The 120,416-nt window shown below is 60.0% G+C and overlaps 3 protein-coding genes across 8 annotated transcripts; 1 reads left to right on the top strand and 2 right to left on the bottom strand.

Annotated features, from left to right (window-relative positions):
- Window positions 1–992: 992 nt before the first annotated feature.
- On the bottom strand, window positions 993–35,802 carry ABCC11 (ATP binding cassette subfamily C member 11; the record flags this gene model as incomplete). Its single annotated transcript, XM_081107013.1, is given in 30 exon segments — window positions 993–1,116; window positions 1,231–1,395; window positions 2,434–2,547; window positions 2,931–3,009; window positions 4,191–4,350; window positions 4,684–4,873; window positions 6,143–6,232; window positions 8,299–8,485; window positions 10,314–10,451; window positions 10,563–10,789; window positions 12,037–12,234; window positions 13,318–13,421; window positions 14,976–15,065; window positions 15,514–15,598; window positions 15,670–15,804; window positions 17,950–18,153; window positions 18,936–19,008; window positions 20,725–20,875; window positions 20,878–20,926; window positions 22,096–22,167; window positions 22,958–23,218; window positions 24,542–24,649; window positions 26,608–26,756; window positions 28,055–28,202; window positions 28,704–28,877; window positions 30,644–30,877; window positions 31,693–31,840; window positions 33,313–33,471; window positions 34,026–34,153; window positions 35,701–35,802. Coding segments are annotated over 30 exon segments (4,212 nt in total). The 3' UTR covers window positions 993–1,026.
- A 4,134-nt stretch (window positions 35,803–39,936) lies between these two features.
- LONP2 (lon peptidase 2, peroxisomal) lies at window positions 39,937–80,624 on the top strand. 3 transcript variants are annotated; one of them, XM_081107014.1, is made up of 15 exons: window positions 39,942–40,263; window positions 48,166–48,400; window positions 49,525–49,656; window positions 51,020–51,142; window positions 52,075–52,244; window positions 53,489–53,583; window positions 54,017–54,275; window positions 57,752–57,893; window positions 59,030–59,180; window positions 61,036–61,162; window positions 63,574–63,707; window positions 74,237–74,382; window positions 75,242–75,449; window positions 75,835–76,025; window positions 80,234–80,624. In XM_081107014.1, the coding sequence occupies exons 1-15, from the start codon at window positions 40,031–40,033 to the stop codon at window positions 80,453–80,455; spliced, it is 2,568 nt and encodes an 855-aa protein (XP_080963140.1). In that variant the 5' UTR covers window positions 39,942–40,030; the 3' UTR covers window positions 80,456–80,624. The 3 variants fall into 3 exon arrangements, with proteins under 3 accessions (XP_080963142.1, XP_080963140.1, XP_080963141.1); XM_081107015.1 differs by lacking the exon at window positions 57,752–57,893 and having other exon boundaries at window positions 39,995–40,263; window positions 61,047–61,162; XM_081107016.1 differs by lacking the exons at window positions 57,752–57,893; window positions 59,030–59,180; window positions 61,036–61,162 and having other exon boundaries at window positions 39,937–40,263.
- Window positions 80,625–81,571: 947 nt separating this feature from the next.
- On the bottom strand, window positions 81,572–91,855 carry SIAH1 (siah E3 ubiquitin protein ligase 1). 4 transcript variants are annotated; one of them, XR_013996842.1, is made up of 3 exons: window positions 91,193–91,384; window positions 82,556–83,500; window positions 81,572–81,984 (listed from the first exon to the last, which is right to left on the bottom strand). XR_013996842.1 is itself a non-coding variant. In XM_081107018.1 (2 exons), exon 2 carries the CDS (start codon window positions 83,496–83,498, stop codon window positions 82,650–82,652), a length of 849 nt encoding a protein of 282 aa, XP_080963144.1. In that variant the 5' UTR covers window positions 83,499–83,500; window positions 91,708–91,855; the 3' UTR covers window positions 82,108–82,649. The 4 variants fall into 4 exon arrangements, 3 of the variants coding, with proteins under 3 accessions (XP_080963144.1, XP_080963143.1, XP_080963145.1); XM_081107018.1 differs by lacking the exons at window positions 81,572–81,984; window positions 91,193–91,384 and adding an exon at window positions 91,708–91,855 and having other exon boundaries at window positions 82,108–83,500; XM_081107017.1 differs by lacking the exon at window positions 81,572–81,984 and having other exon boundaries at window positions 82,108–83,500.
- Window positions 91,856–120,416: the final 28,561 nt, after the last annotated feature.

A 120,416-nucleotide genomic window follows, 5' to 3' on the forward strand; every position in this document is an offset into this window, starting at 1 on the left:
GCACCCCCTCAGTGCAAGAAGCAGAGCAGGAAATCTTTGTGTGCGGAACTGCTTTTCTCGTGGCAGAACCAGACACTGTCATCCGAAAACAAAGAAAATAAAACACTTTGAAACCTGTGTCCCCACAACGAAGAGGTCTCCCCAGAGGTAAATTGAAAATAATTACCTTTATTGATGCATCTGTAACCGCTGTGTGGGGTCTTCTTTACGGGCGTCATAGGTTATGAATGAACTCTTTACTCCGCCCACCCATGCTCTCGCCAGGAAACAAGCAGACGGCAGGCAGACAGCTCCTGTGTGGGGCCTGCCCCGCCTCCCGTCCACGCCTCCTTCGTGTGGGCGGAGCGTTTATTTCGGAGAAGCGACCTCTTCCGTCCTCAGTGTCTGCGACTCGGGGCAGCTGAGCCCATCCCGGGCCCGGGTGTGGGCGTGTGACAGGCCTGCCAGCAGCCGAGCGCGTGATGGGCTCAGGGCTGAGCACGGGACCCGCGTCAGCCCAGAGCTGTGGCCTGGAGCCTCTGCTGGGATCGCCGGGGGTTCCCATCGGGAGCCGGACGGGTGGGCCGCGAGCCCAGGGCTGCTGGCAGCCACTCTGCGCCACGAGGAGGGCGGGAGGCAGCCGTCCTGCCCGGCACCCCCCCCCCCAGCTTCCCTCCGGGAGCCGCCGAGCCCCTTTGCCCGGAGTCAGTGTGAGGGCCTCCCCGCAGCTGACGCAGAGAGCAGAACGGGGCGACTTTTTTTTACTTTTATTCTTTTTTACAAAATCAGTACATCATTGGCAACACTTGGCACACAGGCCGGGAACCACAGCCTGGTGAGAGCGCGCCACACGCCCGTGAGAGACACGCGGACCCTCGCGGTACCGGAGGACGCCGGGGTCTCAGGTTTGGGGGCCACAGAGCGGCCGTCCAGGCTTCGCTCCCGTCTCCTCTTCCATCCCCGCTGCGCCCCTCTGCCACGTCCGCCCGGCTCTCTGCCGTCTCTGCCCCCGCAGGCCGCGGGCTGTCCGCTGGGGACCCGCCGCCCTCAGCCCTGCGAAGTGGCCGTCCTCAGCAGGGCTGCGAACATGGACCCCGGCTTCCGCTGCAGGGCCTCCGGCCTGTCGAACTCCACAACCTGGAGAGGAGGGAGGGAGGGACAGGGCACCGCTGAGCCCCGGCCCGAAGGGCCCGCAGGCCTCCCGGGCGCGGGCCGAGGGGCGCCCTCCCCGCGGCCCGGGGCGCCCGTCACCTTCCCGTTGTCCATGACCAGGATGCGGTCGCAGCCGAGCACGGTGGTGATGCGGTGGGCGATGACCAGCACCGTGCAGCCCCGGAAGGCCTCGCGGATCGTGCGCTGAATCAGCGTGTCCGTCTCCGAGTCGATGGAGGCGGTGGCTTCGTCAATGAGGATGATCTGGTGGCGACAGAACCGGTGGCAGCAGGGCTAGGCTGGGGTGGCTCAGTGGATAGAGCGTCAGCCTGCAGACCGAAGGGTCCCAGGTTTGATTCCCGGTCAGGGCACAGGCCTGGGTGTGGGCTCCATCCCCAGTGGGGGGCGTGCAGGAGGCAGCCGGTCCATGATTCTCATCATCGATGCTTCTCTCTCTCTCTCTCTCCCTTCCCTTCCTCTCTGAAACCAATAAAATAGATTATAAAATAAATAAAAATTAAAAAGAGCAGGTGCGGGCGGCCTCGTGGGCCCAAGACCGGGTCCGGTCCTGGGCCGGCCACCAGCTCGCCGAGACACGGAGAGCTTTGGGTTGAGTCCGGGCCCCTCTGGCCCCCAGACCTGGTGACCCCGCAGCCCCGCCCGCCGAGAGGGACATGCTTAGTGGTGGCGGCGCGGGGGCAGGTCTTGCTCTAGGAACCGCCTTCCTCTTTGCGGGACGGACGGGAGCCGCCACCAGGCCAGGAGGAGGGGTTTCCTGGGTGTCGCTGGTTACGGTCAGGCTCCGTAGAAAGAGGGCGTCGCGAGTAAACCAGCGGCCACGGGTGTGACAAAAGCCACGCGTGCACGTGTGAGTGTGCAGGGTGTGCCCGTGTGTATGTGTGTCCCTGCACATGTGTGTGCACGTGTGTGCGTGCTTCTGTGTTTGCCTCTGGCTTGCTTGTGAGAGAAAGCACGCTCCCAAGAGCCCACGCAGCCGCGATGAGGTGACGGCGACATTGTCTGGGAACAGTGATGGCGTTTCAGACCCAGGGAACTCCCCGGACGGCTGACGCGAGTCCCCCCTAAGCAAGCGGGGATGCGCCCCGTGTTTTAAGGGGGTCATGTGGTGGCAGCTGCGAGGCTCTGGCCTCGGCTTTCCAGTTCTGGGGCAGACGGACGTCGGCGTGGGGGCTGAGGGCCCGGGCTGAGCCCCGCCACGCCTCCCCCTGCCACTCCCCCAACACACACGCACGCGCACATACGCACACACGCACACACGGGCCATGGCGCCGGGCACTGCACCTTGGAGTTGCGCAGGAGGGCGCGGGCGATGCAGAGCAGCTGCCTCTGCCCCACCGAGAAGTTCTCGCCGTTCTCCTCCACCTCCGCCTGCAGCCTTTGGGGAAACTTCAGGATCTGCCGAGTCAGGCGGACAAGAGAGGTCACATGGGCCTGTGGGCACGGCGGGCGAATCGGCCGACCCCTCGGGCGGCCCCTGTGCCTGGCGCCCCTCCTCGTCTCTGCGCCGCTCTCCTCCCCACCCACACCCGCAGGATCCCGCAGCGCCAGTGCCCTGTCCTAGAGGCCTGGCCCTGCCCCTGGAGCCGCTGCCGGTCGCAGGCCTTTGCCTTTCCCCCTCCCCCACCTCTGCTGTGTCCTCAGCCCACACTGAGCCTGGCCCCTGGTGTCCCGATGTCGTCCCATCTCATGAGACGGGTCCTCCGTGCGGAGCGCGTCTGTAGTGCCGGGTGGGAGGCGCCTGTGGGAGAGCCGCCAAGCCCGATCCCAGCTCCGCTCACCGTCCTGCTCAGGAAGGTCCTCTCCAGGGCGCCCCAGATCTGCTCGTCCGTGTGCCGGTCAAAGGGGTCCAGGTTCAACCTGCCCAGGGAGGAGGCCGTGCTCAGTAACCACCCGACTGGGGCAGCCTGTCCCGTCCCCGGCAAGGGTGAGGGCGAGGGCCCGGGGTTACAGACGCCACGGACCCCGCGACGGGCATTTCCCGGGCCGGGTGGTACCTGTCCCTTCTGCAGGCAGCAGCCGGGTTCTGTTTGGGGCCACCTGTCCCCCAGCCCCCAAGCCCTGGGGCTTAGGTGGGGCTCTTTCTCAAGGGTGAGCAAGTCAGCACGCGGCAGCCCCCGGCCACAGGCCAGTCCCTGGCCACAGGCCAGTCCCCGACCACAGGCAAGTCACAGAGTGTGACTCGGGACGGTTGGGGCGATCCCTGCAGAAAGGTTTGCTGCTCCTCTGACTGACAGGAGAGGCTCAGCCGTCCCCCAGGAGGGACGCGGGGAGTCCCCAAAGCCCTCGCTGAGGCCCGGAGATGACTGGGCCTTGACCAGCCTCGGCCTCCCCGGGATCGCAGCTGAAAGAGGACTTTGTAGCTTAGCCGTTGGCGGTGTGTGTGTGTGTGTGTGTGTGTGCATGTGCGCGCGTTGGTTAAAATACACGTGACACGTTTGTCCTTGTAGCCCTCTGTGAGCCTACGATTCAGTGGCATTAAATACATTCCCCATGTGTGTGACCACCCCTGACACGCACCGTCCTCAACAAACACCCCGCCTCCGACAACTGCCCCTAAAATCTTAAAGAACGGATTTACTTCTCTCAGGAAAAGCGGGGCTGCTACCGAACGGGCGTGAGGACATGGTGCGGCCTGGTGTTTGGCGACAGGCCGCAGGCGGTGGGAGGGCAGCGCTGGGGCGTGAAGGTCACAGTCCGACTCCCGGTCAGGGCACAGGCCCGGATTGCGGGCTCGATCCCCAGGAGGAGGCGTGCAGGAGGCAGCCGGTCCGTGATTCTCTCTCATCATGGATGTTTCTATCTCTCCCTCTCTCCTCCTCTCAGAAATCAATAAAAATATATTTAAAACAAACAAACAAAAAAACAACACCTTGCAAATGTTCGGGCGTCGAAGTTCACCAGGTGGATACCAGGGTCTCTGTGGATCTTCAGACGCCGCTCACGAGGTGGGCCAGGTGGGCACGAGGGGCCCAGAAACGGACAGCCCTCCAGCCCTGACCTCCGGTCCTCTCCCCGGGGGGGCCCAGGCCAGCACGCACCTGATGGTCCCCGAGAACAGGACGGGGTCCTGAGGGACGACAGACAGCTTGGACCGCAGGTCCTCCAGGCTGATGCCGCTGATGTCCACGCCGTCGATGAGGATCCGGCCCGCTGCGGCCTCCACCAGGCGGAAGAGCGCCATCCCCAAGGAGGACTTCCCTGTTGGGGCGGGAACAGCAGGGCGTCGCTTCCTGAACCTGCCCGGGGCCGGCACAGGGGACCCCCAGCGCGCACACCTGCGCGCTCCCGCCAGCCTCCTGGGTCCTTCGCGACGCTCCTCACCCCTGCAGTTCCCTCCTCTGTTTCCCTGTCTGGTGACTTGCCCGCCACCTGTCCCTCCCCGGGGCCCACGACAGCAGGGACTCCGGGTGCTACTGGCCGGTGTCTGGGACAGGACCCAGCATGACGGGAGGGTCAGCGAACCCCTGCCTGAGAACAGGTGGACACCCCGAGGCCCAGATGGAGGAGGAGGTGCCCGGACAAGCCGCTCACCGGAGCCAGTCCGGCCCACGATGCCCACCACCTCCTGGCCGCGGATGGTCAGGCTGATGCCCTTGAGGACGATGGGGGTGTTGTCGCGGTATCTCATCTGATAGTCCTGGAAGCAGACCTCCCCGCGCTGCGGCCACCCGGCCGGGCAGCTCACGCCTCCCACGTGCGGTGGAGCCTCGGGGACGCACAGCTCGTGTTCGAGGAAAGAGAAGGAAGCCGGTCGTTACCACCCGCCTCTGCCCAGCCCCGCGGACCTCGGCTGCGCCCCGAGCGTGGGACCGCCCCAGCCACCCTGCCTCGGGGTCAAGACCCTGGCTGTGTGATCAGAGGGACACCCCAGGCCATCCCTGCCCCCAGCTCTGTCCCCAAAGAGGGGGATGCCCTAGAGCTGCGTCCTTGCTGTTAATACAGAGAACTCTCTAACGCAGTGCCCGAAGTGCGAAAGAAACGGAACCAGAGCAACGCCAGCCCAGGCAGCGGGGCGTCCCCCGTGGGGCGCGTCTCAGCGCGGAGCCCCGGCCCTCGCGGGCTCCCTGTCCTCGCCCTGCGAGCTGGGCTTTGTCACACGCGTTTCACAGGCTCGGACAGCGCCAAGGACTGGCTCGCGACAGCACAGCTGGCGGGGGGGGACGGCGTGGACTCCGGCCCAGGCTGCCTGAGCCGCGCGCCCGACGCCACGCCAAGCGCGGCGGGCGTGTTGGGAGGAAACAGCGATGGAGAAGACGCAGGGCCGCAACTGCGAGCCACAGCTGCCCACACGGTGCCACCACAGCGCCCCTCGGGGTGAGACCCGGCTGTGCGGCTCACGCGTTCGCTCACGGAGCAGGCAGGGCACCCGGCCTCGGAGGCCTCGACGGCCAGGCTGTGGCACCGCGAGCGCGTGCTCGGCCGGCCGAGCCTCCGTGCCCTCCTCCGGGGAACGGGCCCCAGCACACGACGGCCTCCCGCGGGGCCGCGTGACTCGGGAGATCATCTGTGCGTCGTAGCATCGAGCCTTTCCTGGGGCCGGGCCGGCCAGGAGCTGCCTGTGTCCATGTGTTAATCTCTGCAACCACCAGCGGGGGAGCTACTGTGACCCGTCCCATGTCAGAGGCCGCACAGCCGATTCGGTGGCAAAGCTTAGACCTGAACCCGGGTGATCTGGCCCCCAGGCCTGCGCCCAGCTGCTGCGGCACAAACAGACGCGGTCGTACACCAGGCCTCGCCGTCGTCCCTGCTCTCCGACGGGGCAAGCTCCCATTTCTGCGAGGGGAAGCTCCCTCCCTCCACATCCGGGACGCTGGCCCGCAGAGAGGCCAGTGGACATGAGCCGCCAGGAGTGGAGGAGCCCCCAGGAGAGAGGAGACACGGAGGGCGGGAGGCCCGGGCCCCAGGGCCCTCCTGGGAAAGCCTCGGGGCCCCGGGGACGGGCAGAGACCTCCAGGGGAGCCCGGCTCACCGGACCCGGGCCCGCGCCCACCTTCATGTACTGCAGCATCCGCTCCACCGCCGTGAAGTAGGCCTCCGTCTCTGAGCCCACGCGTGTCGTGGCCTGGAAGTTGGACGCCAGCTGAAAGGGAGGAGATCGGCAGTCGGGCGACCCACCGTGGGAGCAGGAACGCTCCAAGCTCTCGGTTCCTCTCGCAGCGGGTCCGGGAGGGCTGGCGTTCATCTGGCGTGGATTCCACGTGTCTAACATGCACTGACCCCCACGTTCACACACGTGCCTCCCACGTCCACGCTCCATTGCCTCCCGGTACAGACACAGTCCTGACACAGGCGGTCACGGACTGGCCCAGAGTCACGCCGCCCGTGTGGCAGAGCCCGGGCGACTCACGCATCCTGACCACATGTTCTTTCTTATTTTTTCAGATATTTTATTGGTTTCAGAGAGGAAGGGAGAGGGAGCGAGAGACAGAAACATCAATGATGAGAGAGAATCATCCACCGGCTGCCCCTTGCTGGGAATCAAGCCTGCAACCTGGGCCTGTGCCCTGACCGGAGAGTCGAACCCTGACCTCCTAGGGCAGTGATGGCGAACCTTCTGAGCTCGGCGTGTCAGCATTTTGAAAAACCCCAACTTAACTCTGGGGCTGTGTCACGTATAGAAATTTTTTGATATTTGCAACCATAGTAAAACAAAGACTTATATTTTTGATATTTATCTTATATATTTAAATGCCATTTAACAAAAATCAACCAAAAAAATGAGTTCGCGTGTCGCCTCTGACACCCGTGTCATAGGTTCGCCATCACTGTCCTAGGTCAGTGCTCAACCACTGAACTACACTGGCCAGGCCCGACCACACATTCTTAATCACTGCTGTGCCCCACGGGGCGTGGCAGGAACGCAGTGGAGCAAAGCCCAGCAGGCACCTGGCTCAGCACCGGCCCAGGCCCAGCTCCCAGTAAATCCCTCTGTGGTCGCACCGGCCCGCTGAGTGGGAGCACCACAGCCATCCACGTGGCCCGCGCACGGGGGCAGGTTCTGCACACAGGCCCGGATGAGGGTGCGTGCCCGCTGCGGGGCTCACCGAAGGGCCGACGGGGCCCTCTGCTTACCCGGAGGAGGCGTCAGCCTTGGGCGCACAGCTCTGAACCAGCGAGAGACAAAGCCACGCGAGCACAGGGGACGGTCCATGAACCCCGGGGAGGGGCGCCCGGGCCAGCAGCCAGCGTTCCTTCGAGTCAGCCTCCCGCAGGCGTCTGTGGCCGTGAGCCTGACCAGCCGTCCCTTCCCCCGAGCCCGGGAGGGACGCTGACAGCACATCAGGACCCCCTAGACACCCTGATTCAAGCTAGATTCCCAGACCCCGTATCTGGAGCGGTCAGCGGGCTGAGGAAGCCTGCAGGAGCGGGGACCCCTCCCCTCTGGAGCGGTCAGCGGGCTGAGGAAGCCTGCAGGAGCGGGGACCCCTCCCTCTGGAGCGGTCAGCGGGCTGAGGAAGCCTGCAGGAGCGGGGACCCCTCCCTCTGGAGCGGTCAGCGGGCTGAGGAAGCCTGCAGGAGCGGGGACCCCTCCCTCTGGAGCGGTCAGCGGGCTGAGGAAGCCTGCAGGAGCGGGGACCCCTCCCTCTGGAGCGGTCAGCGGGCTGAGGAAGCCTGCAGGAGCGGGGACCCCTCCCTCTGGAGCGGTCAGCGGGCTGAGGAAGCCTGCAGGAGCGGGGACCCCTCCCTCTGGAGCGGTCAGCGGGCTGAGGAAGCCTGCAGGAGCGGGGACCCCTCCCTCTTCAGCCGCCTCCCCACATCAGTCGGGAGAGTGACAGCTGGGTCAGGGTATGACAGCAACGTGAAGCGACACCAGCCAGGCAACCGAGAGGCCAGCGTCCTGGGCCTGGCTCTGCTTCTAACGCTCTGTCCATTCCAACAACCCCCCTCTCTGGGCCTCAGTTTCCCCACCCGCGCGTAGAGGCTGGACCCTGCCGTCCGCTCGCCTTCCATTCCTACGTCCTCTGCCTCGGGTGGTCTTTCATGCAGGCGTCCCGCTCAGAGGGGCCAAGGAAGCCAAGCAGCGGATCCAGAAGGCCCAGCGCGTGGCTCACGTCACGTGGTCTCCCGTGGCCAAGTCCCAGGCGGAACCACCGTCCTGCCCGCGCTCACCACCCCGAGCCCGCTGTCCGGCCCCCGCCCCCTCACCTGCAGGATGAGGCTGATGGTCAAGGCTTGGAAGGAGTGGGAGGCCGAGGACATCCCGAGGGCCACGAACAAGGCCACGGCCAGGGTCACCAGGTTGGCCATAAGCTCCAGCCTCAGCGACACCCAGCGCGTGGAGAACAGGAACATCAGCTGGTAGTTATTGTGCACGTCGTTCAGCCTGTTAAACCTCGAGGGAAGGGACGCGTGGAGCCACCGTGTTGGTCTGTCCGAGGGCTTCCCGAGGTCACCCCTCGGCCGCCGCTCCCACCCACCCTCACAGCCTGGCGTCCCTTGTTTTGCCCCCCCCCCCGCCCCCGGGTGTTGTTTTCATTGCTTTTCAGGGAGGAGGAGGAGGAGGGGGAGGGGGAGAGAGGAACAGCGACGTGAGAGAGACACACCGATTGGTTGCCTCCTGCGCGCACCCCGACCAGTGCCGGGATCAAACCTGCAACCCAGGTGCGTGCTCCTGACGGGAACTGAACTGGCCACCCTTGGGCGCACGGGCCAACGCTCGAACCTCCGAGCACGCCAGCCAGGGCACAGCCTGACTTCTCTCTGGGGGATTCCCCCCTCTCCCCTTTCTCAGCCACGGAGCTGACCAGACCCCCGCTCTAGGCCCTGAGCCCCTCAGGCCCACCACCTACCCCTTCACTGGGCCAAGGAGAGTGAATGAATAAATGTGTGAGCGGGTGGAGGCGGTGATGCCTCCCTCTGCACCTCCGCCCGGGGGCTGTGTCCCCCGTGGGTGCTGAGCATCGACGGTTCTCAGTGCTGACTGCGTGCCAGCATCGCTCCCGGACCCCGCAGCCCTACCGTCCGCACTGTCCTAGGGGGCTCTCCAGGGCCACTGGAGAGCTGGTGCCGGGCTCATCCACATTCCAGCTAATGAACACACACCACCTCCCACGCCCCGTCTTACCAGGCTCCGAGGCCAGCTCAGACGCCACCTCCTCCCGAGAGCCTTCCGGGGTCCCTCCCTGAACTCTGCTGGCGTTTGACCAGCTCCTCTCCCATGCGGCTTGTCACACCCCACCCGGACTATTACACAAACATGTCATATTTCTGTGTCTCCGTCTTCCACCCGACTACGAGCTTCCTGTCAGTCCCTGTTTGGCCCTGACAAGTCGCTAAGGTCCTTGGACACAGTTAAGTTTTGCTTGTTTTAACAAACATACAGAAGGCACACCTATGGGTGTGGATGTAATGAAAGAGAACCTGTTACTTAGGAAGTTCCTGGTCCTCATTTTATGAAAATGCGATGCCTGTTTGGAAGGGAAAGAAAAAGCAACTGCCCGGCCGGCTGGTGTGGCTCAGAGGCTGAGCGTCCACCTAGGACCCAGGAGGTCGGGGTTCGATCCCCGGTCAGGGCACAGGCCCGGGCTGTGGGCTCCATCCCCAGTGCGGGGCGTGCAGGAGGCAGCAGGTCCATGGTTCTCTCTCATTACTGATGTTTCTCTCTCTCGCTCCCTCTCCCTTCCTCTCTGACATCAATAAAAATATATTTTAAAAAATAAATAACGTAAAAAAAACTAATGAAAAAGTGCTGGCCCGGACGCTTCTTGCTGTGAGCTGCAGTAGCAGGTGGGTGCCCTGCCCAGGGCCCCAGCTCTGCATTTCCTGTGTCGCCTCCACTCTGTCCCCGGGGGATCGCCTTCCAGAGGAGGCTCTGGGGCTCCCCAGTGAGCGGAGTGAGGCCGTGTTCCCCTGGTGCCCAGCACCCTGCTCCCGCCGCCCCATGGCCCCGCCGCCCCCCTCCCCCTTCCTGCCCCACGGCCCCGCCCCCCCCAGATTTCCCCCCACACCCCGGTCCTGCTCCACGGCCCCTCCACCTCCTCCCCAGTCCCCCTTCCTGCCCCACGGCCCCGCCACCCCAGGTTCCCCCCCACCCCGGTCCTGCTCCACGGCCCCCCCACCTCCTCCCCCGTCCCCCTTCCTGCTCCACGGCCCCGCCGCCCCCCGCCCCCGCCCCCCGTCCTGCCCCACGGCCCCGCCGCCGCCGCGCTCCGGGGACTCACTGGCGGACGAAGTCCTCGCTTTTCCCGTAGACGTGGATGGAGCTGAGCCCGCGCAGGGCGGTGAGGATGTGGGAGAAGAGCGGGGAGCGGCTGTAGTTCTCCAGCCTCTTGAACACGTTCAAGGCCCGCTTGAACTTCCTGCGCCGCCGCCGCAGAGGAGGAGAGGGTGACCGGCCGCCCCGTCCAGGCGGGTCCCAGCCCCGCGGAGGCCGCCCGCCCGCCCGCCCGCGGGCAGAGAGACCCGCTCACACGAAGTAGAGGAGGCAGGTGGCGAACAGGACGATGCCGATGAGCAGCACGTAGGGGGACAGCACGCTGACGATGACCATGTTGATCAGCACCACCAGGACCAGCAGCAGGAACTGCTCGGCCACGATGGGCAGCAGCTGGTCCAGCTGGTCCAGGTCCCCCGTGAAGCAGTTGAGCAGCCGGCCCGTGGGCGTCGTGTCGAAGAAGCTCATGGGGCAGAGGGAGACCTGCAGGGAGCAGGCGCGGCCTGAGGGGGCGGCGGGCCGGGCGGGGACCCTGGGAGGGCGGGGGGGGGGGGGCGTCGGGGAGGCAGCGGGCCAACGCCCGGGCTCCCTAGGCCGTCTGCTCAGGCTCCAGCGCGCGGACTCCTCCGCCTACTGCTGTGCGGCCCTGGGCAAGTGGCCTCCCCCCTCGGAGCCTGTCTTCTTGTCCGTCGCCCTCAGCAGATCCTGAGGCCCAGGGGACCCAGACCACACCTGCGTTGTGCGCTCACTGTCATAAGCCCGACGCCCACCACATGGCGCACGGGAACATGTGACATGCGAACATGTGACATCTCTACAACGTCATCGGCTGCCACCCCAGGGGATGGACAGCCCAGACCACTGGGTATTCTCACCGTGACACCTCGTGTCCCACGGCCACGTGAGGGAGAGACCAGGGCGCTGGGGGCAATCCCACGCAGCTCTGCCTGTGACAGGGCTCGGCCCACCAAGGCCAGCACCAGTGTGACCACTGACCCTCCAGCAAGGGACAGTGAACGGCTAGGACCTCCCTCCAGCAGCAGGTGTGACCGGCCCCCGTCCACCTGGGGGCCTGGTGTCCATTTACAGCCTTGGGACACTCGGACAGGCAAAACCACGGAGACAGGAAACAGATCCGTGGTTGTGGGGTTGGGGGGAGGGAGGGGTGGACAGGGACCCCGGGGGCAATCCAGGGCAGTGAAGATAGTCTGGTGCTAAATGGTGGGTACATGTCAGCATACATTTGTCAAAAAAATAAAAATAAACGAAGAACGCCCCAAGACGTAGCGCCCGTCCCAGCCTGCCTTGCTTCCCAGCTGGGCCTCGCCTGGGCACTTCCTGGCCCGATACCAGTAGCAGCGATCTGCAGATCTCTCCGTAGCTCCTGCCTGGCGGCCTCAGAGCCAGTGATCCAGGGGGGACGGGGGAGAGGGGGGGCGAGGGGAGGGGGGAGGGCCATAGAATGTACACCACCCAGAGGGAACCTTCTGTAACTGTGGGCGTTAGGTAATGATGATGATAAGAGACCCGTACGGGCGTCGGCTGGGACACACGCCCACACGCAGGCAGGGTGCTCACGTGGGGGCTGGTGAGGGCCTGCGAGGACGCTGTGCTCTCCACCCACTGTTCTTGACCCAAACAGCCCACAGCGCCTAGCTGTTTTCTAAAGGGGGCGCCGCCCGGCCCGGCCCGGCCCGGCCCGGCCCGGCCTGCGCAGGCCCCGCGCCCACCTTGCTGAAGAGGTCGTTGTGCAGCGTGGTGGACGCCGTCCTGGTGGCCCGGGCGAAGGCCGCCGCGGAGCAGACCCCCACGCAGGCCAGGCCCAGGGCGCTGAGGCCCAGCACCGCCTCGTAGAAGGGCAGGGCGGGGTTGTCCAGGATGTCGCCCGGGTCCGAGGCGGTTCCGTTGCTCTCGCAGCTGCTGTTGGTCTGTGAGAAAGAAGGGGGACGCGGTGTGACGATGAGGACCTCCGGCCCCTGTCCCCGGCTCCTGGCCCCGAGCCCCAGGGGTGCCCTGAGCAACGGGACTGGGAGCGTCCTCCGCTCGCACCCGTGGCCTCCGGCGCTGCTTCCAGACACTCGGGCCTCCGAGACCTGGGAGTCCCCTTGCAGCTCATGCGGGGCAGGTGGCTGGGCCGCGGGTGACAGCTTGGAACCTCCCGCCCACCCCCATCCTGCAGGGAGAGGGCGGGGGTGACATCAGGCATTGCACTCGCCTCCGTGAGGAAGCCAGGCTCTGGCGGATTCGAGCCCCGGCCCAGGTCCACCGCCTGCCTGCGAAGCTCAGGGCTGCGCGGAGCGTGTCCTGAGGGCTCAGCCCGCACCCGCTCCCTTTCTCGCTGCTCCCTAAGCGGGGCTCAGGGTGAACCCGGGCATCTCGCATGGACCTGAGAGCCCTCCCTCTGAACTGTCCTCATCACAGGACGAATCCCTAGAGGGTGGACGCCTCCTGTCATGGCCTCATGACCTGGGGCCAGCAGGCAGCCTGGGGTGGGCATGCCTCCCCCTGGAAGTGTCCCGTCTCTGCTGGGCCCTGCCCCCTGCTCCTTGGCTCTTCCTCTGAGATGTGCAGGTCACCCCTGCACAAATCAGAGCGGCTCCCGGCCTTCCCCTGCGTCAGCGGTCAGCCCTGATGGACTAGAACCTGCTTCCCGCCCCCCATGTCCAGCAGGTCTACCTTCCTGTGGCCGCCCAGCCCGGCTCCCGCCCAGCCAGGGGCATGGAAGCCGCGCGAATGTACGGAACCCGGCATGCCTGGGCCAGAAAGAAACCTCTTGGTTTTGTCCCCAAAAGACCACAGGGTGACGGTTCAGTCTGTGAGCACCAGGTCGCGCCGGGCAGAGGCCCCCGAAGTCTGGCTCCCAAAGGGCCTCCCTGGGCTCCCTCTGTCACCAGGGCAGTGGCAGGCGCTGGGCTGGTCCCGGGGTCCCCAGCCTGGGCTCAGCCCCCAGAGAAGCCACTCCCTCCGCAGGGGCCACGGGCACGCCCCCCCCCCATGCCTAGGGCACTCACCCCTGAGCCCTGCCCCAGCCAGTAGCTCAGCCACCAGAAGTAGAAGGCAGAGAAGGCGTTGAACAGCAACATGAGCAGGAAAACCATGATGGCGACCGCGTACCCTGGGGAGGGAGGGGGCGTGACCGGCGCCCAGGGAGGCGCACAGCCCCTGACCACGCTGCTCGCACCCAGGCCCTCGGGTCCCCTGCCCCCTGAGAGGACCAGGAGGAGCTGGGCTCAACCCCTGGCTCTGCTGCTGACAAACAGCGTGGCCCTGGCAGGGACCGAGGTCAGGGACCGCATTCTACTGCCCCTGCTCTGAGGTGCCCCAAGAAGGCAAGTGCCCAGCACCCAGCCCGGTGCCTGGCCCACGAGCAGTGGGATCTAGAGAAGTCGTTCCCCTAAGCAGGGCCGGGGCCGCCGCCTGTGCTAGGGGGGCACCCGGGTGGGGGTGCCGAGCCTGGTGCTGGGCACGTGCCTTCTCGCTGAGTCTCCACGGAGGCCCGCCTCACCCAGGGCTAGTTCCAGCGCCAAGTAAAGGGTGGTCAGGGGTCACAGTGACTCAGAAACCTCCGCAGTGACCCCCAAAGTGCCATCGTGCAGTGATGTGTGGAGGCCACGAGGCCGAGCTGGGGAAGCTGCTACCTGCCGCCGCCTTCAGAAAGACACGCCAGCGCCACCGCCACGACCGCTGCGCCCGCGTTCCCACGCACGGCGCTGAGTGTGCGCCCTAAGCCGCTCCTCTCAGCGCTGAGCACGGGCTCACCGAGGCCACAGCTGGGCCGTCTGGGAACCACTCGGCTACGGCCCTGTGTGAACCGCACTTCCTGCGTCCTTTGCCCTGATGCTTGGCGCTGGGACCCTGGTCCCGCGAGACCCTCTCCCAGGGGCAGCTCATTCCAGGGGCAGCTCATTCCCAGGGGCAGCTCATTCCAGGGGCAGCTCATTCCCAGGGGCAGCTCATTCCCAGGGGCAGCTCATTCCAGGGGCAGCTCATTCCAGGGGCAGCTCATTCCCAGGGGCAGCTCATTCCAGGGGCAGCTCATTCCCAGGGGCAGCTCATTCCAGGGGCAGCTCATTCCAGGGCTGGCCAGTGACTGCCGTGAGCTGACACCCACCGCCGCCCGCCACCCACAGCCTGGCGGCCTCAGCAACCACGCACCCACACAAGCCCGTACTCCCTGCCCGAGTCACCCCGGGCCAGGTTCCAAGCAACTAGGAACCCCCATAGCCAGGGCCCCCGGAATCACTCCACCCACCCACCCTGAGCTTGCTCAGGGCACCCCTGCTTGCCCACTCTCTCCCAGGAAAACCCAGGAAGGGCACGCTCTCCCCTCACCGCCATCTGACCCCCCTGGCACCTCCCCGTGGCCCTGGGGGCATGGCCTGCCTGCAGCTGGCAGGGTCTCCCTCATGGCTGTAGCGCCCGTCTGCTAGTCTGATAAGACGCATCTCGGGGGCATGGTACCGCCAGCGCCCCTGGGCACGTGGTCCCAGCACTGGCTGTCGCGGGGGAGCTGCCGTCACCGAGTGGCGGGGACAGTGCAGGGTGAGCCTCATGTGGGGCGACCCGGGGTGCCCTGGGCCTCCCATGACCTCACACCTCCCCGGTGACCCGGGCTCGGGGCAGGGCGGGTCCTGGGGGCCCCCGGCAGGCGTGGGGCCGCAGCCCGCACCTCCGGTCGCCCGGATGTACTGGTGGTAGACACGCCACGTCAGGGACCCTTCTTCCATCTTCTCCTTCTGTGTGAGCTGGTTCTGCAGCCCTGGGTGGGGAGGAGGAGGAGAAGGCGTTCTCCCGGCTCTTCCCGGCGCCCAGCGGCTCCCTGCGAAGCTTCTGCGCCTGCCCCCCTCCCGCTCCCTCGCCTCCCAGCGGCAGCGCCCGCCCAGCCTGCCCCTAATCCACGGAAGACCCTGGACCCCAGATCTGGAAAGGGGGTCCACCCCCAACTATTCAACAAGCCCCAAGGGCCTGACATCCCACACGCTGGACGGGTCAGAGGGGCGGCTGGAGAGAAGGGGACAGAGGTGACCTAGGGCCAGGATCCTGGTTCCTAATTGTCATCACGATACTGTGCAACCTGGGGAAGTCACGCAACCTCTCTGTGTCCTCGTCGATGGACAGTGAGATGCTCTGCAGCAACACGCTTCTGCGGCAGCTGCCCCAAAGCCGCTGGGACCCCAGCCGGGCAGGGCCGGACCCAGCGTCCTCACCTTCACTGTCCCCAAGAGGCTCCTCCTGGAGGGGGTGCTGGGCTGGGCCGCCCACCTGAGGCTCTCTGGCCGCCTGGTGTGTGTTCTGGGGGAAGCAGGGCTGTGAGCGAGGGGGTTCCTCCCCGAGGGGGAGGGGCGGGGGCAGGGGCAGATCACCTGTGTGGCCTCCCCATGCATCATCTGGATGAGGTGGGCGTATCGCCCCTTCTTCTGCATCAGCTCACTGTGAACCCCCTGCTCACAGATTTTCCCGTCTTCCAGCAAAATGACCTGGTCGCAAAACTGCAGATACTGAGGAGCCAGAAGAAATAAGATCTTCAGTGAGCACACAAAGAGCTGTTCAGCCTCACTATTCCACAGGAAACCTGAGTTCAAGTCGAGATACAATGTTATTTTATACTAGAGGCCCAGTGCTGGGCGGCGGGGGGGGGGGGGGGGGGGGGGGGGGGGGGACGGGGCCCTCAGTCTAGCTTGCGCCAGGAACAGGCCTAAGCAGGCAGGCGGACATCCCCCAAGGGGTCCTTAGCGCTGCTGCAGAGGCGGGAAAGGCTCCCGTCACCACCGCAGCGCTCCCAGCCGTGAGCCCAGCTTCTGGCTGAGTGGAGCTCCCCCTGTGGGAGCGCACTGACCCCCAGGGGCCAGCGCCAACATTGAGCATCTGCCTCCTGGTGGTCAGTACGTGTCATAGCGACCGGTGGTTCCGCCTTCCTGTTGATTTGCATATTTAGGGTTTATTATATAGGATTACCAGGTTGGCAGAAATTAAACGATGGACAACCCCAGGTGCTGGCCGTGACTGGGAGGAAAGGGAACGCTCGTAAAATGTCTGGGCGGGTGGTAGATCGACACAACTCCTTTGGAAGGCAATTGGACAATGCCGCGTAACACTAAAGGTTTCTGAAGAATTATGAACCAACAATTCAACCCCTTAAAACTCTATCCTAAAAAAAAATCTCAAACAACCATAGACACACGCAGACTGATGTGCACTGAGGCGTTTTTGTAAAAGTGCAAAATGAGGGGACGACCCTACGTGCCCACCCTCGGGAATAAATCCTGGGGTATCGGCGATCGGAGCCCCGCCCCCGTGAGACTGACAGCTGCACCTGTCAGCGTGGACGGTCTCTAGCCTGTGACGTGGCGGGAAAAGGCAGGTTAGCACCGGTCACGGGAAGTAAAGCAGCAGCGACGTACGGGTTAGCACGTGGGGAAGGAGACTTCACTGTGTCTAAGAGTCACACGGATGTGGAAGGGGAGGAAGGCGTGGGCGGCCCCGTGCACAGCAGGGCAGGAGGGGACGGAGGGTCCACGTGTGATTGGGTCGTCGGGGTGCTGGATGCTGGGTTTTCACTAGATCGCCCCCGAAACCTTGTTGTGGCTGTTAATCCTCAGCCGAGGATATTTTTCCCATTGATTTTTAGAGAGAGTGGAAGGGAGCGGGGGAGCCAGAGAGAAACATCGATGTGAGAGAGACGCATCGATGGGCTGCCTCCTGCACGCACCCTGACCAGGGCCAGGGAACCTGCAACCACGGTACATGTCCTTGCCCGGAATGGAACCTGGGGCCCTGCAGTCCGCGGGCTGAATGCTCTATCCCAGCTGTGGGCAAACTACGCCCCGCGGGCCGGATCCGGCTCGTTTGAAATGAATAAAACTATTGAAAAAAAAGACCGTACCCTTTTATGTAATGATGTTTACTTTGAATTTATATTAGTTCACACAAACACTCCATCCATGCTTTTGTTCCGGCCCTCCGGTCCAGTTTAAGAACCCATTGTGGCCCTCGAGTCAAAAAGTTTGCCCACCCCTGCTCTATCCACTGAGCCACACCAGCCAGGGCCCTTCCTAAAGCTTCTTATGCCTTTTTAAAAATATATATATATTTTATTGATTTTTTTTACAGAGAGGAAGGGAGAGGGATAGAGAGTTAGAAACACCGATCAGCTGCCTCCTGCACACCCCCTACTGGGGATGTGCCCGCAACCAAGGTACATGCCCTTGACCGGAATCGAACCCGGGACCCTTCCGTCTGCAGGCCGACGCTCTATCCACTGAGCCGCACCGGCCAGAGCCCTTCCTAAAGCTTCTTATGCCTTTTCTTATACCAGAGAGATGGTGAGGCTCAGCTGGAAGAGGGGGGAGAAATAGCGACAGTGTCTGCGGCCAACGCCAAGGATGAGTGTCCAGGGGAGAGGGGAGGCCGGCAGCCCACTCCGCCCTGCTCTCGGGGGAGACTTGGGGTTCTCCTTCCAAAGCCCTGGCCCCCCTGCCCTGTGGAAGGTGAAGGGGACCCTGAACTTGGGTTTGGGGGTTCGCCAGCCTGTTTCCTTCGCACAGAAAGGAGAGAAGGGCCGAGTTCTTCACCACACGCCCCGCGTCGGGGGTCTAGGCTGAGGGGAAGGGGCGGGGGAGCCCGTCCCACGGGCGTCCAGTCACCTGCAGCTGGTGCGTCACCAGGACGACCGTCTTGCCTCGGAGCGTCTTCTGGATGCACTCCTCGAAGATGTGCTGCCCCACGCGGGCGTCCACGGCCGACAGCGGGTCGTCCAGCAGGTAGACCTCGCGGTCCGAGTAGATGGCGCGGGCCAGGCTGATTCTCTGCTTCTGCCCCCCCGAGAGGTTGAGGCCCCGCTCCCCGATCTGCGGGCGGACAACCAAAGGCACCGTGGCCGGAGGGTGAGCACCGCCGGAGGGCGGGGGGGGGGTGGCCTGGACCCCTCAGGGCACACCCCGAGGCACCTAAGGATGGGGCGCCCCTGGCCTCAGCACTCGGTGCTCCCACGTGCGGGAGAAAGCGCCCCTCGGGGGCGGCGTGGGTAGAGCAGACGTGGCACGTGGCACGTGGCACCGCGAAACGCCGCTCACTGCGAAGGCCGGCCCCGGGCCACCGCGGCCACGGGATCGGGCTCCAGGGCGCCGGGCTCCCGAAATAAGGGGACGGACGAGCACCGCCTGCTCCCCTCGCGCGGGTGTCAGACAGGAGCCGCGAACGAGCCAATGAAGAAGCCGGTGCGAACGCGGAGGACGGCAGGCGCCTCCCGGGGGGACGGGGCTGCCTCACCTGAAGCGAGGCGCGCGGGGCGCTAGACTGGGCTTTGCCCGTGGAACGTGGCCACAGGCTGCGCTGCGGTCACAGTGAAGTGGGGACAGCACTGCCCCTTCTCTCGGGGGCCAACGACGGCGAAGTATCAGAAACGCAGCCGTCAGGACGACTTCCCGTCCTGGGGCCTGGGCTATGTTCCCCCGAAGAAGGGGTGCTGGCCAGCGAGGGGGGGGGCGCACAGGGGTGCCTGGGAGGTTCCCCCTCTCGACTTCCCTCCCTCATTGGGGGGCTCGGAGGCAGCGCGGTGGGGGCCGCTCTGTGTGCCGGGAGGCAGCCTGGGCCCGGGGCCCACAGGGCGAGCTGCCCGCCTCCCCCTCACCTCCGTCAAGTCTCCGAAGGGCAGGATCTCCAGGTCGCGGTTCAGGGAGCAGCAGTGGAGCACCTGGCGGTACCTGCAAGGTCGGGGGGGCTGAGGGACACACGGGCAGACCTGCACCCCCCAGGTGCGGAGGGGGAGCACTCGCACTGCCGGCTGAGGAGACTGCCCGCGTCCTCCTGCCTCTTCCCTTTGGATCTCGCGCGCACGCGGTGGACATCGGAGCAGAAATGAGAGGAGACGGCGCGGCGAGAAGCGCGCCTCTGGCGTCTGTGGCCCTCGGGCTTTTTGTTGTCCGTGTTCATCCCCCGCCCCCCAAAAGGATATTTTTTCAATTGATTGTTAGAGCGAGTGGGAAGGAGGGAGAGAGAGGAGCTTCAATGTGAGAGAGACGCATCGATGGGTTGCCTCTTGCATGTGGCTGGATGGGCCTAGGATCAAACCTGCGACCCAGGTACGTGCCCTCGACTGGAAGCAAACCCTGGACTCTTCAGTCCTTGGGCCGGCGCTCTAGCCACTGAGCCACACCGGCCAGGGCCCCTCAGTGGCTTTTCTTAGGAGCAACTGCCATTACAGTTTCTTATGTATTTATTCAGGAACAACCCATTCCTGTGGGCCCGTGGGCAGCTTATATGGTTTAAGGGTCCTGAGTATCTCATCACACGCTGCACACGGCCACGGCGTGAGTATGTCACGTGCCCCGGGATGGACATGGGGAGTCTCTCGAGTCTGTGGCTGCTGTGACCATGTGCCGTGTGGACACTCGTGTGCACGGGTCTCCGTGTTTGGTGAGATTCTCTGTGTTGCGTGCCTAGCAGCGCCCAGCCCGTGTTTGTTTTGGACAGATATTTCAAAACGGCCCTGAGTCCCATCGGTGTGCGGGCAGAGCGGTGATCAGATGAGGGCTGTGTTAGGACGACGCCCCTGGGGGTGGACACGGGGAGAAGCGGGAGCCAGGGCGCCGGGGCAGGGCCAGGGAGCAGTCCCGGCCAGAGAGCGCAGCGCAGAGCTGGCCGCTAGCAGAGAAGAGAGGAGCGCAGAGATGGAAGGAGATAGCGCCGTCCAATGAGAAGGGGGCTGCGGGAGGAGGCGGCTGGCTCTGGAGAGCCATCGCACCGATTGGGCAACTCGGGGACCGGCCAGCAGCTCACCAGTTGGCATTGGGCCTGGCCGGCTGGAGCTGGCCAGTGTGAACCCCTCCAGGCCTGTGCCCTTGGGGCTGTGACTCAGGGGGAGGGGCCGGTTGCAAAATTGAACAAAGTCAACAGAGGCCGAGTCCCAGAGCTGGAGCCCGGCCCCCAATCCTCTGCCCCACAGCCACTCGTGGTCGCCAGGGGAATGTGTGAGCAGGTCACCCCCCCCTCCACGAACCCAGCTGATTCCTCCACATTGACAACCTCGTCGCCCCCTTGACCTCCCTCTGACTTTGAGGTCAGGAAGGGATTCATACAAACACCCGTGGAGCTAACCTTTCGGAGGGGGAGGGCCCATAGACCAAAGTAGTGAAACCTGGAATTGCTGACAGCCACGGGGTTCAGGCCCAGCGGCATCAAATCCCACCAACTTTGGGCACGTGGCTGACCCTCTTGGGGCCTCAGCCGCCTGGCCTAGAACATGGAGAGGACAGTGACCTTCCTCTCACAGCCAGGAGGGCGGTGCTGGTGCCTGAAGGGAGCCCGTGCGGGTGCCAGCCGCTCTCAGGTGGCCACTCCCAGCGGGGGGTGGGAGGATGGGGGAACCTTCCCCAACAACCCCCTCCCCCACGTCCTCCCTGCCCCTCCCAGAGGCTTACCGGGCCTGGTCGCACTGGCTTCCCATGAGGATGTTGTCCCTGACGCTGCCCGTGAGGAGCCAGGCCTGCTGGGGCACGTAGGCCAGGCTCCCGTGCACGCCCACCGAGCCCTCCAGCAGGTGCATCTGCGGGCGTGAGTCAGCCTCAGGCGGTGCCCAGGGGACATCCAGGGCCCCGCCGGCCTCTGGACCCCGGGGCTCGCCTATGAAATGGGTCTTAGGATGACATGCTCCTGCCCGGCCGGCGTGGCTCAGGGTTTGAGCGTCGACCTAGGAAGCAGGAGGTCACAGTTCAATTCCCGGTCAGGGCACAGCCTGGGTTTCGGTTCAGTCCCCAGTGGGGGGCGGGCAGGAGGTAGCCGATCCATGATTCTCTCTCATCATTGATGTTTCTCTCTCTCTCCTTCTCCCTTCCTCTTTCTGAAAAACATGTTTAAAAAAAAAAATGGAACCTCAGTTGTACAACCACAAGGACCTGAATTTAAAAAACAAAAGAACAACATGCTCCCTCCAGCCCCACCCGTGAGTCAGGGTGTGGCCCCAAGAATGCGGAGCTAAACCAGGACGTTCCCTACCGGACGAGCAGGGCTTGCAAGGAAGACACCCCATGCTTTTCCCGCTTGGTGTCCAGCCCCTTTCCGTGGATGGAATGCCCGGGCCCACCCTGACCTGCCCTGGGTATCCCAGAGCTGCTCCTAACGTGAGGACGTCGCCGTGGATGGGTGGGGCGTGGGCCTTGTGTTTTGGGCGTCACTGTGGGGAGCTGCTACAGTGTTTTGGACAAGTTCAAGCCTTGGACTGAGGAGAAGGCACAGTCCTCTCGTGGCCGCGTGCAAGTCCCAGCTTGGAGGGCAGGGCCCTCCCAGCACAATCTTAGCCAACAGCTATGGTTGTGAGCTGGAACCTGTCGTCTGAACACGTGGCCCCACGTGCCTGTGTGATAGAGTTCAGGTGCATGTAATTGAGTGGGACCGAAACCCACGAGAATGTTGTAATCATCTTGGTCACGCCCTTACTTTGCCTCGTGGCATCTGCTATAAAACAAAGACACGGCTTGTAGTCCGTGGCGCTGTCTCTCAGAGAAGCAGCGTCCCACCCAGACCCGGCTTTCATTCTCTTGTCTGTCTTTTCTAAGCCTTCCAGCCGCCCCCTCTCAGGTTCACCCTTGGCCGTGCTGGCGCAGCACAGGTCACCGCCAAAGAGTTAGTGGAAAAGGGTCACCATCGCTGGCGTTTAAAGCAGCACCACAGGAGATGGTTCTACGCAGACGCGGCCAACGGCAGCCCCTGCCGCGTCTGGTCATTGGGCCTGCGGGTCAGGGCCATCGATTGTTTTCTTCCTGCTTCTCAGTGAGAGAAACTTCAAAACTCACCTCCCCCAGGACGGCTGACAGCAGGCTGCTCTTGCCGCTCCCGGTGCTGCCGCAGACCCCCAGCAGGGTCCCCTGGAAAGCCCAGCACAGACAGGCGTCGGCACAGACGGCCCTCCCTCTCCCCCAGCTGCGTCCGGGGTTTGAACCCAAAATGGCCAACAGAAAACAAAACAACCACACACACCCCACAGCCACCCGGGCAAGCGCATCTCCAGGGGAGATCTGAGGTCGGTCTATAGGGGGCGGCCTCCGAGGAAGGCGGGCGAGTGGCGATGGCGGAGGGGGTGGGGGGGGGGGTGGTCCTGTTAGGAGAGAAGCCCATTCCAGATCCGCCTGTATTCCCTGCACCTGTTTCTCCATCTGTGAAATGGGGCCACAGAGCAGCTTCCCAGTGTTCACACATTCGTTCGTTCATTCGTTCATTCATTCATTCATTCGTTCGTTCATTCGTTCGTTCATTCGTTCGTTCATTCATTCGTTCATTCGTTCATTCATTCGTTCATTCATTCGTTCATTCATTCGTTCATTTGTTCATTCATTCATTCATTCATTCATTTGCTCATCAGAAGAGTCCTCTGAGTTTCTCCTGTGCACCAGGAATGAAGGCAAGGCCTCTCGGGGAGCTCACATGCTGGTGGGGAGAGACCTTGCCATAAAGAAGCCCACACATATTCTCAGGGTGAGGAGTCACATGAAACCAGCTACTGTATCAGAGCTGGGGGTGGACGCCATTTTAGATGGGTTGCGTCTTAAAGGGAGGTTTGGGGAGGAAAGATTTTAGCCGAGAAAATGCCAGGCCAGGCTCCCACCCTCAGGCCACACCCCCGGCTGCTGGCCCGCCCGCCTGGCAGGAGGGGGCTACCTTGGACACCGCCAGGTTGATCCTGTGCAACGCCGGGGCCAGGCCGTCCCCCGTGTCCTCGGGCCCAAGGGCGCCTGGCTGGGGCTGAGCCCCGGGCGTCCCCTCGTGAGCGTATCCGTTCCTCTCCAGCTCCAAGGCCCCGTTGACCACCCCGGGGCAGGCCCTGCGCCAGGACAAGGTGGCCTTCTCCAACACCAGCGCTCTGCTGGGGTCCTTGGCCGGCTGGACGTACAGCACGGGGCTCTCCTGCAGGAAGAACCTCTGCCCGGGCGAGAAGGGGGAGGGAGAGGCGTTCAGGCCGCCGGCCCAGGAGGAGCGTGTCCCCCTGCGGCCGGCCGGCCCCGGGTGCTGGTCTGTGAACGAATGAACAGCGAGTGTGGGAAGAGCCGCCGTCCAGCGAGGGGAGGCTAGTTCTGTTGGTGGATTTCCCGAGTTCACACCACTGGGCCCCTCTCATATCGGACACTCCCCGCCCTATTCCTCACTTTCCAGTCTATTGTACAGTGACGCCAGCCTGACCTACGCCAGCCTCATCGTCCGTGACAGCAGCTGCTGAGTCATAGTACCGACGTGCGGTTTTTCTGTTTCATTTATAACTCGTAAAGGTCAAGAGGTCTGCCCGACCGGTGTGGCTCAGTGGTTGAACGCCAACCCATGAACCAGGAGGTCACGGTTCGGTTTGCGGTCGGGGCACCTGCCCGGGTTGCGGGCTCGATCCCCAGTGTGGGGCGTGCAGGAGGCCGCCGGTTCATGATTCTCTCTCGTCATTGGTATTTTTATCTATCTCTTTCTGAAATTAAGAAAAGAAATGCCTCTGACATCTATATGACTCGGCATTAAAAGAACAGAAAAAGGGACACGGTCTGCAGGTACCACCGTGTGGGAGGTGCCGTGTGCCACCGTCTACTTCCCAGTCCCTTGGCTCTGCGTCCGCAGCGCCCTGTGTGTAAGATTCAGGCGTTAAACGACGTGACCTTCAGCACTAAAGGGGGGTGGGAAGTGCATCCCTCCGCAGCGTCTCCCCGGAGACCCGCTCAGGGCGAGGGCTGGGTGGGAACTGGTCTGGACGTGGTTTCTGTCCAGGCAGCGGGTGCCGAGTCATTGTTATTCCTGCGCCTGTCGGTGGCACCTCAACTTTTTACAATGAGCACCTAGCATTTTACAAAAAATAAAATAAAATAAAAAAGCTATTTTTCAAAAGAAATGAGAGGAAGTCTGTTTCTTCATTATTTAAAAACATGGGCCGCAGGCCTGTTTCACCGGATGAATAACAGCGTCCGAGCCAAGGGACACCATCGTCATCGGGAAGGGCACGGCCCTTTAGTTTGTGAGCTGAGTTATTTTTAGTAACATGACGAGCATCCATGAGCCCCACCCCCACCCCCAGAGCCATACCCTGTCTGTACCTGCCCATGGGTCCTTCCCCATCTCATGCTCCACGCCCTCCAGGCTCCCCCCACCCACACCCGGGACCCACTGTCCGCGCCCCGGAGCCACTATCCCGCACTCAGGAGGAACGCCCCGGGGCTGGAGGCAGGTGAACGCCCACTGCCAAGGGCCGGGCAGCCCGCCCTGACCGCTGACCTTGAACCTCTCTGCCGCAGACTTGGACTCCGTGAGGCCTTTGACCGAGAAGGGAATGAAGAACACCGACAGCCGCATGGTGTTCCAGATGGCCAGGACCGTGAAGGCCTGGTGGGGACCAGAAGAGGTGGTGAGGGTGGCAGCCCGACCCGCCGCCCCCATCCCGGGAGCCCCCATCCCTGAGCCTCGAGCCACAGCGTCGGACCGTGCAGCTTCCCCCAGCAGGTCCGTCCTTGGGCAGTGGCCCAGCTGGTTTGGGGGAGACCAGAGAAACCGGTGACAAAGAGCCGCTGTCTTATTAGAGTCCCCGAGCCTGGAGGCCGGGTCCCACTCGTCGCCTAGCCAACGGGGAGCTCTCGCTGTGCGCAGGCCAGCCCCCTCCCAGGCTCAGGGTCCCCAGGGCCACCGTGCCAGCCGGCCCAGTGCGGAGGGCCTCCGGGAGCACCCGGACACGGCGGCTTTGTGCTGTCAGGCGCCGCACGGTTGTACGACTGCTGCGGTCATCTTCGTTCTCCTTTGCCTGAGACGTTCTTTCTGTTACTGAAAAATCTCCCTCCGCATCGCCTGGCTCCCGCCTCACTCCCCCCGAGAGCATGTCCCGGCTGCCATCAGCCCACCTTTGGCCTCCGGGGTCCCGGGGTCCTGGCTTACGAGTTCCTACAGGCGCCCGGGTTGCCAGTGTGCTCCCTGTGCCCTGGCCAGGGTGCATGTGGGAGGCAAGCAGTCCATGTGTCTCTCACGTCAATGTTTCTCTCTTTCTCGCTCTCTCTCTTTCTCTCTCTCTCTCTCTCAATTCCTCCGCCCTTCCAATCTCTCTTTAAAAAAATCAATGGGGAAAAATATCCTCACGTAAGGATTAAAGTGTATATATCAGGGGTCCTCAAACTGTTTAAACAGGGGGCCAGTTCACTGTCCCTCAGACCGTTGGAGGGCCAGACTATAGTTTAAAAAAAAACTATGAACAAATTCCTATGCACACTGCACATATCTTATTTTGAAGTAAAAACACAAAATGGGAACAAATACAATATTTGTATTTGCATGTGGCCCGCGGGCCATAGTTTGAGGACCCCTGGTATATATGATGTGACACAGACATAGACATTAGACATTAGACATTAGACATTAGACATACACATAGACATACACATACACATACACATAGACATACACATACACATAGACGTACACATACACATAGACATACACATAGACGTACACATACACATAGACGTACACATACACGTACACATACACATAGACGTACACATACACGTACACATACACATACACATAGACATGCACATACACATAGACATAGACGTACACATAGACGTACACATACACATAGACGTACACATACACATAGACGTACACATACACATACACATACACATAGACGTACACATACACATACACATACACATACACATACACATACACATACACATACACGTAGTATATGACAAACTCCAACCGGCCGGCATGCTTTGGCCTGACTCCGCCTGCTGTGAGCACTGTGTAACCTCAAGGCCGGGGCCAGGCAGAGGGGACTGCTGCGCGGAGCACGGGTGAGCCCTTGGCTACAAGCCCCCATGATGCCCTCCTGCTTTGGCCACAGCCTCGGCCTCCCCTGCTGTGAGCCCACATCTCCAAGATCTGGCCCTGCCCTCCTCTCCTCAAAGACGGATCCCTGCTCCGTCCCAGGGCCAGGGTCAGGCCCCAACGGGAAAGACAGAAGGAACCACGCCTTTTATTTAAAAGTGTATTGGGGGGCTCTATTTTGGCCACAGAGAAATGCATCCATTTAGGGTTCCCAATCACTGGGGTGTGAACGACACATTCCAGCTCCCCAAGCCCCCAGACGACGGTCACCCCTCCCTCCCACAGCTGTGGCCCCAGGGATGTCTGTTCCTCACAGGGGTCGACATGGAAGGAAAACCAAAATCCATTCCTAGTACCTACTTGCAAACCATTGAAGTCTTTGAGGGGCACACGTTGGAAAAGGGCAAATGAGAAAACTTCCTGTCCATTCAGAGGGAAAAACAAAACACGCAGACACGTACCAGGGAAGCTGTGAGCTCCAGCTGGAGGCCAACGTGCGTGAGGAACATCACCAAGGTGGCCACGGTGGGGGCCACGAACAACAGCACCGTACCCAGGCTCTGGACAAACCCATTCTTCTCCATCAGCTTCCTTTCCTTCCTTCTCAGGTCTGGGGAATAAATGAGAAACCCACAGAAGTCAGCCACAGGAACATCCTCCACAGACAATCCATGGTCAGCCACGGGAACATCCTCCACAGAACACAGAACAATCCGTGGTTGGCCACAGGAACTTTCTCCACAGATAATCCGTGGTCAGCCACAGGAACATCCTCCACAGAACACAGAAATAATCCGTGGTTGGCCACGGGAACTTTCTCCACAATCCGTGGTCAGCCACGGGAGCATCCTCCACAGAACACAGAACAATCTGTGGTTGGCCACAGGAACATTCTCCACAGAACACAGAACAATCCATGGTTGGCCACGGGAACATTCTCCACAAACAATCCATGGTTGGCCATGGGAAAATCCTCCACGGAACACAAAACAACCCATGGTCAGCCACGGGAACAGCTTCCATGGAACACAGAGCAATCCATGGTCGGCCACGGGAACATCCTTCATGGAACACAGAACAACCCATGGTCGGCCACGGGAATATCCTCCATGGAACACAGAACAATCCATGGTCGGCCACGGGAACATTCTGCACAGAACACAGAACAATCCGTGATCTGCCACAAGAACATTCCGCACAGAACAATCCATGGTCAGCCACGGGAACATCCTCCACGGAACACAGAACAATCCGTGATCTCCCATAGGAACATTCCACACAGAACAATCCGTGGTCAGCCACGGGAACATCCTCCACGGAACACAGAACAATCCGTGATCTCCCATAGGAACATTCCACACAGAACAATCCGTGGTCAGCCACGGGAACATCCTCCACGGAACACAGAACAATCCGTGATCTCCCATAGGAACATTCCACACAGAACAATCCATGGTCAGCCACGGGAACATCCTCCACGGAACACAGAACAATCCGTGATCTCCCATAGGAACATTCCACACAGAACAATCCGTGGTCAGCCACGGGAACATCCTCCACGGAACACAGAACAATCCGTGATCTCCCATAGGAACATTCCACACAGAACAATCCATGGTCAGCCACGGGAACATCCTCCACGGAACACAGAACAATCCGTGATCTCCCATAGGAACATTCCACACAGAACAATCCATGGTCAGCCACGGGAACATCCTCCACGGAACACAGAACAATCCGTGATCTCCCATAGGAACATTCCACACAGAACAATCCGTGGTCAGCCACGGGAACATCCTCCACAGAACACAGAACAACCCGCGGAGCACGAAGGAAATGCCCAGAAGGTGGGTGGCGTGGCCCACCGGGACAGCCATAGGCTCTGAGCAGGAAGCAGTTGCTCTGTACCTTTAATTATGTGTGCGAATGGCTTCTCCCACGTGTACATTTTAATCAGCTTAATGCAGGTGAGGAATTCACTGGTCACCCGGATGCGCTGGTCGCTGACCTCAGAGGTTTGCTTCTGTCTCTTCACGATCATGAGGGTCAGGAGCGCCTGCAGCCGGAGGAGGGAGGGGGGGGCGGCGCGGGGAGAGGCGGTCGGAGGCGGCAGCGAGGGTTCCCATGGGAGACACCAGATGTGGACGAATCACTGGTTAACTGCACCGGGCGGCCCATGAGACCAAGGCTAGGTCCCTGCGGAAGGCTTTCAGAGGTGCCTCCTCCAGGTCCCCACTGTCCTTCCTGGGGGCCCTTCTCTCCCGGGGCCAAGCCAGGCTGTGGCTGACGCAGCAGAGTCCGACTGCTCTGCCTTTGGGAACCCAACCCTCTAACAGTCGCAGGCCCCTTTCGGGGGACTGAGGGAGGAGACCCCTCCGTTTGCATGACTCAGAGCACGTGTCATCCAAGCACCGCTTCCTGTTTTGCCCAATTTGTTTTCACCTGCAGCTTAAGCAGCCAATGTGCCCCCTTCCCCCACAACCCCGAGAGGCCACGTGTCCGGTCGGAGGTACCCCCATGACGGAGCCCGGGCGCTCTGGGGAACGGCCAGCCTCACCATCAGCAGTAAGATCAGGAGGTAGAAGAACGTGCCGATCAGCGCGGTGGGCCCCAGCGTGAGGTAGGAGGCGATGCTGCAGGTCAGCAGCGACGAGCAGCTCAGGAAGATGAGGGGGCCGTAGTACACGCCTTCGAACAGGTAGTTGGTGTCGCTGGTGAAGAAACTGATGGCCTGGAAGACAGCGAGCCCGAGGCTCGGGGTCACCTCTCCAGTCGCCCCGAGCCTGTGTCTTTTTTCTTAATATTGTTATTGATTTCAGGGAGGAAGGGAGAGGGAGAGAGAGAGAGAAACAACAATGATGAGAGAGAATCCTGGATCGGCTGCCTCCTGCACGCCCCCTACTGGGGATCCAGCCAGTAATGCGGGCCTGTGCCCTCGCTGAGCATTGAACCGTGACCTCCTGGTTCATAGGTTGACTCTCAACCACAGAGCCACGCCGGCCGGGAGAATGTCCATGTCTTTGAAGGGGGCTCGAAGGAGGGGGGCAGCCAGAAGTGTGCGTGGTGGGGACTGACGGGGGCCGGTGCATTTGAGGGCTGGAGGCCACCCGGCCAGGCGGGAGCGGGAGGCCACCTCGGGCTGGAGGAGGCTGGAGAGGGGCCGAGGCCAGGTCCCAAGCGGGTGACTTGATGATAAGGAGCCAAAGCAGAGCTGCCTTCCCATCACTCTCAATGGCCCTCAACATAAAAGTCACCGTGAGCCCGGCCGGCGTAGCTCGGGGTGGTGTCTACCCAGGACCCAGGAGGTCAGGGTCCGATTCCCGGTCAGGACACAGGCCTGGGCTGTGGGCTCCATCCCCAGTGTGGGGTGTGCAGGAGGCAGCCGGTCCATGATTCTCTCTCATCACTGATGTTTCTCTCTCTCTCTCCCTTTCCCTTTTGCTCTGAAATCAATAAAAATTCATTTTTTTAGGAAAAAGACTTCCTTAAAAAAAAAAAAAAAAGTCATCCATGTTCCTCAAGCCACAGGAAAGCAGGGAGATTGGAATCCTATAGAATAAAACCTTAATATGCAAATTGACCGAACAGCAAAACGACTGGTTGCTATGACACACACTGGTCACCAGGGGGCAGACGTTCAATGTAGGAGCTGCCTCCTGGTGGTCAGTGCGCTCCTCCTGTGGGAGCACCACTCAGCCAGAAGCTGGTCTCAGGGCAGGCGAGCACCGTGGTGGTGGTGCAAGCCTCTTCCGCCTCCACTGCAGGCAGGTGGTGATGAGTGAGAGGTCCCGGACTGCGAGAGGGATGTCCCACTACCAGCTGGGAGCGGGCCTAAGCTGGCAGGTGGACATACCCCGCGGGGTCCCGGACTGTGAGAGGGATGTCCCACTACCAGCAGGGAGCGGGCCTAAGCTGGCAGGTGGACATCCCCTGGGGGTCCTGGACTGCGAGAGGGATGTGCCACTACCAGCAGGGAGCGGGCCTAAGCTGGCAGGTGGACATCCCCCGAGGGGTCCCGGACTGCGAGAGAGTGCAGGCCCGGCTGAGGGAAATTTCATGCACTGGGTCTCTAGTTAAATATATAAAATCCCAGTGTCCCCCACGACTACGGGCCACACATTGTCACAGCCCCTCCCATCCCTGTCAGTGTCTGTGTGGTCCTTATGTTGCCGGGGGAGCAAGACCAGCCCCCCCTACCCCCGTCACCGAGGGGAGTGGGCACCCAGGGAGCCCTCGGGATTGCTCTTCCCTGGGGGCGTCCCTGGGCCATGAAGTCCTCCCACACCCTCCTCCCTGGCAGGCGTCCCCAGGGGCTCAAGCAGGCCGCCCCAGAGCAGGCTCCGTAACTGCAGGGAGCAATGGAGGGACCCTGTCTCCCGGCTCAGAGCTGACCTGCCCAGGGCCCCCAGCGAGGCTGCTGATGGCCATCACCCCCCTGGGAATCATTCCCTCTCCCTCCCGGCCCGGGCAGCGCCGGCCGGCCGCCCCGGCACTGACCTCGCCGGTGGTGATGTGCGTCAGCGACTTAAACTGCAGCAGCTTCTGGAAGGCCAGGGAGGCGGCGGCTGCGCGGAAGCGGATGCCCGTGCGCTGGCTGACGACCCAGCACGCGCACATGCTCAGGGACTTGAGGCACTCGACGGCGAACAGGGCGAGGCACAGCCCCACGGCGTAGCCGACACCCCCGGCCTGCTCCCGGGAATATTCCAGGATCCTGGGGATGATCAGCGCCTGCAACCGGCGCGGAGCCGGGCTCGCTCAGGCCTGCCGCCCCACCGAGGCGCCACGGGCTCGCCGCGGGCCGGCACAGAGACGGCGGACACATCGCCCGGGGCACCGGCCCTGACGCGGGCCGGCACAGAGAAGGCAGGGGCACCGGCCCTGACGCGGGCCGGCACAGAGAAGGCAGGGGCACCGGCCGTGACGCGGGCCGGCCGAGGTTGGAACCCAAGCCCTGGCTGTGCAACTCACACTTGTTATTAGCTCCCCTGCCCCCAAAGCGCGTCGTGTTCAGAGCAGCAGTGGGGAGACAGTACATCCTGTGGGGACTGGTACCCAGTCCCTCACAGCTCCCAGGCCCACCCCTGGCCACACCCCACCTCCTGCCACGCCCACCTCCCACCATGCCCCACAGCTCCCATGCCCACCCCTGGCCACACCCCACCTCCTGCCACGCCCACCTCCCACAACACCCCACCTCCCACCATGCCCCACCTCCCACCATGCCCCACCTCCTGCCACGCCCACCTCCCACCATGCCCCACCTCTCACCATGCCCCACCTCCTGCCACGCCCCACCTCCTGCCACGCCCACCTCCCACCATGCCCCACCTCCTGCCACGCCTACCTCCCACCATGCCCCACCTCCTGCCACACCCACCTCCCACCATGCCCCACCTCCCACCATGCCCCACCTGCCACGCCCACCTCCCACCATGCCCCACCTCCTGCCACGCCCAACTCCCACCATGCCTCACCTCCTGCCACGCCCACCTCCCACCATGCCCCACCTCCTGCCACGCCCAACTCCCACCATGCCCACTCACCGGCCCCAGCACACTCAGGACGGCGAAGCAGGCGCCCAGGATCACGTCCATAACGGTCCTCGTTCTCTGGAACTTCAGCATCACGCGGAACACGGAGGCATTTTCCAGCCCGCGCCTCGAGACTTCTTCCTCCCACAGCAGGCGGAGCCTGGGAGAGGGAAACGGCCACGTGAAATCTCTTCGCCCGCGTCGCCCCGCGTCCCAGGCCCTGTGGCAGCTTCATTACAGACATTTTCAAACAGAGCGAAGTGAGCAGTGTAGGCATCGCCCCAAACACGCATTCCCCAGGCTCGAGGACCACCCACGTCTGTTTCATCTCTCCTCCCTTCACTTTTTCTCTTTTTTTCTCTATTTAAAGCATATCCCAGACATATCATCTCCTCTCTCAATGCTTTAGGGTGTGTCTCTCCTAGATAAGCCTTTAGAAAAACACCACAGTAACCATAAAAACAATAGTTATTAATAATAGTTATAAATAGTTATAAACAATAGTTATTAACATAGTAACAAAAATTTCTTAATGATATGGCATATCCAGTTTGTATTCAAATCTCTCTATTTCAAAAATACGTCTTTATAGTTAGCTTGCCAGATCAAGGTACAAATAAGTCCATCCTATATAATAAAAAGGTAATGTGCAAATTGACCGTCACCCCCTTGCACACGATAGCCACCCCCATGTGGTCACAAGATGACCACCACAAGATTGCCAGCAGGGGAGGCAGTTGGGGGGACCAGGCCTGCAGGGGAGGGCAGTTGGGGGTGACCCGGCCGGCAGGGGAGCAGTTAGGCATTGATCAAGCTGGCAGGGGAGTGGTTAGGGGGTGATCAGGCTGGCAGGCAGAAGCAGTTAGGGACAATCAGGCAGGCAGGCAGGCAGGCAAGCAGTTGGGAGCCAGCAGTCCCGGATTGTGAGAGGGATGTCTGACAGGGATCCGGCCTAAACCAGCAGTCAGACATCCCCTGAGGGGTCCCAGATTGGAGAGGGTACAGGCTGGGCTGAGGGGCACACCCCCCCCTCCAGTGCACGAATTTCATGCACTGGGCCTCTAGTATGTTATATATATTTATTTATTCTATTTTTATGTTTATTTTTAGAAAGAGGAAGGAAGGGGGAGAGAGAGAAACATCGATGTGTTGTTTCACTTATTTATGCTTTCATTGGTTGATTCTTGTATGTGCTCTGACAGGGATGGAACCCACAGCCTTGGTGTATAGTGTGGCTCAGTGGTTCAGTGTCAGTGTATGAAGTAGGAGGTCATGGTTCGATTCCCCAGTCAGGGAACATGCCCAGATTTCAGGCTGGATCCACAGTAGGTAACATGCAGGAGGCAGCCGATCCATGATTCTTTCCAATCGTTGATGCTTCTCTCTCTCTCCCTCTCCCTCCCCCCCCCCCCCCCGAAATCAATAAGACAATATTTAAAAAATAAAATATAAAAGTGCGTTCAGACTAGAGGTCAGCCTCTTGCTACAGAGGAAGAGCCCGCAGTCCAAGGAAGAGTTCCTTGGTTGTCTGAGGACGGACCAACCTTACCTTCTCTGAGCATCTCTGGTCACCATCCCCCCCACCAAGACCTGGTCTTAACGGACCCTGTGGCTTGCCCAGCATGACGGTACCTGTGGGCACTGTGGGTGGAGGAATCCTGCGCTGACAGGGGGGGGACGGTGTTCTCATCCAAGCGCTTCCGGAGGCCTTGCATCATGAGGGGGCTCAGCCACGACACCGTCAGGTAGGAGAACAGGCCGGCGTCATCCAGGGGCTGAGGGGACGGGAACCTGGAAGTCACAGGCAAGGTGGTCACGCGGGCATGCGGGCATGCGGGCGCGGGAGGGGAGACGCAGGGCAGGGCAGGATTTTGAGATGATGAGTCACGGCTATGCCAAACCACAGCGCGTCAGCCAGAGGCACCGCTACGTGTGTGCGTTCGCGACTGTTACCTGTGTGATAGTCAAACGTCAGAAACAACAGCAGCGCCTATGAATAGGGGAGCAATTTTAAAAGAAAGGAAAGAGCCGGGCCGGCGGAGCTCGGGGGTTAAGCATCAGCCTGTGAACCAGGAGGTCAGGGCACAGGCCCGGGTTGCGGGCTCCATCCCCAGGGTGGGGCGTGCAGGAGGCAGCCGGTCCATGATTCTCTCTCATCATGGATGTCTCTCTCTCTCTTTCCCTCTCCCTTCCTCTCTGAAATCAATAACAATATATTTAGAAGAAAGAAAAGCAGTGCGGCCTGTCCGTTCTGTGGGAAACAGCGCGGAAGTGTCCACGGTGAAGCTGCCCTTCGTTGCCCTTTGTGCCGGGTGGGTTCCGCCCTCCGCCCCGGCAGGACTCACTCGGGCTTGCGGCGGAAGGGCAGCAGCATCTTCCAGGCGTCATGCTTCCCCCGAGGCGGGGCCGCTGCGCTCCCAGGCGGCTCAGGCTCCTGGATTTGTGGGTAACTGTCTTCAGGGGTGTATGTTCTCTGGGGAAAGAAAAAACGAAAGAGCGTCCGTTTCAGACCCATAAATACCACCGGAGCGGGCGTTAGGCCCAAGGAGGACGGATCCTTCCACATCAGCTTCCTCGCGGCTCTGGAGTCAGACAGAGAAAGACAAGTACCCCATCCTCACTGGCATGTGGGACCTTTTCCTATCCTTACCCCAGGATATTCCCCATTGACCTTTAGAGAGCAGCAGGGAGGGAGGAGGGGACAAGAGAGAGAGAGAGAGAAACATCGATGTGAGAGAGACACATCGATGGGTTGCCTCTCGCTGGGGCCTGGATAGGGGTGGGGATGAACTTGGAACCCGGGTACATGCCCTTGACCGGGATTTGAACTCGTGACCCTTTGGTCTGAGGGCTGACGCTCTAGCCACTGAGCAAACCAGCCAGGGCAACATGTAGAATCTTTTAAAAAAGAAAAGGGATCTCATAGACACAGAAAAGAGATGGGTGGTTGCCAGAGGCAAGGTGGGTGGGTGGGTGGGCAAATGGGTGAAGGACAAAAGGTACAAACTTCCAGTTACAAAGTAAAGGAGTGCTGGGGCGGCAGCCACAGCTCGGTGACTGCGCTCAGTCACGCTGGGTTATATGTTTGATCGTTACTGCGAGAGGAGATCTTAAAACGTCTCATCATAAGGAAAAGAAAGGCATTGCTCTGTGTGGTGATGGATGTTCCCCAGACCTATTGTGGTGATCATTTCACAACGTATACAAATACCAAGTGGTATGCTGTGCACCTGAGACTAACATCCGGTCCATTATATCTCAGTGTAAATAAATCAACAAACAAATGAGAGGATCGACGGGGAAAAGGTTCCAGACCGTGGTGCCTTCAGGGCGAGGGAGTTGGGGCGAGGAGACCAACAGCTGAATGTGATTGTCAGGGTCCAAGCTGGTGTGTTAGCGATGGGTCCAGAGGCACTCAGTCTCTATATATAAAAGCCTAAGCGACCGTTCGACCGGCAGCTATGACCCGCACTGACCACCAGGGGGCATATGCTCAATGCAGGAGTGGAAACCACAGGCATGGAAACATGGAACGGACTGATGAATCTCAGAGGGAAGGCGGGAGGGGGAGAGCAGGAAGAGATTAACCAGAGATCTTATATGCCGACTAGAGGCCCGGTACACGGATTCATGCACCAGTAGGGTCCCTCGGCCTGGCATGCGGGGATCGGGCTGAAACCGACTCTCCGACATCCCCCAGGGGGTCCAGGATAGCGAGAGGGCATAGGCCAGGCCAAGGGACCCCACTGGTGCACGAATCCGTGCACTGGGCCTCTAGTATTATTGTAAGTGCATACATAGATGAATAGGTAATAGAGAATACATGCACATGCATGAGCCATGAAGGCGTGTCATGACCAAGGGTTATGATTCATCTAATTATACAAGCGTGAGGTGCATTTTAAAAAGTCAAGGTTGAATAAATATGGGACAGCATTCCTTGAGCTAATAATTGGTGACCATGGGGAAGACCCTCCCCTGCAGCTCCCTGGGGCCTTGATGCGAAGGAGATGGACTCACGTAGCTAAGTCCTGAGACCATGCCGTCACCCACATCGAAGCCGAGATTCACGACGCCGCCGCCGGAAGAGCTGGGGACCCAGCATATCTTCCTCCTGGGCATTTTCAGTTGTCCTGCCAATTCTTCGTTTTCCAAAACCAGAGACTCTGAAAAAGCAACAGGCAGGAGCGGCTTAGACCCAGCCCCACGCGGGCAGGAGAGGAGGCCAGCCCCCTGCGGGGAGCATGCGGGGCCGGGCACGGGGTTGGGCCCTGCTCTTCTCTCTGCCTGGGATGGACTTGGCTCCCTATTTTTATTTTTTAAAATATGTTTATATTGATTTCAGAGAGGAAGATAGAGGGAGAGGGAGATAGAAACATCAATGATGAGAGAGAATCATGGCTCAGCTGCCTCCTACACGCCCCCTACTGGGGATCGACCTATGAAACAGTTCAATTCCCCGTCAGGGCACATGCCCGGGTTGAACTGTGACCTCCTGGTTCATAGGTTGATGCTCACCCACTGAGTCATGCCAATCGGGCTCAGCTCCCTACTTTTTCACATCCTTCACTGCCCCCGCCCGACTTCACTTGGGGAAACCCTTCTCCAACTCCCCACTCCCCACCCCACCCCCGTGGGCCAGGCCAGTCTCCTTTCATATACCAAGTCTGACCACAGAACTACGCCTCTTCTGCCCTGCCCAGTGGCTCAGGTGATTGGGCATCGTCCTGTGCACCGAAAGGTCGCCGGATCGATTCCCGGTCAGGGCACAGGCCCGGGTCGCAGGCTCGACCCATGATTCTCTCTCATCATTGATCTCTCTCTCCCTCTCCCTTCCTCTCTGAAATCAGTACAAATATTTTTTAATAATAATGATAAATAAAATAAATTTTAAAAAATCCTCAAAGGAGGATTGTAAAAAAACAAACCATGCTTCTTCTCTTATCCCAGTTTGTAATTGTACATTCACTGTTTGTTCACTGTTTGATTGTCAATTGTTCACTGTTTAATTTGATTCACTGTTCAACTGTCGATCACTGTTTGTTCCGCGTTCATTTCCCAGCACTAAATGGAGGCCAGGGACCTGCCTGCTTTGCTCACTGTCGAGTCCCGGGGCCCGGGGCCTGGCACTAGGAGGACAGCCAGGTGCTCAATAAGCAAACAAGGAAAGGCACGCCATGTTGCCATTTTCTGACGCCTGGTTTTCAGACTCCGGCAGTGGGTCTGGGCAGGACTTAGGCCAGTGGTTCTCAACCTTGGCTGCCCATGAGAATCACCTGGGAATCTTTTTAAAATCCTGATTTCTGGGCCTCATCCTCCGGAAATTCTGTTTCTTGGTTACTCATGTTGTGGCCTCACCCCAGAACAAAGAAACAGAATTCCCAGAGGATGAGGCCCAGAAATCAGGATTTTAAAAAGATTCCCAGGTGATTCTCATGGGCAGCCAAGGTTGAGAACCACTGACTTAGGGCCTTGGGTCACCAAGTGTATTTCATACGCCTTTTGCTTTCGCCTTTCTGAATGTGTGACTCACTCACTCCCAGAGCAGCCGCTGCCTGGGGTAGGAGAGGGATGGTAACGGGGAGTCTTTCTGAAGGAATGGAAAGAGAAAGCGGGCGACTCAGTGGTTCAGCGTCGACCTATGACCCAGGAGGTCACGGTCTGATTCCCGGTCAGGGCACAGGCCCAGGTTGTGGGCTCCATCCCCAGTGTGGGCCGTGCAGGAGGCAGCCGGTCCATGATTCTCTCTCATCGTGGATGTTTCTCTCTCTCTCACTCCCCCTTCCTCTCTGTAATCAATAAAAACGTATTGAAAATTGGCGTGATTCCGTAGAGAGAGGCCCTGGGGAGGCCCGCGTGTACCGCCCTTCCGTTGACTCATTACGCAAAGCTCCCGGGCGGAGGGCGTGGGGGTGGGGAGGGTGGCGTCAGCAAGTTCCAGATCGCAAGTCATGCGCGCTGGCACCGGGCTGCACGGGGCGCTGACCTCTCGTGGCAGCAGAGAGGGAGGAATGTGGCCTGACAGCCTGCTCCGTGCTGTGCTGACGGGGAAGAGACGGAGCGGCAAAGAGGAGGCTGGTCGGACCTTCACTCATTGCCCATTTCCCGAGTAACTGTGCAGAACAGTTTGCAAATATTGAAAGCATGCTTCCTCATTTTTCTGTCTCTTCACAACGTCGGGGCTGTGGGCACCACGCACATGTCAATTTCACCTGCGTTGTTAGCATTCCTGCACTGATTTCTTTTTTTATATATATACATGCTTTTATTGATTTCAGAGAGAGGAAGCGAGAGGGAGCGATAGAAACATCAACGATGAGAGAGAACCAGGGGTCCGCTGCCCGTTTATCCACTGTGATTAGTGGCGAGGCCATCCCTGCTGCTGGGTGGGACCAGGACTTGCCTGGGAACCAGGCCACCTGGCTGCTCCAGCCATCGCCGGGGGGCCAGCGTCATGGTGGTGAACTTGGTTCAGACCTGGGCTATTTGCAGATGGTGAAATGGCCTGGGAACTGGAGGGGGCCCTGGAGCAAGGCAAACGGTGGCCGGTGTCCAAGCCAGAGGTGCACGGAGGGCAGGGAAGGTGCCAGGGGGCAGTGGGGCCAAGCCGCCTGCCAGGCCCCGAAGGTGGCTGACATCAGCCCTTTCTCTTCCGTCTCCGTCCAGGCAGCCCATTCCCCGCTGGTTAACTTCTTCCTCCTGCTGGTTCCAATAGCTTCAGGGGCCATCGCGGGCTCTTCACTGAGGGCGCACCCCCCCCCCCCCCCCCCCGCGCTCTCCTGCCGGCGTCTGGCACAGCTGGCCCCTTCTCCTCCCTCGGGCCTCCCTCAGCTCACACCCCACCTCCTCACTGACCTGCTTTCCTCTCCAGCCCTTCGACGCCATTCCTCACACAGCAGCTTTTGAGAACGTAAGCCAGGAGAGGTGATCCTGCCATTGGCAACCAGGGGCTGCGTCCTGGCCCTCTCTAGCCTGACCCCGCTGACCTCCCAGCTCCTTGGGGCCGAGAAGCTCAGCAAGTTCCAGGAGCTGGTCCTCAGACATCCCACCGGCATCCCAGCCACAGGGTCTTTGCAAGCGTTGCTTCTCCTGCCTGGTGTCGTGCCCTTCCCGCCCCCACCCCTGACCCCTGGCGGTGCAAAGCTCCGTTCAAGCGCAGGGCCTCCCCTGACCCTCGGAAGGACTTTCCGCTCCCCGTCCACACCCCTGTTGTGGGGAGCGGCCACAGCGTTCGGACAGGTTCAAGCCTCGGACTGAGGAGAGGGCACAGGCCTCTCATGGCCACGTGCAAGTCCCAGCTTGGACGGCAGGGCCCTCCCAGCACAATTATAGCCAACAGCTGTAGTTGTGAGCTTGAACCTGTGGTCCGAACGCGTGGCCCCACGTGCCTGAGTGAGGTGGGCTTGATAGAGTTCAGGTGCATGAAACTGAGTAGGGTCGAAACCCTCGAGAACGTTGTAAACATCTTGACCACGCCCTGACTTTGCCCCGTGGCATCTGCTATAAAATAAAGACACGGCTTGTAGCCCGTGGCGCTGCCTCTCCATCGGGAGCAGCGTCCCACCCAGACCCAGCTTTCTTCTCTTGTCTGTCTTTCCTCCGTCCTTCACCTGGGGCTGAGCATGCCATGGCCGAGCATATGGTTTCCACCCCACTAGACCGTCAGGTCCATGACAGCGGCAGCCTCGTCCACTGGTGGATTGCGGGGCATTCCATAAAACAAGGCATCGAAACACTGAAAGCACCAGGCTTTAAAAAACAAAAACAAAAACAAAAAAACCCTATAATAATGGAGGAGTCATCACAACTAACGGGAAAGCCGGATCCGGAGCAGAAAAAAGGGACATGAGGGAGGAAACGGGCAACTCTCAGGTCCGGCCTGTAGGTCAGGCGGCTGCTAACTCCGTGGCTGTCATTGAACGGGTGCTGTGAGCCCCTGGGGGAAGCCGGGCGGAGGGTGGGGCCCTCTCTGCCATGTCCTTGCCGCGCTTTTGCACACCTGAGCTGGTCCGCACTGCAGGTGAGAAGCATGCCAAGCAGCTGTAGTTTTCCCCATCTTCCTTCCCGACACAGCGCGGGGGATGGGGGTCGCTGTGTGAGCGAGTCCCAGGGAAAGTTGAAGTGCTGAGCAGGCCCTGGCGCGCGGGAGCCCTGCACCTCTTTTCGCGTCATTACGGCGCGCGCCTTACCGCGCGGCTCCGCCAGGGGGCAGCGCGAAGCGGCGGCGTTTGAGCCCGGGGGCGGCCCGTCGCGCTGGACCGGAAGTGCCGGCGCGCCGGCGGCTCGGAGGTCGGGGCGGCCGCGCGGGCGGCGCACAGCGGTGAGCGCAGCTCAGTCGGACGCCGCCGCCATGTCGTCGGGCAGCCCCATCCAGATCCCCAGCCGCCTGCCGCTGCTGCTCACGCACGAGGGCGTGCTGCTGCCCGGCTCCACCATGCGCACGAGCGTGGACTCGGCCCGCAACCTGCAGCTGGTGCGCAGCCGCCTGCTCAAGGGCACGTCGCTGCAGAGCACCATCCTGGGCGTCATCCCCAACACGCCCGACCCGGCCAGCGACGCGCAGGACCTGCCGCCGCTGCACAGGTGGGCCCGGCGGGTCGCGGCGGCTGCGGGACGGCGGCGGGGGTGGGGGGGACGCAGCCGGTTCTGCCCCTGACGCTGGACACGGGGCGCCAGCTGTCTGCCTCTAACGCGGGACCCGGGGGGCCCGGTTCTGCCTCTAACGCGGGAAGTGGGGGCCGTTCAGTGGGAGGACCCAGGAGGCAGGGAGCCGGATGAACTGTCATGGTAGCGAGTTGCCCTGAACCCCCTCGGCGCCCAGGTCTGAGCTCTCCAGGCCGCTCCTCCCCGCCCCCCCTTCTCCCTGTCACTCTGACCTCTTCGCTGGCCGCTGGCCACCGGCCACCCGCACGTTTTAGTGTTTTCCTATCCCGCCCTGCACCGCACCCCCACCCCCGTTAGCTTTTGGGGGCCTTTCTCCCACCCCCCGCCTGCCCCTCGCCTCCCGTCGCTGCCCGTTCCCCCCCTAAGGGCCCTTCCTGCCCCGCCTCCTGTCCCGGGGCTGCCCTGGCTCCCTCCTGGTCTGCTGCTGGTATGCGGGCCCCCGCGGGCCGAGCGGGTGATCTGGGTGAGGCCCCTGTGCCTGTCTGTCCGTCCCCTCCTGTGATCCGGGAGCTCAGCCTCCACCTGGCAGGTGTGCCTGGAAGGCGAAGGGGGTGATAGGCAGGTGCGCCGACCAGACCGCGGCCAGGAGCCGCCTGTGGCCACGGAGCACCGGCCGGTCGCATGGAGACCCCAGAGTGGCCGATGGCCCCGGTGTGCGGGGCACCCTCCTGGTCTTGGCACTGAAAGCCACACGTCCCAGACAAGCCCTCACCCTGACGTGCTGCCCGGAGGGCACAACACACGGGGTTTTGAAAACTTGGACTGAAGGTGGCTGTGCCGGTCACTGACTGGTCACCTTTTGTGTAGGTTCTGGCCCTTCGCAGTTCAGGGAAACATGAGCGTGTTACCTGTTTCCTTTTACTCTGTAACGTGGGCGCTGAGATTCCGCGTGTGGCTCGCGTTGTATTTCTGTTGGACTCTGGGCACACGGCTCGCTCTCGGCAAATGCTGTCTCAGACGCACCTCCCAACCCCTGCCTCCTACCCTTAATCCCTCGAGATGTTTTCAGCTTCGAGCCCCTCGTTCTCAGAACTGGGGGTTCCTGGCCCAATGGATTTGGGGAGCGTTAGGAAAGCCTTGTTTTGATCCCAAACCGTGTGGCTATATACATTTTTAAAAGGAGATTCCAGCCCTAGCTGGTTTGGCTCGGTGGATAGAGCGTCGGCCTGTGGACTGAGGGGTCCTGGGTTCGATTCTGGTCAAGAGCACATGCCCAGGTTGTGCACAGGTGGGTCGGGTGAAGTGGGGGGCGGGGGGTGGGGGGCAGGCAGTGGGGAGCATGCAGGAGGCAGCCGATCAGTGTTTCTCTCCCTCTCCCTTCCTCTCTGAACTCAATAAAAAGAAATTTTTTTTTTTTTAAAAAAAAGGAGATTCCATAGCTTTCTTCAGATTCTCAAAGGAGCCTCTCCCTGCCCCTCCTAAAACAAAACAAACCAAAAACAACAAAAAAAACCCCGCCAGCCCATGGTCCACATTGCGAAAGCCTGGCTTTTCTCAGCGTCTTGGCCCCCCTCCGACCGCTCTGGCTGGAGTGGAGTTGGGCACTTTCCAAGGGTCAGCGCTGACACGCTGCCCTGGGCCTGGTTTCCCTCCAGGACCCCCCCCCCCCACCCCCAGGCTCCGCTCACGTTTCCCACCGCTTTTCCCACTCTGTGCCCGGGCACTTAGCTGCCTGTTGAGCCCAGAGTGGCCATGACCAGATTTTTCCTTTTCTTCCCACCGGGCGTAGGCCTGGTGACTGCCCACAGGCAGGCTGTGCGTCTCCGTGGGTTTAGTCAGCCCTGGCCTGGTGGCTCAGTTGCTCAGAGCGTTGTCCCAGTCACCAGGGGGTTGTGGGTTTGATTCCTGGTCATGGCACCTCCCTAGCTTGTGGGTTTGTGTCTGAGCTTGGGGCAGCTGATGGATGTTTCTCTCTCCCTCTCCCTTCCTCTCTCTCTCTCTCAAATCGACAACAAACACCAAAACTACATCCTCTGGTGGGGGGTGTTTTTAAGTGGATTTAGTCCTATTTTAGGTGTGAGTGCCCCCTCATTGGCGTCACGCTGGCAGATTGGCAGCGTGTTTCCTTCCCTGTGCAAATCCCTCCGCAATGACAGTGACTGTTACTCTAGCCCAGCCCAGCCGTGGGCAAACTACGGCCCGCGGGCCGGATCCGCCGGTTTGAAATGGATAAAACTAAAAAAAAAAAAAAAAGACCGTACCCTTTTATGTAATGATGTTGACTTTGAATTTATATTAGTTCACACAAACACTCCATCCATGCTTTTGTTCCGGCCCTCCGGTCCAGTTTAAGAACCCATTGTGGCCCTCGAGTCAAAAAGTTTGCCCACCCCTGCTCTAGCCTCTCCGGCCGGAAGCACCCTCGCCATCCATTCAGGTGGTGGGTGAGCTCATGCCGAGGCTCCTGTTGCTGCCCTGGCTTCACTGAGAGCCCTGGGAAGACCTCATCGTCCGAGTTAGAAAACACACCCCAACCATCCCCCCCGCCCCCCGCATTCTTTTTTTAAATATGTTTTTATTGATTTCAGAGAGGAAAGGAGCGAGAAAGGGAGAGCTAGGAACATCAGTGATAAGAGAGAATCATGGATCGGCTGCCTCCTGCACGCCCCCTACTGGGGATCAAGCTCGCAACCTGGACATGTGCCCTTGACCAAGATCAAACCCGGGACCCTTCAGTCCGCAGGCCGACGCTCTGTCCACTGAGCCACACCGGCCAGGGCCGTACACCGACCATTCTTTATAGAATCCCAGCATTCTTAGGACCCCACCCCGGACCGTGCCGTTTTCCTAGAAATACTGTTCACTCCTTGGAAAGTCTGGGTAGCAAGACCCCCCTGCATTCCCCTAGATTAGCAGCCGGTGTCTTTTTCCTCTAATATGACCTTAAAGCGCACTTTCCTTTGAAAAATGAAAACCTCCCATAACACAGTTCCCGAGTTGTTGCTAACGTGACTCTGTGCCGCTACCCACATCTCCCCCGGCCGGCCAGTTACCTGCTCTTCCAGGCGGCGTGGTCTGCGGGGCAGGCGCGGGCTCTCTCTGCTGCTGTGTGTCCGTCCCACCGTCCAGGTGGCACTGCCCGGTCTTCAAGGAGCAGCCGAAGCCGGTTTGTCCCCGGGCTCCTCGCACCGCGGGAGCAGGGCCAGGTGTTGACTTCCTGCACCACCCCCTCTTTTGCATGTCGGTGCGCAAGCCTGGCCCTAGGGGCTCTCCCCGTAGGTAGAACTTAGGGTAGGTCCTGGCCCCTGGCCAGCTCAGGACACCTGCTTACCCGGACCGCACGGGTAGTGGCTCCTGAGGGACGCTGGTTCTCCGAGTGGCAGTGGTACTGACTCAGCCCTTCCTGGGCCCTGTCCTTCCATGCGCCCAGGCTGCTCCTCCCCCACCCCCGTCAGGCCATGGCTCTGTGAATGCGGCCTCAGCCGGCGACAGCCCCCCTGTGGACACGTGGGCTCCTGCTGGTGTCTCGCTCACACCTGTGGGCACGTGGGCTCCTGCTGGTGTCTCGCTCACACCTGTGGGCACGTGGGCTCCTGCTGGTGTCTCGCTCACACCTGTGGGCACGTGGGCTCCTGCTGATGTCTCGCTCTCACCTGTGGGCACGTGGGCTCCTGCTGGTCCCCCCTTATCGTGTGGCGCTGCTTCATCTCCCAGGCTCCACATGCGTTTCGTTGGCGTTTGTCTAACAAAACAACACACTGGCATTTGTCAACAGAAAGTGAATGTTGGTGGAGAAAGGGCCTGTGCACAGTGTATAATCGGGGTCAGCACTGTCTGTGCCGCTCCTGTTTGTTTCCATTAAAAGTGCGACCCCAGTGGACACACGTACGGTAAGAAGGGAACCAGCCCTCCTGCTGGGACGGAGAAAGTCTCAGTGGGCGGATAGGGGCTCACACCAGCCACCGCCTTCCCCGAACCCAGAGCCTAAACGTGAGCGAGGCCCTCACGCCTTCCGTTCCGTGCGGGCTGGGAGGGAGGCGGCTGCCGGAGGAAGGTGAAAGCTGGCGGAGGGGGGCTCCTGCGGGTTCAGGGAAGAAGCCGTCTCCGTCATGAAGGTGCCGGAGGCGACAGTGACTCAGGAGCCCTGGCTGAGGTGACCCCGCGGGTGGCTGTGTCAACAGCAGGTCGTCAGTGGAGATACAGCCTTCTCTTGGAAGACGGTGCCAGCCAGGACTCTGCCAGAGGGGAGAAGGCAGTGCCAGGCCTCTGTGCGCCAGGACAGGCTGCCTCTCGGGGGCTCACACCACTAGTGACTTTTAAGTTGAGGCCAGTGTGCGTCTACCTACCGTTCCAAGATCCCCAGGGCCCTTGAGACTCATGGCGGACCCCCTCCGCCCATGCCCTGGGAATGCGGCCTCAGCGCGGACGACAGCACCCCTGGGTTCAACCGGGGTTCACGCCCCCTTTAAGCCCGCTGCGGGCACCTGTGACCTCATGGACAGTGCACCTCGGCACCCAGTAGGCTGACGGGCACGGCTAGCAAACCCTTCATGCCACTGGCCCGCGCCCATCTGCAGCCCGGGGCCAAGGGGGCATGTCGGCCTTTACGGCTCACTGCTCAGGAACCACCTTGTGTAGATGTGGCTCCTCCGATGGATCTGGGCAGCGAGCCTGTAAACCCTTCGGGAAGGGGTTCCCGCCTGATGCCACCAGGAACCCTCCTGGGAAGAGGCCCCAATGTCAGCATCAGTGGGAGTTTGGGAGCCGAGTCCCACCCTCGCGGCTGACCTTGGGGGCCTCCGTTGAGGAAGCGCGGGGACTAGAGTTCCGCCTGGAGCCTGAACTGGGGGCCGAGCTGCTGCCATCTCCTGGTCAGACTGGCACCGCTGAGGACGTGCTTCTGCGGACGGGCAAAGAGAGTGGCGTCTTGAGATGGAATCTGCCCGGGGAAGATGCTGGGAAGACGGAGATGACGACAGGATTTAGAATGTTCCGGAAGCAGTTGAAGCTGCGGCGGGGTCTGAGAGGACGGGCTGCAGCTCTGAGGGGCAGCGTGGCGGCTCAGGAGATGGCTCGCATTGTTATCAGGAAAGGGTTTTCTAACGGAGGCCTCTGCCTTGTTTTTTAAGACCTAACGCTACGCCGCTTAATAGACAACGGCACAGTGTGAGCGTGACGCTCGGACACACGGGCAACCGAAACACGCGTGTGACTCTCAAGTGTCTTCCCCCGGGTGACTTTCTGGCCCCCTGCCCCTTCCCAGGCCGTTTCCCTTTAAGGGGTGCACTTGAGTCCACTGTAAGGGGCTCAGAGGAAGAGCCGTGACGCCCGTAAGCCTCGCAGGCCTGTCTTCCGGAGGCCAGGCCCACGCGCACCGCCTTCAGCTCGGACGCCTCCTCTCCAGTTGGCGGAGGTACCTGTTTGCTTTGCGAGAAAACTCGGCCTCACCTGTGACGGTGACGCCGCCCAGACAAATACACCTGCCGCCTCCCTCTCCCCGTCCCAGCGTGGAAACCCCTGGGCCAGGGATGCAGTCTCCGCTCGCCATTCTCGTGGCCGGAATCATGAGCTCGTCGGGCCGGGGCGCTCAGGCCCTAGGGTGGCGCCCTGTCCCGCGGCCCGAGGGAAGCAGCCCGTGGCTGCCGCACCCCGTCCCGTTTAAGTTATTGCTCACATCGGCTTTTACCCCTGTGCACAGGTCAGGACTGAACGGTGGTGGGGAAAGGTGTGCAGCTCAGAACACACTGAGTGGACAGAAGCCAGGGCCACACGAGCCTGCAGGAGGGACCTGTGAGCAGCGCTCCAGTGAGCCACATGCAGAGGCAGGCAGGGCCACTGAGATGATCGCGTGCTGTCTGTGTGCTGTCTGCTGTGTGCTGTCTGTGTGCTGTCTGTGTGCTGTCTGTGTGCTGTCTGTGTGCTGTCTGTGTGCTGTGTGTGTGCTGTGTGCTGTGTGCTGTCTGTGTGCTGTCTGTGTGCTGTCTGTGTGCTGTGTGTGTGCTGTGTGCTGTGTGCTGTCTGTGTGCTGTCTGTGTGCTGTGTGTGTGCTGTCTGCTGTGTGCTGTCTGTGTGCTGTCTGTGTACTGTCTGTGCTCTATCCTTGCTGTCTGTGTACTGTCTGCTGTGTACTGTCTGTGCTGCCCTGTGTGCTGTCTGTGTGCTGCCCTGTGTGCTGTCTGTGCTCTATCCTTGCTGTCTGTGTACTGTCTGTGCTGCCCTGTGTGCTGTCTGTGCTGCCCTGTGTACTGTCTGTACTGTCTGTGCTGCCCTGTGTACTGTCTGTGCTGCCCTGTGGGGCAAGGGCGGGCTCTTATGCTGCTGTTTCCCAGGCGTCAGGAGCCCTATCTCCTCCCTTCTTTCCTGAAGGCGTAGCCTCTCCCCTGGCCAAAGAGAAGGGCAGTTCCCTTGGGACCTGAAAGTGTCCCTGGAATGTTGACCTTTCCGTGTAGTGTAACATGTTGGCCCTTCCGTGTAGTGTAACGTGTTGACCCTTCCGTGTAGTATAATGTGTGACCCTTCCATGTAGTGTACCGTGTTGGCCTTTCTGTGTAGTGTACCGTGTTGGCCCTTCCATATAGTGTAACATGTTGACCTTTCCATGTAGTGTACCGTGTTGGCCCTCCCGTGTAGTGTACCGTGTTGACCTTTCCGTGTAGTGTACCGTGTTGGCCCTCCCGTGTAGGGTACCGTGTTGGCCCTCCCGTGTAGGGTACCGTGTTGGCCCTCCCGTGTAGTGTACCGTGTTGACCTTTCCGTGTAGTGTACCGTGTTGGCCCTCCCGTGTAGTGTACCGTGTTGGCCCTCCCGTGTAGTGTACCGTGTTGGCCTTTCCGTGTAGTGTTCCGTGTTGACCTTTCCGTGTAGGGTACCGTGTTGGCCTTTCCGTGTAGTGTACCGTGTTGGCCTTTTCGTGTAGTGTACCGTGTTGGCCCTCCCGTGTAGTGTACCGTGTTGACCTTTCCGTGTAGTGTACCGTGTTGGCCCTCCCGTGTAGTGTACCGTGTTGGCCTTTCTGTGTAGTGTACCGTGTTGACCTTTCCGTGTAGTGTACCGTGTTGGCCCTCCCGTGTTGGGTACCGTGTTGGCCCTCCCGTGTTGGGTACCGTGTTGGCCCTCCCGTGTAGGGTACCGTGTTGGCCCTCCCGTGTAGGGTACCGTGTTGGCCCTCCCGTGTTGGGTACCGTGTTGGCCCTCCCGTGTTGGGTACCGTGTTGGCCCTCCCGTGTTGGGTACCGTGTTGGCCCTCCCGTGTTGGGTACCGTGTTGGCCCTCCCGTGTAGTGTACCATGGGCTTCATCTGGGTGCCGCTTCCTCTCTGAATGACGCTCGGATGCTGCCCGGCCTGCACTGTGTGTTTGGATGAGGAGCTGAGGCTTCAGTGAAACCAGCTCTTCGGCTGTCATTAGGGGGTGACCAGCCGCTAGAGTTAGTCTCCACCTTCTGGCAGGGTCTGTGGGTCTGGGACTGTCCTCAGTCCCACACAGTGTGGCCTGTGCCACTCACCCCGCGTTTGGAGGCTCAGGATCCGAGAGCAGTGAGCCCCGTCCAGTGCCTGGTGTGGAGGTGGGTGCGGAAGCTCGCAGACCGCGGGAGGCTCGGTGTCGGCAGAAAGCCGTGCTGGGCCCCGCTTCGGAGCTGGCTCACGCCTGCTGTTTCCACGTAAATCCTTTTAAAATGCTAATATTCTGGTGCAAGCCTGCCCCCTGCCGCGGGGAAACGAGCTGACACCGTGCAGTTGTCAGCTGCTTGTGCCTGTAGCGACGGTACCGGCGTCACGGACCAGACCCCGGGGCTGATGGCGGCAGCCGGGGCCTGCTCCCCGCGTGCCCGCCTCGGGCCGCCGGCGGGAGGTGTGTGAGGGACGTGCGGCGTGTGTTGCAGGATCGGGACGGCGGCGCTGGCCGTGCAGGTCGTGGGCAGCAACTGGCCGAAGCCGCACTACACCCTGCTGGTCACGGGCCTGTGCCGCTTCCAGATCGTGCAGGTGCTGAAGGAGAAGCCGTACCCCGTGGCCCAGGTGGAGCAGCTGGACCGGCTGGAGGAGCTCCCCAGCGCCCTGCAGGCCCGGGAGGAGCTGGGCGAGCTGTCGGAGCAGTTCTACAAGTACGCGGTGCAGGTGAGCACCGCGTCCTCCGCACGCCTCCTTCGGCGCCTTCGCTGCCCTGCGCTGCGACGGGCTGGCTGGGGGGTGCCGTGTTCGGGCTGCGTGTGTCCGAGTGAGTTAATAACGTGCCGTAACGTGTGCACTCAGTGTGCCTCGCCTCTGGGGGGGTGCCTCAGTCTCCCTAGGACACATTAGCCAACCCTTTCTCACATGTTTCCAGAAAGTGCTTCTAGAATTTTTCTTATAACTTCTGGCGTCTCCAAACCAGACAGTTACTAAGCACGTGTTAAAACTTAAACGCACTGCCATTGTCACTGGGCTGTCTGGGCACCGGGTGATGTAAGCCACGCTTGTCACCGTGGAGGAGGCAAGGCGCCCGCAGTGGCGGTTCTGAGCGAGGGGCCCGCGGGTTGGAGGTGGGCTCGGGACAGGCCGCCACGTCCGGAGCAGGAGATGGTGGCCCCCTCGTGGCTCTGAGCGCTCCCGCCAGAGCAGCTGGCGCTCCCTCGTGTCTCAGGGCTCACAGCCACGTCTGTGTGAGGAGCTGGGAAGCAGCCCGGCCACGTCCAGACGGGGGCGCAGACTATGTCCAGCCCGTGGATCCCAGTTACTGAAAGCACCCCTAAGCACTCCATTCTCTCATAGAAATCATTCCCAGTCAGCACTCAGATTCTCAGAATCCGAGGGTCCTGCTGAGAAGCAGTGTTTCAGTTCCTGGTTTGCTAGCAGGTTAGCCTCAGCTGTGCGGCTTTCCAGCGCTGGGCCTCCCGCTGGGTGACGTAAGAGGGTGCCCTGTGCTTCAGGGCAGGGGCCGCAATGCCTGCAACTTCCTCAGTGATGGTGTGTGTGTGTGTGTGTGTGAGTGAGAGAGAGGGAGAGAGAGAGAGAGAGAGAGAGGGAGAGAGAAAGCAAACGGGCAAGAAGTTAATAATTGGTGAATTTAGGGGAAGAATATATAGTTCATTGTACCATTGCAACTTTCCAATAAATTTTAATTTTTTTCTAAATAAAACCACAGATTTGTATACATTAGTATTATCCGCGTTGGAGCCCTTTCTGCTTTTTATTCTGTTTGGCATGTTTCTGAGGCCCCCACCTGAAGCCCGCGAGGCAGTAACGCCCCCTGCCCCTCGCAGCTGGTGGAGATGCTGGACATGTCCGTCCCCGCGGTGGCGAAGCTGAGGCGCCTCCTGGACAGCCTTCCCCGGGAAGCCCTCCCCGACATCCTGACGTCCATCATCCGCACGAGCAACAAGGAGAAGCTGCAGGTACGGGGCCCGCGGGTGGGGAGGCCCGTGGTCACGGCTCTGCTGGGTCTAGAGAGCGAGGACACGCGAGCCTTCCGCGAGGCTGCTGGCGGCTCACGGAGGAGTGAGAGGGACCTAAAAGTGACGGCTTTTACCCGCGTCATCAGCACCCCCACTCGTCAGCTTATGGAAAGAGTTAAAGCAGAGAACAGTAACACAGGCAGATGTTTCATCTAACTTAAACACATAAACATACTCCGTCCGCTGTTTTTAAACACGTGGAGCCACGCCCTTTCCCTGCGTGGGCTGCTTGGGATTCTTGGTGTTTCTTACGTAAAACACACCGTGATGCATTACCTGTAATTTTCCATTTCTGTTTCTTGAGAGAGAAATGAGTTTTAAAGACACTTGAAAAATCATCAAGTTCAAGATCTTAGATGTGCATGTTTTCCCCCGAATCGGGAAGTTCTCTGGCAACCTTACTTTTACAGTATTTCTAAGCAGCCTGCTTTGTTGAGTCTTCCCAGAACCTTTAAACTAGTTTTCATTTATTTTTTTAAAAAATACGTTTTTATTGATTTTTTAGAGAGGAAGGGGGAGGGAGAGAGAGATAGAAACATCGATAAGAGAGAAACGTCATCGACCAGCTGCTTCCTGCACACACCCCACTGGGGACGAGCCCACACCCTGGGCGTGTGCCCTGACCGGGAGTCCAACCAGTGACCGCTCAGTTCCTGGGTCGGTGCCCAACTGCTGAGCCACACCGGGCCGGCTGATCTCGTTTTTATTGAAATCACCCTCCTTCCTTTATCAGTTTATTTAATACTTAAATCCAGCTGTTGTAACAGGAAGTGCAGCTGACGCCAACAGACTGGGCATAAGCAGGGATCCAGTCCCCGGTAGGCGCGGGCGGCGGCAGGAGCACCAGCACCTGCTTCGGGCGCGAGCAGGGTGCCAGTTACCCTGATGTGTCCGTTGCCGCCACACGGGCAGGGGACGGTGGCGGGAAGTGCTTCTAGTCTCTGGTGTGTAAAACGTCAGTGTTCTGAGCCTCGAATGTGTTTAGACCTGATGTGTAGACACGTTCTAGGCTTTCGGAGATTAATTCCCAGAAGGAGTGGCCATACAGTGTGTGTTCCGTTCTTGCTCTTGGGACAATACACGTGGCCTCATTTTTAAATGGAAACTCGAGATGCTCTTTGGTCTTGCTTAGGGTTCTGGGATCCGTGCCAGACAGCCTTGCTGGGTTCATACAGTTACTGTGGTGGTGCTGGCCGCAGGGAGCGGTGACCCCTGGAAGGAGGTGTCTGACGGACGCTGCGCCTCTGCCCGCCCGGCCGGGGAGCGCGTGCTTCTAGTAACGGGCTCGCTCTCGCTCCTTTAGATCCTAGACGCCGTGAGCCTGGAGGATCGGTTCAAGGCGACCATACCGCTGCTCGTCAGGCAGATCGAAGGCCTGAAGCTGCTCCAGAAAACCAGGAAGCACAAGCAGGACGACGAGAAGCGGGTCAGTGTCCTCGGAGCCCGTTTCTTCAGGGGCCCTGTCTTCATGGGCCCGGAGGTGCCGTGTGGGTGGGTGGTTGGTGGGTTGGTTGAAGAAAAACATGGGGTCGCCCGGCCGTCATGGCTCAGTGTCTGAGCATCGACCCAGGAACCAGGAGGTCACGGTTCAATTCCCCATCAGGGCACAGGCGCGGGCTGTGGGCTCCATCCCCAGTGTGGGGTGTGCAGGAGGCAGCCGGCCCATGATTCTCTCTCATCATTGATGTTTCTATCTCTCTCTCCCTCTCCATTACTCTCTTTAAAACTCAATAAAAACATTAAAAAGGGGGGGATGATTTACCAAGCCATTTTCTTTTTTTGCCAAACATTGTGTGTTTTCTGTACTTTGAAAATTAGCGGAAGCCTGCTGGAGGTTGGACTTCTTTTTCGGGGTGTGATGTTAAGAACAGACGAGGACTGGTCCGGACGCTGGGCCAGGGCTTGGCTGATATTTCGATTTGCATTTAGTCAGACTTCACCTTCCGTCTTCTCAGCCCTGCGTCCTCATCCTCCGTGTGGGAAGACAGCAACTGCATTTCCCCAGAGAGCTTTTTACTTGACTCAACGCCACCATTTTCTCTCTTTTAAAAAATTTCATCTTTATTGTTGAAAGTATCGCAGATGGCCCCTTCTTTTCCCCACTGACCCCCTCACCCCACTCCCCCCCCCCCCATCTATTTGTGATCCCTTCACTATCACACATGGCACTCCATGGAGGGTGGGCCCGGCTGCAGGCGGCCTCGAGCGGCTGGTTCACGGTGGAGTGCGGGCAGGAGGGGGGGGAGCGTGGGAGTGAGGCCTCCCTGGGGGCCTGCGGGAGCAGCAGTCGCGGACGCTGAGCAGGAGGGAGAGGAGCCCTGGTGCTGACGCCGCTCCCTCGCCCGCCCTCGGCCTCAGGTGATCGCCATCCGCCCCATGCGGAGGGTCACGCACGTCCCTGGCGCCTTGGAGGAGGAGGAGGAGGAGGAGGAGGAGGACAGCGACGACGTGGTCCTGCTGGAGCGGAAGGTGCGCACGTCCAGCATGCCCGAGCCGGCCCGCCGCGTCTGCCTCAAGGAGGTCAAGAGGTGAGCGCCACGCCTGCCCGCGCGCCGCCCCGTTCACAAGGGAGGCCCGTGCAGCCTCCCCAGCTGGACGCCGAGCCGCTCGCTGTGTGGCTCAGTGGATAGAGCGTCGGCCTACGGACTGAAGGGTCCCAGGTTCAATTCTGGTCAAGGGCACAGGCCCAGGTTGTGGGCTCGATCCCCAGTGGGGGGCGTGCAGGAGGCAGCCGATCCATGATTCTCTCTCATCATTGGTGTTTCTCTCTCTCCCTCTCCCTTCCTCTCTGAAATCAATAAAAAATATATTTTAAAAAATGATAATTCTCTATAATAAAAGCCCAGTGACCGAATGGCAGAATGACCAGAACGACCGGTCGACCAGTCCTGTGATGTGCACTGACCACCAGGGGGCAGACACTCAGTGCAGGAGCTGCCCCTGGTGGTCAGTGAGCTCCCACAGAGGGCCGATCCCCGTAGGCTACGCCCACCCCCACGAATCCTGTGCACTGGACCTCTAGTAAGAAAAATAAGAGAAAATACATAATTACCGTGTAACACATGGTGAGGCGCTTAGATCTCACCCTGAGGAGGACCTGGTGGTGCCACCTGAGACCCCGGGGGTCCTTACGCTGACCAGGCCGCGTTTCCAGGGCAGAGTCAGACGCGGGGTCCCCACCCCTCCCCCCAGCGTGCGGGTGTTGCTTTAATTTTGTTTTGTAACGTTCCTTCAGAGCAAAAGAAATGTGTCGTTAGCCAGATTTTAAAAAGACTTTTTCAGATTTATTTAACAAATACAGGGTGTTCCCCCCAAAATGTATATACACTGTAGCAGCTGATAGCTCAGTTTTGAAACTGAAATGTATTTTTTTAAAAAGATATATCTTTATTGACGTCAGAGAGGAAGGGAGAGGGAAAGAGAGAGAGAAACATCCATGATGAGAGAGAATCATTGATTGGCTGCCTCCTGCAGGTCCCCTTCTGGGGATCAAGCTCGCAACCCAGGCATGTGCCCTTCACTGGAATTGAACCTGGGACCCTTCAGTCCGCAGGCCGACACCCTATCCACTGAGCCAGACCAGCTAGGGCAAAAACTGAAATGTATTTTAATAAACACTGCCTTTATAATTATTCGAAGTGTGTGTGTACATCTTTTGGGACGCCCTGTATATATGATATGTCTGACCAAGCCATGGAGGTCAGCTTGGTTTTTCTGTGTTAATGGAGTTCTTTATTCTTGAACACGTTTGCTATGTATTCTTTCTCCACAGACTCAAAAAAATGCCTCAGTCGATGCCGGAATATGCTCTGACCAGAAACTACTTAGAGCTCATGGTGGAGCTGCCGTGGAACAAGAGCACAACCGGTGAGCCCCCCGCCCAGCCCGCTGTGTGCCTGCGGCGCGGCCACGCACCCCCCCAGCGCCCCGCGGAGCGGCCTGCTCTCACCTTCGCGCCCATGTAGGTCAGCCGCAGACAGCCTGTGTCACCGCGGTCTCGGGCTTCCCCAGAGTCCCTGGGCCTGATTGAGAGAAGGGGGTTCCATGGTGGGTGAAATCTCGGTCGGGGTGGGGGAGGGGGCTGCCCTCAGCTCCCGCCGCTGCAGGGCCCACTGCTCCTGTAGAAACTGAATCTTCTTAAGCAAAAGAAAGCCCAGTCCCGGGCTCCCCAGAGACTCGCGTAGAAGGAGGCAGCCGTGCCCTCGTCACTTCTAAGCTATTCAGGCTCCCACCAGCCTGGGGAGGGGTTCCCACTGACGAATCCCAGGTGCCCAGACGCTCTCTGGGGGTGACCCGACAGACCGGCTGGACATCCGCGCGGCCCGCGTCCTCCTGGACAATGACCACTACGCCATGGAGAAGCTGAAGAAGCGGGTGCTGGAGTACCTGGCCGTGCGGCAGCTCAAGAACAACCTGAAGGGCCCCATCCTGTGCTTCGTGGGCCCCCCCGGGGTCGGGAAGACGAGTGTGGGGAGGTCCGTGGCCAAGACGCTGGGCCGCGAGTTCCACCGGATCGCGCTCGGAGGAGTGTGCGACCAGTCCGACATCCGGGGACACAGGTGGGTCTCCCCTCGCCCGCCTGTTCCTCTCCTTCCTCTTGGTTGGCGCGACCCCCCAGAGCACAGCGCAGCGCCCCTCTCTCTGTGAAAGGGCTGTTTGGGATGAGGGGGAGGACGTGGAGCCTCGCTGGAGGGCACCCTCCGCCCTGGGGTCTCCGTGGCGTGACTAGCGGTGACCAGGGGTGACTTGCTGTCGCTTTGGCCCAGCGGCGTTTCATAGTAAGGACCACCCCCTGAGTCCAGCCTGGCCCCGCGGGAGGGGCCTGAGAGACCCATGTGTCAGGTTGGCAGCTTAAACTGCTTTTAAGGAGGCTGGTCTGGGGGGGCTCAGTGGGTCAGAGAGGGGGACGTCTACAAGACGTTCAACAGTGAAGATGCATTTTCAAAAGAGAGTGCTGGCTGACGGTAGGGTAAGCGGTATGAGGAGGAAGGTTAGGGTCACTGTGGGGCCGATCCTTGCATTTTTGACACTTTTTCTATAAAAGTGCCTGCAAGTCTAAGACCTGAGTCTGGTCGATGTGACCGTGGGGTCAGACTGGGTGCTACGGTCACGTTCGGTCTGTTCTCTGTCGCTCAGGCTGGGAGGCGTCTGGGGAAACGTGAGCCGCGGCCGTGGGGTCCATGCCGTCGCGGCTGCAGGCCGGCTGCCGTCAGTGCGCGTGCGACGTGTTCAGGCCGCGGTGGGGCCTGCGCAGGAGCCTGACTCTGCAGCTAAACTGCAGCTGCCCCGCGTCCCGGCAGAGGCGTGGAGCGGAGGGGAAGCTTCTGTCCTCAGACCAGCCCCGGGGGGTGGTTCAGGACGCCATTTTCCCGGGCGGCTTCGAGTCACAGCGACGGCCGAGTGTGGGTGGGACTGGGTTGTGGGGGAGGGAATATGCTGCTTTTACATCATCTCCTTTTCCATTTGCCATTTCCAAGGTCACTGGCCTTCGGCTGGGCCAGGAACTTGCGTGAAAGTGGTTCTTTTATTCTTTTTCTTGTTTGCAACTCTTCTGCACGAAAGGAGAGTCACTCCAAGACTTCAGTAGATGCAGTGGGGCAGGGAAGCCGTGTCAAGGACACGCTTGTCCCCTGGACTGTCCTGCCCTCGCCGCGCCACTAGAGGCTGCCGTTGGCTCGGTAGGAAGCTGGCTCCTGGGCCCAGGGCCGGAGCGACGGAGGCTCTCACCGGCCGCGGTTCGCGCGCTCGCTCAGGGTTCTGTGTGTTTCCTCCCTGTCATCCGTGGCCCCATGTGCGTCGGTCTTGGATGGGAGTTGGAGAGCGACTGTGGGGTTGTCACGTGACATTAAAGTCACGGGCAGGTAACGCGTCCCGTTTCTTTCCGGCTGGAATTGCCGGCTCAGTGAGGCTTGGAAAGTGCCCCTCGGAGCCCGGCAAACGGGCGGTGCCCATCAAACAGCTTTTGTTCCTATTTCACCTCTGGCTGCTCGGGGGCCGGTTCAGGTCTGCACGTGTCAGTGTGCTTTTCATAAAATCCAGTCTGGTTTGTAAACTGTGCCCCATCACCCTGTTCTCGCGTGATTACTCGTGGGGCAGAATTGTGGGAAGGGTGTTTTCATGATGCCGTGGTGGGCAGCATGTGGGACCTGGTTCTCAGCACGCCTCCTGGACATGGGCTGGGCCAGGGGTCGGCAAACTCGTTAGTCAACAGAGCCAAGTATCAACAGTACAACGATTGAAATTTCTTTTGAGAGCCAAATTTTTTAAACTTCAACTATATAGGTAGGTACATTGTTATTAACTTAACTAGGGTGCTCCTAAGGCTTAGGAAGAGCCACACTCAAGGGGCCAAAGAGCCGCAGTTTGCCGACCACGGGGCTGGGCTCACCCTCCGCTGGAAGCTCCTGGCGCTGACAGGTAGCACCTGCGCGCACTGTGTCACGTGAAGACACTTCCTGTGTGACTGTCATAAGAAAACGGAACCCGAAGGAAAGAAGAACTTGTTTTGTAAAAGAAGGCTGTGTTTTTGCCTGAAACACGGGAACTGAGCTCTCGGGTGCGGCCTGGATAGAGGCGGTGATCCCTGCGGGGAGAGGCGCACGGCGTTGTCGGGCTCGGTCTGTGAGCTCTAAGCCTGATTCGCGGGCCCCTCGCGGGCACGCCCTCCCTCGCCATCACCAACCAGGCGTGTGGTCCATTCACCACCAGGGCCACCGGCCCGTTTCCCCGAGGACTCCCTGCCCGCCGGCCCTGGGGTCATCGCAGCCTGGAGAGGAGGTCACTTGAAAACCTGTGGGGAGCGGGTGGAGGGCGGGTGGGTTGCTGGTGAGAGGAGAGGCGGGGAGCCCAGTCCCACCGGGTCAGAGTGCTGGTTGGGTGGGGAGGGGGAGGGGGCCACAGAGGAGAGACAGGATCAGCGCGACCTGGGTGGCGTGGTGGGAGGAGCCCCCCACGGGACAGCTGGACCTTTGGGAGACGCCCTGGGCTTGGCATTCCAGTGCTGGTCACGTGCTCCCAGGCGGGTTCGCGGCCTGTTTTCCCGGCCGCTGAGTAGGCCCCTGTTCTGCGGTTTAAAATAGCCGAGGACACAGAGCGGCTCTGTGCTCTCCCCTCCGCCTGCGGGCCCCTCCCCGTTCCCCAGGCCTGGGCTCCAGCCCGCGCCACAGCCTGGGGTGTGAAGGGAGCTGCTAATGTTAGAAATTGACTGTAAGAGTCACCGAAGAGTTCAGCGATCGCGAGGTGGGAGATGGGGAGGAAAAAGCAAGGCTTGGTTCCATTTACATCGTAGACGGGGCGAGCAGTAGTGACCTGACTAGACGCGAGGCCGCGATGAAACGGGGTGCCTTGCTGCGCAGTGACGCTCGCTGGCTTTCCCGAAAAGGGTCACACAGGCGACCCTCATTCCGACGTGGCAGAGCTGCCTGTGACGTCATCGCGCCTCCCAAAGCAGCGCTGGGCTGGGCTGGGCTGTGCCAGGGAGCGTGCAGGGTGGGCAGTCCAGTCAGCGGCCAGGAGGGGTGGGTTTCCATGTGGATGCTCTTGACCCCAGGCCTCTGACTACCAGTAGTGACAGCTGCCTGCCTCTGAAATGAAGGAGTTTGGAGTTTTTCTTTTTGGGGGGCCAGGGGGTCTGCATTTTGAGTGGCTCTTCCCGCCAATTCTGACTTCCTCATGAAGGCGAGGAGGCTGTACCAGCATCTCCCTGTGCAGATGTCGTGCTGGGGGTGGGGTGGGTGGGGTGCCAGAGGGTGCGGCCTGGGGATTAAAGTCAGGGTTGGGGCATCTTGGAATCGGGAGGAGTAAGAATCGTAACTGTGCGACTTAAGTGTAATGTTTTCAGTTTCACTGAGTAGCCAGCACGAGGTACGTGGCTCCAGTCCCATGGATGCTCGCACCAGACTTGGAGAAGAAGGGACCCGGTGACTCGGATGCCGTGGGCCTCTCAGGGCTTGGCTGCCTCCCGTGCTGGCTCCTGGCCTCCGGCGGCCCTGCTCTTGCCTCCGGCCACCAGGGCCCATTCGCTTGCTTTCCACAGGCGCACCTACGTGGGCAGCATGCCCGGCCGCATCATCAACGGCCTGAAGACGGTCGGGGTGAACAACCCGGTGTTCCTGTTGGACGAGGTGGACAAGCTGGGGAAGAGTCTGCAGGGCGACCCCGCCGCCGCTCTGCTCGAGGTGAGGCGGGCGAATCGCTGTCTGCGCCCCGCGCCCCGTGCTCCGCGCCCTGGCGAGGCCAAGGGGACTCCCCGCTCATGTGCGTGTGTACATGTGCGTGTGCGTGGCGGGGCTTAGGCCCGGAACCAGGTCCGTGCAGACTGAAGTCGGAAGCAATTCGAGATGTAAATTAAAGTGTCTGAGAGAGCTTTCTTTTTCCAGGAATTCTCATTTTTTCCTAGTTTATTTGCATCAAAGAGTTCGTCAGAGCCTTGTGCCTGCCTTTTGCTTAGAGACCGCTAATTCTGCAAGGTTATTAGAAAGGCAGCCCGCCTCCCGCCGGGGCCCAGTCCTCTTCTGCGCTTGGCTCTGCCGGCTCGTCCGTCCTCACAGGGCACGGCTGTTTCACTCCCGTTTTGAACCCGTGTGCAGCGCGGTTTATCTCTGCTGATGCAGTGCAAGTGGCCACGCGTGGGCGGCCGGAGCACGAGGGCCGCTCGGAACCTTCTTTCGAGCCCCGTGCAGGCTGCTGCGCAGAGTCCCGGGGCCTCGGAGCATGAACACGACCAGGGCTCAGCGTCCCAGGACTCTAACTGCCCAGCTGTCTGACGTGCCCGGTTAACACGTCCCCGTTGACACTGACAACCTGCGTGTTAAGTGCGTCTGTCCTGTGCCGGGTCCGAGGCTGGCGGCCGGCGCGTCCTCACCAGCTCCTCTGGGCCCGCGTCCCCCTTTCACCGGAAACTCGTCCCAGACTCTCTGATAGCGTCTGAGGAGGAGCGTGCGCGTCGCCATGTCCCCTACGAATTCAGAACGCTGCGCACGCTCCCTTTCTGCTGCCACGGCGGCGGGAGAGGCGCCCCCCGAGGGCGCTGGCTCTGCGGGCTGGTAGCTCAGTGCTGGCCGCCCGCGCGTCGCTGACATCGGTGGAAAGATAAGGCTGAAAGGGTCATTGGTGCTGCTGTGAGCTTTTATGTCTTCCAAAGTGTGGCACAGCGTGTTTCTTCAGAGTGTGGGCGTGCGAGGGAGGGCGCAGGGCTGGGTGCTCCCCCCGGGCCTCCCCAACCAGCCACGCCGAGCAAAGCCAGCGCCTCGCTGCCGGGGCCGTGTTCGTGCCCTGGAGCTGCCGCGACGGTTCCGTGTCGCCCTCCCCGCAGGTGCTGGATCCGGAGCAGAACCATAACTTCACCGACCACTATCTCAACGTGGCCTTCGACCTCTCCCAAGTCCTCTTCATCGCGACCGCCAACACCACGGCCACCATCCCGGCGGCCCTGCTGGACAGGATGGAGGTCATCCAGGTGCCAGGTACGCGGGCACAGGCGGTGCCTGATGGGTGTTTCTGCCTTGCCTCTCTGAGCGCAGCCCTTCGCCCTTGTGGAGCTGTGGGGTCTGCCCACAGGTGACCTTCCCACGTCCGAGTCCGAGCGAGCCTGCTCCTGTTTAGACTCAGAGTCAGGAAGGCAGACGTGCACTTGTTTGCTTTCACCCTGACAGATAAGGCGTCTCGGCGATAAATTTTGCAGAGCAGTTTCAGATGGAACTTGGCATGAAAGAATGATCCGTTTTTTAATGAAAAGACACTTTCCTTTGAAGCAATTTCTAAAATTACAGGAAAAAAAACAACTTTTTTCAAAGTAAGTCAAGAACAGAGCTTCACATGGTCAGTTTAGCCTCCTGTCCGTCATAGCTTGACATTTCCTTCTCTGGGAAAGTGAGCACTTACTCCCGCTGAGCAAGAGCGGCAGCAGCGAGGCGCTGAGCCGCACTCTGGCTGCGCTTTGGACCCCACGAGGTGGTCTGCCTGCGCTTTGTCATTGCAGCCATCAATAGGCTTTGGGGGTTTTTTGCAAAAACTCCTTTAGTTACTAACAGTAAATAAATCTCAGTGTTTTCACCATTTTAACTGCTCAGAATCATTTCTCCCTGGGAGACATGTAATATCAGTGGGCATTTGTTAAAATGGAAATAGAGTGGAATCTAAATATATCTAAGTCTAAATGTATCTAGATTCTCATAAGCTCAGTGTGTATTTCATATCGATCTGAAATATAATTCTACCAAGTGGATGATCATTGGATTTCTTAGATTTCTGAGTCCTGCCCATTCCCATAGTTAAAACAGGATATAGTTTTAAAGTAGAATGGAGTAAAATATCGCTTTGTGCATATTTGAGACTAAAACAAGTCAGTCACGTAACTAACTGCCTGGAACTCCAACTGAGGCGGACAGTCCGTAAGCCGCGAGTGTGGGGGCGGCCGTATGCTGGCGCCTCCTTCCTGCCGGCCCTTATTTCCCCTTCCTGCTCAACAGCTGTTTTCTCAGTTCGTCTTTTTTTATACATATATATATATTATTGATTTTTTACAGAGAGGAAGGGAGAAGGATAGAGAGTTAGAAACATCGATGAGAGAGAAACATCGATCAGCTGCCTCCTGCACACCTCCCACTGGGGATGTGCCCGCAACCCAGGTACATGCCCTTGACCGGAATCGAACCCGGGACCCTTCAGTCTTCTGGCCGACGCTCTACCTATTGAGCCAAACCAGTCTCGGCTCAGTTCATCTTTTTAATGTTTGCTTGTTCCATGGAGAGGGGGCAGTTAGTTTAGTGGGAATTTTGCTTCCAGGTTTAAAGACAAAGTAAATCTATACTCATTGAGGCGTTTAAATAAGTAAGAGCGTACATCTTTTAAATGTGTCAGTTGCGTATACAGCCCCGACCGGGAGGGGCAGCTTGGTTGGGGCGGTTTTGTTGCTAAAATGTATGCGCGGCTCCTCCCCTAGAGCCGCTGCTGCTTCAGTCAGTCTTTTGCTTTAAGTCTTGTCAGTTATGATTCAAATTACAGTAAAGGAAAGGGATGCGTTTCCCACGAAATAATAAGATAGAAACCCAGCTCTGAGCTGAGGAGGTAATTGCCTCTGAGCTCTCACGGAGAGATTTTTCCCTCTTTGAGAGACAGATTTATTCAGAAGATTTCAAACGCTGTGCTTGGCAGATGCTTGTTTTGTTTGGGGAGAAGTTGGAGGTCTTAACAGTGGTTGATCGGAGAATAAGCATCCTTACTCTGATCAGAGGATCTGAGTGGAGGTCATGCTCCCATCCGTTCTAAAAAAGTGTGGCCCTGGGAGCCCGGGCCTGACTGACAGCGGCCCTCCCCCAGGGTACACGCAGGAGGAGAAGATCGAGATCGCCCACCGGCACCTGATCCCCAAGCAGCTGGACCAGCACGGGCTGACCCCCCAGCAGCTGCAGATCCCCCCGGCCACCACCCTGGGCATCATCACCAGGTGAGTCCACGGTCCGCGGCTCCTTTAACACCAGAGTCCGACGAAGCAACCGACCGCATCCGTTCCCGCCAGCGGGTCGCCAGCGAGCATCTCCCTGATCCCTGGTTTGCACAGGCTCGGGATAGGCAGGAGCCCATCGGGGCAGCAGTGGGACATCTTCATAGCACAGGACTCCACTCGAGCCAGAATGGCCGCTTCCCCCCCGGAGCCGTGTCAGGGGTTCCTCTGACAGGTTAGAACCCAGCTCAGGCAGGTACCGAGACGCGGCTTCCGGCCGGATCTGAGGGCTCGGCCTCCGGCTGTGGGAGCCGCCGCTTTCAGACTCCTGTCCTGAGCTGTTTCCCGTCGCCTCCCCTTTCTGAGAGGCTTGAGCCCTTAGTGTCCACCTTCAGGGATGGGCATGCAGCAGGAGAGAAGGGAGGGCCTTCCCACGTCCGCTCCCGCTGAGGCCTCGGCAGGCAGCACAGGAGCTGCCCGGCGACTGCGTGGTCTGGTTCCCGGGCCGCGTGCCGAGTGGAAAGCGCGGCCCGTTGGGAATGCTGTCTGCAGTGGCCTCGCCATTCTCCCGGGCCTGCCTTGCGGACGGTTGCATCACCGCCCGCCGTGTGGCGTCTACAGGCAGTTCCCCCCACCACCCCGCCCCCGGGAACCCCTCCTGGGAACCACGGTGGTTCGGGAGAAGCGGCTCCCTGTTCTGGGTTTTGGCCTGGAATTAGCCAGCCGGCGGCGTGGTGGCCGCCCGGCCTCTGGGAGGGCGGTGTAAGTTCAGACCAGCAGTAAGACCAGCTCTGACCTGGAGCTCCCTCTCTGAGCCGGGGGCCTGCTGCGAGGGTGACGCAGGAGAGTAAGCGAGGGATTTGTCGGCCAAGGTCTCCGCAGCGGCCCCATCAGAGCGCTGCCGGCCCCGGGGGGCGCTCAGGAGGAAACCGCCTGCTGACCGGCCGGCAGTGCCGTCTGAGGGAGAGTAGAGCCGCCGTGGTGTCTCTGGACCTGGATCGGGGCTGACGGGAAGTCACTGCCGTCTTTCCCAGGTGTCGCCTGGGGAGCGAGGTCTTTCTCATCAGTCCCTGCTGGTCCCCGACGCCGTTCTATGCGCACTGGGTGGCGGTCGCAGGGAGCGTAGGTGTCCCTGCTGCTCCCGCGGCCACTGCAGCAAACTGGTTTTTTCGTCTCGCTGACCATCAGGACGTCAGCTTGTGTCCTCTCCGTGGCATCTGTGGCACCTCCATGACCAGGTCACTGAGGAGGAGACGGGCCGTTCTCAGGACCCAGCGACACTTCCTCTACAGGGTCAAAGGGCAAATAGGGGCGCGCCTGCTTCCTGCGGCCGGTGTCGCGTGGCGCTGTGCGCTGGCTCCGGTTCTGCTCTTGTTCAGACCGCCCACGTGAGCGGTTCCTTGTTGCCGTCCTGGGGGGTGTGGGCTCACCTGGCTCCCGCGGCCGGGTCTGCCGTCGGTGCGGCTGCCCGTCAGCTTCCTCAGTCCCTCTCCGCCTCGGATGCCCGTCGGGGAGCCGCACTGGGTCTGGGGGGTGGTTGTGTTGGTTGTTTACGGTAGACGCCTCCCTGTTTCCTTACGAGGTTCTGTGCAGGTGTAGAACGCGGGCTTGACCTGACAGCCTCCTGTCCTCGGTGGGAATGCGTGTAGCCAGCAGCTTCTATGGGTCTTTTCTCGGGGCTAAAGCCTGCTTCCCTGCGTCTGGAATAGCCTGACTGCCACTCACATCCAGCTCCTCCCAGAAAACCGCACCGCGTGCCTCATGCTGCCCACTCCCTCCGAAGCCGGGCCAGAGTGGCTGGACCGTGCAGTGGTTTGTGCAGCGGCTCCAGGAATGGAAGCTGGACGTGGAGGTTGCCTGAGAGGCTCCGCTGAGGCCCTGGAGGGCGCCCGGAGGGTGGCTGCGCCGTCACGGAGCTCGCGGCCTCAGCGGCCTCCTCCGGGCTCACCGTCCCGGGCAGGCGCGAGGTCTTTGTGCTCGGATTGTTCTTGCTTTAGTGCAGGTGAAAGGTCTGGGGTTTTGGGATTTTTTCAGCAATATTCGGAGTGTAATAAATGTATCTAGAATTCTCTTAAGGTGACTGATTTTGTTTAAGAAAGCACACATCCTCTCAGAGAGAAAAATGCCGTTTACGTGCTGCCGACGTAACGTTGAAGAACCAACGGTTCATTTGTAGCCTAGGGCAGTGTGTCAGGAGAATCTGTGTACTGGAAAGGTGTGGCTGCAAAGACGCCATTTCAGAAATGACGGGACTTTTATAAGGAATTTAAATGTGAGGGACTCCGTTCTCAAGAAAATGCAATGAGCGTTAGAATGTGCACTGCGGACGCCTGCGGTGTAACTGCCGATCACTCTGTCTGCTGGGGGGGCGGTGGGGGGCTGCAGCCAGAGCTGACCCTGTTCTCCGATGGCAGGTACACCCGGGAGGCGGGGGTGCGCTCCCTGGACAGGAAGCTGGGGGCCATCTGCCGAGCAGTAGCCGTGAAGGTTGCCGAAGGACAGCACAGAGAAGCCAAGTCGGAGCGCACCGATGCGCTGGAGGCAGAAGGTGTGTGGCCTCCGCGGGGGAGGGGGGGGCGGGGCGGGGCGGGGCAGGTGCGGGGCGTCCTGGGCGCTGGCTCATGTCTGGCAGCGCGTGCGGGAGGCAGACTGCCCTCGGGAGGGACTGCGCCGCCGGCTCTCCTTCACAGACGGCACAGCGTCGGCCTCCTCCGCCCCTCACGCCGTAAGCTGGTCACTGACGCTCTGCAGCGCACCAAGAGGAATACTGTATTTTGCTGATCCGACAGGGAAAAAAGGTGTAATTTTGATTGATTTACAAAAAATAATAATAGTAGCCGAAACCGGTTTGGCTCAGTGGATAGAGCATCAGCCTGCGGACTGAAAGGTCCCAGGTTCGATTCCGGTCAAGGGCATGTACCTGGGTTGCGGGCACATCCCCAGTGGGGAGTGTGCAGGAGGCGGCTGATCGATGTTTCTCTCTCATCGATGTTTCTAACTCTCTATCTCTCTCCCTTCCTCTCTGTAATAAATCAGTAAAATATATTTAAAAATAATAATAATAGTAATAATAATAGTAATTACCCTTTTCGCTCCAAGTGCCTTTTTTAAAAGATCAGGTGCCTGGCTGGTATGGCTCAGTGGTGCAGCCTCAGTCCACAGACCAAAGGGTCACGGGGTTGAGTCTTGGTCGATGTTTCTCTCTCCCTCCCCCTCTCTCTCTCTCTCTCCCCCCACCTTTCCCCCCCTCCCCCTCCCCTCCCCTCCCTTTTCTCCCCCCTCCCTCCTTGCCACTTCCTCTAAAAATCAATGGAAAAAATATCCTTGGGCGAGGATTAACAGGAAAATAAAATTATGAAGTCAGGTCCTTATACCTGCACATGAGGATCTCTGCTGCCAAGAGTTAACCAATCAGATGCGACCTCATCACGCGGTGGCTGATAGGACGCAGCTGTCACATGGCCTGTATGTTGATGGTTGAGGACGGGGCGTTCAGAGGGACGGCTGCTGTGCTGACCGCTGTCGTGTTTGTATTTGACCGTCTAGGCCCATGGTCGGCAAACTGCGACTCTTGAGCCACATGCGGCTCTTTGGCCCCTTGAGTGTGGCTCTTCCTGAGCCTTAGGAGCACCCTAATTAAGTTAATAACAATGTACCCACCTATATAGTTTAAGTTTAAAAAATTTGGCTCTCAAAAGAAAGTTCAATCGTTGTACTGTTGGCATTTGGCTCTGTTGACTGATGAGTTTGCCGACCACTGGCCTGGGGGAGCAGGTCAGGGCCGCAGGCTGACAGCCGGAGGCTGCGTGTTGATCATTCTTGCGGCAGTCGGGTGAGAGTCTGCTTTAAGGCTCCGGCCCTGCAGGCTCTGACGTGCCGGTTCTGGGCTTTCCTTCGGGGTCGGGTTGCAGTGCAGTCTTTTGATGCTGACAGCTTAGAAGGCTGTTAGGACAGTACGCGCATCCACGCTGCCCACGGAGATGGGGCAGGTCTCTGTCCTCAGCAGAAATTGGTTTTCTCGCCCATTTTCTTTGATAGCAACACGATTTAAATGTCATTTAAATTATATAATGTGGAGCTGGCGATGGGAAAGAAAGGGAAGGGCTCTGTCACCAGAATTAACCAAAGGTGGACTTTTTTAGAACCCAGTTAACATCGTGGTTTGCTCCGTGGGCCGCTCTGTGGTTTGCTCCATGGGCCACTCTGTGGTTTGCTCCATGGTCCCGTCTGTGGTTTGCTCCGTGGTTTACTCCGTGGGGCTGCTCCGTGGTCCGCTCCATGGGCTGCCCAGACGAGCTCTGGCAGCGGGCCTCGGAGGCAGGACCTGGATGTCGCTCGCTCTCCTGGAGAGAGATGCGTTAGCTGCCCTGCCGTGCCACCGTCTTTCTGGAAAGGAACCCGGGCGTGTGGCTGAGGAGCCATGGCAGGTGGCAGGCTGGGGGTGGATGGACTTCCACCTCTTCCGTGACTGTCCTGTTGCATTTAGCAGCAGTGTCGGCAGAAATGTAGCCGTCCCCAGAGCCCTCCTGGGCCCAGCGTGGTTCCCCTGGCCCTGCTGGGCCCTGGTTCCTCCGCCCCACCCCCCTGGCGTTGGAGCGGGCAGTGCCCCGAGCGTGGGGTCCGGGAGGGGCCTTTAGGCTCTGGCTGTTTGTCACACAGACTTAGTGGCAGCCGACCCTGCACTCAGGGTGAGCGTGTGGGATCTGTGGGCGAGCCCTGCCCCAGGCTTTCCGCTCCCATTTCTTGCGAGCTCCTACCCATCCACTTCCTGTTCCCAGGCCGCGGCTGGCAGCTCTCGCAGCTATTAGCTGCTTTCTTATTCCTTTTGTTCTTGTGGGGTTTTCTTTTATTAAACTCCTTGTCGTTTTAATAGGATTTGGAGAGGAAGCTTTAAGATAAACGCATGTTCGGACCACCACTTTAACAATCTATTTGTAAAAGGGCCCTGCGTGAGCGCAGCCTGTCCAGCATGCGGGGGGCGGGGGGTAAGAACTGTAAGCTTCCAGCTATAAGACGGGCCATGGAAGCGTGATGTGCAGCGTGGGGAACGTGGTTCACATGATCCCTGTGTGGGCGCTAGACTTACAGGGGGACCACTTCGTCAGGTAGAGAAACACTGTGCCCCTGAGGCTAACATAATCCTGTGTCGACTATCATCGAAAATAGATGTCAGCCGGGCCGGCGTGGCTCAGTGGTTGAGCATCAGCTCATGAACCAGGAGGTCACGGTCTTTGATGTGCAGTCAGGGCACAGGCCCGGGCTCCATCCCCTGCTCCCCGGGGGCGCAGGAGGCAGCCGGACCATGATTCTCTCTCATCAGGGATGTTTCTCTCTCTCCCCCTCTCCCTTCATCTCTGCAACCAATAAAAATATATTTAAATAAATAAATTTTAAAAATATTTCTGAGAGCCCGGAAAACAACAACATAAGCATGAGGCCCCACTGCCGGCCGGCAGAGCATGGCGAGCTGCCACTGCGTGTCCCCTGCCCCTCTCTCCCCGGGCCCGTCCTCAGAAGCCCCCCTGCTCTCAGCACGCCCCCCTGCTCTCAGCCTCACGCCCCTGAGTGTGTCTTCCTGCTCTTGGCTGTGAAACCGTCCGGCGGAGGGTGAGCGAGTGCGTCTGGTTAACACGCCTTGAGAACTGCGCGCCGGGCGCTGATGGTGTTTTCGACGATGAACGTTCGGGGTTTGCTGTGGCAGGAGGCTGGGTGGCGCAGGGCTCGCTGTTCACGCGGCCCATCGGCATGTTCCGAACAGGCCTGTGATCCCCGTGGTTATTTAAAGAGAACCCAGAAATATCCAGGAACTTAGGCGGCCTGCGAGCTGCGAGAACACGCGGGGTTTCCTGGTAACATTTATTTGGTTATGTTTTCGAATCCATGATTCGCAGAAAAAGTCCTAAACGCTAGCGCAGTTAAGTGGGCTTGGGGGAGTCGGGACGTGACCGCGGCATCCAGATAAGTAAGCCATCAGGGCAACGCCTTGTCTCTGAGGAGCGTTTGGTTTTCGTTTTGATTGGAAGCATGTGGCCTCCGGGCAGTTTCCCTTCTGTAAGGGCCCGCGAGCTGCTGTCAGTGGCTCTGCACGGTGCTCTGACCTTGTGCTTGACCTCAGCCGAGCCAGCGGAGGATTCCACAGAAAAGCCCCTCTCGGGGTTCCGTGCCAAAGCTCCGGGGCTGCCTTAGTCACTGGACGCGTCTCCTCAAGAGATGAGCTGTCTAAGGTTCCAGTATAAAGTGAAGCGGTGCTTTAGAAATGTCAGGCGGTGCCTGCGGGAGTTATTTTTAATGATAAAAATGCTGCTGCCTCGGCCTGCCTGCCAGGAGACAAGTAACTTCAGGCCACCGACCTGGGGACAGGCGGGCGGCCCCTGGAGCAGCCTGGCCCTGTGTCTGTGCGGTCTGAGCTGCCGTGAAGCAGCAGAGAACAGGGGCGCACAGGCGGGGGGGCGGGGGGTGGAGTGGGGGGTAAGGGGGGATGGGATGGCCGAGCTGCGTTGGGGGACGAGTACTTACCGTTTGGGTCACTTCTGTAAGCGCGGGCAGTACCAGCAGCGCCGCTGGGCTCCTCTGTGTGTTGTTAGTGGATGCAGATCGCCCGGGCCTGGGCGTTCACTGGGTTGAGAGATAAGAGTGTGTGGCTGAGTTTTTGTGTTCGTTTTTGTTGTTTTATCAATTTCAGGGAGGAAGGGAGAGGGAGAGAGAAACACCAGTGTTGAGAGAGAGTCACTGATGGGCTGCCTCCTGCACGCCCCCCACTGGGGATGGAGCCCACACCTGGGCCTGGGCCCTGACTGGGAATCGAGCTGGGACCTCCTGGTTCGTGGGTCGATGCTCAGCCACTGAGCCACGCCCCGGCCGGTGTGGCTGAGTTTTGTTCTGCTCCTTCCCTGCCCGCCCTGGGGCAGGACAGATGCTCTGCGTCTCCCCGGCCGCACACCTGGATGCCTGCGGGGCGTCAGGCCCGGGGCCTGTGCTCGCTCAGGTGCGCGGGCACCATGTACGCCCGTGGCATCCAGTCAGACTTTCCTCGGAAAACATCCTCAGCAAAGGCTTTGTATTGTTTCTCAGGACACAGAGCGTCTCGGTTATTATGTTTTTTAAAATGTTTTTATTGATTTCAGAGAGGGAGAGAGTTAGAAAGAACAATGATGAGAATCATGGATCGGCTGCCTCCTGCAGACCCCCCACTGGGGATGGAGCCCGTAATCCAGGCCTGTGCCCTTGACCGGAATCGAACCTGGGACCCTTCAGTCCACAGGCTGACGCTCTATCCGCTGAGCCACGCCAGCCAGGGCGTCTCGGATGTTTTTAAAGTAATAGTATTTACCAGAGAAGCTGCATTCAACTTGGCGACACTCAAGATGTTAGTTTCTTGTTCTCAGAGAAGTCACCTGAGAACTTGGTCCGGAAAAGAGGACAGGATCAACGCAAACCCAACACTGACTCCTGAGGTGTCTTGCATGTCATAGCAAGCTGTTCACGTGTCACTCCAAGCAGCACGGCGGCCCGGGCTTGCTGTGCGGGTCTCAGGCCCACACTCAGGACAGCGAGGAACTCACGGCGCGAGCGGGCACGTGGGACAGCGAGTTCCGTGGCACCGCACAGGCGGGCACCGGCAGGGAGGGTCTCGGGGACCAGCTCGAGGGCTGGCTCTGGCAGGTTTGTGGGGGGTTTTGCTTATTTAAAAGAAGGTTTTTATACATTTCGTTTTGATCAGTACAGCCCCCGTTTCCAAGCGGTGACATAGTTTGAGTCTAAGAAAGCCTTGGGTTGGGGTTAATGGTGGGGGAAGGGCCTGCGCTGCAGAAACAGGGAGAGGAGCCGTGGGGGCCTCGGGGGGCCGCTCAGTGAGACCCACAGCGACGGACGGCGCTTTGGCCACAAGGGAAGTGGCCTTTCTCCGTCAGCTGTTCCTGTGGGTTTTGTTGATGTTTTGTTTGTTTTCTTTGGGGACATACGCGCCGCGTTCACTGTTTTTAGTGAAGCGAGGAAGATGGGTGATGTTGTGTTGCTTGCTTCCAGTTACATATAAAAGTCCTCCAACATTTTAACCCAAATCGCGTATCTTCCCCCCGGGCTGGAGTTAGAACAAAACAGAGCCGTTCGCGTGCGCCCCTGAACCCCAACCGCAGGCCAGATGCGGGGCTGTCGGCTGTGGCCCGTCGCGCTGCCCAGAAGTTGGGCTGGCTTCCGAGGGCCGTGGCGGCCGTCCCCGCGGTCGCGGTGTGGGGGCTGCATGCGAACGGCCTACGGAGCCCTCATGTTTACGCAGCGCGACTCCTGACCGTCGTGAATAGGCCGCTCCCGCCGACACTGAGGATGGCTCGCATCGCCGTGCCCCACGATCCCAGCGGTTCCCGCCGATAGGAATCGCACTTGGTGACGTCGAGGTTGTTTTGTCGCCCCCGGAATAACGAAGAAAATATTGGCAGAAAGGACGTCAAAGACTCCCTTGCTGGTCTGAAGGTTTTTCTGGGCACTCGACCCACAGCCAGTTCCTTAAAAACAGTGAAAGTGCGCAGGGCAGCAGCCCGGCCGCCCGGACAGGAGCCGGCCTCCGCCGCAGTGCACGCCCCCTGGCTGGGAGCTGGTTTTCTGGAAAAGATGGGCCTGGAACTGACAGCACAGATGATGCCGGGGGAAACATTCGGGTTTTCCTGATTTGTTTTGCAGATACTTTTTCTCTTTCTGCCTTCCCAGGAGGGGCGCTCAGACACAGCGTATCCCGGGCCAGTGGCTCTGAGCACATGCTCTCTGTCCTGTAAGAATAACAGCCACTAGCTGAAACCGGTTTGGCTCGGTGGATAGAGCGTCGGCCTGCGGACTGAGAGGTCCCGGGTTCGATTCTGGTCAAGGGCATGTGCCTGGGTTGCGGGCACATCCCCAGTGGGGGGTGTGCAGGAGGCAGCTGATCGATGGTTCTCTCTCATCGATGTTTCTAACTCTCTATCTCTCTCCCTCTCTGTAAAAAATCAATAAAATATATTTTAAAAAAAAAGAATAACAGCCACTAACGTCTCAGCCCTCAGCCCACTTTTTACGTAGATTCAGCTTCGGAAAAAAACAAAACAACATAAAATCTCAGTCGTTTTTATAAATGCAGCCAGTCTTTCTCTTCACGCCTAAGCGGACTGGGTCCATGCATACACGCTCGTGTGCCAGGTCCATGCATACACGCTCGTGTGCCGGGTGCATGTGTACACACTCGTGTGCCGGGTCCATGCGTACAAGCTCGTGTGCCGGGTGCATGTGTACACACTCGTGTGCTGGGTCCATGCGTACAAGCTCATGTGCCGGGTGCATGTGTACACACTCGTGTGCCGGGTCCATGTGTACACACTCGTGTGCCGGGTCCATGCATACACGCTCGTGTGCCAGGTGCATGTGTACACACTCGTGTGCCGGGTCCATGCATACACGCTCGTGTGCCGGGTGCATGTGTACACACTCGTGTGCTGGGTCCATGCGTACAAGCTCATGTGCCGGGTGCATGTGTACACACTCGTGTGCCGGGTCCATGTGTACACACTCGTGTGACGGGTGCATGTGTACACACTCGTGCTGGAGAGTGAAGGTGTAGACCGTATTCCTCTCATGGGTTCACGCGCAGCCTTTCTGCCAAGTAACTGTTAGTGGCCTAGTAACACTCCTCCCACTCCCGCCAGGCAGACAGCCCGCACCCCATCTGCAGGAGCCTGGTGGGATGCGATGCAACTTTCAAGAAAATTGTTAATCGGTCAGTAATAATTGTGTTACGTAATTAACGTTCACTGATGGAAAACGTTAAAAACTGAGTAACTTTTTGGCAGATCCAGGTCATGATCAGTATTTGGGTGGCCTGCCCGTTGTCCGCAGGTGTTATGAGATGTGGGATAGCCGATTCCCGTCCGCCAAGGCGCCGGGTGAAATGGGGCGGAGATTTGAGGTCACGTGTCTGGCTTTCATTTTACCCATGAGGACCCGGGCCAGTGTCTTACCCCGACGGTGCTCCATAAAAGTCAGTCTGGGCGGCGGCCCCTCCTCAACCTGGAGCCCCTGGATTTCCCGAGATGTCACCCTCTGTCCTTCCTCCACCTCCCTCGTGTAGCCCTGTCCCTGCTCCCCGGGGCCGGCTCGGGGCCTGCGCTCGCTCACCTCGCGTCCCTTGCTCCGGGGAGGAAAGCGGTGGGGGGACCACGGGGTCCTGGCAGCGGCTGGGGAAGCCTCGCCCTTCCTCCGAGGAGGGGCCGCTGTGCAGTATCCCTCCTGATGGCCGAGCCGCCGTGGGGCGGGCGCCGCGGCCCTGTCCGCAGCCCCATCTGCTGTGCGCAGGGCGAGGGCCCCCCAGGCACTCAGGCGCTTGCCCACCTGCTACCCCAGGCTCCTCGGCCCAGGTGGGACCCACAGGCCGATGCCCCGGGAGCGGGAGGCGCCCGCAGGAGCCTCTGAGCCCGGCAGGGTCAGCTGCAGGCGCCCTCCCTCCCCTCCTCCAGGGACAGTGTGGGGGGGGGGGGGGCGCGAGCAGCTCAGGCTCCTCGGTTTAGTTTCCATCCCCTTCCTCAGCCTGTTTAAAGCTCTGGCCCTTTAAGGATGTGCTCAGAACACTCCGTGAAGAGGTTTTAGTGCCGGAACAGCGGCCTGTGCAGCGCAGCCTCCAGCCCGTTGCACCGTGTGAGCCTGTCCGCGGCGCTGGGCTCTGGAGGGAAGGGCGTGGAGGGAGGCGCGGAGCCTGGCGGCTGAGAGTCTCCTCTGGGGCCATGGACCCAGGACCAGCCTGGGTGCCTGGAGCAGCACCCAGGGGCTCCGCGCCTCCCTCACTGTCAGGCTCAGGCTGGTTTCCTGTCACTCTCTTAGGGGCCAGGCAGTGCTGTCTTGCTTTCAGTTAAACGTCTCTGCTTCCTGGTGGAGGGTCATCTTGTCAGGTGACGACTCACCGTTGAGGAGCCCGGAGAAGGGCCGGGAGGGTCAGCTCCCGTGGGAGGCGCGTGGAGCCCTGGCAGGTGGGGGCGTCTCAGAGCTGAGCTGTGTGTACGAAGGAGGCGCCGCTTCTGTGGGCTCCGTCGTTTTCAAGTTCACGTTCCTGTCGGGAGGCGGACGCCCAGTGGGCCTCTGAAGAGGGGCCTGGACCGTCCGGGGCCTGGTGACTCAGAATTGCACCAGGTCGGCTGCTGCATCGGCTCTCCTGCTCTGAGGCCGGGGGCTGAACGGAGCCAGGCCTTGTTCTTGGCGTGAGAATCTAGAATCTAGTGTTTAAAGACAGGCAGGCCCGGCCGGTGGCTCCGTGGCTGAGCAGCGACCTAGGAACCAGGAGGTCACGGTTCGATTCCCGGTCAGAGCAAGTGCCCAGGTTGTGGGCTTGATCCCCAGTCGGGGCGGGGGGGACGGGCAGGAGGCAGCCGATCCATGATTCTCTCTCATCACGGATGTTTCTCTCTCTCTCTCCCTCTCCCTTCCTCTCTGAAATCAATAAAATATACACTAATAAAAGAGAAAAATGGTAATTGGCGTACGACGATACCCTTTTCATTGGCTAATCAGGGCTATATGCAAATTAACTGCCAACTATGATTGGCAGTTAACTGCCAGCTATGATTGGCAGTTAACTGCCAGCTATGATTGGCAGTTAACTGCCAGCTATGATTGGCAGTTAACTGCCAGCTATGATTGGCAGTTAACTGCCAGCTATGATTGGCAGTTAACTGCCAGCTATGATTGGCAGTTAACTGCCAGCTATGATTGGCAGTTAACTGCCAGCTATGATTGGCAGTTAACTGCCAGCTATGATTGGCAGTTAACTGCCAGCTATGATTGGCAGTTAACTGCCAGCTATGATTGGCAGTTAACTGCCAGCTATGATTGGCAGTTAACTGCCAGCTATGATTGGCAGTTAACTGCCAGCTATGATTGGCAGTTAACTGCCAGCTATGATTGGCAGTTAACTGCCAGCTAAGATTGGCAGTTAACTGCCAACAAGATGGCAGTTAATTTGCATATGTAGGCACAATGCAGGGAGGCGAAAGGGAAAGCAGGAAGAAGCCCCCTGCCACTGACAGTGATCGGAAACCCAGGGGGGAGCTAAGAGCTGGGGGGCAGGGCAAAGGCGGCCCTGGGGCCGCCTTTGCCGCCCTGGCCAGTGATAGCAGGAAGTAGGGGTGGAGCCAGTGATGGGAGCTGGGCAGGGTCGAAGCTGGCAGTCCCGGGAGCTAGGGGTCCCTTGCCTGGGCCTAAAGCAGAGCCCACGATCACGGGGCCGCTGCAGCTGCAGGTCCCCGCTGCCTGGGCCGGACGCCTAGGCCAGAGGCGTTAGGCCTGGGCAGGGGCGGAGCCTGCAACCACGGGGAGCTGGGGGTCCCCTGCCCAGGCCTGACACCTCTGCCGGAGGCCTCAGGCCTGGTCAAGGGGCCGATCCGGTGATTGGTGATCGGAGGGTGATGAGGGTCAACTCCTCTGGCCGAGGCATCAGGCCTGGGTGGGGGGCGGAGCCGGGGATTGGGGGGATATGATGGTCCCCTTGCCCAGGCCTGAAGCCTGGGTCAGAGGCGTCAGGCTTGGGCGGGGGGTGGAGCAAGCGATCAGAGGGAGATGGGGGTCCCCTGCCCAGGCATGTTCCTGGGCCAGAGGCCTCAGGCCTGGGCGGGGGCCAGAGCCAGTGATCGGGGGGAGATGGGGGTCCCCTGTCCAAGCCTGACACCCCTGGTGGAGGCGTCAGGCCTGGGCAAGGGGCCGATCAGGTGATCGGAGGGTGATGGGGGTCAACGCCTGAGGGCTCCCAGTATGTGAGAGGGGGCAGGCTGGCCTGAGGGACACTCCCCACACACACACCCAGTGCACAAATTTCATGCACCAGGCCCCTAGTATATTTAATAATAAAAAAAGACAGGGTAGCTGCCCTGTGCACACACGTTAATGGGGAGACAGACAACAATGTCCTGCTGGGGGCTCCTGAGAGACCCCCCTCTGCCCGAGTCCCGGACACTCGGTGGACTCCGAGCCTCGTCAGCGCGAGGGCTGGCCCATGGGTGCCGGGCTCAGCTGTCTGCTGGGCGCGCTCTCCAGCTGCGAGTGCGAGGGTTTCTGAGCAGCTGCCTCTCGCAGGCGGCAGAGAGCGCTCAGAGGACGTGGAGCCCCAGCCCATCGGTGACAGTGGCGCCGCCGGCCTGGCCCTCCCGCCCGAGATGCCGATTCTGATTGACCTCCACGCCCTCAAGGACATCCTCGGGCCCCCGATGTACGAGATGGAGGTGAGCACCTCACTGGCGATGCCCTCTGCCCCCCCCCCCATCTGCTCTTCCCTGGGGGGCGGAGCCAGGAGCCTCCGTGCTGCCCTGTGTTTCTCCAGAATCATGTTTACAATCAGCATTGCACCCCCTGAGCCCTGGGAAGGAGTCAGTGGCAGCCGGCCTCTACCCAGCTCAGCCCACAGCCCGCTGCTCCTAGAAAGCGACCTTGTTTCCCGATGCGCTGGGTGGCGGGGGGAGGGCGGTGTGCTCAGCACGCTGACCCGGTGGCCTCTGTGGGTGGGAGATGCCGAGGCCCAGAGGGCCTGGGTCAGCGGGATCCCCCCGCACCCTGGGCTTTCGTAGCTGGGACACGTTTGCCTAACGGGCTGGTCAGCGAGGCCCACGATCTCGGGCGTGGCACGTGGAGTTTGCAGTGGCAGGGAGGCCTCCCAGCGCCCAGGGAGGGGCCTGGGGTTCGGGGTCTGCGGCGGTAACAGCCAAGAGGAGGAGCCGGGACTTGCAGGGAGGCCCATTCCCTCGGTGTGGGTTCGAGGAGGCTCCCGCTTCCTGAAACAGCCCTGGCGGCGAGTGCTGGGATCCGGCGCATTACAGACACAGGCTGATAAGGTGGCCGACAGCCGAGACCGGCTGGCTCCCGGGAGACGGGAGTGTGAGATGTGCTCCTGGCTCCACGTCATCAGACACTGTTAGGTACACGGCTCCTGAGAAAGGCCCCGAGAGCTCGGCGTGTCCCGGCAGGAAGCCACGCACAGGCTGTGAGCGTGACGCCCGTCCTGTGGGCACGGGCCCTGGAGGTGCGGTCCATGGCCCGCACACTCGCTCGTCACCTACCCCCCTACCCCCCCCTCCCCCCCCGCAGGTGTCTGAGCGCCTGAGTCAGCCGGGAGTGGCCATCGGCCTGGCGTGGACGCCCTTAGGCGGGGAGATCATGTTCGTGGAGGCCAGTCGGATGGACGGCGAAGGGCAGCTGACGCTGACGGGCCAGCTGGGGGACGTCATGAAGGAGTCCGCCCACCTCGCCATCAGCTGGCTCCGCAGCAACGCCAAGAAGTACCACCTGACCAACGGTGAGTGGCGGGGTGGGGGTGGGCACACCAAGCCAAGCCTGCAGAGGCGGCCGGAGGCTCCGGGGTCATGATGAGCCGGAGACGAGCAGTGGTCAGCCGCGCCTCGCTGAGGGCCCCTGACGTGGGAGCCCGTGGGAGTTCTCAGTCCCCTTTCAGGGCCGCCCGCGAGTGCCTGACCCGGCAGCAGTGCGGGCTGTGCCGGCCTCCCCCACGGGGAGCAGAGCCACACGGCTCGGACGCCTTCGGATGCACCGCTGTCAGCATCGTGGAGTCCTTTCCCCAGAGCGTTTTGTTGTTTTGTTTTTTATCACTTTTGACTTTCTTTTTTAGGAGAAAAAGAAAACAAGTGTAAGTTCCTACATTAACATCCTTCTTTCTTTGTAAGCTTCTGGAAGTTTCGATCTTCTCGACAACACAGACATCCACCTGCACTTCCCGGCTGGAGCCGTCACCAAGGACGGGCCGTCGGCGGGGGTCACCATCGTGACCTGCCTGGCCTCGCTGTTCAGCGGCCGGCTGGTGCGCTCCGACGTGGCCATGACGGGGGAGATCACGCTGCGGGGCCTGGTGCTGCCGGTGAGTCTGAGGGCCAGCCCTTCCGTGGGTGACTTTGCAGTTTTAAAAAATTTAAAAGTGGTTTGCCTTCTTCCGATGAACACCTTAGTTTTAAATGCATAGAAAATGTTTACAGCTGTAATTCATATTTTTAAATTTCATCAAATTCCAAAGCAATTTTCCCATGTTTTTTCTTCTAAGAATGAGGACTTGCTAAGGGCACGTCAGTGTGGTCGTCGGTGACATGGGCTGTTTAGCTGGAGATCTGGGGCTTTGTTCAGCGAGCAAAGTGTTCACTGCACGGCACAGGCGGGAGGTGGGGCGGGGCTGGTGTGACGCTCTCAGCTGGTTCTCGCCTCTGGGCCTCCTGGGAGCCTCGGCCCTCCCCCAGAGGTCAGCAGACGGAGCTGGTGGACATGGAGATGAGTGAGCATGACACCTGGGAACTGCAGTAAGGGCTCACTGCTAGATCCAAAAACTTCCACACATTCTGGGCCTGTCGCTTAAACTACTCATAAAAGCACTGAAAAGCCAGGCTGGTGTTGCTCATTGGTTAAGCATTGACCTATGAACCAGGAGGTCACGGTTCAATTCCTGGTCAAGGGCACAGGCGCGGGTTCCAGGCTCGATCCCCAGTGTGGGGCATGCAGGGGGCAGCCAATCCATGATTCTCTTATCTTTGATGTTTCTATCTCTCTCCCTCTCTCTTCCTCTCTGAATCAATAAAAACATTTTCTTTTAAAAGCTTTAAGGAAACAATAAAATACAGACCCTTGGGAGTATGCGGGTTGTGAGTCATTAGCTGCCTGTTACTGTCTACAGCAGAATCTGCCAGGTTCATAGCAAATGAGGAGTGAAGAGGATGTCAGTGTAGGCGGTGATGGGGAGCAGGTCACTGGGCTGCCCAGTAAGATCCCAGCGTTACTGATGCTCTCGGAGCCCCAGCTGGTTTAGTCACCAGAAGTCAGATGCTGGGCCCAATGATGCCGCCACACTCGAGGGGTGCACTCAGGAGGCTGGTCTCATCCTGGCCGCCCCGGAGCTAAGGTGACGGTGATGGCGGTAACGCCAGCTGTGCCCAAATGCAGACGAGCACGGGTTTCAGGACCCAGTCTCAGCTCCCAGGTGCAGAGGTGGAGGAATAAGGGAGCACATCTGACCCTCAGCAGTGAGCGGGGGCCCACGCTGATAGCTCAGCCAGTGCCTGGAGGCTGGGGACGTCCTGACGGGGGAGACGGCGTCCCAGCTCCCGTCTGGGAGAAGCGCTGGCCCCAGAGCACAGGAAGGAGCCGGGAGGAAACCCAGGGCACTGAGGTCTCTGGCCCAGCGGCCTCCCCAGTGCCTGCTGGCAGGGCCAGGGCTCCCCTGCACACCCAGCAGAGGCGCAGCGGCTCCCATGAGCCCAGTGTCCGCTGTCACAGGGACCAGCCAGGCAGCAGCGCTGAGGCTGGACCCGAGGCCAGACGGGACTCCAGGGCGAGGCCGAGACAGCTCTCAGATTTAAAACTAGGGTCTTCGAACTGGCCGGCCACTCAGGAAAAATAACAGGGAAACAGTCAGGCCGACCCGACCTCTGACTCCCGGGGGTTCTGCTCAGAGAAAGGGATTGGGATTCTCCTCAGCTCGGGAGGCCCCCCGGCAGGAAAGCGTCCCATCCTGGGGACCTCTCAGGCCCGAGAGCTGCCTCGCCCTCTCCCCAGGGACCCGGTGCAGCGCCTTCAGACCCCGAGGGGAAGGATTCACAGCGAGCTTTGTGCACAGGCCTCCCGGCAGCCATGACACGTCACTCCTGCACACAGGGAGTCGTCGGCTCACACGCTGAGTCAGGGGCACAGAAAACCGGGAGGAGGGCTGCAGTGGGTGGCTGATCAGAGAGCCAGCACCAGGCAGTTTGATGGCCATGGCCTGGCAGTGTAGTTTGAGATCAGGTAGCAGGATTCCTCCAACTTTGTTCTTCTTTCTCAAGATTGCTGTGGCTGTTCAGAGTCTTTTGTGGTTCCTTGTACATTTTTTTAAAATATTTGCTCTAGTTCTGTGAAATACGCCAGAGCTGTCTTGATAGGAATTGCTTTGAACCTATAGATTGCTTGGGTAGTGGGACATTTTAATGATGTTAATTCTTCCTGTCCATGAACATAGTATATACTTCCACTTGTATCTTCTTCAGTTTCTTTGTTCAGTTTCTTATTTTGCAAGTACAAGTCTTTTACATCCTTGGTTAAATTTATACCTTGGTGCCCTAGCTGGTTCGGCTCAGTGGATAGAGCGTCGGCCTGGGGACTGAAAGGGTCCCAGGTTTGATTCCGGTCAAGGGCACAGGCCCGGGGTGTAGGCTCGATCCCCAGGAGAGGGCGTGCAGGAGGCAGCCAATCAATGATTCTCTCTCATCATTTATGTTTCTCTCTCCCTTTCTCTCTGAAATCAATAAACACATATATAGATATTTTTTAATTGTACCTAGGTTTTTTGTGGGTTTTTAAGCATGTAAATGGGGTTATTTTCTTAGTTCCCCTTTCTGATCGTTCATTATTGGTGTTGTATCCTGCTTTCCACAATGGTTGCACCAACCAGCATTCCTGCCAAAGGTGCACGAGGGTTCCCACTCCACATCCTCCCAGCACTTGCTGTTGTTTTACTGATGATCGCCACTGACAGGTGTGAGATGGTACCTCATTGTGGTCACCGGGTGATTTGCATCTCTCTAATGATAACGCTGTGGAGCACCTTTCATATGTCTGTTGGCCATTGGTATATCCTCTTTGGAGAAGTCCTTTACCCATTTTTTAAATTGGATTTTTTTTTTTTTTTGGTGTTAAGTTTTTAAAATAAATTTTGGCTATTAACCCCTTACCAGATGCGTCGTTGGCAAATACGTTCTCCATCCAGTGGTTTGTCTTTTTATTGTTGGATGGTCTCCTTTGCTGTACAGGAGCTTTAGTGTGAGGCGGTCCCACTGAGGTATGTCCCTTCTGTTCCCACTTTGCTGCGTGTTGGTTTTTATCGTAAATGTGCGCTGGGTTTTATCAAATGATTTCCCTGCACCTGTTGACGATCCTGTGATTTCTGTCCTTCATCCGGTGCGCGTGCAGTGTCTTCGCCTTGTTTTGGAGTTAGGGTGCCGCTGGCCTGGTGAACTGAACTGGGAGGCTTCCCTCCTCTGGCATAGTTTGGGAGTGAGGGTTGGTGCCAGTTCTTTGAACGTTTGCTAAAACTCACCTGTGAGCCACCTGGTCCAGGGTTTTGTTTGTCGGGAGCTTTTAATGACTGCGTCCGTTTCACTAGTTGTAACTGGTCTGTTTCAATTCTCTGATTCAGTTCTGGAGGATTGTATGTTTCTAGGAGTTTATCCATGTGGTCCAGGCTGTCCGAGTTATTGGCCTATAGTCCATAATGTTTCCTTGTACAACCCTCTGTATTTCTTTGGTGTCGTTGTTACTTCTTTCATCTCCGGCTTCATGTGGGCTCTTCCCTGGTGATGTGGTTGAAGATTTCCCTTGTGTATCTTCTCAGAGAACCAGCTGTTGGTTTCATGGGTCTTTTGTGTTGGTTTTTCTTTTTTACTCCATTGTTTACTTCCGCTCCTTGTTTCTTTTACTCACTTTGGGCTTTGTTTGTTGTTCTTTTCCAATTCCTTTACGTGTAAAGTTACATTGAGATCTTTTTGCTCACGGTAGACCTGTAATGCTATGAATTTCCCTCTTAGGACTGCTTTCACTGTGCCCCATAGATTGTGGGTTGTGCTCTCATTTTCATCTGTTTCATGGTATCTTTTCTTCCTTGATCTCATTGCTCAGCCTCCATGTCTTTGTGTGTGTGGGTTTTTGTGGACATCTTTTAACCACGGAGCCGAGGCCGTGGGGACCTGTGTCCTCCCGGGGTGGCCCAGCGGTCCTGCTCTGACCTGTGCAGCGGTGTCATCCTGGCGCACAGCTGAGCTCTGCGGGTGGGTGTCAGGTCGACGATCACTTTTTCCGAATCAGCCCCATCGGCCCGCAGGCGCCGTGACTGCAGAGACTGAAGTGTAGACCCTGACAACAGGGACGGAAGAAAACCGGCACCTTCCCCCGTGAAAGGCTGGACTAGAGCACTAACTGAAGCGAAGAGAATTCTCTACTTACTAACCTCCTCACGGGCTCTCCCCGCTCCTGTGCCGGACGGGCGGTGGCCTGGCGGTGGGAAAGCAGCGGAGCTGCTGGGCCCCAGGTCACGCCGCCTGCCTTCCTCCGCAGGTGGGCGGCATCAAGGACAAGGTGCTGGCTGCGCACAGGGCGGGCCTGAAGCGGGTCATCCTCCCGCAGAGGAACGAGAAGGACCTGGAGGAGATCCCGGGCAACGTGCGCCGCGACCTGAGCTTCGTCACAGCGAGCTGCCTGGACGAGGTCCTGAACGCCGCTTTCGACGGGGGCTTCTCGGTCAAGGCCAGGCCCGGCCTCTTAAATAGCAAACTGTAGGCTCGGAGTGCGGCTCATGTGCCGTCCTGAAGCCCCGAGGCCCGCTGGGCTAGCTGCTCACACCAGCGGGTAAGCAAGACGTCCCTTCCCCGGTGAGCTGGTCAGCAGGCGCGGGCCTCACCGCGGGGCTGCGGGGGCCACAGAGATTTTAATAAACAGATAGCACTGACTCCCGTCTCCGGTCATCGTCTGTCCCTGGGAAGGCGGCTCACGGTTCCCATGGGGCCCCAGACAGAACACCTGCCCCCCGAGAACTTGCTAGAAACGTCCATTCTCCAGCCCCACCAGACGCCCACCCACTCAGATCTGTTCCAGGAGCCTCGGGCGACTCAGACGCCCAGGCAAGGCCAAGACAACGGGTAGAGGCCATGACCTCAGACCCCCGTCACTGCGGGAGGGGCAGTGGGCAAAGCTGAGAACACAGCCGGTGAGTCTCTGTGGATGTGATGTTTCAGGTTAAGTGCCGCGTGAGGAGGCCCACACGTCCCAGCACACGCAACATCACACAGGCAGAGCGGCCCCGGCGAGCACACGTCAGTCAGAAGCACACCAGCCCGAACGCCTGTCCCCTTACCAAGTCCAGTCCCCAGGGGGAGGCCGCCAACCTTTCCGGGCTGGTCCCCACGCTCGTTATCCTGACCCCGCGAGACCCGGGCCCCGCCACCTCCCCCTGTCCGTCCGTCCCGACTCACCCAGGGTTAGGACAGCAGGTCTGGGGCTTCCAGGGTCATAGCTTTCCTTACCCAGCGCCCGCCTTCCTGCCACGCCAGTGTGGCTGTGGAGACTGAGGACGCGATGGACAGCCCTGTGCCCCCCTCGGGAGCGCTCTTCCAAACTGAAGCACAGGAATGTCGGGCGCTGCGCCGTTTCTTGGATGAGAATGGGGTCTGCGAGTTACAGGTGCCTGGCCCTGCTGGTGAGTCCCAGCGCTCCGGGAGGACGCGTCTGACCTGGGCTCGCTGTGCCCGTGCCAGGGCCTGCGCTGCGCTGTACTGGACAATAAAACTCTTGCATTTCAAAACTGCACACTGCTCTCTGCTGTAAAGCACAGAATCGGACAGGAAAACAGCTTTGGGTTTTAATCAAACTTAGAGCTAAAGCAACACAAAGAGTTTTCAATTTGCCAGGTATTCTTTTAATGAGAATTATAAAAGACCAAAAACATTTTTTTGCAAACTGCCTTTTTTTAAACAAATGCTTTGCTTTTAATTACAAATACTGTGAGATGATGCCTTCTTTTGCAAAACCAATAAATATGAGAACAAATTTTAAACATATGTGATTTGTCCAAGATATTGGGGGGAGGGAGGGGATTTTTCAACATTTTTTTAAAAATCAGTATATCCTACTACCTTTTAAAGAATAAGTTTGAAGGCGTGACTCAACTGGAAAAAAGAGAAAAAGACCGACCGACCGACCAACCATCTTCTAGCTGCTTTAAGTAGCTTCTGATCTTTCTTCCGATGTTACCTCTCCTTTCTGGAACTCGTGTCTTCACAAGAGGCTGAATATAAAGTATTTCTAATGAACTGATTAATGGGGAGAAAAAACATGTATGGAACACACATGTATAAACTTTACCATAAACAAATTATGCATATCAAAAAACCACTAACTTTAAAAAGGTACAAAAAAAAATGGAAAAGCTTGAATTACGGAAAAGAAAGTCAAATTTATTTAATGAAAAACTAGAATTAATAAAAATTAGCAAATACACACAAAAAATATATACACACACAGCAGCACTATGTATTGACTCAAAAGAGGGGAAGCAGTGGCCCAAGACCACTCAACATGGCTTGTCAGTTAAAGGAAAAAAAACCCAAGCACACGCACACGCTCCCACACACTCTCACACGCAGAAACAAAAACCCAGTATTTCTCAACAGTACACTCAATCTACAACAAACACAAATTCAGAATTATTTTACAATGCTTCCTTTCTTAATACAAAAGATGCCCATCTTGGGTGTATATATATATTTTTTCAGTGGTTTACTGTTGACTTATTTTAAATATATTAGTGTTACTACATGCAACCGTTTCCTGTATTTAACAGCCTTTCCATTTATTTCCCTTCATGTGACTAGCTCCACCTACCAAAAGTCTCGGGGGGCAGGCAGAGGGGGCCTATTCTCTGTGAAGTTGAACGCAATGGTTTTAAACACTGGCCAGAAAACGTTTGATCGCCACTTCAACACATGGAAATAGTGACATTGATGCCTAGATTGCCATTTTCTGCAAAAAGCTGTGCGATGCTGGTGTCAAAGACGAGACAGTCGCTATTCATAATGGCCGTTGCGATGCCCTCATGAATCGATCGGGGAGTAGCTTCCCAAGTCAATCGCCGCCTATGGCCATTTAGCTCGAGTCGATACGCAAAATTTTCCGCCTGCTTGCGCGTTCCTATCAGCTGGACGATGGCGAAGAACTGCTGGTGCCCGTCGTACTTCTCCTGCTTCTCCAGGACCAGCATGAAGTGAAAGCCGAAGCAAGACTGCATCATCACCCAGTCCACCGCCCCGGGCAGGTTGATGTCCGTGGCGAGGAACACGATGTCCTCCCCCTGCAGCGTGGTGATGGACTTGTGCTGGTGCATCAGGTGCGGCATCACGGCGTCCAGGGAGCCCTGCCACTTACAGGACGCGCCGGGGCAGGGGCAGGAGTAAGGCCGGAACTCGCAGAGCTCCTCGTGGTCGGCTTTTTCCGTGTGGGGCAGAGTGACCTCACACCCGGAAGAGGCGTATTTACAAGGGAAAAGTACCGAATTGGCCACTTTCTCCATCGCCAAGTTGCGAATGGAGCCCAAGGGGCCCCGGCAGGTTGGACAACACGTGAGCTTTGGGCGACAGTTGCTACAGACAAGATGGCCGCTCTGACACTGAAGAATGGGTGGCAACACATAGTCAAAGCAGACAGGACACTCAAAGAGACTGGCCAGGTCATTGTTGGACGCGGTGGTGCCCGTGAGGGCGGGCACCCTCTGCGACGGCGTGCACTTGGAGGTCCCGGTGGGTAACGCGGTCGCAGTCTGGCGGCTCATTTCTGTAACGGAAACAGAAAAGTCAGAGGAGGAAGGAGAAAAGTGATCATCGTACCTTGTTTCCTAAAGCCATGTGGTTCATGCAAAAAAAAAACGTTAAGATATTTTTATTGATTTCAGAGAGGGAGAGAAACATCAATAACGAGAGAGAATCATTGATCGGCTGCCCCCTGCAGGCCCCTACTAGGGATCGAGCCCCCCACCCAGGCATGTGCCCTTGACCAGAATCGAACCTGAGACCTTTCAGTCCACAGGTCGATCGATGCTCTCTCCACTGAGCCAAGCCGGCCAGGGCTCATGCAAATTTTACTGTGAGCAGAACAAGAGAAACAAATGGTTAAGAAAACGTAATTGCATAAAATATGCATTTTGATCATTAGGAGTTATACGCTGGATGAAATCTCTCTTCAAAAAGTTCCAGAACACAATAGAATTCCCTTTCTTACTAAAAGAAAGTGAAATCCACCCTTGGCTGCTCTGGTGGAGGGAAGGCTGAAATACAACCTGGACCCCAAGCAACTGAGAAACTGCGAAGTCGCTGAAGTCCAAGAGGAAAGATGAAGGGGGGGGGGGGGGTCCACAGGTGAGGAGTTCCTGAGCCCTCGGCCACCACTGCTGCTGAAACGCCCGTCACACCAAGCCCTGAGACATAACTGTCACCCGGAGAAATGACCAGCAGTGTGACCGGCACTCGGGCAAGTGGACGATAAAACGGCACCTTCCCCAGGAACCCACCTGCGCAGACCCATTAACTACATCAGCCATATTTCTACACAATTAAAATTTAATGCCTCCAAGTTAATGTCTCAATTATCATTGTTATTCTGTTGCAAAGAATTTACCTTTGAAAACACAATGCTAACAAGAAAAGGGGAAAATACACAATGCCGGCTACCAGTGTGGCCCTGTGAATGCAACCCGGGCTCTACGTTACCCAATCCTACACCTTAACGGGCTGAGGGCGCCAAGAAGAGACCAAGCCCGCTGTCACGAAAATATCCTCAAGTTCAAGGAAAAAAGTGTAGCAGAATCCCAGCATGGGCGGCCGCCACGTGGAGTCGGGACATGCGATCCGCGCTCTTTGTCTGAGGCCCCAGCTGGGCAGGAGTGCATGCCAGGAGGTTCCAGTGCCCGCGACGGCCCGCGCGGAGGTCACGCGTGAGCAATGGTGGCAGCATCGCCCAGGTGCCCAGGAGCCTGCTTCGCGGCCGCTTGCGCTGCTCACCTACGTGAGTCTCGGGGTCACTGGACAGTGGTTCCTTGGGGGGAAGTCTAGGCCGCCAGCGCCGTGCACATCGCCCAGCGGAGCCCGCACACGGCGTGTGGTCCACGGGATGTCAGGACGCAGGGAAGACCGTCACTTCTCGGCCTCCAACGGTGTAGCAATAGTTCAGGTTCAGTTCCAATAGAGCCGATTGTCATTCCAGACGATTTACACCCCTAGTCAGTGTGAGGCGGGTCTGTGAAGCCACGGAGGCAGCAGCCAGGACCTCCCGCAGCTGCGCCCCCTGCACGGGCAGCGGACCCCAGTGCCGGGCGCTCCGCGGAGGGCGTGGTGCACCGGGAGGGGGCGCTAGTGAGCCGAGGGTGCTGCAGCGCCCCTCTCAGAGCGCCGGCCTCTCCGGCCCGAGCAGTGGCCGCACCTCCCCAGCTCGAACTCGCCTGCGTCCCCAAACACGGCCGCCATCACTGCGCCCCCAGCAGCATCCCCTCCCCAGACCCACAGGGCAGTCAGGCTCCGGCTGGAGGCGGCCAGGGAAGGCCCCGAGCAGCTGGAGAAGCCGGCTCCAGCCGGGAGGAGGGGGAGGGAGGAGGAGGAGGGAGGAAGAGGGAGGGAGAGCCGGCGGCCCCAGAGGCTCTGCGGGGCGGGCCACGGGGAGGGTGGGGCGCGGTGGGGGGAGGCCCTTGGCTGCGCCCCGCCCACCGGCCCAGGGCGCCTCCGGCTCTGCCCCGCGCACCCCACCCGGTGGGGCTCAGTCCCTGGACCCCCGCTCGCTTAGACTTAGGTTGGCACATGCGCCACAGTCCGCGTGGCTGCACCCTGAGCTGCACATACTATGGGCGCTGGGAGGACAGCCCCTCCCCGCACCCGCTCCACCAGTAACTACGACCCGCCGGGTGGTTCCTCAATTCTAACTCGCTTCTCCATTTCTGCCTCGGCCCATACTCGCGCCGCCCCCCCGCCCCCCAACACTGCAGTGCGAGCAGCCCCCCCCACCCACACACATACACACCCCGAGTTAAACTCCCACTCAGCCCCGCCCGGGAAGGCCGTCCTGAGTGGCCTCCTTAAACAGCAGCTTGTTTTGTTCTCAGCTTTGCCCTCGCCCCGCAGAGCCCGAGGCTGGCATTGCGTCAGCTCCGCTGGAGGAGCCTGTCATTAGAGCAGCCGGCGGCCTCCACCCCTGGGCGGGGCCTGGGCACCACCCACTTTCCCATCAGATCCCCCTCCCATGGCTGCCGCCCTATGGATAGTGTGCTCACCACCTGGGCTTCTCTTACTCAGGGCGACATAAACATGCGGCGCAGAACACACTTGTAGGCTGCTGGCAGATTAAGCCGTTACTGCCTACGTCTGTTTCCCACAGCTGCGTCAGACCGGCCCGGGTTCCTAAGGCAGGAGACGTTCAGTGCTTTAGGCAGGGAAGCTCTTTCTATGCAGAATCAAGGCAGAACCCAAAGGTGTAAAACAAGCAAAGGGAGTGCTGGTTCCTTGAGCAAAAAGTTTCCCTCTTTCCCCCAATTCCCAAAGGCCCCGCACAGACCCTCACTGCCCTCCGCAGTCCATCGGGGGCTGCCTTCTCCGCGAGCGCCCGGGGCAGTACCAGGGAGTGCTTAGTGCTTAGGGTCGCCCACACCTGCATTCACCCCCCCCCACCCCCACCCAACTGTGAAACGGGGACATTTCCCGCTCGGTGGCTTTGCCTGGATTCAGGAAGGTGGGGACCTGGCTATCACAGGAGGTCCAAATCCCAAAGAGGGTTCACCTGAGGCCTCCAAAGCCGGTGACCCGCCTGGCTCATCAGCTCAGCTCGCCAGAGGTCCCGCCTGACCATGGGGGTGCCTTCCACCCGCACAGGGGACCACCGTGTTTGCCGAAGATCAGCCGCCACGTCACTAATGTCCAGTGCAGTGAACCTCAAAGGGATTCCTCAACTGGGAATAACACTTACCGACACGGGCTTTACAAAGAGCCTAGCATTTCACCAAACCACATACACCAAGACACGCTAGAGGGGCCAAGGCAAGCAGAGGCCACAACCGCCCGGGAGCACCTGGCCACCTCCGCTTTCTAGAGAACACCCCCGGCCCCCTCGGACGGAGTTTAAACAGCGTTTCACCTCAACAAGAACAGCTGCGATTCAGCTTTAGTGTTGTCCTAGCGATTTCAGAGCATCAGGCCATTGCTCTGCCTTGCACATGCAGGAGATGGGCTGTCAGTCTCGATTTCATGTGGGAACCTGCCTCCTGTATTAACTGGCTGAGGAAGAAGTTCTCTGATTAGTCACAGCCGCGTGCCTGGCCCCTCCAATAACCATCCTGCTGTGCTGCCATCTCCTGCTCCACAAACGCCGCAGCAGCCGGCCAGCCAGGCCCCTCCGAGGGCCGCCTCCTACCGCTGGCCCTGGCCCGGGAGCAAGTGATGTGACAGCGGCAGCAGGACGCCAACGCCGCGGCTTACGAGGTCAGCTTCAGCTGGAGGACAGGCCGGGCGTGCGTCCCGAGGCTCCTGCAGCAAGTTCCCAACAGGACCTGCAGGGGAGGCGCAGGCGCGAGAGCGAGCAGGAAGCCGCCTCCAGAAACGACCGGGCCAGCTATCTGGGCGGCAGGAGCGGGGTGGTTTTTAGCTGTTTCCTTCCAGGGGACGCTAGAGAAGCTGCTGTATTAAGATTAGTCTGAGAAATGGGAACAGTCAGTAACATCTGCCTTCCTCAGCGAGTGGAAAGGCCGGCTCAGGCTCAGGAGTGACCTGAGGAGCTGATGCGACACCAACCACAAGTGCCCCCGGCAGGAGCCGCAGCAGGAGGGGGCGCAACAGGACCTGCACAGCCCTGTCCTCTCGCCTTCTCAAGCCTTTCCATCCTCCCCTGGCATCACCTCTCCCCTTTCTCCTGTGCGTTCCTCTCGCTGACACCGACACGCTGTCTCCCATCCGCGTCTGTGGCCACACACAGCTGCCTCGGCCTCACCCCTGCCAGATGGCTCTCAGGCCTCAACTCCACAAATCAGAACCTCAGGCTTTTGTCTCTGCCCCGTCCCACCCCCTTCTAGCCCTTCCTGTCTTGGTAAACAGCACCATGACCCACAGGTGCTCGTGCCAGAAACCACTGAATCCTTCCTCCCTCACCGCACATCTAACCACCAGCAAGGCCTGTTCATTCTGCCTCCAAAACACATGTCGAGCCCACCCACTGTCTCCTCTTCCTGCCACACCCCACCCAGGGCGCAGGCAACGCCTCCCTGACCAGTTCTCCAAGCAGCCAGGGCTCCAAAGCCACAAGGGGGGGGAGGTTCCTCCCCTCAAACCTCGGTGGCTGCTCAGTGCCCTTCCTCGCCCCTGCCTGGCTCTCCCCTCCATGGCTCCAGCAGCCTGCTCTTCCGCCCCCGGCCTTCCCGCCGGCCCTTCCCGCCAGGGCCCGCCTGCTCCTCAGGTCTCCTGGGTGGTACACATCACAACTGTACTCCTGTTCACGACCCTCACAGGGGACGCGTGGTAATATTTGGAGAAATTGAGTCACTTACTCAAGTGGTTTTAGAATTATTTAAGCCCTTCCTTTGCACTGTGCCTTTAGATGCCGAGCAGGCACTGTCCCTGCTTTCCAGGGGCTCAAAGTCACAAACTGGGAAGTGAGAGCCACGGGCCCTTCCAGTCCAGCAGGGCTCACCCTCGGAGCCACTGTCGGGGGACACGGTGGGGGCCACACGTGGAACTGCTCTCAGTGGACACTAAGGCATGGAGAGAAGCCAACTCCCCGCACGAGGGGCACCGATGGACAGGGAGAGACCGAGGACAATTGCAAGCGAAGGGATGTTCCAGAAACAAAAAGAATCCAGTGTGAAGGCATCAGCCATTCAACCACTACCTCCTGAGCACCACCTGCCTGCCGGACAGACAGGGTCCCACAGGGACCGCCGTCTATTGGGGGTGAGCGCGGGGAGCACAGAGAAACCTCCAGTTCAGGGGAATACACGCTACAGGGGGCCACGCGGTGAGGGCACCTGAGTCAAGGTGGGAGTCCAGAAGGAACTAAGGGGGCGCAGGCTGAGGTTACAGAGCGGAGCGGGGAGAGAGGAACAGGGCGCACACAGGCACCTGCAAGCACCCGGGGAAGTGGCAGGAAGTAACGAGAGCCAGCTCAGGGGGCTGTCCCTCCCTGTCCACATGAGGGCCTGGAGCCTCATCCTGACAGCTCTGAGCCGCTCTTAGACAGAGACCCAACGCAGCAGCCCACGCGGAAGGCAGGAAGAGAAGGGCTGAATGTAAAGGGGGGGGTGGGGAGGAGAGAGAGAAGCAACGATAACCGGACGGAAGAAGCGCCCTGAGACATAAAGGTGGGATCATATGTACACATGTGAAACTCATAACGCACAACACTGCGCGGGAAGCAGAGTGTCAGGCGTGGACTTGGGTGACGTGTGTGGGTGCAGTCACAACTGTAACAAACCAGCCCTCTGGTGGAGGCGCTGCGAGCAGGCGGCTGTGTGAGGGGAATCTGTCCCTTCTTTTCTGCTGCGCCTCGAAAACTGCTCCTAGAAATGAAGTCGTTTAAAGAAGATGACCTACAGGCCAGAGAACATGTGAGTCTCGAGTTCAGCCAGCGACACACCCCCGAGTGTCCCCGGCACACGGACAGGAGTCCGACCGAGCGGCAGGCAGAGCCCTGCCCTCTGCACAGAGGCCCGAGACGACACCCCCGGACCCACCTCCCCACAACGCGGTGCAGACATCGCCACTGAAAGGACACGTTCACGAAGCGTCGCGAAGAGGAAGATTGATCCCAGGCTGTCTGGTTGTTGTTTGGAGGGGGGGCAAGGGGGGGGGGGATAGGGTTTCATATAGTAATTACGCTTGTAGTGAGGTCTATACCAGAAACATCCAGAACACTGTACAAGGGGCGCACAGAAAACCCGTAATTGTAGTAAAAGTCTGACAGGCTTCTTGAAGAAAGAAAACCCCATCTTTAGAAACTGAGTCCATCAGCTGCTTTCAAATAGAAGCGGTCAGTCTGCAAAGCTCCTAAACTGACTGCGTTGCCCTCCTTACGTAAGACCTGCTTTCCAACAGGGAAAATAAAGGCCGATTCTTCAATTATGTCATTGCTGCCACAGCTAAACATTCCCTTTGTAACTCCAATTAATTTTAGCCTGGTTACAATATTCTTAATGACAGAGAGCAGAGTATTGCTCTACAGCAATTTTATAAGAATTTCCCAGAGCTTAGAGGCAACCGATGTGAAGCTAAACTGAAATAAACTTGTTTCGGAATTTGTAGTCTGTGGAATATTTATCCTGAGAAGTTCCACGCCTATTCATTTACTTCGACTGAAAATATTAATGCTGCTAAAGCGCGCTGGAAAGGCGCCGAGACGCATCACCCAGACCAAGGCTATAATATAAAGAAAATATGTGGCAAAGCAAACTCTGGGGTTGCAACTCACCACTCCAGGTCACAAAAGTCTTATCTTTCATTTCCAGAGCCGCCACCACCACCAAAAACAAATTACACCCTTTGTTTAATCCACTTTAAGTCTCAGAATCTACTCGTCCCAGAGTCCTCCTCAGGGCTGACCGAACCCCCTCGTCCCCATTGAGCCCTCGCCTCCCGGGTTCACCCGCTGGCCCGGACACGGGTCCCCAGGCTCCGCTCCTCAGGAACGTCCTCAAGGGATGGCGCCCCCGGGACACCCGCCCCCGGGACACCCGCCCCCGGGACACCCGCCCCCGGGACACCCCAACCCCCGGGGACGCACAGCTGCGCGGCGCCGGGCTGCCTTTCACTCCGTGTGACTTGCATCCCAGCGCGCGGGGCCCTGTCCCCACCGCTTCCCAGGGAAACCTCAACTCCCACGTCTCCAAGCACCTGTCAACCGGGTCCTCTCAGCCTCTTGTTTTCGTGTCCGACAACAAAAGGCACCGAAAGGAAAACCCAGGAACTAACCGCTCACAACGTGACCTCACGGGCTTCCCACGGCCCCGCCGGCAGGAGAGCCGCCCAAGTTTAGCAGCAGTATCAGCCGCCCCCCGGGCCGCCGCTCCCAGCCCTCGGCCCGTCGCGTCCCTCTGCCCCGCCGTCCCGGGAGGAGGAGCCGCCCTGACCCATTTCTCGGGGAAGGAGAAGGAGGCAGAGCGAGGTTACGTCTCGCGCCCAAGGTCACCCACCGGGGGGTGGGGGGCAGGGCGGGCGCCGCAGTGGGCGCTCCGACCACCGCGCGGGCGCCCCCATCCCGTGCTCGGGAGGGTTCCCACCCGGGCCACGCGGGAGGCGGCCAGGCTGCTCCGAGTCCAACCGCCCGGGCCGCGCAGCCCGTCGCCGTCCGACACCCGCGCTCGCGGCGGCGGTGACTTTGACACATCGGCTCGCGACCCGCGACCGGGCGCCGGGGCGCAGACCCTGCACCTCTCCAGGGGCGGGGACGGGGACCCCGCCTGCCCAAGTCGCCACCCGGGGGAGCCGGGGAGGGACCCCAAAGTACCCGAGACGCGCGGCAGGGGGACACCGAGGCGCACGATCAGCAGCCGGAGCCTCCCCGGCGAGCGGCGGGCGCGACCTCCCGCCGACGCCACAAACGAGGGAGGCGGCCGCATCCTCCGCGCGCACAATGCAGGCCGGGCGGCGGGCGGCCGCGCTCAGCTGACCTCCGCCATGTTGGCCGCGCACCCGGACCCTTCGCAACAAAGGCCGGCGCCGGGCCGCCTCCCCCGCCGGGCCCGCCTCCCGGGCGCGCGGGGCCGACCCGCGGCGAGCAGGCCCTTCCCCGCCCTCCCGGCCGCGCGGGCCCCCTCCCCACCGCCGCCGGCGGGCCCGGGGCGCGGGGGCGGGCGGGCGGGCGGAGGGAGGGGCGGGGGGCGGCGCTCGGCGGCCGCGGGGCCCGGACAAAGGGCCGACCGGGGGCCGCCGCGCCCTCCTGCCGCCGCCGCGGCCGGGCCCGCCGGGCCTGCTCCCCGAGGGCCCCGCGCGGCTCCTCCCGCCAGGCCGCACTGCACTCACCTGAGGGGCGGAGGGCGCGCCTGGGACCCGGGCCCCGGCTACACGCGCCCCGTCGCCGCCGCCGACCCCGCCGCCGCGGGCAGCCCCCGCCTCCGCGCCGCGCCGACACCCGCCGGACTCGCTGGGCCTCCGCCGCCGCCGCCGCCGCTCGAGAGCGCGCCCCTCAACGGCCGCCCGGCTCCCCCCTGGCCGCCGCCGCCGCCGCCCGCGCGTCCTCGAGTCGCCGCGCGCTCCCGCTAAATACCTCTCGCTGCGGCGGCCGCCATTGAGGCGCGGCCCCGCGGCCCGGGGGCGGGGCTTCCGGCGCAGGCGCAGGCGCAGGGGCGGGCGGGCGGACGCGCGTGCGCAGGCGTAGGCGCGGGCGGGGCGAGGCGGCCCCGGCGGGCGCTAGTGCTCCACGCCCCGCGCCCGGCAAACGCGAGGATCGACGGCCGCCGCGGGACCCTGGTTTCCCGCCCCCGGAGCCGGGCTCGCTCCGCGCCTCCCCGGGCCCTGCCCGCTGCCCTTCCGGCGGCCGCCGGGCACCCCGCCCCGGAGGAGGCCAGGTCCACGCCCCTCCTGTGGGTTCGAGCTGCTCTCCCCCCAGAAAGCGGGACTCATAGCAAAGGGTTGTTGCGGCTGAGAAGCGAGCCCGGGGCCCCCGCCCGGACGCTCACCGGGATCCGCTGCTCCTCTCAACGCCGAAAGGAGCGGCTCTTCCGCCTCTGGGACGGCCACACCCGCCGTGCGCCCCGCGCCGGCGCCGGCCTGACACTTGCAAGCCCTGATGAGAGCGCCGCGTGAAACCCTCCGTGGGAACAGTATTCTTCGTGGGGACAAACAAGAGTTGCTTTTTATATAGAAGAGGCCACCCAGGGCACCGGCTCCCCGCCGTCTCAGCCCCGCCGCCAGGAAGGCTTCCGCGGGCCGCGCGCAGCTGCCTCCCAACCGCCCACGGGCGGCCGCGGCGGCGCTGACACTTGCTCGTGCCCTTGGCCGCGTTGCTACTGCTCCCTCCCGGGTACCTGCCTGCCCTCCTCCTCGGGGACCGTTAGCAAAGCCACACAGTGTCTGCTGGGGTCTGGAAAGTGAAGGGCCTCGTGTTCTGCAGCCACGAGCTCTCCTACCCGATAGGCCGACCCCCAGAGCCCATTGGGAGAGCTGGGTGCGTTCCTCAGGGTCGCGCAGGAATGGGTGGCCTTACCATTTCTCCGACACGTTTGCAGAGTCAGAGCACCCGGAGGCAGGGGACAGGGGCCCACCCAGGAGGGTTCTCCTTAGAGCTGCCATTTGGAGGTTGTTTCCATGACTGCGGGTCTGCTCTGGGCCACCGCTGCCAGGGAGTTGCCTGGTGCTCGGGTGGCTTCGCGGAGGCTGTAGGGGGCTCGGGGCAGAGCCACACGCCGGCGGGTCTGGAAGGAGTGGGGCCCTCCCGCCGCCGGCCGCTTAGCGATTCCTGCCCCGGAGTTCTCTCACCTCTGGGCGCTGTGTGCGCCTGCTGGTCTCTGGATCCCTCCTTCGCCTGCTTCATTTTATACGACACGATCTCATTAATTTTATGTCCGTTAATGTGCACTAGATTTAGGTGGCGTTCAACCTGATTGAGTTAATTCCTCCTGAACGAACCGATGGGTGGGCGGACGAATGGCTGAGAGGCATGGGTGGGGCACAAACATCGCTGCTGTACATTGTAAACACTTGGCTCAGGGGTTGAGCATCGACCCATGAACCAGGAGGTCACGGTTCAATTCCCGGTCAGGGCACAGGCCCGGTTGTGGGCTCCATCCCCAGTGGGGGGGCGTGCAGGAGGCAGCCGATCCATGATTCTCTTTCATCATGGATGGTTGTATCTCTCTCTCCCTCTACCTTCCTCTCTGACATCAATAAAAAAATATATTCTTTAAGAAAACACCAATAAATAAATTGTAAGCACTTGAAGGAAAATAGCCCACTGGGTAACGACACCCCTCGCCGGCCAGGCAGGCCCCTGCTTCCATGACCGGGTGCTCTGCTCGGTGGGATGCAGGGTGGGTGCCAGGTATTGTCAGGCCACCTGGGGAAGATACGTCGGGAGGGAGCCCTCCTGGTCCCCTGAAGTCGCACCAAATGGCAGTTCCCTCTACTCCCCGGGACGGAACGTGCTGGGCCTGCAGCTGGTCTCGGAGACAGCGCCCGGCTTTCCTCACGACCGAGGCGGGCACCACGATGGCCTCTGTCCTGGGGGCTCCTACAGGAAGTTGCATTCGCTCGGTATTTAATGTCGGTCAGAGGTCGAATGCCCACTCACTGGCATCTTCCCCAAAATGGCTCTCCTTCCCACGGGGAGACCACCAAGAGATGAAGTGGGAACAGATGGGCTGGGAGGGAGCGTTTCGGCTTCCTGCACTGGCCCGTGAGTTTTAAGTGACCGAGTTAGCCCTGGCCCGTGTGGCTCAGAGCCTAGCGGCGGGTCCCGGGGTTGATTGTGGGTCAAGGGCGTGAACCTGGGTTGCAGGTTCGTTTCCGGCGGCTGGGTCAGGGCACGTGTGGGAGGCAACCAATCGATGTGTCTTTCTCACATCAATGTTTCTCTCCCTCCCTCCCTCCCACTTTCTAAAAATCAAGGGAAGAAATATCCTCGGGTGGGGATTAACGAAAAAGAAAATTTGTATTTTTCCCATCACCATTTATCTCCTCTCTGCTCTCCTCCACCTCTGCCCCTCCCCCAATCACAATATGATTTTTTAAATCCTCACCCGAGGATATGTTTTTTTAATTGATTTTGAGGAGAGAGAGAGAGAGAGAAACGTCAATCGGTTGCCCTTTGTACACACCCCAACTGGCCAGGGAAGTGAATCTGAAACCTAGGTGTGTGCCCTGACTGGGAATCGAACCCGCAACCTTCTGGTGAACAGGACGAGGCTCCAACCAACCGAGTGAGCCTCCCCGCCGGGGCTTGGTCTGGTTTCTAACAACGGGCCGTGTCTTCACAGTGAGATGCCACACCGTCTTTCACACGGGGATCCCCTGCGCACACCCGTGCACACAGCCCTTCTCCCCCGCCTTGCCCGACGGGACTGGCGTTCGCCTGAAGAGCCCTCAGGCCCCCCTCCAGCAGCTCTGTGCGCACGTCCGCGTTCCTGATTGAAGAAACATGAACTCGAATTGTACATGAGCAAGAACGTGTTACATGTTATATTTTCTTCATTCTATTTAATGTGTATATTTCAGACATGTAAGACCTAATCTCCATCTCGTCCGTCCAACGCAACGATGCAATGTAACAGCGACTTCTCAAATGCTCCCAAATCCCAAAGCCCACCGCAGCCCGACTCTCCCTCCTCCCAGTTGCCAATGGCCTCCGGCCGGGGCGCCGGGGAGCCCTCGTCCTGCTGCTCCCCCTGGGGGTCCCTGCAGCCCCTGAAGGTGGCCAGGCCCATCTCTCAGACCTCAGCCCCACCAGCCTGCGCCAGGTCCCTGACCCGCCCGGTGAATGGGTCCTGGCCCCTCAGGTCGCCCTGCAGTGGCCTTTGCCAGGGTTACACACAGCCCCAAGCCAGGCCGCCCTGGAGGTCGGCAGAGCGAAGGCTGCCCAGGTGACTTCCCAGGGTCGGGTGTCCATGTTTCGCCACAGACCAGCTCACAAGACCAAACCCAGCCTCCTGGGTCACTTGCTGTCTGTTTCTAAGCGATCACACAGACCCCTGGCCTAAGACCCCCTTCTGGCCCTGGCCGGTTTAGCTCCGTGGACAGAGCGCCGGCCTGTGAACTGAAGGGTCCCAGGTTCGATTCCTGGTCAGGGCACAGGCGGGGGGGGGGTCACGGGCTCGAGGCAGCCGATCTATGATTCTCCCTCTCGCCATTCCTCTCTGACATCAATAAAAAGATATTAGCCCGGCCGGTGTGGCTCAGTGGTTGAGCATCGACCTATGAACCCCGAGGTCATGGTTCAATTCCTGGTCAGGGCACGTGCCCGGGGTTGTAAGCTCGAATCCCAGTAGGGGGCATGCAGGAGGCAGCCGGTCCCTGATTCTCTCTCATGATTGATGTTTCTCTCTCCCTCTCCCCTCCTCTCTGAAATCAAAAGTATATTTAAATAAATAAATAAAATTTAAAAATAAGATGTGAAATAAGAGAAGAAAGAAAGAAACGACTTCTGTCTTCTCTCGCGTTCGGCCAGGAGCCCCCGTGTGCCATTCAGCGTCTGAGCTCAGCTCTGCGGTCAGCCAGACCCAGAGCCTTTGGCGGCGGGAAGGCGGAGGGCGCCTCCCTCCCTCCCTCCGGGAGATGCTATCAGCCAGGGAAGGAGGGCAGGCCCCTCCCCGGTCAGACCCGCCCGCCCGAGCAGGACAGAGACGCTGCTTCCCTGGCCAGCAGCGCTGTCGGGGCAGCGAATGTGTGAATGCGGGCGGCGGCATCCCCAGCCAGTTCTGCGGGACGCGGTGGGGAGGAGCGCGGAGACGCAGTGTGCGCGCCCCAAAACGAGGCCGGGCCTGGCTGCAGAAAGTCCCCGAGGCCGCACATTCACTCTCTTTCTTCAGGGAAAGGGCACCGGTTAACTTTGCCGGAAGCTAGAAAATCATTTATTTTTTTTTAATGCCTAGTGGTCTGTAGGGGTCGGTGATAGTAACATTTACTTCCCAGGGTCCGTCTAAGTCAGTGGTTCTCAACCTTGGCTGCATCACCTGGGAATCACCTCCGGAATGAGGCCCAGAAATCAGGATTTTAAAAAGATCCCCAGGTGATTCTAATGTGCAGCCAAGGTTGAGAACCACTGGTCTAAGTCATCTCAAATGCAGTTTGTACAATCCTTGTCCCCACCCCACCCCCCAAAAACACACATACTCCATAGATCCATATTTTTTTTAAAAAAAATACATTTTTATTGATTTCAGAGAGGAAGAGAGAGGAAAAGAGATGGAAACATCAATGATGAGAGAATCACTTATCGGCTGCCTCCTGCACCCCCCTCACACTGAGGATCGAGCCCGCAACCCCGGGCCTGTGCCCTGAACGGGAATGGAACCGTGACCTCCTGGTTCATAGGTCGACGCTCAACCCCTGAGCCAGGCCGGCCGGTTCAATTCCCAGAACTCTGTTCCGTTTTCCCTTTGCAGGCCTCCCGTGGGTCACTGACCGGTACCTGCTCCTCTTTCTTGAGAGAATAGTGTGCACGGAGCCTGAGTTGTGGGCGCCACAGTGGAACCGGACATGAGGAAGGGAGCACTTTCTGGGGGAGGAAGCTGGGAGAGGACCAGGCCCCTGGGAGGGCACAGGCTCCGGGCGGAGGGGAGCGCGGCCAGGTCGGCCTGGGCCCAGCGCCTTCTCTCCGGCCCGGGCTTCGCGTCAGCTCAGGCCCATGGCCCTCGAAGGGTTTCCGCAGGAATTCTGTCCTGTGAGAAATAATAAATACACGAGCAGCTCTCCAAGGAGCCCGAGAAAAGCCCTCCACGAGGGCGTACAGCTCTGATGAGCCAGGGAGTCTATTTTTTCCCTCTTACTCAGAGCGCGATTCGTCACAGCTGAGCTCTGCAAAGCACTTTGCAAGCATTTCGCGATCGCTGCCCGCTGCCAGCGCCGGGGAACCCAACACCTGCCAGCCGGCATCCTGACATCCCCCCCGGGCAGGCCTTGGAAGACGTGCGGGGCTGCCGAGGTGATGGGGGCCACCGGCTTCATCCTCCTTGCCCGCCCGCGAGGCCCGGTCATCCGAGCGCTTCCAATGGCCCTCCCCGGGCTGGAGGGGCTGGAGGGGCAGGGGCGCGGCAGCGATTCCCTCAGAGGAAGGACAAAGCCCGTCTGTGTGAGCCTGCGAGATGGGGCCGGTGATCCAGGCCAGCGGCCAGCCCCATGAGAGCCCCATTCACGCGGTGGAACTGGGGCGCGATGGGTATCCTGGGGCCCTTCTGGGAGCTCGGCTCCCTGGGGCCCGGGGAGAACCGGCCGGTGACGCCATCCTCCCCCCGCTCAGCCTGGCAGCCGCGGGGGCCACGCCGGGAAGTCCTGCTCTGCTCTCTGCTCAGACCTGCTTCCTGCCCAGGGTCTCCCAGGTGCCCGTGCCGCCCGCAGACCACCCCAGACTCCAGGGCAACCCCATGGGTGTGACCCTCTGTCTCCCCAGCTGCTCCCCACACCCCATCCATTAACTACAATTTCTTTCTTCTTTAATATATATTTTTACTGATTTCAGAGAGGAAGGGAGAGGGAGAGAGACAACCACCCATGATGAGAGAGGATCATGGTCCGGCTGCCTCCTGCAGGGCCCACACTGGGGATCGAGCCCATAACCCCGGCCTGTGCCCTGACCGGGAATTGAACCGTGACCTCCTGGCTCCTAGGTCGATGCGCTGCCCCTGAGCCCCGCCGGCCGGCCGTTTGCTGCACTTCCCAGGAGCTAACGTGTTCATGCCATAGGCCAGTGCCCGGGGCCAGGATGATGCCACACCCCAAGGCCTGCTGTCCACAGCCGGTGAGGAAGCGGGGTGTCCGGGACCCGCCTTGTGAGTGAGCAGTGTTGGGGGGCTCCTCCAGCCCCAGCCTCGCTCTCGGAGGACAGCACTGGCCCACAGCTGGACGGCAACCTGGGGAGAGACTGAGTCAGAACCCCTCTCCCCTGAGCCACTTCCCGCTCCGGCCCGCGGGGGCGGCTTGAAAACCTGTTTGTTGTTTTAAGCTGCTGCCTCGGAAGGGATTCGATACACATCAGTAGGGAACTAATGAAGTCGGCACTAGGAGCTCCTGGCCGGGAGCCACTAGGGTTTTCCCATTTCCAATCATGTCCCAACAAATTAAAACCCCGAAGAGGCCTCAGGGACTCCCAATTCTCCCGCGAGGGGAAGGCTGGGGCGGGGCTCACAAGGCCGCATTCCCACACTCCCCGCAAAGTGCCAGCGTGGGCCGCGGCCGGCCTCTCCTCCCTCGCTCCTTTGCCGTCCACGTCCACTCGTCGGACAGGTACCAATTAAGCGCCCCTCCCTCCGTGGCCGGGGACCGCATGGAGAAGACAGACCTGTTCGCCCAGCTTCCACTGTGATGGACGGCGGCGATGAGACAAGCCAGCGCCCATCACTGCAGACACCTGGCGGATCCGGAGACAGGAAGCCAGGCGGCGGGGAGGCCGGTTGGACTGAGGGTGAGGCTCTGGGTAGAGAGGAAGCAACAGGCCTGCCCGCCTCCCTGTGGCGCCAGACCCAGACCCAGAGCACACAGGAGGGCCCAGGCCTGTGCCTAGGTCCTTACAAAGTGTAAGCAAGCGAGCAGACCATTAACCAACATGTCCTATTCTCCCAGGTGGCAAGCACCCCCCCCCCCCCAATCTGTAGGCCTCCCAGAGCCCTACCCTGGGGCATGGTGGCAGAGCCGGCCACCGATACGGTGTCCCGTGTGCATGTGCGTGTGCGTGTTTGTATGTATGTGTGTGAGTGTGTGTGTGTCTGTGTGTGTGTGTGAGTGTGTGTGTGTGTGTGTGAGAGTGTGTGTGTGTGAGTGTGAGCGTGTGTGTGTGAGTGTGTGTGTGAGTGTGTGTGTGTGTGAGTGTGTGTGTGTTGTGTGTGTGTGTGAGTGTGAGTGTGTGTGTGAGTGTGAGAGTGTGTGTGAGAGTGTGTGTATGTGTGTGTGAGTGTGTGTATGTGTGTGTGTGAGTGTGTGTGTGTGTGTGTGTGAGAGTGTGAGTTGTGTGTGTGTGTGAGTGTGTGTGTGAGTGTGTGAGTGAGTGTGTGTGTGTGTGAGAGTGTGTGTGTGTGAGTGTGTGTGTGTGAGAGTGTATGTGTGAGTGTGTGTGTGAGTGTGTGTGTGAGTGTGAGAGTGTGTGTGTGTGAGTGTGAGAGTGTGTGTGTGTGAGTGTGAGTGTGTGTGAGTGTATGTATGTGTGTGTGAGTGTGTGTGAGTGTGAGTGTGAGTGTGTGTGAGTTGTGTGTGTGAGTGTATGTGTGTGAGTGTGAGTGTGTGTGTGTAAGTGTGTGAATGTGAGTGTGTTGGAGGGTGAGAGCGGCCTCCAGGTGTCCTTCGCTCCCCTGATGAGTGTGCAAGACCGAAAGGAGCATCAGGGGCCGAGACGGGAGTCTAGAGCCCAGGGCAGGGCAGGTCAGCATCTTGTCAAACAAATTGTTCAGCAGCTTCCGGAACCAGCGTTGGCGGGTTTTTTGTTTTTTTGTGTGTGTTTTTTTCTTTTTTAATGGATATTTATTTATTTATTTAATCCTCACCCAAGGGTATGTTTCCATTGATTTTTAGAGAGAGTGGAGGGAGAGGGAGACACACACAGAGAGAAACATTGATGGGTTGCCCCCTGCACCCGCTCCAGCCAGGGCCGGGGGATGTAGCCTGCAATCGAGGTACGTGCCCTTGACCGGAATCGAACCCGGGACCCTTCAGTCCGCAGGCCGAAGCTCTATCCACGGAGCCACACGGGTTAGGGCTGGTTTTGTTTTCTTTTCTTGGAAAGAGGAGAAGGTCTGAGTGGTCCCTTTTTTTTCTGGGTATTAAAGAACAAGGCAGGACATGATGCAACCGATGCCCTTCCGGACCTCGTTGTCATGGCAACAGGGATGGACAAGCATCGACTTCCCGGCACCCAGGGCCTCTAGGTCCACAGGAGGATGCGCCTTTGTGGAACCAGGTAGTGAAAGGAAAAGGCAGATAAACGCTGTCCCCTCCTGCTCCCGGCTGAGGCCACACAAAGGGGCCATTAAACTAATTGGCCAGGCAGCCGGCGGGAGGGGACCAGGCCCAGCTGGGTCAGGTTTCTCCCCTCCTCCCCCAGCCGGGATCTCAGATTCCTCCCTCCCTGCCACCGAAGCTGGGTCACAGGGGCCCCACGGGAGGGGCCAGGCCCTGGGCAGGGACCTGGGAGAGACCCCGACGTCCGGCCACCGGCCTCTGGAGCTCAGGCAAGTCAGCGCCTTCGCTCAGTCTCCGCGTCTGTGATGTGCGGCTGTCGCCTGGAAACACTCCATCGATAGTTTCATTTTAAAAAAGGACAGAAACAAAGCCCCTCCAGGTGAACTGTGCATCCACCACGCCAGCCACTTTATTATTTTTTTAATAAATATATTTGTCCTGATGTCAGAAAGGCAGGGAGAGGGAGAGAAACATCAATGATGAGAGAGAATCATGGATCGGCCGCCTCCTGCACGCCCCCTGCTGGGGATGGAGCCCGCGACCCTGGCCTGTGCCCTGACCGGGAGTCCAACCGTGACCTCCTGGCTCCTAGGTTGACACGGAACCACTGAGCCACACGGGCCGGGCTCAGCCACTTAATTATCTCACATGATCCTCGAGACTCCAGCAGGAAGTTTCCCATTTCATCGATTGTCCCCCCACTTCATGGACGAGGAAAGAAGGTTCAGGAAAGGTAACTGGCCCAGCCGAGGTCACGGAGGGCAGCAGCTCGTAGCGGCTTCACACTGAGCTCTGGCTGAGTCCAAAGTCCTCGTCTTCACACCTCGCTGCCCCTCTGTCACCTTTTATTTCTGTACCGCTTTCCTCCTCCTCCCTCCCTCCCTCCCTCCCTCCCTCCCTCCCTTCCTTCTTTTTTTCCTTCCTTTTTTTTTCTAACAAAAACCAATAGGCAAGCCTGCTTGTTGGATGGCACCGAGGGACCCTCCTCAGGGTGGACTGCAGACGCCTAAAGCTCTGCACGGACCCCCCTCGCCCTCCCCTGCGGCCGCCCCAGCACCCACCTGCACCGAAGGCCCGTGAGTCACCCTCGTGAGTCAGCTCGGTGCTGTGTGTGCGCAATGACCCACGTGCAGCATCGAAGCCAGGTCGGCCAGGGGTCGGGGAGACCTGTGTGCTTCCAGAGGCTTCCAGAGGCTTCCAGAGGCTGCAGGCGGGCGTGTCCTCCCTTCGGCCCCGGGGCCTCGGGTCCCTGTGTCCTGGAGCCTGGACGTCAGCGGGCTCTCCTGGGGTCCTTCGGAGCTGGAGGCCGAGCCAGGAGGCTCCTCTCCGGTCCTGCCCCTTCTTGGCACCCACACAGGATCAGGGATGGCCTCTGCGCCTCCTTAACGCTCCTTACAGACACGTGCCCACACTCAGGACTCCCTCCCCCCCTCCACCCCTAACCACCCCCCCCAGCCCCCCGCAAGGCGTACCAGTCCCTGCCCGTGGGACCCTGAGCTAAGAAGGGAAGTAAAGCGAGGAGATTTGGTTGAGCACCGACCTAGGAACCAGGAGGTCAGGGTTGGATTCCCAGTCGGGGCACAGGCCCGGGTGGTGGGCTCCATCCCCAGGGGGGGGCGTGCAGGAGGCGGCCGGTCCATGATTCTCTCTCATCATGGATGTTTCTATCTCTCCCTCCCTCTCCCTTCTTCTCCGAAATCAATAAAAACATTTAAAAACAAACAGACGGTTCCTTAGCGACCACAGCAGCCTGGCCTGGCTCAGGACGCAACCTCCCCAGACAGGGCGCTGTCCAGGGCCGTCCTGCCGCCCGTCCTCAAAGGCGGGCTGTCGGAGGGAAGGACACGTGCGTTCGTGGGAAACAGCCCCGCAGGGTGGGGTCAGGGAAGGAACAGCTCCAGGGGTATTGTGTGAGGGGAACCCGGTCAGAGAGGCCGTGGGGGGCCTGAGGCCTGAGGGAGCAGGAAGGAGCCTTATAGCTTGCCTAGCCCCACGCCCTTCGCCCTGCGGATCTCCAGGGCCCGGGCGGGTGAGTAGCTGCTCCGGAAACAGCTCCCACCCGGCTCCGCTCAGCTCCCACCATCGCGCCTCGTGGCCACCAGGTCAGATGGTGGAGGTCAGCGGGAACTGCCTTCCTGGGGGCGCTTCGGTGCTCCCCAGGCACTGTTTCCTGGGGCCCTTTAAGAGTTCTCAAATGAGCCCTGGCTGGTGTGGCTCAGTGGATAGAGCGTCAGCCTGCGGACCAAAGGGTCCCGGGTTCGATTCCAGTCAAGGGCGCGTAAATCTGTTGCAGGCTCCTCCGGGCGCGTGCAAGAGGCAACTGAACCATGTGTCTCTCCCGTAGATGTTTCTCTCCGTCTTTCCCTCTCTCTCCCACTCTGTCTAAACATCAATGGGAAAATACCCTCAGGGGAGGATTAAATGATCCCCCCAATTTGGCGAGTTCTGAACTTAGTGGTTGATTTAATCTTTTCAAACAGGGGGTGGCTCCTGAGGTTGGCTCGGACCTGGTCCACGGGCCAGTGAGGATGGAGGGGAGGGGGGTTGGCGAGGAGGTGAAGTTTGATTTTTCTGCTGAGGGAGGGGAGGGTCAAGTGGACGCGGTTTGGGGAGGGGGGGACAGAGGGAGGGGGCTGGTTCCTGTGAAGAAATCCCCGCCCCCGGGGAACCAGACACCCGCTTGCCGGGAAATGTCCACGGGAGAGCGGGAGGCAGGTTGGGCGCCAGGAGGCGGGGACCTGGGCGAAGCCGGGACAGCCCGCAGGCTGCGTGCGTCTGCGAGCCTGTTCCATCTTGTGCGTTGGGAGCGTGAGTAACTGGGTCGGATTTGTGTCTGAACAAGAGCATTTGGGCCGCTAAGTCCCTGAGGGCGGGAGGGGTGGGAGGGCGGCAGGGGAGGGGGAGGAGCCCTCTGGAGGGGACAGGAAGGATAAACACACAGGTGGGGAGGGGGGTCGCTTAAGCACCTGGAAGGGTTCGTTTCTTTACTGGGAGGCGCGACGATCAGGATGGAGGGACCAGTCAAGTTGGGAACCTTGTAAGGGGTCCCTGTGGCTTATTGTGCCTGCGGCAAGCCAAGGCAACCACAGAAGAACCTGAGTGCTCACACTACCAGACACTGCTCTCCCGCCTGAACCCTCCATGGCTCCCTCTTGCCTGACGTCGTCTGAGTCACAAGTGGGCCCTGGGGCCTCCTACTCATCTTAAGGGCCGGACCTCCCCCGGGACACAGAATTGGCGCTTCACAGGCTGGGCCCTGGGACTTGACCAGTCACTGTCCGTGCCTGCATTTCTGTTGTTGTTTGCCAAAGTAGCATCTGCACATTGCAAAAACTCAAATAATACAGAAAGTTATGTGTTTTTTAAATTAAAAACCTAAAAAGTGAGAGTCCCTCCTAACACCCCCTCCGAATGGATGCCCCGTGTGTCTCACCAGGGGCTCCCTGGCCAGGCCCGGGGAGGGGAAGGGGGCCGTGTCCCTCCCTGGCAGTGCCTGGCCGGGCCAGCAAGCAGCAGCCGGCCTGGGAAACACCCCCATGAGTCACGCGGGAGACCTGGGGCGGCCTGAGATTCCAAGAAGGTTTAGGAATTGCAGCATCGGGGGAGGGCTGCCAGCCGGCGGAGGGGGGGGGGGGGGACTGTGCTCAGGGCCTGGGGCAGGGCAGGCAGCAGGGCCACTGGGTGGGGCGCCTCCCGGAGGCCCTGTGGCTAAAGCCCTGAGGAATTAGGGAGTCTGCAAGCGTGCAACTACTTTCATTTTTAATTTTCTTTAAAATCCTCACCTGAGGATACGCAATTTTCATTGATTCTAGAGAGAGAGGAAGGAGGAAAGAGAGAGAGAAACATTGATGTGAGAGAGAACTGCCCACCGGCCGCTCCCACCAGGAGGGGAGGAGAGCGGAGGTGCAGATGGTGGGGAGGCCCGAGGCAGCCCTTGGGAGGCCAGGACCCTTCTCCTGCAGGGAACACACCCCAGGGGCACCAGGAGCAGAGAGGCCCCACGGCAGGGCCAGCCCCGGTGTCCGGTGTCCGGTGTCTGGCCGGAGCTCAGCAGATGGAGGAGCGGGCTGGGGGGGGGGGGGTCAGTGGGACTGGACCGCAAGCTCTGCGGGGCACGATGGCCGAGTGGCGTCCCCCTGGGTCTGCGCCCGACTGGAACGGTCACTTCAGGGACTGAGGCGAGGAAGGCAGGCCCGGGGCCTCCTTTTCAGGGCACAGCACCGAGGGACGGCCGCCCGCTGTGCCTCCACCTGCGTCCCACAGACATTTCTGTGCAGCAGCTTCCGGTTCCTCCCTCCACTCCTCCCCACTCCTCCCTCCCCTCCCCCCACTCCTCCCTCCCCTCCCCTACTCCTCCCTCCACTCCTCCCCCCTCCTCCCTCCTCTCCTCCCTCCCCTCCCCCCCCACTCCTCCCTCCCCTCCTCCCTCCCCTCCTCCCCCCTCCCCCCCACCCCCCCCTCCCCTCCTCCCCCCTCCTCTCTCCCCTCCTCCAGAGGCGAGGTGACCTACCACAGAGCGTGCTGACCTCGCAGGTGAACCTGTGCAGGGACCTGCCCTCGCGGGAACCCGCGGAGGCTGCCTCCCAACCCCGTGCAGCCCGGCACCTGCAGCCATTCAGGGCGCCACCGCCTGTCCGACCGGCAGCAACCTCAGCGACTGTGACCAGATCCAAGGAAATGTGCCGATTAGCACCTGTCTGGCAGCCGATCCATGACTCTCATTGATGTTTCTCTCTCCCTCTCTCTTCCTCTCTGACATCAATAAGAATGTATTTAAACAATAAAAGACGTGTGTCCCGAATGGGCGGTGGAGCAGGCCCTGCTTTCTGGACGCCCCCATGTGTGGCTCCGGACGTCTGAGGACCCCACAGCAAAGCGGGGGGGGGGCGCTCGCACCCCAGGCTGCTCTCTCCTCCTCTCACCTCCCCCGCGTTCCTTTCTGACCCATTTCCAAGGAGAAAATGACCCCAGACTCCTCGGCAGAGCCTGGGGTTCCCACCACCTTCTCCCCCTCCCACTGCAGCGCCCCCCCCACCCCCCACCCCCACCGGCCCTTGAACGCTGGAGCCACAGCCTTCCAGGCCTCAGCTGCACCTTCAGAAGCAGCAGAGGGAATCGGGTCTCTTAGATCCACCTGTTCCAGTGGCTCCAGATTCTTCGCACCCTGTTCTCTGCTCCTTCACACCTGCTGCTCACGGGCCTCAGACCTGAGAGCCGGCGGGAGGGAGTCAGCCCCGCTGAGAGGAAGGAGAAGGGTCGGGCTGGCAGCACCTGGTGGGTGTCTGGCGGCCCAGGGGCAGTGGTCACGCCTCCTCCTGCCTCTCCTTCCCGCCTGGGTTTTGCACGGGGTGAAGCGGGGCCTTAGCGGTGGGTGTCTCCTCCCCGTCCCCGACTCATGCAGAACCCCTCGGTGGCTGTCAGTAAACACCTGGCGGCTCCCTCCCTCGGTTACAGCTCCTGCTGCTTCTTGGCATCGGCAGGTCCAGAGCCTCCCCAGACCCCCACCAGAGGGGCTGCACACGAGGGGATGGTGGCACAGAGATGGGAAGAGACCAGAGCTAACAGGGGACAGCGTGGCGACAGCCGGAGGGCCCCTCCCTGGCCAAGGAGCGAGCCCCCAGGTCCCCGCTGGCTGTCAGGAGCCAGACCGGGGCCGGGGCTGCCCGTGGAGCTGGCCACGCGGTGACAAGGGACGTCCAAAGGCGTCCGGGCCACAGAAGGGCTGTCCTCGGCGTGTGGGAGCCACGGGGGAGCCACGGCCACTGCTGAAGGGACCACCTAAGGCAGAGCCAGAGGAAAGGAGGCCCGGGCCTCGCCCTTCCTGCGCCCCAGTCCCCCACCGGCTTCTCCGCCGCCGCCTTCGCGCAGAGCCCTCCGGACCCGCTTGGCCGGGGAGCCTGGGAACCGGGTTTCCTGTGGCGCAGAGAACAATGAGGGGGGCAGGGCCGGGAGCAGATGGGGGGCAGAGTCTCCCACAGCCCAGGTCGTACGAGGCAGGAAACAGGAAGGCCGGGCGAGCCTGGGCTGACCCCGAAGTGCGGACACCAAGGACGCGGAGACCCGCACGGGGGCGGGAGTGGGGGAGCCGGCCTCCCTTCTGCTCCCTCCAGCCGGCACCGCCCGCAACAGGCGGCTCCAGGCCTCACGGCCCGGCTTTGCCGATCTTCGCGTTTTCAGTGTGTGTGTGTTTTAAAAATATCCCCAGGAGAAGAGGAAGGAGGAGCAAGAAAGAGCTTCCTGAGCTGGTGGCGGAGAGCTCCCCCTGCTCGGCCTGCGAGGCAGGAGCAAGAGGGAAGTGAGCCTGACCCTGAGCACCCACCTCCAGGAGGCGGGATGGGGGGGGGGGCGGGGGGGTACCCACCGGGAGTCCCGCCCTCGGAGGGTCTTGGTCTTTCAATCTCCAAGTTTCCTTTTTTTTTTTTTTTAAAATATATTTGTACCGATTGCAGAAGGGAAGGGAGAGAGAGAGAGAGAGAGAGAGAGAGAGAGAGAAATGTCAATGATGAGAGAGAATCATGGATGGGCTGCCTCCTGCTCACCCCCTACTGGGGACCCAGCCGGCAACCGGGGCGCGTGGCCTGTCTGGGAATCGAACTCTGACCTCCTGGTCCATAGGTCGATGCTAGGTCGACGCTCAAGCACTGAGCCACACCGGCCAGGCCCCACCGCCAGTTCCTTAAGGACAGCGGTTCTCAACCTGTGGGTCGCGACCCCTTTGGCGGTCGAACGACCCTTTCACAGGGGTCGCCTAAGACCATCCTGCAGATCAGATATTTACATGACGATTCATCACAGCAGCAACATGACAGTGATGGCGTAGCAACAAAAATAATGTTATGGTTGGGTCACAGCGTGAGGAACGGTATTTAAAGGGCCAGAAGGTGGAGAACTGCTGTTAAGGAGGTTTCTCCCTGCCGCCCCTTCTGGCTCTGAATGCGCTGGACGGAGGGTCGAGCCGCGTGGAGGTGGGAAGCTGTCCGGAGCCAAGGAGCCCCTCCGAGTCCCTGAGTGTGACTCTGTACGGGGTCAGCTTGTCCAAACATCACCCGTCAATGGCTTCTTTCCACAAAGAAGGGCCTGTGCTGACGCTTACCTTACGCTTGTGAAGTCCCGCGGGAGTCGGGTGATGATGCGGAGGGTAGAACAGGCGAATCCGGAGCGGACACGGCTGAGGTGGCCATGCTTCCCGAGGGGCCCGTCCTCTCCCCGGCAGCCTCGGCCCCCCCAGGAGGCAAGGGGCACACGCCAGGGGCGACTCGCAACTCCCACGGAGAGTCTTTTGGACTTAGGTGCAGACCACCTTTCCCCAGCGTTTGTTTTTGGTTTTTTTCTTCTTTTGTTAATCCTCACTGGAGGATATGTTTCCATTGGTTTTTAGAGAGAGTAGAAGAGAGAGAGGAAAGACAGAGAGAAACACATTGATTGGTTGCCTCCTGCACGGGGCCCTGACCGGGTACGTGCCTTTGACGGGAATCGAACCTGGGACCCTTTGGTCTACAGGCCGACACTCTAGCCACGGAGCCAAACCGGCCAGGGCTGCTGGGTTTTTTGTTTGTTTTTTTAAAAAATATTTTATTGATTTTTTGACAGAGAGGAAGGGAGAGGGATAGAGAGTTAGAAACATCGATGAGAGAGAAACATCGATCAGCTGCCTCCTGCACACTCCCCACTGGGGATGTACCCGCAACCAAGGTACATGCCCTTGACCGGAATCGAACCTGGGACCTTTCAGTCTGCAGGCCGATGCTCTATCCACTGAGCCAAACCGGTCAGGGCTGGTTTTTTGTTTTGTTTTGCTTTTTAACTTGCTAAAAAATCCAGCAGGTGTGTGGTTGTAGCAAATCTGTTTCCAGTGAATAGTAATGGCGATCATGGGAAGGTGATTTTGGTCATTGGCTAAGGAGTATGCTATTGTTACCGATTCCAGTCATTAGTTTCTTTAGGCAGGTAACGGGCAGGGAAGAGTGGCAAGTAGCTCCCCTCCCCTGAATTTTGCCTGATAAGAGGCAGTGATGAAGGCTTCCTCTGTTCGACTGTTCCTCCCTGTGTGAATTTACTCCATATTTATTCCTTTTTGTTGTTGAAAAAGCATTTTATGGTCTTTTAAAATTGAGGCATAACTGACATATATTAGAGTCAGATGTACACTGTAGTAAAAACACTGTTTTCATACGGCTGCGTCAGTGTACATCCCACCATCCTCAGTGATGACGTGGTGGTGATGGTGGTGGAGATGAAGGTGGTGATGGTGTTGGTGGTGGTGGTGATGGTGCTGGTGGTGGTGGAGATGAAGGTGGTGATGGTGGTGGTGGTGGTGGTGATGGTGCTGGTGGTGGTGGAGATGAAGGTGGTGATGGTGGTGGTGGTGATGGTGATGGTGGTGATGATGGTGGTGGAGATGAAGGTGGTGATGGTGTTGGTGGTGGTGGTGATGGTGCTGGTGGTGGTGGAGATGAAGGTGGTGATGGTGGTGGTGGTGATGGTGGTGATGGTGATGGTGATGTTGGTGGTGGTGATGAAGGTGGTGATGGTGGTGGTGGAGATGATGGTGGTGCTGGTGCTGGTGGTGATGATGGTGGAGATGGTGGTGCTGGTGGTGCTGGTGGTGGTGGTGATGATGGTTATGGTGCTGGTGCTGGTGGTGGTGATGATGATGGTGATGGTGATGATACTTATGGTGCTGGTGCTGGTGCTGGTGGAGATGGTGGTGGTGGTGGTGGTGCTGGTGGAGATGATGGTGGTGGTGATGGTGATGATGGTTATGGTGCTGGTGCTGGTGGAGATGGTGGTGGTGGTGGTGGTGATGATGGTTATGGTGGTGGTAATGATGGTGATGGTGGTGGTGGTGGTGATGGTGGTGGAGGTGGAGATGGTGGTGGTGGTGGTGATGATGGCTATGGTGCTGGTGCTGGTGGAGATGGTGGTGGTGGAGGTGGTGATGATGGTGGTGGTGGTGATGGTGGTGGTGGTGGTGATGATGGTGATGGTGGAGGTGGTGGTGGTGATGGTGCTGGTGCTGGTGGAGATGGTGGTGGTGGTGATGGTGCTGGTGCTGGTGGAGATGGTGGTGGTGGTGCTGGTGCTGGTGCTGGTGGAGATGGTGGTGGTGGTGATGGTGCTGGTGCTGGTGGAGATGGTGGTGGTGGTGGTGCTGGTGCTGGTGGAGATGGTGGTGGTGGTGATGGTGCTGGTGCTGGTGGAGATGGTGGTGGTGGTGCTGGTGCTGGTGGAGATGGTGGTGGTGGTGATGATGGTGGTGCTGGTGGAGATGGTGGTGGTGGTGGTGCTGGTGCTGGTGGAGATGGTGGTGGTGGTGATGGTGCTGGTGCTGGTGGAGATGGTGGTGCTGGTGCTGGTGCTGGTGGAAATGGTGGTGGTGGTGATGATGGTGATGGTGCTGGTGCTGGTGCTGGTGGAGATGGTGGTGGTGGTGGTGACGATCAGCCACGAGTGGCAGAGAAGCCAAGCTGGCCGTCTGAAGACGGCAAAGGCTGGAGCCAGTGGACTCAGACGACGAGTCCAGCCCTGGACCCGAAGGGATGCCTCTGAAACCCACAGGCAAGGGTGCTTCTCTGCTTCACCCTCGTCCACGCGTCCCCAGGTCCACCCCACGGGTCATACCGGACGTGCCAGGGTGGGGCTCACCGGAGGGTCACGGTGGGGGCGGCCAGGCTCTGGGAGCAGAGCTTTCCTGCTCCCTCGGTGGCCTGGCTCCCGGTGCTCCCGGGGGCGAGTGTGGGGAGGGGTGGGGCTCTGTTTATCCTTCAGACAACAGGCAGGAAGGGCTGCGTGTTTGCGGGACAGGAAGTGCCGGCTCTGCTGCCGTTCCGCACGGTGATGCTGTTCCTCTCTTTGTTCCTGCGGCTGAGACCCCCGGCATTTCTTCCTCACATCCTCCCCGCGGGGCCTTCTTAGTTTAACATCTCGGGTTCCTGCCGCCAGCGTCTCCAGATTCCCGAGGCCCACGGGACAGAGCCAGCTGGTCACAGAGCAGGTCGAGCCGACGCTCACTGAGGGCTGGCTGTGAGGCAGGCACAGGGCCCTGAGGCAGGAACTATCAGCGTCCCCACTTCACAGATGGGGAGACTGAGGCTCAGGGGGTGCAAATCAGCTCTTCAAGATTGGGAGGCTGCGGTGAGCCGTTCTCCACTCCCTGCCTGGGCTCCTGGCCTGACCGGCTGCTCAGTGACACTCTGACAGCAGCATTGAGAGCAAGTGGCTCAGCAGCCTGTCCTCCGCTCATGTCCCTGCCCCCACCCCACCCCACCCCCACCCCACCCCACCCCCACCCCGCCCCCACCCCACCCCACCAGCCAGCTGGCCCTGGCGAGCAGGGGGATTTAGCTCAAACAGCACCTCCTTTGTGAGGGTTCCCCAGGTAAGGCTCCCCCATTTCCTTGTGACCTCACTGAGCCAGGTCAGAAAGTCCTGCACCATTTTAGTCACCTGGGAGGGAGGGAGGGAGAGAGAGAGAGAGCGAGAGAGAGAGAGAGAGAGAGAGAGAGATTAGAGGAGGGGGAGGAGAGGTAAATGGAGGGGCCATCAAACAGGGCTGCTCACGATGTCGCCTGTGAAAAGGTGTCGATGGAAACACCAGTGTCACCGGCACCATTATTCCGTCCACGCCAGGCGATGGGAACAGAAAGCGGAGCAGGAAGCCGGGACCTCGGCGGTGAGGGCGCTGTAGAAAGGGGTCGCGACCAGCCAACACGATCTACACGCGCTGGGCCTGACCTCGTAGCTCTCATTTGTCCTTAGGTGGCAGCGTTGGGGGGGGGGGGGGGAGGTGGGGACCAACTTTACAACCTTCAGTGGTAGCGAGAGCGGGAGCTCTAGGGGTAGGTGCCTGGGGCCTGTGAGCTCCCCGCTCGCTGGGGCGCTCGGGCCCCTGTGGTCTCCCTGGAACCAGAGCCCTGGGACCCCTCCAAGCAGGAGGCTTCTCAGCAAAGCCCTGCTCCTGGCTGTGGCCCGGGGCCGCGGATATGGGCAGGGCCAGGGCCGGGGCAGCTGCTGGAGGCCTCCAGGGCCGGGCTGGGGAAGCCCTCCTGCCCCACCTGCGATGCCTGCCGTCTCTTAGCAACCGTGGTGGCGCCACCCTGGCCGGGCTGCCGAGTGGGGCTGGGTCCCGTTCCAGAGCCTCTGGTCTTGGGAAGGGGCCCCCTTCTCCTTGCCAATTGGGTGTCCCTGAGCCCAAGGTCAGCCTTGCTGCGCAGGCGGGGTGGACCCTGCCCCTTCGGCAGGGCCGGGGCATGGGCAGCGGGCGGTGAGTGTGTGTGTGTGTGGGGGGGGAAGCCGCTCCTCCCAGGCCTCGTTGCCGGGCGCCAGGGTGTGAGGCGTCAGGTCTGGGCCCCCCCTGGCACCCTAATCCACCCAGCGTCCCGGCAGGTGCCAAGGCTCGGGTGTCAGGGGGATGACCTCAGAGCTTTGGCTGTCGCTGGCAGGCGGCTGCCCAGACTTCAAGGCCCCCGGCGGGCACCTGTCACCCGGGCTGGACTGCCGCCCTTCCCCTGCCTCGGACCATCCAGGAGGGAGCAGGGGGTTCTGGGAGAAACAGGCTTCCAGGGTGCAGCCTGGGATCCCAGGGCCCCTTCCATGCCTGGCTCCCTGAAGCCTGCACGGAGCTGTCCTGTGGGCCAGCCGGGGAAGGCAGCCTGCTGGGGGCAGGGGGGTGGGGGTGGGGGGCAGGGGTGATCAGTGGGGGCGGCAGACTCCCTCCTGCCCCCGGGACCCACCACTGCAGCTCTGGGGGGGAGAGGCCCACATGAGGCTGCTCTGCAGGCTGAGCGCTCTTCCGGGCCTGTACCCCTCCCTTCCCGCCCCGGAGGGACTGTAGGAGGAGCATTATTTACAGCTGAGAAGGACCGGGCCAGGAAGGTAATCTGTTCCCGGCTGGTGTGGCTCGACCTATGAACCAGGGGGTCCCGGGTTCGATTCCCAGTTTGATGCCCCGGTTGGGGGCTGGATCCCCAGTGTGGGCCGTGCAGGAGGCAACTGAAGTTCAGATGTCGGACACGCCTCTCCCTGGCTGTGTGACCTTGACCCACACTTCACCACCCTGGGCTGTGGTGAGAGTCAGGAGATATGAACTCTCGGGGAGCCTCGCCCACGGAGAGCCCTCCAGGCTGACGAGGGTGATTCCTGGGGCCACGTGGAGGCTGACGGGGCGTCAGCCCTGGGCCCGGCCCTTCGGGACCCTCCTCCCGACTGCCTCCTGCTTCGTCCTGGGTCTTTCAGGTCCAATTTGCTCTCTAACTTCGGTTGCTAAGCAACAGTGCCGCTTCCCATACGGCCTGAACCTTATGAAACATGTACGGAAACTGGCGGAGCCGGCCCGGGCCCAGGGGGGCTGCTCCCACCCTTTGTTCTGTAGCAGTGAGGGTTTTTGTTGTTGTTGTTTTCTGTTTTTAATCAAATAAACAAGCCGGCCAGCACGCTCCGTTCTCACCGGGCCCTCGCCGCCGGAACCGGGTCTGACTTCCCGGGGGCCTGGAGCTGAGCCCGGTACCTGGAGGGGTGGGGCCCGGCCCGGTGGCCAGGATGCCGACGCCCCTGAAACCGCAGGTGCTGGGACAGGTGACCCCTGGGTGGGAGCGCCAGGCATCGGCCCAGCAGAGCCCGTCGCGGGGAGAGCACCTGCCGCCCGCCCTCCGCCGCGTGACCGGCCGCTGCCCTCACCGGCGCGTTCCTTTCCGCTCACGGGGACCAGTGTTGTTGGGGCGTCTTAGATGCCCCCCAATAAAGACACCCGGGGCCGCGCGCACTCATGACCTGTGTGTGCGTTCCCAGGAGGGGGTGGGAACGGTACGACTGTTTTTCTTTTTCATATATTTTTATTGATTTCAGAGAGGAAGGGGGAGGGAGAGAGAAACATCAATGATGAGAGAGAATCATGGATCCTGCACGCCCCCGACTGGGGATGGAGCCTGCAACCCGGGCCTGTGCCCTGACCGGGAATCGAACCCTGACCTCCGGGTTCACAGGTCGACGCTCAGCCACGGAGCCACGCCGGCGGGTGAGACTGTGCGGTTTTCTGCTTCACCAGCAGCCACGGTCATGGCGCACCCGCTGCCTGGCTGCGGGGCCACGGCCCAGGTTTCGTCCCAGCGAACGGTGTTTGGGCCTCGCCAGGCGGGAACACAGTGTCGGGTGCAGAAAGCTGCCCTCACGCTGTCTGTGATGACGAGGGGCGCGCCATGTGTTCCAGGCATGGAACCCCGAGTCTGTTCCCGTGCCCTCACTTCCCCCTCACGCACCCCCCGTCGGCAGGGCCCCCCGATTTAATCCGGTCCTTGGCTCCTTCACGTTCGCTGGTGGCGGATGCCTCCTCTGTCCCCCAGACCCCCGTCGTCCCCAAGCCCGGGCCGGACCCTGGCCACCAGGACGCTGTGCAGCGGGTGCTGAGCCCGGGAGCCCGTGTGACATCCGCGAGGTTGGTAACTCGGGGCGCCGGCCGCCTCTCCGGCCGCCTCTGGGGGTTTGTAGAGTCCCCTGCACCGGCCGAGGACTGTCAGCATCGCCCACACAGCCCGGGGGTCACCTGCCCGCCTCCCGCCGCCCCGCTGGCTCCTTCTGTGCCGCCGGCTGCAGGGAACGGCAGGTCCGGGGCCCCTGGTGGCAAGGGAGCACCTTTCAGACTGAAACGCGTGATCCCGCAGGACGGGGCCAGGCGTGCACACAGCTCACACGCACAGCGGCCAAAGGCGGCACAACAGGTGGGCGGGCAAACACCATGTGGTCCCTCCGCACAATGGGTTCTTATTCAGCACAAAAAGTGAGGTGCGGGCTCCATCCCCAGTGGGGGGCGTGCAGGAGGCAGCCGGTCCATGATGCTCTCTCATCCTCTCATCCATATTTCTCCCTCTTCCTTCCTCTCTCAGGGCAATACACACACACACACACAAACACACACACATGCACACGCACACACACACATTAATGAAGTGCTGATACATGCTGCAAAGTGGATAAACCCTGGAAAATCATGTGAAGTGACAGTGAGAAGGCTAACCCCTATTTTTGTAAAAACTACTGTTTGAAACTCTCTGCTATTAGATGATCCCTTATTCTGTGAGTCAACTGTTATTTGTAGGCGGCCCCTTACTCTGTGAATTAACCTGGCTCTCTAGCTGCTTGAACAATCGGGAAGGTAAACACGGCTGTCTCACCTTGCAGGCCAGCCGCCTGACGTAAGGTCCGGAAAAGCCCTGGTTTGCGAGACAAGGGGGTGGGCAGATACGGAGGGAGAGCTTCCTCCATGTTTTTGCCCAGACATTTGGGAGGCGTCTCCCTCCGGCCGCCGGCGAATAAACTGGCGAATAAACGGTGTATCTCTGTTCCTCTGGGCGCTGCTTGGTCTGTCTCGTCTTCTGTGCACCATTCCTTCCGCAACAAAAGAGGCAGAAAAAAGAAAGGCAGACGACTGATGCCCAGGGGCTCGGGGGGCGGGCCAGCTCAGAGTGGATGGGCTTTCCCATCAGCATAATGAGAAGGTCTAGACCAGAGGTTCTCAACCTGTGGGCCGCGACCCCTTTGGGGGTCGAACGACCCTTTCACAGGGGTCGCCTAAGACCATTGGAAAACACATATATAATTACATATTGTTTTTGTGATTAATCACTATCCTTTAATTTTGTTCAATTTGTAACAATGAAAATACATCCTGCCTATCAGATATTTACATGACGATTCATAACAGTAGCAACATTACAGTTATGAAGCAGCAACGAGAATAATTTTTTTTTTTTTAATAAATTTTATTGAGTTTTTACAGAGAGGAAAGGAGAGAGATAGAGAGTTAGAAACATCGATGAGAGAGAAACATCGACCAGCTGCCTCCTGCACACTCCCCACTGAGGATGTGCCCGCAACCCAGGTACATGCCCTTGACCGGAATCGAACCCGGGACCTTTCAGTCCGCAGGCCGACGCTCTATCCGCTGAGCCAAACCGGTTTCGGCACGAGAATAATTTTATGGTTGGGGGTCACCACAACATGAGGAACTATATTAAAGGGCCGCGGCGTTAGGAAGGTTGAGAACCACTGGTCTAGAACTTAGCTGATGACTGCATGACGTTGTGAGTGTACTAAGTGTCACTGACAGAGAAACTGATGTCATGTGTCCATCCCCTCCCATCCCTGTCCATCCCTGTCCATCCCCGTCCATCCCCTCCCATCCCCTCCCATCCCTGTCCACCCCCTCCCATCCCTGTCCATCCCCGTCCACCCCTGTCTGAGGCTCTGCTCTTGGGCCCCAGCTCACACTCTCTTGGCCTCACCTGGTTCCTGGCTGCAGCCCCTCGTTCCTGGAGGTCCCGGGGGTCACCCCTCCTTATCACAGTCTCACCTCCCGGGGCCATGTCAGCCCTGGAGTGACGGACCCAGCGGGCACCCAAGGAGCTCCACACTCAGAGGCCCTGCCTGGGCCCGGGCTCGGGGTTCTGGCCTCGGGGGCGAACACCTGCATCCTCGGAGGCGGTTGTGCTGGTTGCACGGAGCCCGCGTGCGAGTGTTTCCCACAGGCCGGCACGTAGTAGATGCCCAATAAATCCAAGCCTCCCCAGCTGCAGGGGCTGGTGTGCGGGAGGAGGCAGCTGCTGCCTGGGAGACTTCCTGGAAGCTGGGGCCTGGGGGACGGTCCCCCACCTCCACCTCCATCAGTGCTCTTCCCTCGCGGGCCAGGGGCAGGTGGGCTGGCTTGTGTCTCACATGCTGAATGCGACACCCAGCGAGGGGAGGCCCAGCCGAGGGATCCCCAAGGAGCTGAGACAGACCGGGTGACCGTGACCTCAGAGGGGACAGGTGGGGTGACCTTGACCTCAGAGGGGACAGGCGTATGGTGGGAGAGTGGGTTCCTCCCTCGCCCCCTATGGCCCCGCCCTGCTGTGCGGGATGCAACGCCACATCCAGGGCACAGGCCACCAGGAGCGCCCCGGGGCCTCCCCCTCAGAATGGGGGTGAGCACGGGTGCCCCTCCCCCATCTCCGAGGGGCTGTCCAGGGCACAGGGACCTGCTGGCCTCGGGGACACCAGTTTGAGCAAAGCAGCGTCTGCAGCTCCCGGCCTGCGGGTGGCCCTCTCCTCCCTGCGGCCTTTTTTGGTGGCTGAAACCCTAGCCTGAGCCCAGAGCCAGACAGGCCGGCAGACAAGCACATTCTTCTCAGGGGAGCCCCCCTCCTCTCCTCCCCCCCTCCTCCTCTTCTTCCTCCTCCAGGGCCTGCCCAGGCCTGACCCCGGGCTGGGTTGCAGGCTGTGCGGCCTGCACGGGGCTGCTCCCCGGGGACTTGGGGTGGGAAGGACCCCCGAGGCCCTGGGCTGGGCTGGGAGTCCTGCGGGGGGAGCTGACTCCAGGGCCCCTGGGCGTCCGGCTCCAGCGCTGGCTGTGGGCCCTTCTGCCCCATTTCTGGGCAAACCCCAGCTTGTCCTGACTCAGTTTCCCCAGTGACTGCCCCAGATCCTGGAGATCAGAGGATTGAAACTTGAGCCCCCAGGGTCAGGCTCAGGCTCAGGCTCAGGCTCAGGGCGGGGAGCGCCCAGGTGAAGGGAAGCCTGGTTTGAGGCTGTGGGGCTCTGACGCTGTCTGACGGGGTGGGGGGCAGGGGGGGCGGTGTCTGCACTGCCCTCGGGGTCTTTCCGACAGGAGGTGTCCCCCCATTTCTCCTGCCCGGGCAGGACAGTGGTGCAGAGTGGACCCCACTCCTGACTGAGGGAGGTGGAGGGCAGGGAACTTAGAATCCTGGGGCACCTGCCCTGGATGGTGTGCTCAGTGGGTAGAGCATCAGCCTGTGAACTGAACGGTCCTGGGTTCAATTCCGGTCAGGGCACAGGCCTGGGTTGCAGGCTCGATCCCAGTGGGGGGCGGGCAGGAGGCAGCCGATCCATGATTCTCTCTCCTCATGGATGTTTCTCTCTCTCCCTCTCCCTGCCTCTCTGAAATCAATAAAAACACATTAAACAATAAAAAAAGAAGCCTGGGGCCTGGCCTCAGTGGAGCAGACGTTTATTGGGCACCTAAGTGCAAGGCACTGGGCCAGGTGCCGGGATACAGAGCGACACAGACGTCCCTGCCCCGCGAGGAGCTCACAGTCTAGAGGGAGTGAGACGCGTACAGTCGGCGGCAGTGACATCAGCTGGCGCTGCAGGTGCGGAGGCGGGCGGGGCGGCGGGTCCCGGGATGCGGGCTGCTTCGGGGCAGCGCTGGGCGGGGTACAGCGTGGGCTCTGGCCCGAGGGGGGCCATCGGGAGGGGAGGTGCCCACCGAGGCGGGGCCCACGGAGGCCGAGGAAGGCGCGGCTGCAGCGGGCATGGGTGGGGCTGTACCAAGTGGGCGAACACGGGGGCCGGGGGACACCAGGCACGCGGGGGGCTGAGCTGGGTGCTGGCCTGCGCCTCTGAGCACCCTGGGCGGGAAGAGGTGCCTCTGGAAGCCAACCAGGACGGGGCCGCGGGGGCACGGCTGGTGGTCACATGGCAAGAAAGGGGCAGAGTGGACGGGGGCCTGGGGGGACCTAGGGGTTGTCGGAGGCCGTCCCCAGGCTCAGGTAGAGCTAGATAGGCCCCCCCTGAAGGATGCACGGGGGGGGTGGCGCGCAGAATTCGGGAGGAGCGGGGAGTCCTAAGGTAACATTGGCGAGTTTCTCAAAATGTGGTCGGAGGGCCGCCTGCCTGGGCATCGTCCGGGGAGGGGCTGAAGGGGCACGCTCCTGGGAACCCAGCCCTGGGGATCGTGCCCGGGCACCCCCACCGCCAGCAAGAGCCCCTCCCAATCGAGCCCCACGCCTGCTCCCAAGTCTGAGGGGAAAGAGGGTGGTGAGGCCGGGCCCCAGGGAAGAGAAGGGGAGCCATGAGGAGGCTCAGGAAGGGCCCTCGCTCACAGGGAGAAGGTCAGCGGGTGGACGGCCACGGTCACTGAGGCTTGAGGAAGGGCGGCCCTGCAGGGAGCCCACACCAGTCTCACCTGGTGGGCGGGGCCAGAGGTGCAGCCGGGAGGTGCGGCGAGAACGAAGATGATCCTTCAAGGGAATCGGGTTGTTACTTTCATCGAAAGGAGCTGACATGTGCAGGGTCACGAGGAGGTAGATGCTGACCAGCAAGAGGAGGAGCGAGGGAGCGAGGCAGGGAGGACGGGGTGGTGCGGGGAAGGGCTGCCAGAGGCAGGCCCAGCTCCGAGGTGTGTGTGTGTGGCGGGGAGGCTGGACCTAGGGGAGTGGCAGGGCGGGGGGTGCTCAGAGCATCCCAGAGAGCAGCGCCCTCCAGGTGCAGATCAGATCCACAGGCCACAAGCCTGAGCCAGACGGAGGCCCTCCCTCCTCCCCTCCCTCCTCCCCCGGGGCTGCACCTGCGAGTCCCCACCACACAGCAGCGGGCGCTGACCGGCCGCCACCACCGGGATGGCAGGTGCCTTCTCCCTGCTCTTCAGCCTCAAGGGTCTCGCACACAGGCCGTGAGGTCAGACCAGCGCCCACCCCGGGAGAGAGCCTGGGGCCCTGGGCAGAGCCCGCCCGGGAGTCAGCACCACCCACACCCTCTGAGCAGCGGACAGCCTTCTGGGGGGCGGGGGGATGGCGTCCTGCCCTCGCACCGACTCCTGGGAAGGAAGGCTGTGGACAGCAGGACGCAGAGCCGCTGGGCACGAAAGCTGCCCCCAAGGCGGGCAGGCCACCGAGAAACATTCCCGTCAACCCCGGGCCGAGATCGAGGGGAAGCTCAGGACAGGTGGGACTGTCTGTAATGGTTTGAAAACAGGTTTCAAATACGAAAATGAACGAAACCTGATGGGTTTCGGAAAGACAGGGAATCGTGTTTCCTGCTGTGACGTATCCAGACACCTAAGGAGTGCTTTTCTGTCCTCCACAGCCTGGCGTTTTCCCTTCCCGCACCCGAGAAAGGGGCAGGCGGAGCCCACAGACCAAACATCACCCACAGGTCAAAGGTCAGGACGCTGCAGGAGCCCAGCCAGCTCCACCTGGCAGCAGGGAGGCCCCGCCCCTTCCAGGTGCGCCCGGGTCCTTCTGGGAAACGGAAGAGAAATCTGGGATTGCCAAGGCCGCCGGGCCAAGCCTGGACCTCGAAGGTCAGGGTCACGGCCAGACAGTCTAGACCAGTGATGAACCTTCTGAGCTCGGCGTGTCAGCATTTTGAAAAACCCTAACTTAACTCTGGTGCCGTGTCACATATAGAAATTTTTTGATATTTGCAACCCTAGCAAAACACTTACATTTTTGATATTTATCTTATATATTTAAATGCCATTTAACAAAGAAAAATCCACCAAAAAAATGAGTTCGCGTGTCACCTCTGACACGCGTGTCATAGGTTCGCCATCCCTGGTCTAGACCTCACACACCTGCTGCTCGAAGTCACTGCCTGGCCCTCCTCAAGGGACTCACCCGGGCACCTGCCCCACAGCAACAGCTGACAACAGTCCCCACAGACGCACCTCGAAGGCATCCAAGAGAAAAGGCGAGGGAAGAAGCATAGCCACCCGGAGGGAGCAGGCGTCCCGGGGGCCACGCCGCCTGCCCGTGGCCAGCAGAGCCCCTCACCAGGAAGGACAAACTATCCCGGGGGGGGGGGGCCCTCCGGGGGCGGGAGAGGGAGATCCGCAGGGACACAGGGACCTGACCGCGGTGCCCGGGGAGGACGGGTGTAGAAGACAAAGCCCTTTGAAGGTGGGTTCAGAGAACAGCAAGACGCTGGGAAGGAGCTGCCGGGAGAAGTCACCGACAGGAACTGGGCAGCTGACCACACGATGCGAAGCTATCGAGTCCGAGAAAGGCGCGCGGGAAGGGCCGCTGAGGACAGAGACAACAGCGAATGTGAAGGCAGGGTCGCCCCGCGGAAGCGGCTGGTGCTGACTGGCTGGGTCGCCTGGAAAGCAGACACCGGTGGGTTTTGGCAAAGCTGCACAGCGTCGCAGGGGGCGTGCCCCGTGGCTGAGGACACAAAACCTCCACAGCAAGGGCTGTGCCAGTCCACACGCCCACCGTCCTCCTCGGGGGCTGGACGTGACATGGAGTCAGGTCAGGACAGCCAGGCCTGTGCTGGCGGGAGCGGAGCCCGGGACCGGGAGGCAGCCCCACCCACCGGCCTGCACCGCAGGCTCCTGGGCGTGGCCAGGGCGGGCACAGAGCCCG

This window comes from Myotis nattereri (assembly GCF_964212035.1).
Source record: "Myotis nattereri genome assembly, chromosome: 15".
In the NCBI taxonomy this organism is placed as follows: Eukaryota; Metazoa; Chordata; class Mammalia; order Chiroptera; family Vespertilionidae; genus Myotis; species Myotis nattereri.

What these genes read in the sequence shown, in the direction of transcription:
- SIAH1 (XM_081107017.1), bottom strand. Translation starts at nt 91,304, where the DNA reads ATGCGGCCGCCTCCCTCGTTTGTGGCGTCGGCGGGAGGTCGCGCCCGC. An exon ending in CCCCCTGCCGCGCGTCTCGG is followed by an intron (nt 83,501 to 91,192) that starts GTACTTTGGGGT and finishes TTTCCGTTACAG; the next exon opens with AAATGAGCCGCCAGACTGCG.
- LONP2 (XM_081107014.1), top strand. Translation starts at nt 40,031, where the DNA reads ATGTCGTCGGGCAGCCCCATCCAGATCCCCAGCCGCCTGCCGCTGCTG. An exon ending in GTGGAACAAGAGCACAACCG is followed by an intron (nt 53,584 to 54,016) that starts GTGAGCCCCCCG and finishes GTGACCCGACAG; the next exon opens with ACCGGCTGGACATCCGCGCG. An exon ending in TGCGGGGCCTGGTGCTGCCG is followed by an intron (nt 76,026 to 80,233) that starts GTGAGTCTGAGG and finishes CTTCCTCCGCAG; the next exon opens with GTGGGCGGCATCAAGGACAA.